Source organism: Capra hircus, chromosome 17 (genome assembly GCF_001704415.2).
Source record: "Capra hircus breed San Clemente chromosome 17, ASM170441v1, whole genome shotgun sequence".
NCBI lineage: Eukaryota > Metazoa > Chordata > Mammalia > Artiodactyla > Bovidae > Capra > Capra hircus.
Window position 1 is genome coordinate 66,847,724 of NC_030824.1, and position 143,703 is coordinate 66,991,426.

The 143,703-nt window shown below is 44.2% G+C and overlaps 3 protein-coding genes across 9 annotated transcripts; 1 reads left to right on the forward strand and 2 right to left on the reverse strand.

The window, feature by feature from the left end:
- TLR2 (toll like receptor 2) lies at window positions 9,440–20,955 on the forward strand. 3 transcript variants are annotated; one of them, XM_018060889.1, is made up of 2 exons: window positions 9,440–9,651; window positions 17,627–20,955. In XM_018060889.1, exon 2 carries the CDS (start codon window positions 17,643–17,645, stop codon window positions 19,995–19,997), a length of 2,355 nt encoding a protein of 784 aa, XP_017916378.1. In that variant the 5' UTR covers window positions 9,440–9,651; window positions 17,627–17,642; the 3' UTR covers window positions 19,998–20,955.
- RNF175 (ring finger protein 175) lies at window positions 22,435–88,788 on the reverse strand. 5 transcript variants are annotated; one of them, XM_018061621.1, is made up of 10 exons: window positions 88,068–88,422; window positions 79,000–79,037; window positions 75,704–75,845; window positions 52,790–52,944; window positions 39,221–39,328; window positions 35,657–35,777; window positions 30,895–31,028; window positions 27,095–27,196; window positions 24,828–24,900; window positions 22,435–24,709 (listed from the first exon to the last, which is right to left on the reverse strand). In XM_018061621.1, exons 1-10 carry the CDS (start codon window positions 88,236–88,238, stop codon window positions 24,647–24,649), a joined length of 1,107 nt encoding a protein of 368 aa, XP_017917110.1. In that variant the 5' UTR covers window positions 88,239–88,422; the 3' UTR covers window positions 22,435–24,646. The 5 variants fall into 5 exon arrangements, with proteins under 5 accessions (XP_017917110.1, XP_017917112.1, XP_013825946.2 ...); XM_018061623.1 differs by lacking the exon at window positions 30,895–31,028 and having other exon boundaries at window positions 27,095–27,276; window positions 88,068–88,788; XM_013970492.2 differs by lacking the exon at window positions 27,095–27,196 and having other exon boundaries at window positions 88,068–88,788.
- Window positions 129,716–138,260, reverse strand: SFRP2 (secreted frizzled related protein 2). Its single transcript, XM_013970497.2, has 3 exons — window positions 137,487–138,260; window positions 135,023–135,103; window positions 129,716–130,889 (listed from the first exon to the last, which is right to left on the reverse strand). Exons 1-3 carry the CDS (start codon window positions 137,983–137,985, stop codon window positions 130,585–130,587), a joined length of 885 nt encoding a protein of 294 aa, XP_013825951.1. The 5' UTR covers window positions 137,986–138,260; the 3' UTR covers window positions 129,716–130,584.

The window sequence follows — 143,703 nt, forward strand, 5'->3', positions numbered from 1 at the left end:
GTCTGTTGTGATCTCTCCATTTTCATTTCTAATTTTATTGATTTGATTTTTCTCTCTTTGCTTCTTGATGAGTCTGGCTAATGGTTTGTCAATTTTATTTATCCTTTCAAAGAACCAGCTTTTGGCTTTGTTGATTTTTGCTATGGTCTCTTTTGTTTCTTTTGCATTTATTTCTGCCCTAATTTTTAAGATTTCTTTCCTTCTACTAACTCTGGGGTTCTCCAACTCTTCCTTTTCTAGTTGCTTTAGTTGTAGAGTTAGGTTATTTATTTGACTTTTTTCTTGTTTCTTGAGGTATGCCTGTATTGCTATGAACTTTCCTCTTAGCACTGCTTTTATAGTGTCCCACAGGTTTTGGGTTGTTGTGTTTTCATTTTCATTAGTTTCTATGCATATTTTGATTTCTTTTTTGATTTCTTCTGTGATTTGTTGGTTATTCAGAAGTGTGTTGTTCAACCTCCATATGTTGGAATTTTTAGTAGTTTTTCTCCTGTAATTGAGATCTAATCTTAATGCATTATGGTCAGAAAATATGCTTGGAATGATTTCGATATTTTTGAATTTATCAAGTTTAGATTTATGGCCCAGGATGTGATCTATCCTGGAGAAGGTTCCATGAGCACTTGAAAAAAAGGTGAAATTCATTGTTTTGGGGTGAAATGTCCTATAGATATCAATTAGGTCTAACTGCTCTAATGTATCATTTAAAGTTTGCGTTTCTTTGTTAATTTTCTGTTTAGTTGATCTGTCCATAGGTGTGAGTGGGGTATTAAAGTCTCCCACTATTATTGTGTTATTGTTGATTTCCCCTTTCATACTTGTTATCATTTCTCTTACATATTGCGGTGCTCCTATATTGGGTTCATATATATTTATAATTGTTATATCTTCTTCTTGGATTGTTCCTTTGATCATTATGTAGTGGCCTTCTTTGTCTCTTTTCACAGCCTTTGTTTTAAAGTCTATTTTATCGGATATGAGTATTGCCACTCCTGCTTTCTTTTGGTCTCTGTTTGCGTGGTATATCTTTTTCCAGCCCTTCACTTTCAGTCTGTATGTGTCCCTTGTTTTGAGGTGGGTCTCTTGTAAGCAGCATATAGAGGGGTCTTGTTTTTGTATCCATTCGGCCAGTCTTTGTCTTTTGGTTGGGGCGTTCAACCCATTTACGTTTAGGGTGATTATTGATAAGTATGATCCCGTTACCATTTACTTTATTGTTTTGGGTTCGGGTTTATACACCCTTTTCATGTTTCCTGTCTAGAGGATATCCTTTAGAATTTGTTGGAGAGCTGGTTTGGTGGTGCTGAATTCTCTCAGCTTTTGCTTGTCTGGAAAGCTTTTGATTTCTCCTTCGTATTTGAATGAGATCCTTGCTGGATACAGTAATCTGGGCTGTAGGTTATTGTCTTTCATCACTTTAAGTATGTCTTGCCATTCCCTCCTGGCCTGAAGAGTTTCTATTGAAGGATCAGCTGTTATCCTTATGGGAATCCCCTTGGGTGTTATTTGTTGTTTTTCCCTTGCTGCTTTTAATATTTGTTCTTTGTGTTTGATCTTTGTTAATTTGATTAATATGTGTCTTGGGGTGTTTCGCCTTGGGTTTATCCTGTTTGGAACTCTCTGGGTTTCTTGGACTTGGGTGATTATTTCCTTCCCCATTTTAGGGAAGTTTTCAACTATTATCTCCTCAAGGATTTTCTCATGATCTTTCTTTCTGTCTTCTTCTTCTGGGACTCCTATAATTCGAATGTTGGAGCGTTTCATATTGTCCTGGAGGTCTCTGAGATTGTCCTCGTTTCTTTTAATTCGTTTTTCTTGTTTCCTCTCTGATTCATTTATTTCTACCATTCTATCTTCTATTTCACTAATCCTATCTTCTGCCTCCGTTATTCTACTATTTGTTGCCTCCAGAGTGTTTCTGATCTCATTTATTGCGTTATTCATTATATTTTGACTCTTTTTTATTTCTTCTAGGTCCTTGTTAAACCTTTCTTGCATCTTCTCAATCCTTGTCTCTAGGCTATTTATCTGTGTTTCCATTTTGATTTCAAGATTTTGGATCATTTTCACTATCAATATTCGGAATTCCTTCTCCGGTAGATTCCCTACTTCTTCCTCTTTTGTTTGGTTTGGTGGGCAACTCTCCTGTTCCTTTACCTGCTGAGTATTCCTCTGTCTCTTCATCTTGGTTATATTGCTGCGTTTGGGGTGGCCTTTTTATATTCTGGTAATTTGTGGAGTTCTCTTTATTATGGAGCTTCCTCACTTTGGGTGGGGTTCTATCAGTGGCTTGTCAAGGTTTTCTGGTTAGGGAGGCTTGTGTTGGAGTTTTGGTGGGTGGAGCTGGGTTTCTTCTCTCTGGAGTGCAGTGGAGTGACCCGTAATGGGTTATGAGACATCAAAAGTTTTGGGATAATTTTGAGCTGCCTGTATATTGAAGCTCAGGGGAGTGTTCCTGTGTTGCTGGAGAATTTGCATGGTATGTCTTGTTTTGGAACTTGTTGGCCCTTGGGTGGAACTTGGTTTCGGTGTAGGTATGAAGGCATTTGATGAGCTCCTATTGCTTAATGTTCCCTGAATTCAAGAGTTCTCTAATGTTTTCAGGCTTTGGATTTAAGCTTCCTGCTTCTGGTTTTCAGTTTTATTTTTACAGTAGCCTCTAGACTTCTCCATCTATACAGCACTGATGATAAAACATCTAGGTTAAAGATGAAAAGTTTCTCCACATTGAGGGACACTAAGAGAGGTTCACTGAGTTACAAGGAGAAGAGAAGATGGAGGGGGTAGTTAGAGGTAACTGGATTGAGATGCGGTGAGATCAAGAGAGGAGAGAGCAAGCTAGTCAGTAGTCACTTCCTTATGTGCGCTCTATAGTCTGGACCACTCAGAGGTATTTACAGAGTTATATGGGGAAGAGGAGAGGGAGGAAGTAGACAGAGGTGACCAGGAGGATAAGAGAGAGGAATGAGTAGGAGAGAGACAAATCCTGCCAGTAACCAGTTCCTTAGGTGTTCTCTACCGTCTGGAACACATAGAGATTCACAGAGTTGGATAGAGAAGAGATGGGGGAGAAAAGAGACAGAGGCCACCTGGTGGAGAAAAAGGAGAGTCCAGAGGAGGAGAGAGTGGTCAAGCCAGTAATCTCGCTCTCAGGTAAACTTGGGTAGTGAAGTTTGGGTTTTTAAATGTACAAAATTGACAACAAAAACCTAAGAGCAAAGATTAAAAATCTAGAGTAGAGGTTGGATTTTCAAAGATACAATATTAAAGAAAAGCAGAAGGAAAAAGGAAGAAAGAAAAAAAATTATTAAAAAACAAACAAACAAACAAAAAACACACCAACAACCATCCAAAGAGTATATATGGTGTTTGCCTTAAAAAAAAAATAGTAATAATAGGTTATAGAAATAAAAATTAGAGGAGAAATAGAAGACTTAACAATTAAAAAAAAGCTAGAAAAAAAAAGAAAAAAAACCAAAAAAGCAAAAAGCAAAAAAAAAAAAAAAGGAATGATTTTAAAAATATTAAAAATATATCTAGCCCTTCTCTGATGTTATGGGCCGTGTGGGCTCACTTCCAAGGTGGTTCCCTCTGTTTAACTTCTGTTTGCTGGTTTTTTAGGCTCACTAGTTCAGTCACGCTGTGGGGAGGGGGGATGCTGCAAACAAACAGCACTGTCGTGTGCACACCGCATCTCAGCCCCACTTGACCTGTCCTTTCTCGCGGCGCACAAACCGCTCCGGCTCTACGATGCTCAGCCGAGAACCGTCTGGGGCCGGCCCTAGGCTGCGTGCACTTCCCCGGTCCAAGCCGCTCAGGTTCGGCGCTCAGGCAGCCCTCAGAGGCACAGATTCGGCTGGAACTGCGCTTTGTGCCCTTCCCATGTCCGAGTAGCTCAGGAGTTTGGCGAGCGCGATCGCCGCGGCTTGTCACCTTTTCCGCCGCTGCCGCTCAGCTCTCTGGGTGGACCGCTGGCGCACCCCGTGAGGCAGATTGTGAGTGTCCAGCACCCCCAGAAGTCTTAGCAAAGGAGCCTGCTTGCAGTTAGGTAAGTAAAGTCTCTCCGGGTCTGCAATTGCCCCTTTCCAGTCCTTACGGCTCTGCCTGCCTTCCCCGGCGGGGGATGGTCTGCAGCCAGCTTTTTCCGTTCCGTCCTTTGTTCTATGCTCGGTCCTGGCGGTGTCTTATGTTCGAGCTTTTCGTGTGGTAGCTATCCCACAGCCTGGTTTGCTAGCCCAAGTTAGATCTTTCTGGTTGCGCCTGGGGCGTTCCTGCCCAATTCTTACAAAGCTCTGCAGCCCGCGCCTCCCGCGCGTCCCTGCCCTGCCCCCACTTCCCAGTGGCGGATGCAGGCGTCTGTGCTGCTTTTCCGCTGGGGGAGTTACTGGTGGGCTTGTAATCTCTTGGTTTTAATTATTTATCTATTTTTCCTTCCTGTTATGTTGCTCTCTGTGTTTCCAAGGCTCGCCACAGACTCGGCAGGGAGAGTGTTTCCTGGTGTTTGGAAACCTCTTTTCTTAAAATTCCCTTCCCGGGATGGGCTTCCCTTCCCGGGATGGGCTTCCCTTCCCAGGACGGAGCTCCCTCCCCACCTCCTTTGTCTCCTTTTTTGTCTTTTATATTTTTCCCTACCTGTTTTTGAAGACAATGGTCTGCTTTTCTGGTTGCCTGATGTCCTCTGCCAGCCTACAGAAGTTGTTTTGTGGAGTTTGCTCAGTGTTGAAATGTTCTTTTGAGGAATTTGTGAGGGAGAAAGTGATCTTCCCGTCCCATTCCTCCGCCATCTTTCCCTCTCTCCCAAGACATGCTTTTTTATACTAACTAAAGATATTCATGGTTGAAAGTGCCAAAGTCTGCTCAATGTTATATCTTCCTTCACAATATTTAAAATCCACAGGATACTTGGATCTCAGTGAAAATCTGATGATTGGAGAGTAACCGAAACAGTTCAAAGGATGCCTTGTGCCACCTACATACTTTGCATTTAAAACAAAATAATATATAAACTTTAGAGAATGTTACTTCCTTTAGAAAAACCTAACATTGAATTTGGTCAGGGTCCACTTGGTTCTTCACTTAAATCTTATCAGTGGCCAGAAAATTTATCCAATGCGAATATTAAGTAGCATCTAACACCCAGTGTTTCCCAGACACTAGGCATATTAGATGTTAGCAACGTTGTTGTTTTTCAGTCACCAAGTTATGTCCGACTCTTTGCGACCCCATGGACTGCAGCACGTCAGGCCTCCCTATCTCTCATCTCCTGGAGTTTACCCACGTTCATGTCCATTGAATCAGTGATGTCATCCAACCATATATACTCTGCTGCCCTCTTCTTTTGCCTTCAATCTTTCCCAGCTTCAGGATCTTTTCCAATGAGTTTGCTCTTCATATTAGGTGGCCAAAGTATTGAAGCTTCCACTTCAGCATCGGTCCTTCCAGTGAGTATTCAAAGTTGATTTCCTTTAGAATGGATTGGTTGGATCTCCTTGCAGTCCAAGGGACTCTCAAGAGTCTTCTCCAACACCACAGTTTGAAAGCATCAATTCTTCAGCGCTCTGCCTTCTTTATGGTCCAACTCTCACATCTGAACATGACTACTAGAAAGACCATAGCTTTGACTATGACCTTTGTCAGCAAACTGATGTCTTTGCTTTTTAATACACTGTCTAGGTTTGTCATCGCTTTCCTGCCAAGAAGCAATCATCTTCTGACTTCATGGCTTCACTCACCATCCGCAGTGATCTCAGAGCCCAAGAAGGGAAGTCTGTCACTGCTTCCACATTTTCCCCTCCTATTTGCCATGAAGTGATGGGACTGGATGCCATGATCTTAGTTTTTTGAATGTTGAGTTTTAAGTCAGCTTTTTCACTCTCCTCTTTCACCTTCATCAAGAGGCTCTTTAGTTCCTCTTCGCTTTCTGCCATAAGGGTGGTGTCATCTCCATATCTGCGGTTATTGATATTTCTCCCAGGAATCATTCCAGCTTGTGCCTCATCCAGTCCAGAGTTCCACATGATGTACTCTGCATATAAGTTCAATAAGCAAGGTGACAATATACAGCCTTAACGTACTCCTTCCCCGTTATGGAACCGGTCCGTTGTTCCACGTCTGGTTCTACCTGCTGCTTCTTGACCTGCATACAGGTTTCTCAAGAGGCAAGTGCGGTGGTCTGGTATTCCCATCTCTTTCAGAATTTCCACGGTTTGTTGTGATCCACACAGTCAAGACCTTAGTCAATGATGCAGTAGATGTTTTTTTTCTGGAATTCTCTTGCTTTTTCTATGATACAATGGATGTTGGCAATTGGATCACTGGTTCCTTTGCCTTTTCTAAATCCAGCCTGAACATAGAAGTTCTTGGTTCGTGTACTGTTGAAGCCTGGCTTGGAGAATTTTGAGCATTACTTTGCTAGTGTGTGAAATGAGTGCAATTGTGCAGTAGTTTGAACATTCTTTGGGATTACCTTTCTTTGACCTTTTCCAGTCCTGTGGCCACTGCTGAGTCTTCCAAATTTGCTGGCATATTGAGTATAGCACAATATGACATCATTAACTTTTAGGATTTGAAATAGCTCAACTGGAATTCCATTACCTCCCCTAGCTTTGTTCATACTGATGCTTCCTAAGGCCCACTTGACTTCACATTCCAGGACATCTGACTCTAGGTGAGTGATCACACCACATGGTTATCTGGGTCATTAATATCTTTGTGTATAGATCTTTTGTGTATTCTTGCCACTTCTTCTTAATATCTTCTGCTTCTATTAGGTCCATACTGTTTCTGTCCTTTTTGTGCCTATCTTTGCATGAAATGTTCCCTTGGTACCTCTAATTTTCTTAAAGAGATCTCTAGTCTTTCTCATTCTATTGTTTTCCTCTATTTCTTTGCATTGTTCACTTAGGAAGGCTTTCTTATCTCTCCTTGCTATTCTTTGGAACTCTGCATTCAGTTGGGTATAACTTTCCTTTTTCCCCCTTGCCTTTCCCTTCTCTTCTTTTCTCAGCTATCTGTAAGGCCTCATCAGAGAATCATTTTGCCTTTTTGCATTTCTTTTTCTTGGGGATGGTTTTAATCACCGCCTCCTGAACAATGTCAGGAACCTCAATCCATAGTTCTTCAGGCACTCTGTTTATTAGGTCTAATCCCTTGAATCTACTTGTCACTTCCACTGTATACTCAAAGGGATTTTTAAGTCGTTCCCTGGTAGCTCAGCGGGTAAAGAAGCTGCCTGTAGTCAGGAGAACCAGGTTCGATCCCTGGGTCTGGAAGATCCCATGGAGGAGGAATGGCTCCCCGCTCCAGCATTCTTGCCTGGAGAATCCCATGGACAGAGGAGCCTGTGGGCCGCAGTCTGTTGTGTTGCGTGAGCCAGCATGACTGATCCACTAGGACACATACCCAAATCGCCTAGTGGTTTTCCCTGCCTTCTTCAATTTGAGTCTGAATCCACAGTCAGCTCCCGGTCTTGTTTTTGCTGACTGTATAGAGCTTCTCCATCTTTAGCTGCAAAGAATATAACCAATCTGAATAGATTCATTTTACATAGGGACTATTAAATTCTATTCTTCAAAAATTACAGATGTTATTGACATTGTTCAAAGTAGAAACATTTTGAAGAATGATTGTGTACAAAGATCTGTATATTAATTAGTGCAAGGATTACAGCAGATTTTCATTAAGCAATTTTTGATGGATGTTATTTTCTATTATTTTCTTTAACTAGTACAAAATAGTTTATGTGAATAAGACACAGACTGTTTTTTGATAACTTCATTTTAGAATTTTAGTCAGATTCTCAAAAAATATGGATACCATGAAAGTTATATTTAAGTGAATACATTTTCATATTGTGTTCATTGTCTTTAAAAAAAAAAAAGTTTTGTGGTTAAATAAGTTTTGAGTTAGAGAAGGTCTGATATCCTACCAAAAAGAAGCTAAGGTATTTTGGACTCTAACCTGGGTTTTGCCACTTGGCTGTGAGCCATATGACTTGAGTCAAATTCTTTAATCACTTGAACTGAAAAGTGTTATAATATCAAAACTATTTATTTCACCTGCTATTGGGAGACTCGAGTGAAAAGATTCATATGAAAATGCTTTGAAAACGTGAAGAGCTGAACACGTATAAAGGTGTGCCAGAGTAGAAGGTGCGGAGTTTTGAGGAGACTGTAGGAGAAATCTTGCAAGGAGATGACACTGAAAATACGTTGTGGGTAAATACATGATTTTAACCTAATTTTGTCAGAATATTCTAATCGACTTTGGGATTACAAAGCAATAACATCAGTCAATCTAGGCAGCTCTACTAGAAAAGATTCACAGAGAAAAAACAGAGGTTTAATTTCAGGGCAAAAAAATTGGAAAGAAGTTTTCCCAAGGATCCACTTGAGAAATCATGAGGAAGGGGAGGTGGCCAGGGGCGCGGTGATTTTGAAGTAATAAGAAGGAAGCCTTTCCAACAACTGGAGAGCCAGGATGGTCAGGAATGCAGAGAAAAGTCCACAGGCAATCAGTAAACTGCACAGAAAACCAGATTCCACCCTCTCATGTTCACGTCCCTGCCTGTAGATTAAGTTAGCCTGAGATTGGAGCCTTTAAGGAGGATGAAGCATATAGAATAGGGTAACAGAAAGAAACCTCGGTTTCGGGTAAAATTCTGGTTTCAAATCTCATTTCTGCCACTTAGAATTTGCATGGCATTTCCTCCTGTGTCAAAGAGGAACAAGAATGCTTCTTCAGCCTCTGATCTCAATTTAGGAAGGGCAAATGTAATTATGAAAATAAAATATAGTTTATGGCTATTAAGGTAGTTCGTTTCCCTTACAGACACGCTTCACTAGTTTCTGTGGCAAAGAAGAAAGCCAAACTAGGCTGTTTGTTTTGGGAATTACCCACTGTGAGAAACAAGGATGGAAATGCTTAGGTTCAAAATCGTAAACGCAAGTGGGAGTCCACATCTTTTCACCATAAGAGCAGGGGTGGCAGGTGGCAGGCAGCTGCGGACGGACAGTCAGCGCACCACAAAGGGACCACCGCAGGATGGAAATGTTTAAACCCCCTGTCGTCCTTATCTGCTCTTCAGGCAACATCTTGTTGCGTTGGTTTGGATAGTGATTGATGAGTTATTCTAATGCAGGAGAGCGTAAACTTGCGAGTGGAGATGTAGATATGCTGACGGGGAAATAGTGTTGACAAGGGCCTAGGGGCAGGGGTGAGCCTGAATTTGGGCATCCAAGGGTGCAGAAGAATGAAGAGGTCGAGCTTAAAGACCGAGTGTTTCAGGGTAAGAAGAGGCTTTGAGTGCTCGAGGCTTCAGGAAAACACTGGTTGGGTAATAAGCCTTCTCGTTGGTTTCGAAATCTAAGTGTGTGGTGGGGGAATCCCACACGGAGGCTTGAAGCATCTCCCCGCAACCCGGGCCCCAGCGCCCTCCTCCGACCCGGGCAGCACCCGGCAGCTGTGCGGGCAGCACCTGGGTCACGGTCCCCGCCCGAGCCCGCGGGGAAGCGCGGCGGCGCGCTGGGCCGCAGGGGTCCCGCACCCGCGAGGAGGGGGCGCCGGCGGCGCGCACCGCCCCGCGCGCTCTTCCCGGGCCGCTCCCGGCGGCGGGAGGCTGTGGAAGGCGCTGCAAGGCCGCGCAAGTCCCAGGTACGTCGGGCGGGAATGAGGATCCGCGGGCACCTCCGCTCCGCAGCCGTCTCCGGACCGGGCGGGTGGCCAGGCAGGCAGGGCCCCAGGGTGGCCGAGCGCGGACGCGGGCGCTGGGCATCCCCGCTTCCCGGTCGGCGGCACCCGGGACCCCCGTCGGGCCGCGCGGGTCCCGGGGAGAGCGGGGCACTGGGCCCCGAGGCCGCGACGCTGCCGCCACCCCGCCCGCGCAGTCCCGGGGAGGAGCGGGGGCCGCCCGGAAAGGGACGGGGGCGCGGCCGGGGTTCGCCCAGCCCTCGGCGTCCGGGTGTCCGCGGGCCGCGGCGGAGCGCAGCGCCCTCCAGCCTGCCAGCGGGGCTCCGCGCTGCGGGCGGCCGCGTTCCCGGAGGCGAGGGGCGGGTGGCTACGGTTCCCCGAAGGGCCGCCCTCTCGCCGGCCGCTGTGCCTGCCCCGGCCGCTCCCGCCTCCTTCACTCGGAGCGGCTGTGACGGGGCTCAGGTGGAAGCTTTCCAGGCTGCACAGGTACGTCTGCGCTCACGGCTTACCGCAGGGACCCAGCTTCCAGGGCTGGGATTTCCCACCAGGGCTCAGGAGTGGGACAGGGTCAGGACTTGGATCTGCCCAGGACTCTCGCTCCCCGCACCCCGAGCCTGGCCTCTGTCCCCGGAGCGGGCTTCACGCCCTTTCAGCTTCTGTAAATGAGAGCTTGTGTTTAGAACTTCGATGCCAGGCAGGAAAATATTTTCCCTGTTTTGGGGGCGGGGGGCGGAAATCTGGGAGAAGAGAGAGAAATTGTTCCGGGTGTGAGCAGTTCAGGTGGGTGAGATGCGTGTAGTCTTGTAGAAGGTCTCGTCTGCACTGCCTGCAATGTTGCTAACTCAGATCTTTGGCAAAAAGCGAGTAGGATGACCTGACTTGAAAGTACACGCCAAAAAAAAAAAAAAAAGGCAAATTTCCTTATTCACCAGTATTTTGTTTCTTGCTGTTCTGAGCAGAAAACATTTGCATCTTTAAACTTTTTTTGTAGCGCACGCATTTTACAAACATTGCCTAAAGTTGACAACTTGTTTTGGAAGTTTCTAAGCTGACAGTTAATTTTTTTTTTCATTGTGTTACTTAAGAATTTGACTTGATTGGTTAAATATCTTGTTTTGATTTTGGTGATTGAGCATAATTAATTATACGTGGCATCTTGGTGTAACCTCTTCATAAATATCTTTAAGTAAATTGCTTGTCAAAAAAATTTTTTTTATCTCCACCATATCATTTAAAATTTACATCACGGTGTCCTCATACAGCAGAGACATGTCTGAGTTTCTGAGTGCCGTCTTCTTCCTTATCTATCGTTATGTTAAAAAAAATCCAGTTGTTGCTTCTTGTTGCCTATTACCAGGTTTATTTTCCATGTTGCTAAAGAACATATGTATTTGGGTACTTCTTTCAACAACGGTCTATGCATAAAATTCTCTTTTAGGTCTTTAATGTCTGGAAATGTCTTAGTTTTACTCGGATGATTATTTAAATGGATATAAATGTCTAGACTAACACGTATGTTTTCTCACCCTTTGGGGCTATTATTCCATTGTTTTGAGGTTAGATGAGAAATTTCTATTCTTTTTTTTGCTTGGGATTTAATATACATTTTTAATATGTGAACTTATGTTTTTCTTTAGTTCTGAAAAATTCTTAGTTATTTGAAAAGACCCTGATGCTGGGAAAGATTGAAGGCAGGAGGAAAAGGGGACGACAGAGGATGAGATAGTTGGATGGCATCACCAACGCAATGGACATAAGTTTGAGTAAACTCTGGGAGTTGGTGATGGACAGGGAGGCCTGGCCTGCTGCAGCCCATGGGGTCACAAAGCGTCAGACACGACTGAGCGACTGAACTGAACTGATATCTTTTAATATTTGGATCCATACCAGCATTTGTGGCAGACCTTATGGGAGATTTCTAGGAGGCTAGCTTCTAGCCAGGTGGAGACCGAGGGTCAGAGGGCAGAGGTTTGTGAGGGCCCTGTTCACAGAAGGTGTAGCCTCTTCTCTGCGCCTGGCTTTATGGAGAGCCCGCTTGCACTTCTCTGGCCACAAGCCTGTCCCTCTCCAGTCTGGCTTCACCTCGGCATCCCAGCCCTTGCCCTGGAGCAGAGGTCGGGTCCTGCTTTCACTCTGAGCCACAGGGCTTCAGCTTCCTCTCAGCTAGGTCGCCTCTAACGCCAGGCTTACTCCTCAGACTCCTATCCTACCCTAAGTCTGGGACCAGTCATTCCTCACCACTCCGGCAACTTTCTGAATTCTTTAAGCACATGATTTTATACTTTGTGCTGATCCACAGCCTTCATTAGATGTGACTCCACTCCATCTAACTTGAGCATCCCTTCCCTTTCCTGGTGTCTTACACTGAAGCGTTCTCTGCCCACTGCTATAATGTCCTAAGGAAATGTGAGGAGAGACAAGTAATTCTGACCTTAAGTATCGAGTTGTTAACCATACTTTTAGCATCATCAATAATTATTATTTGTTGAAAACTGGTCATGCAATTATGAAATAGCCCAAGATCTCTACTCATATACATTTCACCTTTTAAAGAGAAAGAGCGGCTAGGAAAAATTTTAAAATGGGCTTATTTGACTTTAAATCTTAGTATAATAATAAAAAAAATTGGTATAGATTCCTTAAGATTTGTGCACTGTCTTACAAAGCAGACAAAAATCAAGTAAATTTTGGTTGTTCAGTAAAATTATACTAAGAGGATTTTTCTTCCAGCAACTGATTAAGCAGGAAGACAATGGGATAGACATAGGCGCAAACAGTAATAGTCATCTCACCTTAACTCTGTTAGTTTTAGAGGTGGGCACAAGGCTGGATCCGTGGCCTCTGTGGGTTCGTGTCTGTTGTCTGCTGTTTCTGCTCTTCTTGTGCTTATTACCTTGCTTCCGTTAGTGCCTGGTTGTTTTCTGTTTCATACTGGACATTGTATCTGAAAAATTGTTTCAGATTTTCAGAACGACATCTGAGGCCTAGGATGAAGCTGTCTTCTTCTGAAGCAAATTTTCCTTTGCTACCTAGTGCTAGGTACCCATGAGCACTAGCATTCCAGAAATGATCTTGGTCCTTATTCAGAGATTGAGGCTGCCTGAGCCATCCAGATGAATCAGAGCTGTGATGGAACCTCTGTGAGGACTTTCCTTGCTCTAATTTGGCCTTTCCTATCCAATCTATGACTGCCCCAGACCTTAACACTTAATTCTCTGTCTTCTAAGGCTGTCAAAAGTGCTCTGCAGCTTGTCAGACTGTGATGCTGTGTTCAAAGTGGTAAAAATCAAGGCTGAAAATTTTGGGAGAGAATTTGAAACTATGACAGTGGCATAGCAGATGTGAAAAGGAACCGAATAGGACTTATGTAGCTTAAGGCTGTAATAAGAAATTAAAGTCAGTGGATAGATTTAACAGTAAATTAAACATAGTTGAAGAAAGAAAAAATAAACTAGAAAATGGATCAGAAGAAAACGTTTAGACTGAAACTTGAAGAGACCAAAGTATGGAAAGAACAGAGTGGAGAGAGACATGGATGATGCAGCTATGCTAGTGCCCAGAGGAAAATCTATGACCTGAAGTGGGTATGTCAGCAGTGGAGAACGGCTGAAAATGAATGAGGAAACATCTGTCCAAGGAACCTCAAATGAGGACATTAAAATAAATCCAGAGAAAGCAGAAAGAGGAAATAGTAATATAAGAATAGAAATTAATGAAGTAGAAAATTGAGACTCTGTCAACTGAAAAGTTGGTTTTTTGAAAATGCTAATGAAGATGATAAACCTCTGGCAAGACAATCGAGAGAGAAAGCAGGCATGAATAACTCATCTAAGGAATAGAATAGAGGTCCTGTAGACATTAAAATGGAGAAGGCAATGGCACCCCACTCCAGTACTCTTGCCTGGAAAATCCCATGGATGGAGGAGCCTGGTAGGCTGCGGTCCATGGGGTCACTAAGAGTCGGACACGACTAAGCGACTTCACTTTCTTTTTTCACTTTCATGCACTGGAGAAGGCAATGGCGACCCACTCCAGTACTCTTGCCTGGAGAATCCCAGGGATGGCAGAGCCTGGTGGGCTGCCGTCTATGAGTTCACACAGAGTCAGACACGACTGAAGTGACTTAGCAGCAGTAGCAGCAGACATTAAAATAATAAGAGGATGTAAGTAACTATGTCAGTAAGCTTGACAAATTAGGAGAAAATTTGATAAATTCCTTGAAAAACATAACTGACAAAAGAATAAAAAGAAAATCTGAATCATTTTGTAACTGGTAAATTAATGTATTTAATGTATTTAACAACACCAACAGCATTAGGAGGAAGGAAATTTAAAGGGCAATTTTATTTCTGAGTATAGACTCAGAAATTCTAAACAAAATATTATAAACAAAATCCAGCAATATATAAAAAGGATAATCAGTTCAGTTCGGTTGCTCAGTCATGTCCCGACTCTGTGACCCCATGAACTCCAGCACGCCAGGCCTCCCTGTCCATCACCAACTCCCAGAGTTCACTCAGACTCACATCCATCGAGTCGATGATGACATCCAGCCATCTCATCCTCTGTTGTCCCCTTCTCTTCCTGCCCCCAATCCCTCCCAGCATCAGAGTCTTTTCCAATGAGTCAACTCTTTGCATGAGGTGGCCAAAGTACTGGAGTTTCAGCTTTAGCTTCATTCCTTCCAAAGAACACCCAGGACTGATCTCCTTTAGAATGGACTGGTTGGATCTCCTTGCAGTCCAAGGGACTCTCAAGAGTCTTCTCCAACACCACAGTTCAAAAGCATCAATTCTTTGGTGCTCAGCTTTCTTCACAGTCCAACTCTCACATCCATACATGACTACTGGAAAAACCATAGCCTGGACTAGACGGACCTTAGTCGGCAAAGTAATGTCTCTGCTTTTGAATATGCTGTCTAGGTTGGTCATAACTTTCCTTCCAAGGAGTAAGCGTCTTTTAATTTCATGGCTGCAGTCACCATCTGCAGTGATTTTGGAGCCCCCAAAATTAAGTCTGATACTGTTTCCACTGTTTCCCCATCTCTTTCCCATGAAGTGATGGGACTGGATGCCATGATCTTCGTTTTCTAATGTTGAGCTTTAAGCCAACTTTTTCACTCTCCTCTTTCACTTTCATCAAGAGGCTTTTTAGTTCCTCTTCACTTTCTGCCATAAGGGTGGTGTCATCTGCATGTCTGAGGTTATTGATATTTCTCCCAGCAATCTTGATTCCAGCTTGTGCTTCATCTAGCCCAGCGTTTCTCATGATGTTCTCTGCATATAAGTTAAATAAGCAGGGTGACAATATACAGCCTTGACGTACTCCTTTTCCTATTTGGAACCAGTCTGTTGTTCCATGTCCAGTTCTAACTGTTGCTTCCTGATCTGCATATAGGTTTCTCAAGAGACAGGTCAGGTGGTCTGATATTCCCATCTCTTTCAGAATTTTCCACAGTTTATTGTGATCCACAGAGTCAAAGGCTTTGGCATAGTCAATAAAGCAGAAATAGATGTTTTTCTGGAACTCTCTTGCTTTTTCCATGATCCAGCGGATGTTGGCAATTTGATCTCCGGTTCCTCTGTCTTTTCTAAAACTAGCTTGAACATCTGGAAGTTCATGGTTCACGTCCTGCTGAAGCCTGGCTTGGAGAATTTTGGGCATTACTTTACTAGTGTGTGAAATGAGTGCAATTGTGCGGTAGTTTGAGCATTCTTAAGGATAATACATCCATAGAAATGTGGGTTTATTTAAAAAATGCGAGGTTGCCTTACCACTAAAGTTTATCCGTGTAGTCACCAATATTTATTAACAAAGTAAAGAAGGAAATGTTATTATCTCAATAGTTGTAGGAAGAAAAAAAGAATTTGATAAAATTCAGCGTTTACTAATAAACAGAATAAAGTATAAGGATTGAAAAAAGGAAATCAAATGATCATTATAACTGGATGATATGACTGTGTATGTAGCAAATAAACAGGAATTTATAAACTGTGTAGATTGCTGAATTAGTTTTGCAAGGTTGCTCAATGCATGGTAAATATGTAAAATTTAATTGAATTTCTCTATATATATCTATAGGCATATGCCACATGTAAGGAACACTATTTTCAAAACTTCAAAAGTATCAAATGCCTAGGAATGAATATCACAAAAATATGCTCACGACCTCCGTATGGAAAATCATAAGGTATTATTGCGATTAAGAAGACCAAAATAAATAGAAATATATCATGCTCATGAACTGAGAACTTCAATATTGTAACGATGTCAGTAATTCCCAAATTATCTATAGATTCATGGCATTGCCAATTAAAAATCAATGGATTTTGTTTTTGAAACTGCTAAGCTAATTCTGTAGTTTATAAGAATATACAGAGGGCCAAGACTAACCAAGGCTCACTTAAAGAAGAACAAGGAGGAAGGCCTTGCTTTTCTGGATGTGAAGATGCGTCATATATTTAATGTTACCAGAACAAAGACAGATGCGTAGACATCGGATCCCAAGAGAGAGCCCTGAGGAGGCACACTCACCCTTAGATGGACGTGTGAGTATTGGCAATGGTAGTATTGTTGTTTCCCCAAAATGATCTTTTGAAAAAGGTACTGAGTCAAACAGCTTCCTCAGTGATTCAGCAGGTAAAGAATCCTCCCGCAGTGCAGGAGACATAGGAGACATGGGTTTGATCCCTGGGTCAGAAAGATCCCCTGGAGGAGGAAATGCCAACTCACTCCAGTATTCTTGCCTGGAGAATTTCGTGGACAGAGGAGCCTGGTGAACTACAGTCCATGGAGTTGCAAAGAGTCAGACATGACTGAACCACTGAGCGTGCGCATGCACGCACACACCCACACACACACGTGCAAAACAGATTGACAAGCAAGGAACCTTTTTCTTTTGGTTAAAGAGCACACTCTTCCTGGAGCTGCTTCTAGTGAAAGGTGGTCAGAGAGAGCTGTGGTGTGTTCTAGTGGAAGATCTGAAGGGTACAAATAGGAGGTTGTAAATCCACTTGGTTAAGCTTAGCCCTTTTCTTAAACTGCTTGCTTTTTCATCCTCTATAATTCATTTACTCATTTTTCAATTCATGATTGGTCTTGCTCCATATTCCCAGGTGGTACTGTGCTTTTTATGTCATTGTTCATTGGTGGTCTATCTGTGTTAGTGTAGTTGGAGGTGTTAGGAAGTTCATTTTTTGTCCTATTCATACATTCCATTTCCCTCTTGGTTATTTGTTGGTATATGTGTGTGTGTGTGTGAAAAATTGATGCTTTTGAATGGTGGTGTTGGAGAAGACTCTTGAGAGTCCCTTGGACAGCAAGGAGATCCAACCAGTCCATCCTGAAGTAAATCAGTCCTGAATATTCCTTGGAGGACTGATGCTGAAGCTGAAACTCCAATACTTTGGCCACCTGATGCGAAGAACTGACTCGCTTGAAAAGACCCTGGTGCTGGGAAAGACTGACGGCAGGAGGAGAAGGGGACGACAGAGGATGAGATGGTTGGAATGCATCACTGACTCAGTGGACATGAGTTAGAGTAAACTCTGGGTGTTGGTGATGGACAGGGAGGCCTGGCGTGTTCCAGTCCATGGGGTCACAAAGAGTCGGACACGACTGAGCGACTGAACTGAGCTGATGTGTTTGCTACGTCGCATTCATTTATGGCTGGCTCGGTCTTTGTTGCTGCGTGCGGGCTTCTCATTGAGGTGGCTTCTCTTATTGTGGAGCAAGATTCTAGGTGCATGGGCTTCAGTACTTGCAGCCCACGGGCTCAGTAGCTGTGCTGCAGCTGAGTCCCCTGCGTTGGCAGGTGGCTTCTTAACCCCTGGACCTCAGGGAAGTCCCATGTTTTATATCTTACAGAATGTTTCTCAAGAACTGGAATTAAGCCATGATGTCAAACACAGTCATTCATTTGAACCTCTTTTCTTTGTAGGTCAAATCACTGGACAATGCCACGTGCTTTGTGGACAGCGTGGGTCTGGGCTGTAATCAGCGTGTTCACGGAAGGAGCCTCTGATCAGGCTTCTTCTCTGTCTTGTGACCCAACTGGTGTCTGCGATGGCCATTCCAGATCTTTAAACTCCATCCCCTCTGGTCTCACAGCAGGTGTGAAAAGCCTTGACCTGTCCGACAACGAGATCACCTATGTCGGCAACAGAGACCTGCAGAGGTGTGTGAACCTGAAGACTCTGAGGCTGGGGGCCAATGAAATTCACACGGTGGAGGAAGATTCTTTTTTTCACCTGAGGAATCTTGAATATTTGGACTTATCCTATAATCGCTTATCTAACTTATCATCTTCCTGGTTCAGGTCCCTTTACGTCTTGAAATTCTTAAACTTACTGGGAAATTTATACAAAACACTTGGGGAAACATCTCTTTTTTCTCATCTCCCAAATCTGCGGACCCTGAAAGTAGGAAATAGTAACAGCTTCACTCAGATTCATGAAAAGGATTTCACTGGACTGACTTTTCTTGAGGAGCTTGAGATCAGTGCTCAAAATCTGCAGTTATATGTGCCAAAGAGTTTAAAGTCGATCCAGAACATTAGCCATCTGATTCTTCATCTGAAGCAGCCTGTTTTACTCCTGGACATTCTTATAGATATTGTAAGTTCCTTAGATTATTTAGAACTGAGAGATACTAATTTGCACACTTTCTATTTTTCAGAAGCATCCATCAGTGAAATTAATACATCAGTTAAAAAGCTTATATTTAGAAATGTGCAATTCACCGATGAAAGTTTTGTTGAAGTTGTCAAACTGTTTAACTATGTTTCTGGGATCTTAGAAGTAGAGTTTGATGACTGTACCCATGATGGAATTGGCGATTTTACAGCACTGACTTTGAACAGAATTAGATACCTAGGTAACGTGGAGACGTTAACAATACGGAAGTTGCATATCCCACAGTTTTTCTTATTTTATGATCTGAGTAGTATATATCCACTCACAGGCAAAGTTAAAAGAGTCACAATAGAAAACAGTAAGGTTTTCCTGGTTCCTTGTTTACTTTCACAACATTTAAAATCGCTAGAATATTTGGATCTCAGTGAAAACTTAATGTCTGAAGAAACCTTGAGAAACTCAGCCTGTGAGCATGCCTGGCCCTTCCTTCAAACCCTGGTTTTAAGGCAGAATCGTTTGAAATCACTAGAAAAAACTGGAGAACTTTTGCTTACTCTGAAAAATCTGAATAACCTTGATATCAGTAAGAATAATTTTCTTTCAATGCCTGAAACTTGTCAGTGGCCAGGAAAAATGAAACAGTTGAACTTATCCAGCACGAGGATACACAGTTTAACCCAGTGCCTTCCCCAGACCCTGGAAATTTTAGATGTTAGCAATAACAATCTCGATTCATTTTCTTTGATTTTGCCGCAACTCAAAGAACTTTATATTTCCAGAAATAAGTTGAAGACTCTACCAGATGCCTCCTTCTTACCCGTGTTATCAGTTATGAGAATTAGCGGAAATATAATAAATACTTTCTCGAAGGAACAACTTGATTCTTTTCCACAACTGAAGGCTTTGGAGGCCGGTGGCAACAACTTCATTTGCTCCTGTGACTTCCTGTCCTTCACACAGGGACAGCAGGCACTGGCCCGTGTCCTGGTCGACTGGCCAGATGGCTACCGCTGTGACGCTCCCTCGCACGTGCGGGGCCAGCGGGTGCAGGACGCCCGGCTCTCCCTTTCTGAATGCCACCGGGCGGCCGTGGTGTCCGCCGTGTGCTGTGCCCTCTTCCTGTTGCTCCTGCTCACGGGGGTGCTGTGTCACCGTTTCCACGGGCTGTGGTACATGAAGATGATGTGGGCCTGGCTCCAGGCCAAGAGGAAGCCCAGGAAGGCTCCCCGCAGGGACCTCTGCTACGACGCCTTTGTGTCCTACAGCGAGCAGGATTCCTACTGGGTGGAGAACCTCATGGTCCAGGAGCTGGAGCACTTCAACCCTCCCTTTAAGCTGTGTCTTCATAAGCGAGACTTCGTCCCTGGCAAGTGGATTATCGACAACATCATTGACTCCATTGAAAAGAGCCGCAAAACCATCTTTGTGCTTTCGGAGAACTTTGTGCGGAGCGAGTGGTGCAAGTATGAGCTGGACTTCTCCCACTTCCGTCTCTTTGATGAGAACAATGATGCTGCCATTCTGATTCTGCTGGAGCCCATTGACAAGAAGGCCATCCCCCAGCGCTTCTGTAAGCTGCGGAAGATCATGAACACCAAGACCTACCTGGAGTGGCCCACGGATGAGACTCAGCAGGAAGCGTTCTGGTTGAATTTGAGAGCTGCAATAAGGTCCTAGGACCCTTCGTTAAGGGTCAGTCTTGGTCTGGTGGTGGTCCTTCTAGCACTGGTTATAACTGAGTCCAGTCTGACTCAGTTCCATCCAGTGAATATTCATTGGAAGAACTGATGCTGAAGCTGAAGCTCCAATACTTTGGCCACCTGGTATGAAGAACTGACTCACTGGAAAAGACCCTGATGCTGGGAAAGATTGAGGGCAGGAGGAGGAGAAGGGGATGACAGAGGATGAGATGGTTGGATGGCATCACTGACTCAGTGGACATGAATTTGAGCAAACTCCAGGAAACAGTGAAGGACAGGGAAGCCTAGTGTGCTGCAGTCCATGAGGTTGCAAAGAGTTAGACGGAATTTAGTGATAGAACAGCAACGACATATAAACTATATGAATGAGGACCTGCTTACTAAAATGACTAAAACTGTTCAAATTTTGTCTAGAGTGCTGTTTTATAAAAACTGCTACCAAATTGGAAAAGCACGGTTCTAGGCTTTTATTTATCCTCTGAGACAGTCATGATCATAAGATAGATAAATGTGAATTATCTGTAGCAATTGGCTTAGGAAGCAGCAGAAATGAATAGATTTTAAGTGACTTTCCATCAGCTTTCTGCCAGGGGACTCATCCATGTCTGCAGAGGGTGTTCTTGGTCCTCCAGCTGTCCCTTCTGTGTGTGACTGCCCTCAGGAGCAACAAGACAAATGTTAAAGTCCTTCAGCCAAATATATTGTTCTCAGGAAAAAAAAAAGTGCTGTTTTGTGTCCCCATTAAGCTTTATAGGATACTAAAATACCTAGAGGGTGTATTTTAAAATGAACTGTGTGTGTCTTTCTCAGTATTTGATAAGTTTCTCCAGCCATAGTTACTCGAGAGAGGGTATATAACCCAAGATGCAGTAAGTTATGTATTTCTATGGAAATGAAACTAATGAAATAAATACTCAGTTTTGAAGAATTTTAAAGCAGTCTCCTATATCCCTGATGCTGATCTTCAGCCTTTAGTTATGTGTGAAGTTCCCATTGCTGCTGCTGCTGCTAAGTCGCTTCAGTTGTGTCCGACTCTATGCGACCCCATAGATGGCAGCCCACCAGGCTCCCCCGTCCCTGGGATTTTCCAGGCAAGAACACTGGAGTGGGTTGCCATTTCTTTCTCCAATGCATGAAAGTGAAAAGTGAACGTGAAGTCGCTCAGTCGTGCCCGACTCTTAGTGACCCCATGGACTGCAGCCCACCAGGCTTCTCCACCCATGGGATTTTCCAGGCAAGAGTACTGGAGTGGGGTGCCATTGCCTTCTCCAAAGTTCTCGTTAGTTCTCATTAGTGTCTGGTTATGCTGCTCCCTGAATCATATTGCTTTTTCCTTCTTTTTAAAAGTCTTGTTTCTAATTGTAAAAAGGGCTCTCTTTTTCTCTTTCTGAAATGTTATAGAAGTATGTGTGAGCTAAATAAATTTTTAAGCAAGCATCAACCTAGAGGTTCCTCACAATGACTCAAAAATATCTGATACACAATGATTTAAAAGAAAGATACTACTTCCATATGTTAATTTTTAGAATCTAGATAATAAGGCATTAAATGAATGCATTAAATTTAAAAGCAAGGAGCTGTTTATGGATTCTGTGCAACTCTCTTGGTAAGCTGGGAACCATGTGTGAAGGAAGTGACCTTGCTTCATCTTCAGCCAGAACTGGGTCTGTGTGGTTTACTGGGGTCTGAAGTCACAAAGCCCTGGGTTAGGACAAGTGCATCTTTGGGTCAGTCAGTCTGACTGCAGCTATTTCCCTGTCACAAAGACAGGGTAGTAATGAATCCATCAGAGGGTCCTGTGTCGAGACGGATGTGCAGCAGAGTCAGCGAAGCAGTGGGTGTGTACCCCGGAGAGCTGTTCAGGCTGAGAAGGCAAGAGGACTACGCCCGCGAGAGTGGAGACCCGGATGCCCACACAGGCCGACAGGTGCCTGTGGCGGATGTTAGCGATGATTATTTTCCGAGGAGTGATTCATCTCATTATATACTATGGTTTGTAAATGAACATTTTTGTGTTATGGGTCCTAGCAGGGATCTCGGGTATATTTTCTATTGTTTGCAGAAAGTTATACCGAAGAAATAAGTTCATAAACTGCATAATAGGTTTTAGTCCTTGGGAAACCCACAGGGTGGGTTCTTCTCTCTTACAAACTCCTGGGAGCGTGCAACGGAGGAGACAGTAGCCAGCCTAATGAAAAACAGACAAGTTCAGGAAGAGGAAACTAGAGATGCCACAGAAACCAAACACAAAGTGGACTTTTTGCTTTACTTCTCTATTTCCTACCTAAGTATAACGTTGTCATGAGAACCAGACAAATTTAACATGGACGTGATCTGTAGATTTAATTTCAATAATTTAAACAGCAACAGAAATAGCTTCATAGTTAATTGATAGATTTAAAATAATTTTTTGAAAAGAATCTTTATTTTTCTCATTACAAATGTTAAACTGTAGAAATTTAGGAAAAGAAACTACAGCATAAAAAAGAAAGAGTCAGCTCTTATCCCTTCACCTTGAGCTAACCACTGGTAACTGGATAGGTTAGTGCTCTCCATAATTTTTTCAATGTGTATATACATATTACTTCATAAAACTGAGATTAGATTTTACATGCTTAAACTGTATAAAGAAAATAGCATCTTTGTTTTTTTTTTTTCTTGATATCGTTTGGTAATTATCTAACATTTCTAAGCTCTGAAGTTCAGTCACAATTCCATGCAGACATCTATTGGTTTGCTTGCTCAGAGTTCTAAAGGGTCATCATGCAGCTCTCCATAAAAAATAAGTGGCCAATACCCCAGAGGTCGAATACATCAGAGGTCAAATACAACAGAGGTCATTTAAGGACTCTTGTACAGAAGAGAAACTAAGTTTTCGTTGGTGTTTATCCAACTGCAAGGTGGTACCCAGTTCAAGAATCTTGTTTCATCTCTTTAACCTTGCACATGGCTGGTATGTAATATATATGGAATTGTTGAAATGTCTGCTGAGTAGGGAGATAAACTAGAGTTAAATCTTCTAATGATCTGGAAGATGAGCCGGTTGTGATACTGAAGCATTGAGTAGTTTCAAGAAGGAAAATTACCAACAGGTAGAAATCTTAATGTGAGGGACTTCCTTGGGGCTCCTGTGGTGTAGAATCCACCTTCCAATGCAAGGGATGTAGGTTTGATTCCTGGTGGGGGAATTAAGATCCCATATGCCTTGGAGCAACTAAGCTTCCGCCCTGCAACTAGAGAAAGCCTATGCATTGCACTGGAGACCTGGCACAGCCAAAAAACCATCTTAATGTGAGATCTCATCATTATAACTATGAAGGAATTTTGTATAAAGCACACTGCCAAAATTGTTTAAAATTTTATTAAGTATAATTGATTTATAGTGTTAATTTCTGCTGCACAGCAAAGTGATTCAGTTATACATATATGTATCTTTTTGATATTCTTTTCCATTATGACTTATCACAGAATAGTGAATATAGTTCCCTGTGCTATACAGTAGGACCTTGCTGTTTATCCTTTCTATATATAATAGTCTGCATCTGCTAATCTCAAACTCCCAATCCAGCAGTTACCTGGCCCCCCTCCCCACTGGCAACTCCAAGTCTGTTCTCCGTGTCTGCGAGTCTGTTTCATAGATCAGTTCATTTGTGTCATATTTTAGATTCCACATATAAGTGACATCATAGGATATTTGTCTTTCTGATTTCCTTCACTCAGTAGGATAATTCGGTCACCTATGTTGCAGCAATGTGTTGCCAGTGTTATGGCGATAGATGCGTTTCCTTTTTACTTCATTCAAGTGTAATATCTTCAAGTGTTGCAGATGTCTGGTGTGACATATAGTGGTGACTATTTAGTAAATGACCAGTAATTTAAAATGAATTAATTTGACGGAGTTCAACATGGTAGTGCCGTTCTTAGGTTAGTTTGTTCTGACTTGTCTTCTCAGTTCTGTTAATTTTTTCTTTCTTGTTGGATTGGTTCATTTGTTCAGCAGGTATTTATTGGTGCCTCTTATGTGTCCGGTGCTGCCCAAGCACTGCAAAGATAGTAGGGAGCAAAACATACAGTCCTCTGTCTTCATGGAGAGGAAGACAGACAGTAGACAAATGAGTCTAGGATGTGACTCCAGGTGTTGAAAAGGGCTGGGACGGAAATGGAAACAGTATGGCCGTGGAAAGAGTGTGTGTGGGTTTAAGTGTGAACGGAGCGGCCCAGAAGGAGAGAGGGATGCGCTCCCCAGTCACCCGTGGGTGGGCTGAGTGCGCGGCAGCCCCAGGGGCCCCCGCGCGGCCCTGGCCCATCGTGTGGACGGCAGCAGCCGGTGCTAGAGGTTTTGAGGGCTCGGGATAACGAGCACAGAGAACAGAAAAGACCGTGTCCTTAAACCAAAGATTTAATGAGTCTACTTCTTTGAAGATGTTGAACTGATAAGACGGCATTTGTTATAACTCAGTAAAATCGTATGTGAGAAGCACTCTGCAGACCTCTGAAACCCATCCCAGGTGAGACCACTGTAAGCCAAACTCGGGATGGGATGTCCACGGTGAGTGGTACCAAATGTGCCACAAGCGCGGATGAGAAAATGGTTGTGATCAGAAAGATGCATTGCTCAGCTTCTGGTTAAATTCTTTCCACACAGACCCAGGGCCAGTTTTTATTCAGTTCTCTAAATTCTTGGGATCTCTAAAAATTAAAAGAGTATTAGAAAATATTTCAACATGCAGTACATTGCTTCTGGGGTAGGCGTGCCATGCTATTCCAGCCCTAGTGAATAGTTAATGCCTTGGACGATTCCGATTACCACAGGTTGCCAGGCCACCAGATAACGAAGCCAGTCCAGGATCTGTCCGTATAAAAAGTGTGTGCGCTCCCAGCTGAATCTCAGTTAAGGAGGTTGCTTTATATCTAGCCACGTAGCAGAAACAGTCATTGTTATTTATGCCACATCTAATTTCTAAAAGTAAAATGGTCTGCAATAAAATCCCCCAATATAATCCCAAACAAGAATAAAAGGTAAGGGTCACATCCTGAAAGAAAGGAAGCGGAATGACGAACTTGGAAAACCAAGGACAATGAAAACTACTGCTAAGTTAAGCAAGCAAAAACAGCTCTGGGCTATTCTGCCAGGGTTCATCAGAGGGAACTCATTGCATGTTAAAAAGGAAGACATTAGTTCGCTGATAATACATATCCTATCCTGGTCCCTCAGCTAGACTGTGCTGCGGGAACTTCATACGTAGTACCTCTATCAGCCGTGTTATACACGGAGAGGCAGGCCTTCACACATATCGTTTATCTTACACTGAATCTCAGTGAGGAGTGCCTGTGTTTCTTTAGCTGCCTTAGAAGAATGATGCTTGCTGCTAAGATGTTCCATTCAGAAACACAGTGCTGTATTTCACAGAAAAAAAAAGTACATGTAATATTCGAAAGTTTATTCTCTCAAGACCATTTCATTCTCTCAAAGAAACCAGTTGTCTTTTATTATTTAAATGATCGTTAAGGTGACATTTACGATCACATTATCACCCATTTTATAACAAAGACGCATATAGTGAGGTTTCACAAGTGAGCTATTAACCAGAAGCTGTTCTGGCCTCAGCCTAGTGAGGAGAGAAGGTGCGTGACAGCCTTTTGCTGCGGCTATTCTTGGCTGGCTCCGGAAAGAAAGGCCAGCTGGGAGGGGAGCTGGCGGCCGGAGCGGGTTCTCTGCGCTGGGGTGTGGCTCTGAGACCCAGGGCCCACCTGCGCTGCCGCCCCTGCGGCTCTGCTGGCAAGTCTTCCCTTGACTTGCAGTTCTCAGCCACGGGGGCGTTTCTGCAGATAGCCATTGGTGAACCTGCACAGTTAGGGTTGGTGAAGAGTCAAGGGGACAGGGATGGGAGGATCTCCTTTAGCCCTGTGAAATTCAGGTGACTGGAACTCAGAAGGAATACAGTAAGTCCCCTACGTATGAGTGAGTTCTGTTCAGAGAGGGCTTTCAGAAGTCCAACAAAGTTATCTAGGTACCCAACTAACATCATTGTCTATATAATGTATTTTTTCACACAAATAACATAAAAATCAGGCAAACAAAACAATGACATGTTTTTAATCTTATAGTACAGTACCATGAAAAGTCCGTAGCACAGCACGGTAGCTGAACAGACACACGAGCTAACTTACATGACTGGACATGCGGATGCATGTTCCCATCTCTGGAAGGTCACGACCTGGAGGTTCACATGTAGGGGACTGACTGTAGGACGGCTGCTGCTGAGGAGCTAAGAGGGAGTTCCAGCAGGCTGTGGCCATCCCCTCAGGGTCCTTCCACTTAAGGGGGATGTGTTTTAGATCTCTTTACCCCCCTGGGTGGGTTGGGTAGAGGGCCAAGGCTTGCAGTCAGCGCTGGAGGGGGACCCTCCCTTCCTGTGACCTTAATGAGATGTGAGTTTATTTGGTCGGGGGTCCCTGCTGTCTATAAAAATCCTGTTGTTGCCATTCACTGACCAAATCTGTAATAGGTCTTCACTCCTTTCAATATTATTATTACTTCGGTTAGCCTAAGAAAAGATGAGATATAGCAAGGAATTAAAGAAGCCCAAATTCAGGGAGAAAAACCCTACTCATTTCTGGAAATAATACAATTTGGTACACCTTAAACATACTTTTCTATATTCTAGTTCACAGTTGGGGCTTTTAAGTTTTCTATTCTATTTTCCTCCCCATCCACTCATCTTATCCACCCGTTATTTATCATCTGTCTGTCTGCCTATCTATCATCCATCTATCTGCCTACCTGCTTATCTTATCCTTCCATATATTCATATTATCCATATTTGCAATGTCCCATCACATTTTCAGTAAAGCCCTTATAGTGGAATACAAAGAGTAGAATGTATCTTTTTTGGCATTTAACTGAGCTAGAATAGTAACCCAGACATGGGCAAGGAGAGGGACAAGTCACTTTGAAATAGGTAGTTAGGGAAAACAGTGTTTTCTTCTGTACCTGTAGTGAGGATAAAGAAAGTTTAGATTAAAGAATGTATCGTCAGAAAATAATATTTCACAACTTCATAAAAAGGATACGGGTTATTGATCATCCTCTTCAAATCGACCTTCTCTTTGCAGTAAGGGCACGTCTGCTTTTTACCAACAATACACCAACCTCGGATGCAGAATTCATGGAAGCTTCGGGATCTTGTTAGGGAAGCTTCTGGATATTGAAGGGCAAGGTCTACTTCATGACGATGTGATGGAAGTGACCCCACCTGTTGGGTGGAGTGGTGGAGGCAGAAATGGCTCTCGGTCATGACTTGGGTGTGCCCATTGCTTTCCTAGAGCCTCTGCAGGACAATGGAGCCTCCAAGGACCGTGAGCTTGAAGTCAAAGCTTATGACCCTGAGGAGTTTACTGATCTTCTTAGCCTTACATGTTCTGACCTCAGATTCTGTGATTAAATTAGACAAAGAATGTGGATGTGCTTATTTTACAGGGTGTCTTATGTAAAATATCCTCACTTTCTGTGCATTTCTCATAGCATCTCCCCATTTGGCTTTTTGGGCACCCACCCATTACCATCTATGTAATGAGATTCCTCCTCCTAAGTCACTTCAGTCGTGTCCGACTCTGTGCGACCCTATAGACAGCAGCCCGCCAGGCTCCCCCGTCCCTGGGATTCTCAAGGCAATCACACTGGAGTGGGTTGCCATTTCCTTCTCCAATGCATGAAAGTGAAAAGTAAAAGTGAAGTCGCTCAGTTGTGTCCAACCCTCAGCAACCCCATGGACTGCAGCCTACCAGGCTCCTCCGTCCATGGGATTCTCCAGGCAAGAGTGCTGGAGTGGGGTGCCATTGCCTTCTCCAATGTAATGAGATTAGACAAGTTCAAATTATTTGTGGTCAAATATTTGTACAGATATTTCTATTAGCTTCATAAGCTTTTTTCTCAAGTTTTTATTACTGATAAGGAGCCAGCTATTTTGAAACAGAATATATAGAATCTAGGCACTTACAGATTCATTTGTATACAATCCCTTGTACAGAAAGATCGATGCTTTGTCCCCAAAGTTGACAATGAACCATATGTTTTCTCTCAGCACCGGGGACTGAGTCCTACAGAGCCTGAGTCAAGTCAGTCTGTGTCACGACTTTCTGGGTACTTACCTATCTCTCCTGGGCACTGTGCTACCTGTGGGACAGTGACTCATTCGCCTCTGTGCTCAGCACCTTAAGCAGTGCCTAAGTGCCTGTCTGGGGGCTTCCCAGGGGGCACTAATGGCGAAGAATCCACCTGCCAATGCAGGAGACGCAAGACTCAAGCTGGATCCCTGGGACAGGAGGACCCCCTGGAGGAGGAAATGTCAGCCCCCTCCAGTATTCTTGCCTGGAGAACTCCATGGACAGAGGAGCCGCACTCCATGGGGCCTCAGACAGTTGGGCATGACTGAGCAACTAAGCACACACTCACACACACACACGCCTCTTTATTGAATGAATATTTGAATGAATCATTCAAAACCAATTACTATTGCAAACTTACTTTCCTCAGGTTCCACAGCTTATAGATTTGCATAGCGTCATTAACTGGGGCTTTCCTGGTGGCTCTGTGGTGAAGAATCTGCCTGCCAATGTAGGAGATGCAGGTACAAACCCTGGGCTGGGAAGGTCCCCTGGAGAAGGAAATGGCAACCCACTCCAGTATTCTTGACGGGGAAATCCCATGGATGGAGGAGCCTGGCGGGCTACATTCCATGGGGTCACAAAAAGAGCTGGATGTGACTTAATGACTAAACAACAGACACAGTGATTAACTGTGAGATTCATCGTGTTGATTCATTTCTACAGTCATCGGTCCCAGCGTGGCTTTCCCTGATCTGCTTCAGCACCTTGTAGACGTTCCCTCACTAACGGAGGGCGTGGAGGTGGAGACAGTCAAGGCCACGCAGATGATTCCTCGGTGTTAGATAGGTGTGCAACCAAGAGTTCCTGTTCTTTTATGTTCTTGGAACTGGGGTCACTTTTGCATGTTTGGGTTAACATAAAGTGTATTATAACAAAGATATTGAGTCAAAACCTGTACAGTCCTTCATTCAAAAGAGCTGGAGTATAGCCCCATATCCCCCAGGTATGGCACTCAGGGCTCATTGAGCAAGCATTGAGATGTTCATCTCCTCTTTAATATCCCCTTTTATCTTCAAAATCTTATATGAAAAGCCTTCACCCCAGCAGAATTTCTGCAGAGCAAGACTCAGATTCCCACCCCTTGTTAATATGATTCATGTTTGCCCACTCCTTGCTCATATGACTCATGCTAAAATGGGCCATTAATAATACTCCCTGCAAAGCAAATTTGCAGGTGACTACATTTTCGATTACGTATGCACACATGTACAACAATCCCTAAGGGCTTTTAAAGGTGGAGAGAGAAAAGATTTCCACTTGCAAATGGCAGAAGGGGCTCTGTTCCAACATTTGAAAACTAAATCATATTTAAAACTAGGACCAGACTTGGAAAATTTCTACTAAGAATGATAGGTTTTTGGGAAATGTATCACACTGAAAAACCACATAGAATCCCACATGGGATATCTTTGTGTTTCTTACCTTAAAATGTTAAGACTTAAATGTTGGAGTAAAGGCTCCTATTACATTTCAGATGCATTTGGTCCAGTTTTTTACTCTCAGGATTGAATAAATGGAATCTGTCCAGATTAAACGGAATCAAATCATGAGTGCTGCACGTCTGCGGTATTACTGACTGAGTTCGGTGGGCTTCAGAGGCAAGAGGCAGATGGTTTGATCACCTTATAATGCCAGAGCTTTGAACTGACTGAGTGTACAGCAATATTATAAAATTGATATTGTACTATAAAATAAAGATAATGATGCCTTCTTTTCCCTGTATTAAGAGAAGAATTAAAATACTGATTGTTGGTCAGTGCAAACACAACTGTGGTATCCAGAGTTACATGCTCAGGCAGTGCAGCCTGCTTGGCCCAGGGCTCTTGATGCACATGGAGCCCTTCCTCACTGTTGCTGGAGTCCCAGAGGGTGCTGGTTTCCAGGGCCAGGCTGGTCTGGCCCCTAAAAATCCCTCCACTGGTGGATAGTGATTTGGGGCACAACCCATAGGCCAGGGAATGAAATGGTCCAAGAACCATGTGCTCCTGCTTTGGTCCCTTCCTGTGTAATTTCAGGTGTCCTCTTTTCAAGGCCAAAGCTGATACTTGGCTTTCCCCGTCACCACTGTTGACACAAGCAGGTTCCTGAGAATTATTTCCAGGCAAAACACACCACCATTAATACCGCAGACGTGCAGCACTCATGATTGGATTCTGTTTAATCTGGACAGATTCCATTTACTCAATCCTAAGAGTGAAAAACTGGACATTGTCGTTCTTGTTCTTGTGAGATTCAGACAAGGGGTCAGCCAGGCAAGTCCTGAGCTCTGCCCGGCACTGAAACTACACTCTGTTCCTCACTCCCCACCCTCTCTTCCCCGGTCCTCACTGGCTACCTGTGTGCTTAAGGCTTCACCGGCTGGCTCTCCCAGCCAGCCTCTGCTCAGATGCTACAGCCCTCCTGTCTGTGTGGCCTGAAGATTCCTTTTAAAAAAGAAATTACTGGGGGGAGGAGGAGGGAAAGAGGTTTACTGCCTACTAACTAAGAGCAGTTCATTATTTATCAGGGATCGGAGAGAGTCTCAATAAGAAAATGGACAGCAGCATAAAGGCTTGGGTTTTGGGGAAGGGAGCTAAGCAAGGCAGAAGGAAGTGGGGAGAAGGAGGAGACAAAGGAGGAGGGGGGTGATGGGACAGTCTTCCCTGATTTTCCATCTCCCAGCACTGGCTTGAGGAAGGCCAAATGGCCTTCCATGAAAAGGATACACATGCTTGCATGAAAGCTGGTAGGTGTTTTCAATGAGCCCTTCTTCATCAAGGTCCACAATGATCTTCTGCCCACACACGGCGCAGATGTCGTCCGACAGACTCCTGGTGGGCATCCCACTGACGCTGTAGAACTATTGGGGGACAGGCCCAGAGCACACATCATTCTGTGAACACAGGGAAGCCACTGCCAGCTTGAAGACAGAGAGGCTTTACTGTTTCTCTGCTGGTTTAGAACTTGAAACGTTTTTTCCCATAAGGACAATGCTACCGTGGGGTAGAGGTTTCCCAGGCAAAACACCACTGAACCCCAAAGCACATCGCTAATTATAACCATCTAACTTCTCCACTAAGGAATCCTTTAAGAGGAACAATTTTATCAAGGGCTATAGTTCAGAATGACATGGGAAGCTTTTTAAATTCACCCAGAACCTGACCTTCCCCTTATTCTTCCGAGACTCTGATTCCCAGATCTCAAGTAATCCCAGACATCTATGTATCTTTTAATTAACTTTAATATAATTAAAATTTTAATCAATTAAAAAAAAATCCCATCTGACTATAGGGAGTACAGAGACTAATCCCATTAGAAAGCAGTGCATTTAGAATTCTAACTTGGGACATTGCATCTCCCCAGGAGATGGATGAGGAGCAGTTCTCAACATTGGCAGCACATTATAATGTCTAAGAAGCTTTTTAAAAGATAAAATATTTATTTTATTTTTAAATGTAAAATAAAAAACGGTAGCATTGTATTTTAGATATAAAAGATACAAATATAGAATAGAGTTCCCATACCAAGTTTCCCCTGTGATTAACATTTTACATTTAGGGTGGTACATTTGTTACAATTAATGAACCAACACTGATGCATTATTATGAAATAAAGTCTATGCTTTGTTCAGATTGCTTGGTTTTTCTCAAATGTCTTATTTTGTTCTAGAATCCCATCCAGGATACCATTAATTGTCTTATCTCTTTAGGCTTCTCTCTGTTTTTTTTTTTTTTTTTTTTTTTAATTTTTTAAGCTTCTCTTGGCTTTGGCAGTTTCTCAGACTTTATTATTCTTCCCTATAATTGACAGTTTGGGGGTGGGGGCGGTGCTTGTAGAATGTCCTTCACTTGGGTTTTAGCTAATGATTTTTTCTCTTGATGATGCTGGGCTTATGAGTTTTAGGGAAGAAGAGAACAGAGGTGAAATGCCACCCTTACCACATTGTGGCAAGGGTGCGTGCTGTCAACATGATTCATCACTGATGATGTTGACCTTGATTACTTAGTTTGAGATAGTGTTTGTCAAGTTTCTCCACTCTAAAACTACCTTTTACTTCTTTCTACACTGTACTCTTTGGAAGGAAATCACCATCACCACGAGCAGTTCACACTTAGGGAGTGGGGAGTTAGGAGTTATGGTCCACATCTGTATCAGTCAGGGTTCTCCAGGGAAATGGAACAGAGGATATGTATGCGTGTGGGTCGGGGGAGAGTGGGTGGAGAGGGAGAAAGGGGGAAGGGAGAGAGAGACTCATTTTCAAGACCTGAGGCTGGCAAGTCTAGAACCTGGAGGGCAGGCTAGCAGGCCAAACTCTGGAAAGAGTTTTCAGACTTGGGGCAGAACTTCTCTGAAAAACTTCAGTTTTTGCCCTTAACGTCTTTGACTGATTAGCTAAGACCCATCTATATTTTCAAGGATATTGGCTTTCCCTTAAAGTTAATGCTAAAGCTGAAACTCCAGTACTTTGGCCACCTCATGCAAAGAGTTGACTCACTGGAAAAGACTCTGATGCTGGGAGGGATTGGGGGCAGGAGGGGAAGGGGACGACCGAGGATGAGATGGCTGGATGGCATCACTGACTCGATGGACGTGAGTCTGAGTGAACTCTGGGAGTTGGTGATGAACAGGGAGGCCTGACGTGCTGCAATTCATGGGGTCGCAAAGAGTCGGACACGACTGAGTGACTGAACTGAGCTGAAAGTTAATTACAGCTACAAAGTACATTCCAAGCAACATGTAGACTCATCTTTGGTCAAACAACTGGATACGAGAGCCTAATCAAGTTGACACATAAAAGCCAACCACGCGACCTTCTTAAAGGTGGGATATCTCCATAAATTATGTGGAATTTGTCTGAATAGGAGATCTGTCTATTCTCATTTATTTATATATCTATCTATTCAATCATTCACTTATTTCACTGTGGACTCATGGATATTTATTCTATACTTCGAGCTATAACCCAGACTATTCACTACGAATACTACTGCTGCTGCTGTGTTGCTCAAATTGTTTCAGCCTTGGCTACTGTGTCTCTTTGACATGCCCTCATCATTGTGGGTTTTTTCTTGTGTGGGCTTTTTCTGAGAACTTCCTTACTTTCTGGCCCTACAAAATACTCTAGGGTCATATTATATGTTCCCTGCCAAGACCCAGAATCAGCCGTTTTCCCAAGGAACACTGTTTCCTTTTATTATAGACTGGTATTAGAAAACAAGATCAGAGCACTTTGTGTGCTCACTGCTACTAAGCTGTTATTGCTTCTAGGCCTTCTTAGTTGACAAAGCAAGGAGATATGTCTGTATACTCTAACCCATGTATATATACATATCTATAAAATATTTCTATATAGATCATCTACCTTAAGATACATATAATCTATGTTAAGCTAAACACGAGTTCGGACTGATGTCTTTGACTCTGATCCACTCACAGATCATTCTAGCCTTCTCTCCTTGCTTATATGTAGCCTTCTGAAAGTAAGAAACATAGCTTCCATGACCAGTCTTCCGTTCACTTGGAGTCCAGTTCCAGAATACATGCACAGTGGTATCAGGGTATCCCCATAGCCCTGAGGGAAACTTACTTAATGGAGTACAGTGCTTACGTACAGTTCCTTTTGCTTTTAATCTTGGATCTCCACTCATTTCAAAGAGACTTAGGTCAGCACTTCCCTCCCATCCCCCCACTTCAGAGAGGTTATTTCACACATTCGTAGTACAGTTGAGTTCTCTGGTCACAGTCCACGTTCTATCCTGGCATTCCCTGACATCCTACATGACTTGTTTTACATTTGCACACTTAAGGTTTAACCTTTCTGCTATAAAGTACTGTTGATTTTGACAGATATCTAATGTCATGCATTCACCATTAGAGTATCACACAGAATAATTTCGCCACTCTAACAAATTCCCTGTGCTTCACACATTCAGCCCTGCTCCCTCCCTAACCCTCTTGGCAACCACTGTTTCTCTAGCATCTCCATAGCTGTACCTTTTCCAAATTGTCATATAAGTGGAATCATATAGTACAGACTGGCTTCTTTCACTTAGCACTATATATTTACGATTCATCCAACTTTTTGCATGGCTTAATAGCTTATTCCTTTTCCTAGGGAGCTTTTAAAGCAAAGCAGATGCATTGGCTCCACTCCCAGAGTCTGACTTAATTAGTGTGGGGCGCAGGCACTGGTGTGGTGCTTCCTCTTTACCTCTGTCACAAGCACGTGAATAAGTGCATACACACACATACACACACACACACACACCATGAGCTGAAGTCACTGGTGGTTGTGCCAATGGCTTGAGACAGTACTTGGTGGCTGGAATGAGGATGGTAGGAGATGACAAGATGTCATAGACGTGGATGGAATCAGGTGAGTAATTTCCATAAAGCTGGGGCTTAAAGACTTGGTTCTTTTGCCAGGTTAAATCTTTTCTTCCTGGTCTCCTGGAGAACAGAGGACATTCAACTCTTCCTCTCCTGTCCACAAGCAGGCACAAGAGGCTTTGGGAATTTGTAGAAGGGGGATAGCTCTGGTTTCTGTTGGAGGAATTGGGAGTGAAAATGCTCCCTTCTGTGCTTGCCCTAGACCTCACTAGGCTGTCTTAGAGGTGACACAAGGCTGGCCATTCCAGCATTCCACCACCGAAGCTGGACTCCAGGCTCTAGAGAAAGAGTAAGATGGAGTCTACAGAGATGGGGAAGGGGAGGTGGGGGATGAAACAAAGGCCTTGTCAACTCAGTCCTGAGCCATAACCGGAGGGGAGAACAGCAGTCCAGAAGGCCAGTCTTTCCTCGCTGCTCACAGCGGTTTCTCCATTTCATATCTGGCTGTGTGCCAAGAGGCTGGTAGAGGACAGAGATGTGGAATTTCTGAAACCACTGGGTCACACCTGGGACCTTTGGGATTAAGTTTTTAAGAGATGCGCGTATGTTAGACACAGATGGTTACTCCTAATATCTGCATCTGGAATCCATCTAACCAGAAAGTGTGTCCATTCTGAGTTTTAATTTTAAGAGCATTAAAAAGCTATTAGCGATTTTTTTAATTCCAGGGAACAACATACAGTCAGAATACATTTAGCACACTTTTAATCTCTTCTATTTCTTCAAATGCTATATAATGATAGCTGATCTTTATGATGATTATTACCCTGAGGTGTTGATTGATTCTAAAGTGCTTTATGTGCATCAAATATGACTTTTATTTGCATCAACAGATAAAGGGTTTTCGTTATTGCTGAATTTTTACTAATCCTTTATTTTTATTTTTTAGATTAATTTTTACTAAACCTTTAAATGTTGGCAATTAGAGTATGCTAGATATGGTTACTTCCAGATAATTTGACACCCGGAGAATCCAAGGAGCAGCTGGGGCTGACAGAACCAAAAAACCCCTGTTTCTGAAAATGGGCACAAATGTGTAAGATGAGACCATTTTTCTACATACCAAAAATGATTTCAAAGAATGAAAGCAACGCTTACCCCTAGAGTAGAAGCCATGTAGTCCGAACAGATCTCTGCGAAGTCTCTCCCCATTACCCCATAGTAGAGGCCGTAAAACAAGGACACGATGCCCAAATCCATGGAATCTCTAGCTTTGATTCTATTGAAAACAACAGCCAAGGGAAGTAAGAGTGGGCATCTTGCGGGGGGGGGGGGGGGGGATGGTCTTGGGAAAGACTGCAGCTTGGAAAGTATTTCTTGCCATGGTTTCTAACAGAACCTTGAGTGTATTTTCCCTCATTTATTTGTTTAGTGTTTCTTTTTTTTTTTTTAAGTGAATTTAAAATTCTCTCCATTCCTTTAAATTTTACCACTCAAGGCTAAGTGGACAAAATAATTCTTGAAAGAGTGTTTAACATCTTCTTTGGACTGCAGTGCTGAGACAAGCCAAATCTAACCAGAGGTTCTCAAGCTTGGCTGTCGGTGGGAAAACCTGGGCAGCTTGTAAAAAACCTCCATCTGCAGGCTACACCCTGGGCCAATTACATCAGCTCTCTGGAGGTGGGGCCCATGCAGCAATATTTTTGGAGGCTCTCCAGACAAGGATGACTGCAGTGGGGAGCTAACATTAGGAACCTCTTTAATAGTTCAGTGGTTCTCAGCCCTAACTGTATGTTAGGATTACCTGGGGGAGATTTAAAGTATATACAAATACACAAGCCTATCTTCTAGGGCTCTAATTTAAGTGGCTTGGGGTGGGGTCTGGACAGTAGCTAGGGCTGAGAAGTCTGATCCCTGTGATCAAACTTAGATTTTATAGAATACTTTCAAATACTTAATCTTACCTAAAAATATTGGAGATAGGTATCATTAGCCCTACTTTGGTTTGAAAAATGGAGACTTAGGAAAAATGATTGCTTAACCTGACAGTTGGTACCAGGAATCAAGCTCACATTTTGAGGTCATTTGTTACTATGCCATAGTTGCTATGTGTTAATAAAAAATTTTTTATTTTGCAAGTTGGATATTTCAACTAGGATTCTCTACAACAACCCCTATTTCTTTATTTTTAAATTTATTTTTAATTGGAGGATAATTGCTTTACAATGTTGTGTTGGTTTCTGCCATATAACAAATGTGAATCAGCCCCTTCCCCACCCCCGCCCACCACCTTCTTTTCTTAAAGGTAAGTGACCAAGTGAAGTTGCTCAGTTGTGTCCGACTCTTTGTGACCCCATGGACTTTAGCCTTCCACACTCCTCCATCCATGGGATTTTCCAGGCAAGAGTACTGGAGTGGGTTGCCATTGCCTTCTCCAGAGGACCTTCCCAACCCAGGGATCGAACCCACGTCTCCTGCATTGTAGGCAGACGCTTTATCGTCTGAGCCACAAGGGAAATCCATAAGGTTTCTTTAAAAAGTGAATGATTAGCTCCTGATGTAGTAGCTGGATCTTAATGATCACACTTTTGATTTGCTCCCTCTGCAAGAGTCTCTAATACTAGCAATGGGAGTCGGTGGGTCTGCCGGAGGCAGGAAGGACGTGGAGAGAGGAGGGGAGGTGGGAGTCCCTCTCTCCGGAACCCTCTACTGGCTGTTTCTGTGCTCTGTTCACTTGAGGAGGAAATGGTACAAGCTGTGCAGACCTGGAGGGCAGAGGTCTTTCGGTCTTGTGAACTGGGCATTCCAGCACAGTGGGCAGCTTCATCCTTCCAAGATCTGAAAACTGGGGCAGTGACGAAGAATGAAGATGACCTTCCCTCTATGCCCAGGGGAGCATGGATTTATAATCTAATTGATAAAATGTGTAGCAACGAACTTGTAGTTCCACAGAAAAGAATCTCAATACAATTGTGCTCAACGACAATTAGTAGTGAAAAAAATAGTTCCTTCCCATCTGAGGGCTTCCCTGGTGGTTCAGCTGGTAAAGAATTTGCCTGCAATGTGGGAGACCTGGGTTCCCTAATCCGTGGGTTGGGAAGGTCCCCTGGAGAGGCTACCCACTCCAGTATTCTGGCCTGGAGAATTCCATGGATAGAGGAGTCTGGCAGGCTACATACAGTCCACGGGTTTGTAAAGTCAGACACGACTGAATGATTCTCACTTCATTTCCCATCTGAAGGGTTAGGTTCTTCATACACCTCATTATAAGAGAATTCCTGGAAAAGGATCTTAAAATCATACAGATAATAATTTTGGGGGTAACTACAGTCCCAAGTGACTTCATAAAAGTAAAAAAATATTTTATATACATTAAAGTAATATAGACAGTATGCTGAAAGAATAATTCAGTGTCTTTCTATAGCGTAAACAAATAATAATAGATCGGGACAGTTGTATTCTATCCCTTTCCTCCTAGGGAATGGTGGGAGTTCCCTCTCTGAAAATTGCATGAAATATTTATGAAATCAGATTGCTGTGTTGCCACAGGAAGAGCCCTTCCCCCCAGGGCTGGGTCTCCATCCAGTTTTCTTCCTTATTTTATGACTTATGGGTAGCTAACTTCTGCCTTTCAAATTTCTAAGGTTCCAGAGATTTAGATTTAAGTTTTTTTGGTCACGTGGCCTGTGGGATCTTGGGTCACTGACCAGAGATCGAACCTGCACCCCCAGTTGGAGTTCCAACCACAGGACCACCGAGGAGGTTCCAGAGTTAGAGGAATTTTGACGTGAGAGATGTTCCAGGGATTTTCATTTGAGTGGTTTTCCACAGCTAGTATGTCCACCATCCACAGTGGTATGTCTCACACTTCCTTTCCAACACACAGGTTGATTAAAGCTCTGCCCCTGAGAACCTCACTCACAGCACGTCTCAGCAGCCATCTTCCCAGTGGAAACAGGATTCCGAGTCATGGATATTATTATCCCAATTTCCTTTATTTCTCCCTAGACTTTGTTGCCCTGTTACCTCTTCACTTCTCTTTCAATGTCTAAGTACTCAGTTTCTTCTTTGACTAAATGCCTCCAGCAGAAGAGATTTAGAGCAGAAACAAAATTCTAGAGTAGTGCTGTCCAATGGAAATACAGATTGGACATAATTAAAAAATTTTCTTATAGCCACAAATAAAAGGTAAAAAGAAACAGATCAAATAATTTCACTAAAACATCCAGAGTACTGTCATCTCATGTAATCATAAAATGATTTTCTTATACGGTCTTTGAAACTCAATGTGTATTTTAGACTTATAGCACCTCTTACTTGATAATTTAAGTGCTCAGTAGTTACATGGGTTGGCAGCTACTGTATTGGATAGCATAGTTCTAGGGGCTTAAAGAAGAAAGGTCTATAGAGGGATATGACACTTAAGAATTTTGTAGAAGGGAACTTTTTAGCTCAATAAGAATTGCTCCAACAAATATAGGCCAGCTTTGAATGATGATGTCTTTAAAGCTTATAATTTTTTAAAACCTTTGAAATCTGAGTGTTCTCTTCCTTTTGTTAGTTTCCCCCAGTGGCATCTATGATACCAATGATAGTACTATAAACAGTGTGTCCCTGGAAAATTGCAGGGCCAAATGTGGCTTCCAGACACTGAGAACTTGACCAGGTTAATGCTACAAGTAAGTGCTTAGAGACATCAGTATCTTAATTGGAGATACTTACCTGAAAAATAAATGGAATCCACACATTGTAAATATGATAGCCAAATAACCCACAACACCAAATGCATAGCTGAGTTTGTAGATTAGAAGAAACCATTTGTAAACCAATCTGTGGAGTGAAAAATGGGGAGATGCACCAAACATGATATATTAGAAAATATTTTCTTTTTCAAACATTGTTATAAGTCAGTGTTTAGTTTCTAAAATTCTGTTCAATTTACAATACACAGAACATGAATATATCATATCAGCTAAACTCCATGATAATCTAGAGTTTTAATATACTATCAACAAGCAATATATAGACAGTACTATCATGCACGTGTGTTTCTATGTATATATGCCTGGAGAATCCCAGGGACGGGGGGGAGGGGGGGCCTGGGTGGGCTGCCATCTATGGCGTCGCACAGAGTCGGACACGACTGAAGTGACTTAGCATAGCATAGCATGCGTATATAAATTCATTGCGACTTATGTCCTCATGGAAAGGTGACCTTCGGGACCAGTTATTCTACACGAGGCCCTGTCGACCTCCCTCTCTGATTGGCTTACAGTGGCTTTGGCAGGAGTCCTTGGAGGCAAGCGAGCGATGGGAGCTGTCCTCCCCGGAGCCTCTGGCTTCCCGCCCGCGCTGCCTCGGCCCTCGCGCGGCCTCACTCACGCGACCCCCGGCGGCCCTGGAGCAGGAGCCCGGCGCACTTGTTTCCTGCGCTGCGTGGCCGGGCCCTGTGTCTGTCCCACGCTCACCACGTGGCTTTCAGGGCTTCCCCCTTCCCACAGGGTCCACATGGGGAAGGGAGAGGGTGGGGACGCAGGGCGAGGACGGAGCCCATGTGGAAGGAGCCGTGGGTCCTTTCTGCTTCCCCTGCTCCAGGCAGGAAAAGCTCTTAGGAAAACCGCCTGCTGCTTCCTGCCTGAGAGAGCCTGGGCTGGGGCTGCGGCGCGGCTCCATTCCTGGTTCCGAACACGCAGGGGCTGGAAGGAGGCGGGGCTGGGGGCCCGGAGGAGCGAAGGGGGTGCTGGCACACTGCACGCGAGGGGAGGGCTCCCCGTTTGCCCTCAGCCCCTTCCCGCCTCCTTCTCTGGAACCCCTCTCCTGCATTTCTCCCCAAACTTCATTCAGAATCTCCCTCTGGAGACAGGGCCCCACGCTTTCGCCTCTGACCCCTGGAGCCCTGTCCCCAAATCTCACCTTCCCTGGCTTCCTCCCTGTTGGAGCCATCGCACCAAATGCTTATGTTCTATATTATTACTGATGCAATGTTTCAGCGTTATTTTATTTACGTATTAAAATTTTTATTGAAGTATAGTTGACTTATGACATTATATTACTTTCAGGTGTACAACATAGTGATTTGATATTTCTATGTATTACAAAATCACCACCACTAGGAATCTAGTTACCATCTATTACCATAGTTATTATGATTTTACCAACTATACAGGCAGACCTAGCTTTATTACACTTTGCAAACACTGCGTTATTATCATTAAACAGAAGGTCTGTATTAACCCTTTGTTGAGGAGGTCTATAGGGACCACTTTTCCAACAGCATTTCCTCACTTTGTGTCTCTGTGCCCCATTTTGCTAATTCTTACAAGATTTCGAACTTTTACATTATTATCATATTTGTTTTGGTGATCTGTGATCAGTGAGCTTTGGTGTTACTGTTATAATTGTTTTGGGGCACCACAAACCACACGCATGTAACATGGCAACCTCAACTGATAAAAGTAGTGTGGTTTGACTTTACCACTGCTTGGCTTTTCCCCCACCTTTCTCCTTCTTCTCAGGCCTCCCTGTTCCCTGGGACACAACAATATCGAAATCAGGCCAATTAATAATCCCACAGTGGCCCCATTGTTCAAGTGAAAGGAAGAGTTGCATATCTCTCACTTAAAATCAAAAGCTAGAAATGAGTAAGCTTAGTGAGGAAGGTATGTCAAAAGTAGAAACTGGCTGAAAACTTAGGCCTCTTGCATCAGTGAGCCAAGTTATGTATGCAGAGGAAAATGCTTGAAGGAAATGAAAAGTGCTGCTCCAGTGAATATACAAACCAAAGTAAACAGCTTTACTGCTGATATGGAGAAAATTGCAGTGGTCTAGAAAGAAGGTCAAACCAGCCACAACATTGATTCTCTTAAGCCAAAGCCTAATCCAGAGCAAGGCCCTGACTCTCTTCAATTCCCTGAAGGCTGAGAGGTGAGGAAGCTGCAGAAGAAAAGTCTGAAGCTGGCAGAGGTTGGGTCATGAGATATGCCAGGAAAGACCCTGTCTCCATAACAGAAGCGCAAGGTGAGGCAGCCAGTGCTGATATAGCAGCAGCAGAGAGTTTCCCAGAAGATGTAGCTAAGATAATTAATGATGGTGGCAACAGTAAATAGGGGCTTCTCTAGTGGCTCCGTGGCAAAGAGTCCACCTGCCAAGCAGGAGACATGGGTTCCGTCCCTGGGTTGGGAACATCCCCTGGAGAAGGAAATGGGATCCACTCCAGTATTCTTGTCTGGGAAATCCCATGGACAGATGAGCCTGGTGGGCTATAGTCAATGGGGTCGCAAAAAGTCAGAAATGACTTAGTGACTTAACAACAGATTTTCATCACAGACAAAACAGCCTTCTATGGGAAGATGCCATCTAGGACTTTCGTACTTAGAGAGGAGAAGACAATGCCTGGCTTCAAAGCTTCGAATGACAGGCTGACTCTCTTGTTAGGGTCTTATGTAGCTGGTGACTCTCAGTAGAAGCCTAAGATTTGAAAATCTTAGGGTCCTGAAGAATTATGCTTGGTCTACTCTGCTTTGGGCTTCCCTTGTAGCTCAGTCGGTAAAGAATCTGCCTGCAGTGCAGGAGACCCGGGTTCGATCCCTGGGTTGGGAAGATGCCCTGGAGAAGGAAATGGCAACTCACTCCGGTATCCTTGCCTGGAAAATCTCATGGACAGAGGAGCCTGGTGGACTGCAGTCCATGGGGTCGCAAAGAGTCGGGCACGACTGAGCGACTCACACACTATGTAAATGGAACAGCAAAGTCTCGATGGCAGCACATCTGTTTGCAACATGGTTTGCTGACTACTTACTAACCCCCAGGGAAAAAGATTCATCATACTGCTGCTCATTGACAATGCACCCGGTCATTCAAGAGCTCTGATTGAGATGTACAATGAGATTCATGCTTTTATGCCTGTAACACATCCATTCTTTGGCCCATGAGTCAAGGACCGATTTTGAATTTCAATTCTTATTAGTTAAGAAGTACATTTCATAAGGCTACAGCTGTCATAAATAGTGATTCCTCTGATGGATCTGGGCAAAGTAAATAAAAAGCCTTCTGGGAAGGATTCACCATTCTAGATGCCATTAAGAACACTTGCGGTTCACGGGAAGAGGTCAGAATATCAACAGTGACAGGAGTTTGGAAGACGTTGATTCTATCCCTCACGAGTGACTTGGAGGAATTTAAGCCTTTAGTGGAGGAAGGAGCTACAGATGTGGTGGAAATAGCAAGGCAGCTGGAATGCAAAGTGGAGCCTGAAGAACTGCTGCAGTCTCATGATGAAACAAATGAGGAGTTGCTTCTTATGGAGAAGTGACGGAAGTCGTTTCTTGGGATGGAATCTACTCCTGGTGAAGGTGCTGTGAAGACTGCTGAAATAACAAAGGGTTTAGAATATGACATAAACTTAGTTGCTAAAGAAGCAGCAGGGTGTGAGAAGACTGACTCCAGTTTTGAAAGGAGTTCTATGTGGGTAAAATGCTATCAAACAGCACCACATGCTACAGAGAAATCGTTCAGGAAAGAGTCAATCAATGCAGCAGACGTCACTGTCTTACTAGAAGAAATTGCCACAGCCAGCCCGACCTTCAGCGACCACCAATCCGGTCAGCAGCCGCCAACTTGGAGGCGAGACCTTCCACCAGGAACAAGATTACAGCTCCTTGAAGGCTCAGGTGATGGTTAGCATTTTTTAACAGTAGAGATTTTAAAATAAAGAAATGTACATCATTTTTTGGGATATAATTCTGTCACACGCTTAATAGGCTACAGTGTAGTATAAACATACATAGTATAAACTTTTATATGTACTGGGAAACCAAAAAACTTGTGACTTGCTCGGGTGTGATAGCCACTTTATTGCAGTGCTCTGGAACCTGACCCAAAAGGTGTGCCTATATATTACGTCCCTGAAACTTCCTCTTTTGGTAACTTGATGTTTGTGCTTCTTAATCCATTTCACCCATTTCATTCCCCTACTCCCTTCCCCTGTGGCAACATCTATTTTGTTCTCTGTATCTATGACTGTTTCTGTTTTATGTTTGTTCATTTTTTTTTTAATATTCCACATGTAAGTGGTATATGATATTTGTCTTTGTCTGACTTCTAAACTTAGCATAGCTTTCTAGGTCCATCCATGTTCTCAAAATATGCAAACTTTGGTCTTTTTAATGGCTGAGTACTATTCCATTTTATGTGTATACTTCCTCTTCCTTATCTATTAATCTATTAAGGAACACCTAGGCTGCTTCCATATTTTGGCCATTGTAAATAATATTGCAATGAACAGGGGGGTGAGCACATGTTGGTGCTTTTACTCAAGCCATACTCCAGAGAAAAACTGCCAGATGGTAAGGTAATTGTTTTAAACATTGTTTTTGTTGTTGCGGTTTTTTAGGAATCTCCATACTGTTTTCCAACAAACAGTGGAAAGCCACAAATAGTGGCTCCAACAATTTACAGTCCCGTCCAAAGGGCACAAGGGGCTCCCTTTTCTTCACAATCTTGCCAACACTAATTATTTCTTGTCTTTTCGATAATCACGATTCTGACAGATGTGAGATAATATTTCATTGTGGTTTTGATTTCCACGTGATTTGATTTCCCCGGATGACTGGTGAGCATCTTTTCATGTGCCTGTTGGCCACTTGTATGCCTTCTTTGGGAAAATGTCTATTCAGGTCCTTGGCCCATTTTTAAAATGAATTGTTTGGTTTTTTAATATAGAGTTGTATGAGTTCTTCATATATTTGGAGATAAACCCCTTATTGAACATATCATTTCCAAATATCTTCTCCCATTTAGTCGGTTGCCTTTTCATTTTTGTTGATGGTTTCTACTGCCATGTAAAAACTTCTTAGCTTGATGTGGTCCCATTTGTTTACTTTTGCTTTCGTTGCCCTTGCCTGAGAAGACAGATCAAAAAACATTGCAAAGACTGATGCCGAAGTGTGTCCTGACTATGTTTTCTTCTAGGATTTTTATGGTTTCAGATCTTACACTTAAGCCTTCAATCCATTTTATTTTTGTATATAGTATAAGAAAATGGTGTCGTTTCTTTCTTTAACATGTAGCTGTCTGGTTTTCCCAGCACCATTTACTAAAGAGACTGTCTTTTCTTCATTGTATTTTCTTGCCTCCTTTATTGTAGATTAATTGATCACATTAGTGTGGGTTTATTTTTGCACTCTCTACTCTATTTCATTGATCTAAATGTCTGTTTCTGCTAGTACCATACTGTTTTGATCACTATAGCTTTGTAGTTTGGTTTGAAATCAGAGAGTGTGATACCTCCAGCCCTGTTCTTCTTTCTCAAGATTGTTTTAGCTATCTGGAGTCTTTTGTGGTTCCATACAAATTTTAGGACTATTTGTGAAAAATGCCATTGGTATTTTAATAAGGATTGCATTGAATCTGTGGATTGCCTTGGGTAGTATGGATTTTTAACAATATAAATTCTCCCAGTTCATAAGACGGGTATATCTTTCTATTTACTTGTGTCATCTTCAAGTTATTTTATCATTGTCTTAGAATTTTCCAAGTTCAGGTCTTTTACTTCCTTAGGTAGGTTACTCCTAGATATCTTATTCTTTTCGATGCTGTGATAAATGGGACTGTTTCCTTACTTTCTGTGTTTCATAGCTCATTGTTAGTATATAGAAATGCAACATGTTTCTTAGCATTTGTTTTATATCCTGCAACTTCACCAAATCCCTTAATGAGTTCTAGTAGTTTTCCAGCGGCATCTGTAGGATTTTCTGTGACTAGTACTATGTCATCTGCCAACAGTGGCAGTTTTACTTCTTCCTTTCCCATTTAGATTTCTTTTATTTCTTTTTCTTCTCTGATTGCTACGGCTAGGACTGCCAAAACTGAATTGAATAAAAGTGATGACAGTGTGTGCCCTGGCTTTGTTCCTGATCTTAGAAGATCAGGTTTTCACTCTTTGAATATGAGGTTAACTGTGGGTTTGTCATAGTATTTATTATGTTGAGGTATCTTCCCCCTATACTCACTTTGTTGAGAATTTTTATAAATGGATGTTAAATTTTGTCAAGTGCTTTTTCTGAACCCATTGAGGTGATCATGTGATTTTTTATCATTTGTTTAGTTAATGTTCTTTATCGAGTTGATTGATTTGTGGATGTTGAACTGTCCTTGCATCCCTGGAGTAAATCCCACTTGATCATGTTGTATGATTCTTTTCAATGTATTGTTGAATTTGAATTCCTAATATTTTTTGAGGATATTTGCATCTATGATCATCACGGATACTGACCTGTAATTTTCTTTTTTGGTAGTGTTTTTGTTTGGTTTTGGTATCAGGGTAATACTAGCCTTATAGATTGAGTTTGAGAGTGTTCCCGTCTGTCTCTCTCTTTTTTTTTTTTTGAATACTTTGAGAAGTTTAACTCTTCTTTAAATGTTTGGTAGAATTCCCTGTGAAACCATCTTGTCCTGGATTTTTGTTTGTTGGAAGCTTTTTGGTTACTGATTCAATTTTATTACTAGTAATTGGTCTAATCAGATTCTCTATTTTATGTTGATTCAGTCTTGGAAGACTATATGTTTCTAGCTATTTATCCATTTCTTCTAGGTTGTCTAATTTGTTGGCGTATAATTGTTTGTAGTAGTCTCTTATGATTGTATGTTTATGGTTGTAATTTCTCCTGTTTCATTTCCGATTTTATTTGGGCCCTCTCTTTTTCTTGATGAGACTGGCTAAAGATTCATCAATTTCGTCTCTTTTCAAAGAAACATCTCTTGGTTTTGTTGATCTCTTTTATCTTTAAAAGTCCCTATTGCATTCATTTTCACTTTGCTTTTTATTATTTTCACTCTTTTACTAACTGTGGGCTTTGCCTGTTCTTCTTTTTTCTGGTTCCTTTAGACCTCAAGTTGTTTATTTGAGATTCTTCTTGTTTCTTGAGGTACACCTGTATTCTTATAAACTTTCCTCTTAAACCTGATTGGCTGCATCCCATAAGTTTTGGACCTTTGTGATTCCATTTTCATTTGTCCTGAGGTCTTTTTTGGCTTCCTTTTTTTATTGCTTTATTTACCCATTGGTTGTTTAGTAGCACATTGTTGAGTATCTATATGTTTGCATTTTTTCCAGATTTCTTCCTGGAGTTGATTTCTATTTTTATATTATTATGATTAGAAAAGATACTTGATATGATGGTGATCTTCTTAATTTATTGACACTTGTTTGACATATGGCCTAGCATGTTATCTATCCTGGAGAATGTTCCATGTGCCCTTGAAAAGAATTTGTATTCTGCAGTTTTTGGATGCAATGTTGTATACACATCTATTAAGTTCATCTGATCTAATCATTTAAGGACCATATTTCCTGATTGATTTTCTATCTGGGTGATCGATCTATTGATATAAATGAAATATTAAAGTCCCCTGCTAATACAGTATTGCTGTCGATCTCTCCCTTTATGTCTGTTAATATGTGCTATATGTATTTAGGTGCTCCTGTCTTAGGTGCATGATGCTGAGTCACTTCAGTCGTGTCTGACTCTGTGCGACCCCATAGATGGCAGCCCACCAGGCTCCCCCGTCCCTGGAACTCTCCAGGCAAGAACACTGGAGTGGGTTGCCATTTCCTTCTCCAATGCACGAAAGTGAAAAGTAAAAGGGAAGTCACTCAGTCATGTCCGACTCTTCGTGACCCCATGGACCACAGCCCACCAGGCTCCTCTGTCCATGGGATTTTCCAGGCAAGAGTACTGGAGTGGGGTGCCATCACCTTCTCCAAACTTAGGTGCATAAATATTCCCAAATGTTATATTCTTTTCTTGGACTGACCCCTTTATCATTTTGTAGTCTTTGTCTTTTGTTTTGGTCTTTGTTTGAAAGTCTATCATTTCTGATGTAAACATTGGTATCCTAGCTTTCTTTCACTTTCCATTTAGAAGGAATGTATTTCCATCTTTTCACTTTCAGTCCCTGTGTGTGTTTAGATCTGATGTGTATCTCTTGAAGCTAGCATATAGATGGGTTTGAGTTTTTAATCCATTCAGTCACCCTATGTCCTCTGATTATTTAGTCTATTTACATTTAAAGTTCTCATATATATATTTACTGCCATTTTGTGAATTGTTTTTTGGTCATTTTTATAGTTCCTTCCTCCTCCTTTTATTCTCTTCCCTTACAGTTTAGTGATTTTCTTTAGTGTTTGCTTAGAGTTCTTTTCACTTTATTTTTTTGGTATATCTATTGTGGGTTTTTGGTTTGTGGTTCATGAACTTCATTTATATATATAAATGTATAAATATATATATTTATATATATAAATGTGTATAAATATATATATAGGGATTTGTTTTGAACTGATGGTCACTTATTTGAATGCATTCTAAAAGTATTACATTTCTACTCCTCTCCAGCCCATGTTTTATGGGTTTGACATCATATTTTATACCTTTTTGCTTTGGGTATCCCTTAACTACTCATTGTGGTTATAATTTATTTTACAGGTTTTGTCCTTTCATCTTCGTATTGGTGGCTGATCCACTGCCTTCACCAGTGGACTTACCTTTATCAGTGAGTTTTTCCTTCATATATTTTCTTATTTCTAGTTACGGCTAGTTGTTCTCCACTTAAAGAAAACCCTTCAACATTTCTTGTGAGGCTGGTTTAGTGGTGATGAACTCTTAGTTTTAGCTTATCTGGGAACCTCTTTATTTCTCCTTTGATTCTGAAGGAGAAATTACCTTGTTGGGAAGAGTATTCTTGTTTACGACTAAAAAAAAATCATTTTAGCCCTTTAAATATATCCTGACACTCTCTTTTGGCTTGTAAAGTTTCTGCTGAAAAATCAATTTATAGCTTTAGGAGGGTTCCAGGGATTGGGGGCAGGAGGAAAAGGGGACGACAGAGGATGAGATGGCTGGATGGCCATCTCACGACTCGATGGATGTTGAGTCTGAGTGAACTCCGGGAGTTGGTGATGGACAGGGAGGCCTGGCGTGCTGCGATTCATGGGGTCGCAAAGAGTCGGACCCGACTGAGCGAGTGAACTGCACTGCACTGGTATGGCACTCATTTTCCTTGTTGTCTTCCAAATTTTCTCATTATCTTTAACTTTTGCCATTTTAATTGTGGTTTGTTTGTGTTGATGTGGATCACTTTGGGTTCCTCACGCTTTGGATTCTCTGTGCTTCCTGGACCTGTATATGTTTCCTTTCCCTGGCTTAGGGAGTTTTTCTTCAAAGACGTTTTCTGTCATTTTCTTTCCTCTCCTTCTCAGACTCCCATAGTGTGAATGTTAGTATACTTGAGGTTGTCTCAGAGGCCCCTTAATGTATCCTCATTGTAAAAAATTCTTTTTCTTGTTGTTGTTGTTCTGATTCAAGGACTTCTACTGTCTTCCAGTCACGGACCCATTCTGCTGTATCACCTAGTCTGCTATTGACTTCCTCTAGGGTACTTTTTGTTTCAGTTATTATATCCTTCAGCTCCGATTGGTGCTTTTATATTTTCTATTTGTTGAAGTTCTCCCTGTGTTACTCCATTCTTCTGAGATTTGTGAGCATTTTTATGACCATCACTGAACGCTTTATCAGACAAATTGCTTATCTCTGTTTCATTATTTTTTTTTTCCTGGAGTTTTATCTTGTTTTGTTCTTTTGGAAAAAAAAAAAATTCCTTTGTCTGTGTTTGACTTTTTGTGTTTGTTTCTATGAATTAGGAGGCGTGGCTTTGGCACCAGCATTGCTGTGGACTATGTTTCCAGGCAGCTTGGTAAGCTGGTTTGGACTGGAGTGGGCGTGGGCTGGGGATTTCCCAGGGTGTGCCTGGAGCACACCTTTATTTTAGAAAATGCTGTGCTTCACTGTGAGTCCCAGTTAAAAGGGATCTTATGAAACATTATAATTTAAACCAGGATTTGTGACCTTGTGTTGAGAAATGACTTGTCATTTCCATTATTTCTATGGTGAAATGCTTTCTCTGCTTCAAGCAATTGACATACTACCATTATCTAGACAGCATTTGCCTATAGGTGTAGTCCTGTCCCATTGGGGCTCAGCAATGGGGAGTCACCTGGAGCAGGAAACTCCCAGGGGCTGCAGGAGGTGTCTCAAGCGACTGTGAGGTTGTGTCACCTATAAAAGGGGCCAGAGAGGACTTTGGGGGTCTTTCTGCCACAGTGGCTCCTTGGGCTACTGGCCCTTATTACTTGGTGCTGAGCACTGTGGAGCACTGCTCAGTGCATGAGATAAAGGCAGAAGTTAATGCTGCCAAAAATGGCGATGTGGGAAAAGTGGCTGCTCTAAGAGGATCTTCCCTCCACCCTCACAACACCTATTAGCGCCAGAGTGGGCTTCCTTCAACTCCACACATATTCTCTGCCATGAGGGTCCCTGCTCAAGGCTGTGCCAGCATTAGAGGTGTGTCTGCTTACTAATGGTTTGAACTGCAGGGTTTCTCTATGCAAAGCAGCTGGTTTCCATAACTAAGCCGCAACATGCTCCTGGGGCAGGGGCTTTGCACTCCAGTAGTCTGTGGCTTCGGAGAAGGCAATGGCACCCCCTCTCCAGCACTCTTGCCTGGAAAATCCCATGGATGGAGGAGCCTGGTGGGCTGCAGTCCATGGGGTCACTAAGAGTCGGGCACGACTGAGTGACTTCACTTTCGCTTTTCATGCATTGGAGAAGGAAATGCCAACCCACTCCAGTATTCTTGCCTGGAGAATCCCAGGGACAGGGGAGCCTGGTGGGCTGCTGTCTATGGGGTCGCACAGAGTCGGACACAACTGAAGCGACTTAGCAGCAGCAGCAGCAGTCTGTGGCTTGATTCTGGGCTCCCTGACTTACTGCCTGTGGGACTGTGGCCCCCTGCTTAGCTTTTCTTCCTACAATTTCTTCATTTATGAAGTGGGGGAGGGGGGCAGGTAACACCAGCTCCTATAGCTGTCCTAAAGATCATGTGAAAAAAATGTAGTCATATTTAAAATAACTGACGTGTTAAATGTTCAGTATGTCATACCATCGTAATAGATGTGTTATGTTTTCCAAACCTACGCTTCCCTTCACCCACTCAAACCTTCCTGTTTATTGGCAGTATGGGTTTGTAGAGCCCAGAACTCCCTTGCTATTCAAATTACACTGGAAACAGATATGCCAGATTAGAAACTGCGTTCGTGTCAGAGGAGCCTTCACAAAGGGAAGCTTGGCTGTGAGCTGGAATTGATGTGATCGGTCCCAGCTCTTTGTGGCTGGCCTGTGGCCTGTGTTTGAGCCTGAATATTGCTTGACCGAAATCTGACTGTAGTAGAGAAGAAACCCACTTCCCTTCTTCTGTCCTCTCTCCCACAGCAGGGCCTTGGTGTACTCTGGGAGAGGAATAACCAGTTTTTAAACTGCGGTGGTACTAGAGATGCCTCCTGGGTTTGCCCTCTGCACCATGCGAATCTGCTCTGACCAGCTTTCCTCACTTGTCATGAAGTCCTCCACTTCCAAATGGAACACAGTGAGACTCACCTATCATGTGATGAGTAAGCAAGCATCCATAAAGACCCTTAGGGCATACTATTTCTCATCACCCGGAGCTTCTTTATCCAGACTGCTTTTCTGGAAGGAATGGAGCCCTAATATGATACTCCCATTGTTAGTGGGAGCATCTTGGCTCTCAGACTGTGCCAAAGCTAGGAGCTGAGGGGCAGGAAGAAGCTGGAGGAGGAGCAGTGGAGGGCATGGGGCTCTGGCCATCTGAGATACAGGAGCAATGAAGCGTCAGGAGGTGTTTTAGGTATTGGAGTTCCTCTTCACGGGCAGAGAAATAGCTCAGTGTTTAGCCCAGGCAATTCATTAAACAGTAGAAAAATGAAGCATTCTCACTGAAACAGAATGTTAATTGCATTCAGGAGATGAAAACAAGTACATTTCAATTCATTCAAAATGTAGATCTCTTTCACAAGTCTTAAACAATTTATAAAGTGTATAGCATTTTGTAAGAAGGAGAAAGGGTACTGTATGCTCATTTGCTGATGGGTAAGCCAGGCCCGACAAAGGCTGTGTAAAGCCCTAAACTGGCCAGCTTAGAAGATTTTTTAATATCACCCTAAAGCTGTTCCCTAAGTGGGATTAAATTAAAACACTCATAAACCTGAAATTCATTTACTTGAACGTCAGCTTTCATCATTACATTTATTTATCTGGTTTCTCTCACTGAATATATTTTCCTTCTCTAAAGCAGAAGTAAAAGTTGATATCTGCCTCTCCCACTTCTCTAGAGGATTACAAATAAGCATGCAAATGGCTAAATAATCATAAAAATATTTCATGGATACTTCTGATTTATTCTCCAACACAGATCAAAACCTGACATTGTCTTATTACCACTGAACGCTACACATTTTCTCTTTATCTCATCAGTTTTATCTGAATTGGATTCAGATCTTGTCTATAGAACACAGAGAGCAAGAACAAATTTGCGGACACATTATGAGATTATAAACGCTTTGAAAGATTAGTGAATGATCCGATGGAATTATATACATTTCAAGAGGTTGGCTGCTGCTGCTGCTGCTGCTAAGTCATTTCAGTCGTGTTCAACTCTGTGCGACCCCATAGACGGCAGCCCACCAGGCTCCCCCATCCCTGGGATTCTCCAGGCAAGAACACTGGAGTGGGTTGCCATTTCCTTCTCCAAAGCATGAAAGTGAAAAGTGAAAGTGAAGTCACTCAGTCGTGTCCAACTCTTAGTGACCTCATGGACTGTAGCCCACCAGGCTCCTCCATCCATGGGATTTTCCAGGCAAGAGTACTGGAGTGGGCGCCACTGCCTTCTCCAAGAGGTTGGCAGTGGTAACTAAAGTGAGCGTTGGAATAGTAAAGCCTCATTTGTTATGTGAGTAATAGCTTGTCTGTTGCTTATGATTTATCGATGTGAAATATGTACATAGTTGTTAGAAGTACAAACTTCTAACTCTTACTTTATGATAAAATGTCTGTGACCTGACTTAGCATAGAACCCTATAAAATGCTGAGCTAAAAATCAACATGCAAATAGTGCTCTAGAAAATTTAAACAATGGTTTCACTTCTCTTCCTCCTGGCCTTTACTAGCTATTGTCTAAAACTATAAAATTTATAGGCATGTCTGAATCCTCATTAAATATGAATGTGAATGCACAGCAGTAGAGCAAGTCTCCAAACAGTTTTGCAACAAAGGGTCAAAGAGGTGTAATACCCTACCCCCCATCAGGAAAAAGGAAATCAAATATACTTTCTAATGGTTGAAATGAAGGGTGTGCTGAGGAAGGAATGAATGAAATACATACCGTGGTGTTCTCCCTGAAAGGGGTTTTCGGGTAGCTCTGAAGAGGATGTAGCTGGTAATAACTGAGAACATCCCCCACACAGAGAGAAATCGCCACCAGTAAAGTTTTATCGTGAAATACAAAGGGACAACCCACATCTGCAACAGGGTCACCAGCTGTCAGAAAGATGAACAGAAAGTCTCCTTCAATAACTGAGGACCAGACGGCATGTCTACTATTGATTTGGAAGCTACTCTGGGTTAGGGGGTCGGGGAGCCACCTTCACCACCCTGTCTGGGACATGGCGTCTGGTTCACCAGCCCACTGCAAGCTGTTCTGTGCATGCAAGGCTCTGAAGTGCAGGGAACCAGCACAGGAGATCCCACCCATGACAAAGGTCATGAGGAAGAGGCCTGACAGGCAAAGGTGAGTCAGGTCTCAAGGGGTCCTCTGCCCGAGCATCTACCCTGAAACCAAAATCTGTTTACTGTCTGCTATACTACACTCTTCTGACATTAGCAGGGGGCTATCCCCGACCACCTTTCTCTGGGAAAAGTTAACTTAGAGCTCCAGTTAGTCTCCTGCATATAAAAGGAGTGTCTCAGCTCAAACCCCTCTGATGGCTCTCTAACTTGCCTGACAGGTTTACCCAGACTTTTACAACTATGCATGTGATTGTTTACAGCCTCCCGACTGGGAGAGGCACAGGAAGCTTAAAACATCTTAAAGATAGAGTCTTTTAAAGAGCTAAGAATTATATTGGTGAAGAGTTTCATTGTTGAGTTAATGATTGCCACCAGACCTCCATATCCTTTATCTTTTAGGCACCTGGGAGGATATTAATCAATGTAATTGGGATGCAGAAATAGGAATATAGTAGTTTTGATGTTAGTAATACTAGACTTTTGAGTTAATGAATTTTCTCTTTGTTATAAATCACTGTACTCTTCTTTCTTTGTTATAAATTGTTGTGTCCTTGCTATGTAAGAATGTAACTTTATTTAGTGCTTTCTGAGAGTGGCACCAGACTTTGGAAAGAACAACACTTTTAGGGCAAATAAGTTTTCTGGTTGATGGACCCTTATCAGAAAAGGGTCATAAAATGCTAATAGGCCTCCTGGCCAGAAGATGATGTAAACCACCTAAGACCTGTGTATACAGATAGGTATGCAGAGAGAAAGCCTGGTCTTGATAAGGGTCAGGGCTGCTGACCCTGCATGACTTTGTATTTTCCATTATTCTCTATGTACAGCTTAAGGTATACAAGCTCCCTGGGAAAATAAAGTTTTGGGCCTCACCTCATCATTGCTTGGCTCCCCCGTGTCAATTCTCTCTTTCTTTCTCTCTCTTTTTCAGGCTGATCCTCTAGAGCACAGGGGCTCGCTGTGTTCACTTCTCTGCCTGGGCTTCTAAGACCCACATGAGAGGGAGCCCAAGGCGGGGCACCCTCCACTATTCAAGTGGGCACCTGTGGCCTACGTGAACGGTATAAGTCCCTTGTCTTGGGACTTTATTGGCTTTCTGTGTAAACCAAGGAATATCAGCCTCTTTCTCTCCTCTGTTTTCTTAACTGCAACATTCTTTCCTTATCTCTCTCTATATTTCTAAATAAATAAATAAATCTCAGTTGCCAACACTGTCTATGCTTTGGATACCCTGGATCCAACCGGGGCTAGACCCCGGTATTGAAGGGCACAGTTATTTGAACATTCAGATGGGAAATAATCCAAAATATCCATCTTCCATTACCTCCTGCAGATATTTCAGATGGAATGAACTTTAGGCCGCAACAGCTCTGTGCTGTTGGACAAAAGATTGCACTTTGGTTGTAAAGTTGGGGACCACAATGCCTGCTTCCCTGCTGATTCAAAGTGAAAGTGTTAGTCGCTTTGTCGTATCTGACTCTTCATGACTCCATGGACTGTAGTCCAGCAGGCTCCTCTGTCCATGGGGTTTTCCAAGCAAAAATACTGGAATGGGCTGCCGTTCCCTTCTCCAGGGGATCTCCCCGACCCAGGGATCGAAGCTGGGGCTCCTGCATTGCAGGAAGATTCTCTACTTTCTGAGCCACCAGGGTGGGAAACAGACATCACAGCTGTAAGGGATCTGGAAGCATCCTGGGCTGCAGGGAGCAGGCGCTATAGTTACTCTCACAGCACATATACACATGCACAGCGATGGCAAAGGAGGAGGTGGTGTCAGGACATGTCACATCAGGGGCCCTCCTGCCTTCAGTCCCAGCGCACTGTGTGGGGCTAACCCTTGCATCCTGACTGTGGGGTGACGTTGCCCCTGATGACTGGATCTGTAAATCACCATTTGCTTCTTGTCTTTTCTCTTCAGTTACTGGTGCCCTTTCCAGGTGGTTCCAGATGGGAATCAAACTCTTTCCTGTCCCTTCTGTGTGTCAGTGGCCTATGCCACTGACCTGAGTCCCAGCAGCCTTCAGAAGGTCCCTTAAGTTGGCTGGCCTCAGTTCTGCATGGCAGGAAACAGGACAGACTGAACTGATGGGCTGTGGGTCAATGGCATGATACAGTTACCACAGTGATACTTTTACTCTACAGATCAGGCCTAATGCCAGCTACTCACCTCCTGGTAAAAAGCAGATTGGTTGGAGAAGGGAAAGGCTACCCACTTCAGTATTCTGGCCTGGAGAATTCCATGGACGAAGTCCCTGGGGTTGCAAACAGTCAGACACGACTGAGCGACTTTCACTTTCACTTTTTTCACTGGAAGAGTAGCAAGAACCCTTGGTCTTTTATGTTGTAGAACATTCGACTAACTGCCTATATTTGCTCAGCATTAATATATGAGGTGCATGGCAAAGACGGTTGTCTCATGTGTGGAGTTAAATTGGTAATACTCTGTTCAGGAAGATTCTGAGCCTGGGTCCTGTCTGAGCAGTGAAGAGTATCATGATCAATTAATTATGTCTGCCACTGATGTGGAAAGAGTTGTCAGAGCATGCATGTCACACGTCTACCATCTGAGTATAAAAAAGACTAATGTTGTTTGCTTAGTTTCTTCATCTTTGGGATTAAAAATAGGCAGCTTAGAAAAAAAGTTTATGGGTATACTTTTGGGTCCTTTAATAAGAATTTTGTTACAGTAGTCTCAAGGTCAATAATCAGAATTATTTGATAGAACTTCAAGATATAAATGAAATACAGCCTTTGTCAAATAAGAAGACATTTTCCAGGCTTTTTATTCTTTTTAATTCTTCTTGAGTGGGCTGGATCTGAAGTCTCCTTAGAGTTGCTCTAAATTTTCTTTCAAATTACATACAAGATGGTGGAGTACAAGGAAGTGTGCCTGTCTTCTCCCGTGAGAACTCGAAAATTGCAACTTGCTGCTAAACAGCCATTGACAGGAAAATTTTGGATCCTTTTTTTGGATCCTACCAAGAAAAAAGATATACCACATCCAAGGATAAAGAAGAAACCCCAGCAAGATGGTAGGATTGGCAAAATCGTGTTTAGAATCAAAACCCCATACCTGCCAGAGATGCTCAGAGGGCCCAGACAAAACCTGCTGCACACCAGGACCCAGAGACCCCACAGAGACTGATCTGCTCAGCCTCTGGCTGAGGAGGCCTTACCAATAGCTGAGAAAAGAAGAGAAACAAAAGGCAAAGGAGAAAAGGAAAGATATATCCATCTGAATGCAGAGTTCCAAAGAATAGAAAGGAGAGATAAGAAACCTTTCCTAAGTAATCAATGCAAAGAAATAGAGGAAAACAATAGGATGGGAAAGACTAGAGATCTCTTCAAGAAAATTAGAGATACCAAGGGAACATTTCATGCAAAGATGGGCTCAATAAAGGACAGAAATGGTATGGACCTAACAGAAGCAGAAGATATTAATTAAGAAGAGGTGGCAAGAATACATAGAAGATCTTCATGACCAGATACCCATGATGGTGCGATCACCCACCTAGAGCCAGACATCCTGGAGTGCAAAGTCAAGTGGGCCTTGGGAAGTATCACTACAAACAAAGCTAGTGGAGGTGATGGAATTTCAGCAGAACTATTTCAAATCCTAAAAGATGATGCTGTTAAAGTGCTGCACTCAATATGCCAGCAAATTTGGAAAACTCAGTAGTGGCCACAGGACTGGAAAATGTCAGTTTTCATTCCAATCTCAAAGAAAAGCAATACCAAAGAATGTTCAAACTACTGCACAATCACACTCATTTCACATGCTAGTAAACTAATACTCAAAATTCTCCAAGCTAGGCTTCAACAGTACATGAACCAAGAACTTCCAGATGTTCAAGCTGGATTTAGAAAAAGCAGAGGAACCAGAGATCAAATTGCCAACAATTGGCAATAGAAAAACCAAGAGAATTTCAGAAAAACATCTACTTCTGCTTTATTGACTATGCCAAAGCCTTTGACTGTGTGGATCACAATAACTGTGGAAAATTCTTCATGAGATGGGAATACCAGACTGCCTTACCTGCCTCCTGAGAAATGTGTATGCAGGTCAAGAAGCAACAGTTAGAACCAGAGATGGAACAACAGACCGGTTCCAAATTGGGAAAGGAGTACAACAGGAATGTATATTATCACCCTGCTTATTTAACTTATACACAGAGTACATCATGCAAAACGCTGGGCTGGATGAAGCACAAGCTGGAGTCAAGATTCCTAGGAGAAATATCGATGACCTCAGATATGCAGATGACACCACCCCTATGGCAGAAAGTGAAAGGAACTAAAGAGCCTCTTGGTGACAGTGTAAGAGGAGAGTGAAAAAGCTGGCTTAAAATTCAACATTCAAATGACTAAGATCATGGCATCCAGTCCCATCACTTCATAGCAAATAGATGGGGAAACAATGGAAACAGCGACAAACTTTATTTTCTTGGGCTCCAAGGTCACTGCAGATGGTGACTGCAGCCGTGAAATTAAAAGATGCTTGCTCCTTGGAAGACAAGCACAGCATATTAAAAAGGAGAGACATTACTTTGCCAACAAAGGTCTGTCTAGTTAAAGCTATGTTTTTTCCAGTAGTCATGTATGGATGCGAGAGTTGGACCATAAAGAAAGCTTCAGTTCAGTTCAGTCGCTCAGTCATGTCTGACTCTTTGCGACCCTATGAACTGCAGCCCTGTCCATCACCAACTCCCGGAGTTCACCCAAACCCATGTCCATTGAGTCGGTGATGCCATTCAACCATCTCATCCTCTGTCGTCCCCTTCTCCTCCTGCCCTCAATCTCTCCCAGCATCAGGGTCTTTTCAAATGAGTCAGCTGTTTGCATCAGGTGGCCAAAGTATTGGAGTTTCAGCTTCAACATCAGTGTTTCCAATGAACACCCAGGATTGATCTCCTTTAGGATGGACAGGTTAGTGCTGAAGAATTGATGCTTTTGAACTGTGGTGTTGGAGAAAACCCTTGAGAGTCCCTTGGACTGCAAGGAGATCCATCCAGTCAATCCTAAAGGAAATCAGTCCTGAATATTCATTGGAAGGATTGATGCTGAAGCTGAAACTCCAATACTTTGGCCACCTGATGCGAAGAACTGATTCCTTAGAAAAGACCCTGATGCTGGGAAAGATTGAAGGTAGAAGGAGAAGGGGACAACAGAGGATGAGATGGTTGGATGACATCACAAACTGGATGAGTTTGAGCAAGCTCTGGGAGTTAGTGATGGACGGGGAAGCCTGGTGTGCTGCAGTCCGTGGAGTTGCAAAGAATCAGACATGACTGAGCGACTGAACTGAACTGAAATCTTCTTTCAGAGAATACTACAATTGTTATCATATATATGAATTTGAGGGGAAGGAATGGCAACCCACTCCAGTATTCTTGCATGGAGAATCCCCATGGACAGCGGGAGCTCAGTGGGCTACAATCCATGGGATTGCAGGGTCAGACACAACTTAGTGAGTAAGCACAGCACGACATAGCATATGCATTTGAACAAAAATATACATGGTGAAGGGCTTTCCTGGTGGCTCAGATGGTAAAGCGTCTGCCTGTAACACAGAAGGCCTGGGTTTTATCCCTGGGTTGGGAAGATCCCCTGGAGAAGGAAGTGGCCACCCACTCTAGTACTCTTGTCTGGAAAATCCTATGGATGGAGGAGCCTGGTAGGCTACAGTCCATGGGGTCGCACAAAGTTGGACACGACTGAGCGACTTCACTTTACGTTGCTTTTTTTCTATATGGAGAAAATCTGAAGTAACTGTTTGGAGAGTTCAGGAAAAGATAGCTTACAACATCCTTTTTTTGTTTATAAATTTCAGGCAGTACTTTCAGGGAAGAGTAAATATTCATTACTTCCGCCTGAATTAATCAGATCATTGCTTTCATTTTCCATCCTATTTTGTAGGTATGGCCAAAGCTAATGAATGAGTTTGCACCTTTATTTCTGAAACTGAAATAAATATGTATATGTGTATCCAAACAGGTAAACCAAGTTTTACTGAAGGAAGCAGAATAGTTTTCATGAGGGCCCCAAACCACATGCTAGGGAACCAGGACTTGAGAGAGTTTTCCTTTGGCACTCAGCAGCAACCACTTTTAAGATTTTTATGTGGACCATTTTAAAAGTCTTTCTTGTATTTGTTACAATATTGCTTCTGTTTTGGGGGTTTTTTTAGTGAGGCCTGTGGGATCTTAACTTCCAACCAAGGACTGAACCCACACCTCCTGCAAAGGGAACTCAGCCACTGGACTGCCAGGGAAGTCTGACTCTACTATTGATAATGACGGTGTGCAGTCCCTCAAAAAAGTCTCCTCAGTATTTAGGTCGTTCATTTCTTAGAAGTGATCACCAAGATTGGTATCTATGATGAATTATAGATTTTGGCTTTTTTAAGTTCATTATTCTGGCATTAAAGAAGGAAATGGACATGAACCCCATCTTTCAAAATCTGATCATCTGTCATTTGCATTTTTCATCTTTTTTGCTTTAAGTTATGATTCACCTTTACATTTACCCCGTGAAATGCTGAATTTTTAAAAAAATGAATAACTAAGATTCAGTTCATTTTAATTTAGAGAAACTATCATGTTCTATATTTTATACTTTAGATTATAAGTCAAAATTTATAAAACTAATCCATTTCCTCTAATCAGTGGTGCTATGCTCTAACTATAGTTTGAAGCAATGAGTGGATTATATTTTTATAAAGCTAATTCTTTCCCTGTAGAGCTGTAAGTCTGACCCATTTCTAGAAGATGCCAAACTTCTTTTACTTGATGCCTGGATTTAATTAACAATAAATAACAATGTTGAATTTATAGACATGCTACTTTTTAAAAATAGGCCTTGGAGATGAGAAATAAAAGGAAAGTGAAAAATCATTATGATGTATTATGTATGCAAATATTAATTTCTTGACTATCTTTAAAGTGGAATACTCAGAGCCCTGTTTTCTCAACATGCAAGGGGAAAGGTCAAAAGTTTGCATTATGAATTCAATAACTGCGTGTGAAGTCATTTTGAAACGATGGCCACATTTCAAAGCAATTTAAAAGATTCTTTATCAATTTCCAGAAGAATTAGAACTGCTCATTTTTAATAGTAACTGCCACATGTGAAATGTAGGAATGTCGTGCCTCATAAGTAAGCACATGACATATGTGAAACCGAGGCGCGTACATGCAGAGGAGGAAGCCTGGCAGCTGGGCTGCATTAGTGACGCCAGAGGGGTCAGCATCTGGGCATGTGTGGATGGAGCACATCTGCATTCCTGGCGAAGGGCAGCCCGTGCATCTGGCTCACATCACCCTGCCCTCCCCACCCACATGTCACGGCAGGAGGAACTTCCCGACTAAGACGCTGCTGAAAGGTACCATGTTTGTTACTGTAGCCAGGCACACAATGCAAATGAAAAGAGCTGCTAATTATGTCAAAACAAAGGAATCTCTTCATTTGTCTAGTTGTACGGAATGTTGAATGAGTCACACAGTATGAAAGGAGAGAAAAAAAGGAAAGAGAAAGTTATGTGATGCTCTTTGCACTGCAAATCCCAAACTATCTGCAACCATTCGTGAGTGTGTCTGTATGTGTTTGTATGGGTGGGGCTGGATGCGGAGCAGAGGTATGCTCAGAGGGAAGCTGAAAATTATCATGAGAATACCTGATGCCAGGAAATACTGCTGCTACCAGTTCAAACAAGTAAAAGTATGGAATCCTGGCATATGAAGGGCTCTCAAAAATTCACTCGGTCCATATTTCTATCTTCAAGTCAATTGACTTGATTTTGCTACTTAAATTCTTAAAGGGGATTCTGCAGATGCATATATATATGTATATATAGCGTGCATGTGTGCGTGCGCGCGCGTGCGCGCACACACACACACACGTACATATATAGCACTAGTGGTAAAGAACTCGCCTGCCAATGCAGGAAACAGAGGAGACACAGGTTCAGTCCCTGGGTGGGGAAGATCCCCTGGAGGAGGGCACAGCACCCCACTTCAGTATTCTTGCCTGGAGAATCCCATGGACAGAGGAGCCTGGCTGGCTACAGTCCACGGGGTCTCAGAGAGTCGGACACGACTGAAGTGAGTTAGCATACCTGCAAACGCAACTGTGGATATATTAGTGTCTTGTCTCATTTTCAAATGATTGGAACAGATAATCCTTTATTGGTACAATAATATGTTCTAGTGTTTCACAGCTGTTATTAACAGGAGTAAGTCTGATTTAAATAGAGCAAATTTTCAGACTGTGGCAAAGTATTTGCCTGTGTATTGAGGCAAGTTAACAGCGGGATGAGATGGCTGGATGGCATCACTGACTTGATGGACATGAGTTTGGGTAAACTTTGGGAGTTGGTGATGAACAGGGAGGCCTGGCGTGGTGCGATTCACGGGGTGGCAAAGAGTTGGACACGACTGAACGACTGAAGTGAACTGAACTGAACAGTATGTTTGAAGACAAAATTCTGTGTATTTCGTCATCAGGCTTTTTACTGATTTGAAGAGCAGTAGAAAAATTCTTTTTAGGTGCCCCACCCCCATTTCTTACAAATATGAAAAATAGGATACATAAAAGAAGGTAGAGAGGGTGCTATTGAATGGAACTTTATTTTTAATTAAATGCTGCTAAAAGCATTTGGAAGTAATTTAACTTTGAGGCTTTGCCTATGTTTTACCATATCAACACTAGCAGCTGCAAAGAGAAAAATTCAAATATCCAGATGCCCAGTCGACACTGTGCTAAAATATGTCTGAACCTTTCAGATATTAAGCAGTATCTCAAACAAAATATCAAACCTTTCCTACTTTCTACTCACATATTTTGGCATCACCTAGGAGCAGTTAATGGTATATTTTCTTTTTTAAAAAATTTATTTGTTTTAGTTGGAGGACAACTACTTTACAGTATTGTGGTGGTTTCTGCCACACCTCAGTATGGATTGGCCGTAGGCATACCTGTCCCCCTATCCTGAGCACCCCCGCCTCCCTCCCCGCCGCAACACTCCAGGTCGTCACAGAACACCAGCTCTGGGTGCCCTGAGTCACACACCAAACTCACACTGCTTCCTGTTTTATACATGGGAATGCATATGTTTCAATGCTATTCTTTCAAATCAGCCCACTCTCTCCCTCTCCCACTGAAAGAATGTTCTTTACATCTGTGATTCCTTTGGCTGCCTTGCAGGTAGGATTGTTGGTATCATCTTTCTAGATTCTGTATATATGCATTAATATATGGTATTTGTCCTTCTCTTTCTGTGGATAGACATAACTAGGTTATATTCATAACCTATTCGCTCTGTGTAACAGGCTCAAGGTTCATTCACCTTATTAGAACTGACCCAAACGTGTTCCCTTTTATGGCTGAGCAATATTCCATTGTGTATATGTACCACAACTTCCGCATCCATTCCATCTGTCAAGGTTGCTGCCATGTCCTGGCTGTTGTAAATAGTATTGCAATGAATATTGGGGTACACGTGTCTTTTTCAATTCTGGATTCCTCAGGGCATATGCCCAGTAGTGGGATTGCTGGGTCATATGGTAGTTTTATTTCTAATTTTTAAAGGACTCTCCACACTGTTCTCTATAGTGGCTGTATCAATTTGTGTTCCTACTAACAGTTTAAGAGGGTTCCCTTTTCTCCACACTCTCTCCAGCATTTATTGTTTGTAGACTTTTTGATGATGGTCAGCTAAAGAATGAAAGTAGAACACTTTCTAACACCATACACAAAAATAAACTCAAATGGATTAAAGACTTAGATCTCAGACCAGAAACTGTAAAACTCTTAGAGGAAAACATCAGTAGGACACTCTCTGACATAAATCACACCAAGATCCTCTGTGACCTACCTCCTAGAGTAATGGAAATAAAAACAAAAATAAACAAATGGGACCTAATTAAACTTAAAAGCTTTTGCACAATGAAGGAAACTATAAGCAAGGTGAAAATACAACCCCCAGAATGGGAGAAAATAATAGCAAACAAACAATTGATGAAGAATTAATCTCTAAAAGATACAAGCAGCTCATACAACTCAATACCAGAAAAATGAACAATCCAATCAAAAAGTGGGCAGAAGACCTAAACAGACATTTCTGCAAAGAAGACATACAGATGGGTAATCAACTTTATTTTCTTAATAACCTATTTCCTTTGCTTTAGGTATTTATGATAAGCTGCTCTGATGTACACAGCTCCTACAGAAATACAACTGAACCAGTCTAGAGAAATTAAATGGGCATTTCAGAAGACAGACAAATTTGTTAAAAACTGTATCTGAAAAAGTTCTGAGCTTTTGGATTTGTCTCTTGCTGCTGAAGAACATGGTTCAAATTATGCAGGAAATAATGTGAAAGTAATAATACTTTATGCATAACAAATAATACTGTCAGGGCATAAGTTTATGTAAAATAATAATACCTTCTGGGTACAAAGGTGTTCACACATATTGTGTGTACTTCCTACTTTTTCCTAACTTCCTCTGCTTTTAAAAAAAATCTGTAAACTCCCACCCCTGCCCTTTTTCATTTACAGAGTTGTCTATCCCAGTACACATAAATAGGACCATCAGAATTTTTTAACCCGTAGCCCGTGGGAAACAACCTTGTCAACAAGTGATCCTGTGCAGTTCCCATTGCCTTCATCTTATGGACTCCCCTAGTTTCCAAAGGTAGGGTGATCTCAGTTTGTTTCCAAGACAAACTATTCAACATCACAGTGGTCCAAGTCTATGCCCCAGCCACTGATGCCGAAGAAGCTGAAGTAGAATGATTCTGTGAAGACCTACAAGACCTTCTAGAACTAACACACACACACACACACACACACACACACACACACACGCACGCACACACAAAGATGCCCTTTCATCACAGGTTATTGGAATACAAAAGTGGGAAGTCAAGAGATACCTGGAGTAACAGGCAAGTTTGGCCTTGGAATACAGAATGAAGCAGGGCAAAGGCTAACAGAGTTTTGCCAAGAGAACATGCTGGTCATAACAAACACCCTCTTCCAACAACACAAGAGAAGCCTCTACACATGGACATCACCAGATGGTCAATACTGAATTCAGATTGATTATATTCTTTGCAGCCAAAGACAGAGAAGCTCCACAGTCAGCAAAACAAGACCTGGAGCTGACTGTGGCTCACATCATCAGCTCCTTATTGCAAAATTTAAGCATAAATTGAAAAAAGTAGGGAAAAACACTAGACAATTCAGGTATGACCAAAATAAAATCACTTACGATTACACATTGCAAGTAACAAGTCAATTCAAGGCATTAAATCTGGTAGACAGAATGCCTGAAGAACTATGGATGGAGGTTTGTCACACTGTACAGGAGGTGGTGACCAAACCCATTCCCAAGAAAACGAAATGCAAGAAGGCAAAGTGATTGTCCAAGGAGGCCTAACAAATAACTGAGAACAGAAGAGGAGCAAGAGGCAAAGGAGAATGGAGAGTTCAAGAGAAGAGCAAGAAGATATTAGAAAGCCTTCTTAAGTGAACAATGCGAAGAAATAGAGGAAAACAATAGAATGGGAAACACTAGAGATCTCTTCAAGAAAATTAGAGATACAAGGGAACATTTCGTACAAAGATTGGACAATAAAGGACAGAAATGGTATGGACCTAACAGAAGCAGAAGATATTAAGAAGAGGTAGTAAGAATACACGGAAGAACTATACAAAAAAGATCTCGATGACCCAGATAAGCATGATGGTATGGTCAACTCACCTAGGGACAGACATCCTGGAGTGTGAAGTCAAGTGGGCCTTAGGAGGCATTATTAAGAACAAAACAAGTGGAGGTGATGGAATTTCAGCTGAGCTCTTTCAAATCCTAAAAGATGATGCTGTTGAAGTGCAGCACTTAATATGCCAGCAAATTTGGAAAACTCAGCAGTGGCTACAGGACTGGAAAAGGTCAGTTTTCATTCCAATCTCAGAAAGGCAATACCAAAGAATGTTCAAATTACTGCACAATCGCACTCATTTCACATGCTAGCAAACTAATGCTCAAAATTCTCCAAGCCCGGCTTCAACAGTATGTGAACTGAGAACTTCCAGATGTGTACAAGATGGTATCTTGTAAGCTGACTTTAGAAAAGGCAGATAAACCAGAGATCAAATTGCCAGCATCCGATGGATCATAGAAAAGGCAAGGGGATTCCAGAAAAATATCTACTTCGGCTTCATTGACTATGCTGAAGCCTTTGATTGTGTGGATCACTACAAACTATGGAAAATTCTTCAAGAGATGGGAATACCAGACCACCTTACTTGCCTACTAAGAAACCTCTATGCAGGTCAAGAAGCAACAGTTAAGAACTGGAACAATGGACTGGTTCAAAAGTGGGAAATGAGTACATCAAGGCTGTCACCCTGCTCATTTAACTTATATGCAGAGAACATCATGTGAAATGCTGGGCTGGATAAATCATAAGCTGGAATCAAGATTGCCAGGAGAAATATCATCAAACTCTGATATGCAGATGATAGCACTTTAATGGCAGAAAGTGAAGAGGAACTAAAAAGCCTCTTGATGAAGGTGTAGGAGGACAGTGAAAAAGCTGGCTTAAAATTTAACATTCAAAAAACTAAGATCACGGCATCCAGCCCCATCACTTCATGGCTAATACTTGGGTAAAAAGTAGAAACAGTGGCAGATTTTATCTTTGGTGGCTCCAAAATCACTGTGGACAGTGATTGCAGGAATGAAATTAAGATGCTTGTTCCTTGGAAGGAAAGCTATAACAAAACTAGACAGTATATTAAAAAGCAGAGACATTACTAACAAAGTTCAGTATAGTCAAAGCTATGGTTTTTTCAGTAGTCATGTATGGATGTGAGAGCCGGACCAAATGTGAGAGCTGGACCATAAAAAAGGCTGAGCACTGAAGAATTGATGCTTTTGAAATTTGGTGCTGGAGAAGGCTCTTGAGAGTCCCTTGGACAACAAGGAGATCAAACCTGTCAATCCTAAAGGAAATCAACCCTGAATATTCATTGGAAGGACTGATGCTAAAGCTGAAGCTCTAATACTTTGGCCACCTGATGGGAAGAGCCGACTCACTGGAAAAGACTCTGATTCAGGAGAAGGGGGTGACAGAGGATGGGATGGTTGGATGGCATAACCAACTCAATGGACATGAGTTTGAGCTAATTCTGGGATATAGTGAAGGACAGGGAAGCCTGGCATGCTACAGTCCATGGGGTCACAAAGAATCTGACATGACTTAGCGACTGAACAAATAAGCAAAAGTTTCCAAAGGTACCTAGAGCAGCACATTTTCCCCTAATTTCCTTCAATGAGGTTGTTTCATAAGCTTGTGATGCACTTTCTCTTCACCATCTGCATTTCTCCCTGGGATTCCCCAACCTCCAAAATGATTTTTTTAAATTTGCATACTTTTAGGTCTGCTTTTTGTGTTACACAGTTGAATGCTGCTGCTGCTGCTGCTGCTGCTGCTGCTGCTGCTAAGTCACTTCAGTCGTGTCTGACTCTGTGTGACCCCATAGACGACAGCCCACCAGGCTCCCCCATCCCTGGGATTCTCCAGGCAAGAGTACTGGAGTGGGGTGCCATTGCCTTCTCTGGACACAGCTGGATAGGATTTGACAAATGCATAATGTCTTGAACCCAAAATTACAGTACCACACAGATCAACTCCATGGCCTTAAAATTCCCATTTCACTTGCTTAGACTTATTCTTTTCCTTCCCTGAGCAGCTTATTTTCTTTGCTTTTGCATTTGGATGTCAGGTAACTGGAATCAGTATGTAGCCTTTTCATATTGGCTTGTTCCTCAGAGTCTTTTTGGGACTTGATAGCTTACATCTTTTTCTGCTGACCAACATTCCCTTGTACGGAGGTGCCACAGTTGGCTCATCTAGCCATATTTTAAAGCAGCAGTACCCAGGATTTTTGGTACCAGGGACTGGTTTTGTGTAAGACAGTTTTTCCATGGACAGAAGGTGGGATGGGGTGGGGATGATCTCAGGATGATTCAAGCGCATTACATTTATTGTGCACTTTCAGTTCCACCTCAGATCTTCAGACACTGGATCGTGGGAGTTGAGGATCCCTGTTTTAAAGGACATCTGGATTGTTTCCAGTTTGGGGTGATTATGAATAAAGGTGCTGTAAATATTTTCATGCAGCTTTTTGTGTGAGGGTAGGTTTTCAGTTCAATCAGGTAAATACCTAGTAGTTCGATCACTGAATAATACTACATTTAGCTTTGTGGAAGACTGCCCAACTGCTTTCCACAGTGGTTTTATCATTTTGCATTCCCACTCAGCAGGAGTTCCTGCTGCTTCACGTCCTGGTCAGCATTTGGTATTGTTAGATTTGAGCCATTATAATACCCTTATATTGGTAACTAATTGCAAGTTATTATTTTAACTTGTAATTCCCTAATGACAAATGATGAGCTTCTTTTCATATGCTTCTTTGCCAACTGTATATCCTTCTTTGATGAGCTTTTTAGATATTTTGCCATTTAACTGAGTTGCTTTCTTATGATTGAGCTCTAAGTAGATTTTGGATAGCAGTCCTTTATTAAGCATGTATTTTATAATTACTTTCTCCCAGTTTGTAGCTTGTCTTTTCATTCTCTTAACAGTATCTTTCGCTGAGCACTTTTTACTTTAAATAAAATCCAACTTATCAATATTTTCTTTCCTGGATCTTGCTTTTGGTGTTATATCTAAACTCATCAATTTTTCCATTTTATCTTCTGAAAGTTTCACATTTAGGTCCATGATCCACTTTGGGTTTATTTTTGTGAAATATGTAAGTTCTATGTCTAGATTATTATTATTTTTTGCACATGAATGATCAATTTTTTCAGTACCATTTAAAGTAAAACTAAAATATCCTTGCTCCACTGAATTGCCTTCGCTCCTTTATCGTGGATCAGTTGACTATCTCTTTGGGGGTCTATTTATGGGCTCTCTACTTTTTCCCATTGATCTACATGTTCTTCCTTTCCCCAAAACCACACTGTATTCATTACCACAGTTTTATAGTAAGTCTTGAAGTAGGGTAGTGTCAGTCCTCCAACACTGTTCTTCACTGTTGCGCTATCTATCCTAGGTCATTTGCTTTTCCACATAGAGTGTAGAATCAGTTGGTCAATGTTCACGAAACAGTTTGCTGGGATTTTGAATGGGATTATAGAACCTATAGATCACGTTGGAAGGAATCAACATCTTGAAAGTATTAAAACTTTCTAATCCAGGAATACTGATTATATTTGCATTTACTTGAGACCTTCTCAGTTTTTGCATATAGCTCTTGTAAATATTTTGCTGGATTAATACATAGTATTTCCTTCTTTGGGTGCTATTGCAAATGATATTGTGTTTTAATTTCAAATTCCAATTATTCATTGCTAGCATATAAGAAAGTAATTGACTGTTGTATATTGACCTTGTATCCTGCAACCTTGCTATAATCACTGATTAGTTCCAGGAAATTTGTTGATTTTTTGGGAGTTTTCCATATAGACAGTCATGTCATCCACAAACAGAGATGATTTTATTTCTTCCTTTCCAATCTATATACCTTTTATTTCCTTTTTTTTTTTTGGTCTTATTGCACTAAAGCTAGGACTTCCAGTACAATGTCGAACTGGGGTGGTGAGAGGAGACATTCTCGCCTTCTTCCATATCTTAAGAGGAAATTACCCAGTTTCTCACCATTACGTATAATGTTAGGACAGGTTTTTGTAGATATTCTTATCAAGTTGAGAAAGTTCCCCTCTATTCCTAGTTTGCTGAGAGTCTTTATATGAACGAGTGTTGTACGTTGCCAGACGCTTCTTCTGCATCTATTGGTATAATCGTGTAAATTTTTTTCCTTACCCTCTTGATGTGGTTGCTTACATAAATCAATTTTTGATTGTTGAACCAGCCTTACCTACCTGGGACAAATTCTACTTGGTCGTGGTGTATAATTCTTTTCATGCATGGTTTAATTCAAGTTGCTAATATTTTGCTTAGGATTTTTCTATTTGTGTTCATGAGAGATGCTGGTCTAGAGTTTCTTTTTCTCATATTATCTTTATCTGGTTGAAGTATTAGGTTGAAGTGCTGGCCTCAAAGAATGAATTCTGATGTATTCCCTCTGCTTCTAATCTCTGGAGAGATTGTAGAGAATTGGTATCATTTCTTCCTTACATAGTTGGTGAAACCATCTGGACTTGGTGCTTTTTGTTTTAGAAGGTTATTAATTGCTGATTCACTTTTTAAAAACAGACATTATTCAGAAGATTTATTTCTCCTTGTGCGAGTTCTGGTATAGTTTGAGTCTTTCAAGGAATTAGTCTATATGTGGGCATAGGGTTTTTCATATTAATTTATTTTCATGTCCATGAGATCAGTAATAATGATCCTTTCTTCTGTTCTGATATTAGTAATATATATTCTCTTACTTTTCTTGGTTAACTGGATAGAGGTTTATTAAATTTATTGATCTCCTCAAAGAACTAGCTTTTGAACCAGTCTTGAACTCTTCTCCTCTCAGCATGACTTGTAAGTTTTCATTGAGAAGTTCTTATTCAGGCTCTTATTTGGGTATTAAGAACCTTTAGTGTGGGGTTCTGTGTTAATCTGGCTGGACTAGCCCATAGGAGTTGGACTATGTTTGATATTTGCTCTGTGTCAGAGTCTTCAGTTTCCATTAGTACACTTGTTTGTGTCTCTCTTTTTTGTCTTTGGTTTCTTAAAAACTCATTGTAATTCATGTAGCTTGCAGCCCTTTTAGCCATAATCCACTGTTATACTGGACACCAGATGGTGGGGTGGTCTGACAGGAGGCAGCGGAAGCATTCTATCATTCTGTGTTATCTTTCAGTGAGCTCTATCCCTGGAATATGACCTTCACAGGTGTTTCTGAACTTTTTGTTTTCCTATTAGGTGAGACAGGAAGGCAGGCAGGGCCTGGGGTTGGTCATTTCCCTTTTGCTCCATCAGCTAAGGCTCTGATAAATTCTTTTCCTTCGTTGTGTAGATCTTTGTGGTGGCGAACACTTATTCAAAATGATTAATTTTTCCCTGCAAGCCTGTTGGAAGCACAAAAATTTTCCTCAGCTTTTTACCATGAGAAGAGCTGTTGGGGTTCCAGGAGGTAAAATCTACAAAAATACGAGGGGTCCTTAACGCTGTGGCCCCTGGAGGTTCTTGCTTTCACACTGGCCAAAACTCTGCTCCCGGCAATTCTCCCAAGTTACCCATTGAGCATTTCCTCCAGTCTGTGGCTCTGGCAGCTTCTATTCCCAATAAGCAGATCTTGGTTATGATTCCCTACATGCATCTGTTTTTCCAGATTTAGGAGTGATGACTCTTCCTGGGAAACAATTCAAACAGGGACAGATTTTGTTTTGGGGGGCTCCAAAATCACTGCGGATGGTGACTGCATCCATGAAATTAAAAGATGCTTGCCCCTTGGAAGAAAAGTTATGACAGACCTAGACAGCATATTAAAAAGAAGAGACATTACTTTGCCAACAAAGGTCTATATAATCATAGCCAAAGCTATGATTTTTTCAGTAGTCATGTACAGATATGAGTTGCACATCAGACTGTGCACAGAAGAACTGATGCTTTTGAACTGTGGTGCTGGAGAAGATCTTGAGAGTTCCTTGGACTGCAAGGAGATCCAACCAGTCAATCCTAAAGGAAAATCAACCCTGAATATTCATTGGAAGGACTGATGCTGAAGCTGAAGCTTCAGTAATTTGGCCACCTGATGTGAAGAACTGACTCACTGGAAAAGACCCTGATGCTGGGAAAGACTGAGGGCAGGAGTAGAAGGGGACGACAGAAGAAGAAATAGTTGGATGGCATCACCGACTCCATGGACATGAGTTTGAGCAAGTTTCGAGAGATGGTAAAGGACAGGGAAGCCTGGCGTACTGCAGTCCATGGGGTCACAAAGAGTCAGACACGCACGAGCGACTGAACAACAACAATTTTTCCTATGACCTCAGTCCCCTGATAAGTCCAGGAAAAGTCACTGACACTCAGCTTGTTCAGCTTTTTCCCTTGGAGCAAGTGATGACTTTCAAGCTTTTTATGTATCAGAGCTGAAACCAGAAGGCCTTCCTATTTTTAAAAATGCCGTCTTTTTAAAGATCAGAAAACTGAGGCTCACTGTGGTAAGGTGAGCAACTAGAGTTGTCTGACTTCTAAGCCGGGGCTCTTCTCTTCACAGCCTGCCCCTCATTCCCGGAAACACACCTCATAGAACCAGCCCAGGGAACAGTCCCAGACAAAGCAGATGGCAGAGTAGGGGTGTGTGGCAACGCAGGGTAAACAGGTGTGACATCTGAAGAAAACAATACATTCAAGTCTCCTGATGGAGAATGTAGATTAACGGGGGAGGGGTGGTATTCACTTTAGCTTTACAAAAGCATTCAGAAAAGCATTCTTTTATTAGTAAACTGCTTTTACAGTGTATGGTTAAATTTACACAAATGTTATTTACAAGTCATATCCCTTGAATGCATTCAGAGTCAACTGATGGTGCTGAACATTCTCTGTGTGTCTAGAAATTCTCACAGGGAAGTGTTTTGAGTCTCAAGTCTGGAAGTTGGGCTCTTATCTGCATGCATGGGTGCTAAGTTGCTTCAGTCATGTCTGACTCTTTGAAACCCCAGGGACCGTAGCCTGTCAGGCTTCTCTGTCCAAGGGATTTTCGAAACAAGAATACTGGAGTGGGTTGCTGTGCCCTCCTCCAGGGAATCTTCCTGACCCAGGGATCCAATTTGCGTCTCTTATGTCTCCTGCATTGGCAGACGTATTCTTTACCCCTAGTGTCACCTAGGAAGCTCCTCTTATTTGCAGTGTTTACATTTTGCAGATAAGGAAAGCGTGATTCAGAGATGTTAAAGGAATATCAATAGCCTTGATGTAAGAGAAAACAACTAATGAGGTTGGATTTTTGTTTCCTCTCTGCAGCTAATGAGTTATGTGACCTTGACCAAGTTATTTAATTTCTCTGAACTATATTTCACAAAGGGAGTAAAAAAATTACTACCTCCCAGGGTAAGTTAGATAATGTACAAAAAGCACTTAATCACAACTGTAATAATATATAATAGTTACATATAAATTTATATATGGTATTTCATATATATTTTATAGTAATATAATAATTATTATGGAGTAACTATTATAGTATATTATTACACTATATCATAGTAATTATAGTTAATATGTTATATATAGTGATATATTATTAATGTATTGGTGAAGGTTACAGCATTAATTCATGAAGTTTCATCAAAAACTTCACTATATGGTCCCTTGTAAAAAGAGCCAGAAGCTTCCTGAACCTTATAAACATATTAAAAGCTCTAGTTCTGGTAGGTCCTGCATAATCTTAAATGCCAAAAGAAACAAGTTAAAAGTGCTGTGCTGCGCTTAGTCACTCAGCTATGTCTGACTCATCATGACCCCATGGACTGCAGACCGCCAGGCTCCTCTGTCCATGGGGATTCTCCAGGCAAGAATACTGGAGCGGATTGCCATGCCCTCCTCCAGGGAATCTTCCCAACTCAGGGATCGAACCCAGGTCTCCTGCATTGCAGGTAGATTCTTTACCATTTGCGCCACCAGGGAAGCCCAAGTTTAAAGTTAGGTTATATGTTAAAAACAAGTTGGGTTATTTTTGGATGACAAGGCTGTTTAGGTCAGCTTTTATGGAAACATGTCCATCAAATTTCATACCAAAGATGTTAACCTGAATGGTTTTTGGATACAGTTCATGCAAACCACAGTGAAAAAGCTGGCAACCAGTGCTGGAGTCAGCTACAGGTGCTCTGGGAACTATTTCCAGCCCCAATGTTTGCGGATGTCACCAAGGGCTCCTGAGATGGCCGAGTTCTGATGACGGCTCTGGCAGTGAGCCTCCAAGAAGGTACACAGAGCAAGGGGTAAAGCCAAAGCATCGGCATGGGAATGGTCAGCCTCACACGCCGGATCTTACCTGAGCCAAAGACTGTCATCAGAGACACACAGGGTCTCTCCACCTGTTCCTTTGGGGCCATGCAATAACCGTAGATGGACTATGATGGGCAAAGGAGTAGAGAAGATTCTGGAGGCCAGGTGCATCTTTGTGCTAACCCAGAAGAGTTCCTTTGGGAACCCAAATCTGTGCTTGACCACTGAAGGCATCCTTAGGCTCCCGGCTTTGTCACAATGGGCCACCCTAAGGGATGCAACGCTCACAGTCACCTGGTTACCTCCAAAGTATCCTCAGGACCACAGAGCGCATCTGAGTAGACATTGAGCAGTGCAGCTGTGTGGCAGGACACAGTACCAGCGCCTCGGGGAGAAGGGAGTGACTGCGGGAGCCCAGTTCTGGGGGGGAGAGCACAGTCAAAAGCAAGGTCCCTGGAGAGGCGTCCTGGGCAGTACAGCTTGTGCAGTGAGCATCGGGGAACACCTGGGAAGGCCACTCCCGCCGGCCAACAGCTGTAGCCAGCCGTCAGGCTCAGAACTGCCAGCAGCAGCAAGTCCTCCAAGGGGGCCCTGAGTGCTCATGGCCGGTGCAGCCAGTGCGTGAATCTCCACAGTGATGGAGGCAGCGGCAGCTTCAGCTTCCATATGAGCAACTCCGTCAGACACGAGGACAGGTCCTTTCTAGCATGAGGGACCTCAAAAATCACCAAATAAAAATGGCAGAGGAGTGGTGGGATACCGTTCAAGTCAGTTGGCTGATGTGGTGTTTCCTTTCAAAGGGGATTTCTTTCTAAGTAAATCCACATCTGTGTCTTTGTGAAAACAGAACTCATACAACCTCAGAGGTAATTATCAGTTATAAAGGAAGGATGGAACAGGGCTACAAACCCTTTCCTTAAGAATCCAGATTTCTCATGCGCAATATCATATATGAAATGAGCCGCCAGTCCAGGTTTGATGCATGATACTGGATGCTTGGGGCTGGTGCATCCCAGAAGGATGGTACGGGGAGGGAAGAGGGAGGGGGGTTCAGGATGGGGAACACGTGTATACCTGTGGTGGATACATGTTGATGTATGGCAAAACCAATACAATATTGTAAAGTAATTAACCTCCTATTAAAAATAAATGGATTTATATTAAAAAAAGATCCAGGTTTCTTTTTAAGGACTCTAGAAATTCTATGCTAGCTGTTTCCATTTTGAAGATAAGGACACCATATATTTAAGGGGCTTTTTCTTTGATATGAGAGAGAATAACTGATGAGGTTCAATCCTACTCTCCTTCATTGAAGAAAATTCGTCCAAGTGGAATACAGAGGGTGTTCATTCTAATTGACAAGACAGAGGTGACATGACAGCCCATGGGTGCATCTGCTTAAGAAACAAACGAAAATCTCCCAAGATTCCCCTTTCTAAATAAAATGGCCAAAATTAACTTAGATTTACATATTAGAGGAAACTTAGAGGAGTTCATTTCAGTCCCGTGCTATGTAGGAAAGAATTTTTACGATGGGTGGAAAGAAAATAAAATACTTGTCTAAGCCAGCACTTCATTTGTCACAGGCAAGTTTTCTGATACAATGACCAGTCTGAGACCCCGGGCCGTGGAGAGCGTGAACTGCGGGCCCTTCTCCTCTCCAGCACCTCCCCACCCAGCCCATTCTCAGGCCTGCATCGCTGGTTCTCAGAGTGCCATCCCTGGACCAGTAACGTCTGTACCACTTGGGAACTCGTTCCACGTGCAAGTTATTTGGCCTACATGGAGTGAAAAAACTCTGGGGGTGGGACCTGGGCATCTCATTTAACTCTGGGGGTGGGACCTGGGCGTCTCATTTAACGACTCCCCCAGCTGATTCTGCTGCACCCAGACTGTGAGCAGCTCTGCTCTCAGCATGGCAGCGCCTGTCTCAGGTCCAACAAGCCCAGGCCATGACTGAGGCCATGAGATGGGGAGGTTCCAGTGGGCGTGCTAGGTGGGAGGGGTCTGTGACAACAGGATCCTGCTCCATGTGGAAAAGGTCAGCTCAGGGTCTGCTTTACCACGCTCCCCCGTCCCCCCTGGGGACAGAAACCATCCATGCCAAGAGAGTTTAATGCTGATGAAGCCAAGTCAGACAGCCTCAGCCTTTCGTTTCTGCCGTTCCTAATCCTCCTGTCCTGGGCCATTGGCAGAAAATAGTTCATGCCCCAAAGGAAAGTAGGCTCACTTAAGCCTGGGTTTCTCAGCCTTGGCACCATTGGTGTTTCTGTCATGAGGAGCTATTCTTGCGTGTGGAGTGGCATCCCTGGCCTCTACCGCTACATGCCAGTAGCCGCTCCCCTCACCGCTTCCCTCCTGCTAAGGCGTGACAATCACAAATGTTTCCAGATGTTGCTCAGAGTCTCCCGGGGGCAAAACTGCACGGGGCTGAGAGCCACTGACTTAAACCAAACCATCTCCGTCAAAGCGGTAACAGAAGAGGGATGCGTGGGCAAGAGGAGCGGCTTCCAGCGGCCCCCGGGGGCGACTCACGTTGTAGGAGCGGCCGTGCCTCTGTCTCCACTGCGCCAGCGCTACCTGGGCAACGACCAGGGCGCAGAGGAAGACCCAGATCATCTCCACGTGCATGGCCTCGTGTCCCCGGTGCATCTCGTACGTCCTCTCCTGCTGCAGGCTGCAACCGGCAAAGAAGTCAGCTGCATAAGCCCTCAGCTCTTGGACAGTTAGCAAGACAAGAAAAGTAGGCAGGACTCATGAGAAGCGATTGGGAATTTCAAACTGGGGGTTTTCTAAGCTTTGATTACAAAGCTTTCCTAAGTTCTCAGTTCCCCCCTTTCCCCCGGGCTTGGGGGAAGGGACAGCAGGGAAGAGGAGCCTGAGTCTGTCAGTGAAACCAGTTCCTCTCTGCCCTTAGCTTGCCCACGTGCTTTTGGCCTCAGCCTTGTCCTTTCAAGGTGATCAATGGGGACGAAAGCTCACTGGTGGGCTCTAAAGACCTGGTTCCAACCTCCCATCTGCCACATCATCCCCTTGGGAACGTCAGTTACTCTCTCTGCACCTCAGTTTCCTCATTTTCAAATCTAAAATAGTGATCTCTCTGTACCTCACAAGATAGGTGCTCTGTAACTGTAGAGCACACACATATGATAATTTATTTGTATCTGTATGAACAATAGTCTTCCCTGGTGGCTCAGATGGTAAAGAATCTACCTGCAATGTGGGAGACCCAGGTTTGATACCTGGGTCGGGAAAATCCTCTGGAGAAAGAAATGGTAACCCACTCCAGTATTCTTGTCTGGAAAACCCCATGGACAGAGGAGTCTGGCGGGCTACAGTCCATGGGGTCACAAAGAGTCAGACACAACTGAGCAACTAACACTTTCACTTTCATATGAAGAATAATACTCACTATTAGGTTGTATCATATGAAATTGCCATTTTTGAAAGTAAAAAACCCCTCCAATCAAATATTGGCAATTTCAAGTAATTTCTAACATTCTTAAGTAAAAGGATATCCGGCAGACGGTACCTGGAGAATACTATTTGTGGGGCTATGGAACACCTCGGAGTTGTAGAAATTATTTTCATCATAAGGAGAAAGAAGAGGCCTAAGTATTATCTTAGGCACAAACATTCAGAGGGTGACTAAACGCTTCCATGTTTAGTTGGACTTTTAATTTTATACCGTGGTAGACAAAACCACTGAAGTAGTATGTCACCTGGTTTAACCTCCTGTAGAAGAAGTGGCCTCCAAGAGAATCTAGAGCAGAGCTGCTTGACCTGGACTGTGACCTGGAAATCACTGAGAAGCTTTTGAAAATCACAGTGTCCAGGCTGGACCCCAGATCAGTGAAGTGACCATTGCTTGGTGTTCTAGGCTGAACTGGGTTCCCTCAAAATTCATAATTCATAAGCTGAAGTGCTAACCCCCAGGACCTCAGAATGTGACTGTGTTTGCAGAAAGGGTCTTTAAAGAGGTAATTAAGGTAAATGGGGTCATTAGGACGGGTCCTAACCAACATGACTGGTGTCCTTATGAGAAGAGGAGGTGAGAACACGGAAAGACCGTCTGGATACACAGGCAGAAGCCAAGGAGAGAGGCTTCAGGAAAAACCGAAGCCTGCGGTCCCTGGGTCTTGGACTTGCAGCCTCTAGATCTGTGAGAAAATAGATTTTTGTTGTTTTAGCGCCCCGTCTGGGTGATCTGCTATGGCAGCCTCAGCAAATGCATAGAGACTTCCAGGATGTGATCGAGGCATCAGTAATTTTTACAGTCCCTCTTATGATTCTAAAGTGCAGCCTAAATTGGGATCTGCTGGCCCAGAGGAAGAGAGAATGGTTCAGGAATTAGGTAAAAGTGGAATAGTATTTAATATGAACCTTGACAATTACTTTATAAATATTGGTTAGCATTAGCTTCTACCCCAAGTGAGGCACTATCAGTCACAAAATCTCTTAGTTTGCATTTAGTTAGGGCACTGATCGGAAAGCACTCCAAGGGCACCATCCTGTGACCTTTTAAAGCCACTTAAGGGTACCTGGTTTGGGTCTCCCTCTACCAACATTTCTACAGAGCTACCTCGGCAAGGGCTCCATCCAAATCCCAGGGGTGCCCCCTGCTGGAAGATGCACACAAATGAGCCCACAGAGCCTCCTAAATATTTCTGCTGCTGCTACTGCTGCTGCTGCTGCTAAGTCGCTGCACTCGTGTCTGACTCTGTGTGACCCCATAGACGGCAGCCCACCAGGCTCCTCTGTCCCTGGGATTTCCCAGGCAAGAACACTGGAGTGGGTTGCCATTTCCCTTCTCCGTTAACTTACTAACATACGTTGTTAAAGCGCTGCACTGGTTGAATCTCCTGTGCTCCTAGCATTTCCATGAATAATTAATAATTTCTCAACTATTCTCGAACTTCTCAGAAATCTATCTTCTCAGATCGAATCTGAGACTGTTAGTGCTGGGAGGTACCATAGATGTGCTGAGACCCCTTCATTGATCAAATGGAGAAGCTGAAGTCCATATCAGGTAAACAACTGAATAAAATTATGTGGCTATTGGTCTCTGTATTGGAAGCTGAGCTTAGGAGCCGAGAATGATTTCTAGAAGCTCTTTAAAAAATATATTCATTCTTCTGAAGAAATGGGAAGGGAAAAAAATAAAAGGATACAAGCACTTAGTTATAGTTTTTACATTCCAGGTCCACAATAACTATTTAACACCCTGTGTAATACATAGATAGAAGAGTGGGTTTGTCATCAGTCTAAAATAGGACTTGCATAGATATCAAAAAAATATACTTTATAACATTAACGATTTTGTGAATATATGGTGAAAATGCATCTCAGATGGTTAACCTACGTGGAAGTACTTTGGAAAGTATAAACTATTGTAGAATGTAACAGATATCGTCTATTTTGATTAGGAATACATTCATAATTGGTGACCATAATGCAAAAAAAAGGAGGAACAGTTTTATTTCATTCGGTGCCCATAGGAGTCCAATGGCCCCAGAGTAGGGGCCATAACACAGAAGAAATAGCCTGAAAGGAAAACCAGATGTATCTTGTGCCTAAAAGAACAAGGGCGTATAAGGACACATACTGAGGGACATATACATTCGTGGAGCAGCACGGAGCCCATTGCAGAAGGCAGATGAACCCCTGCAGTGTGGGCCTATACAATCATTGTGCATACATGGCTTTGCTAACCCACCTTCTCTCCTGGGGAATTTATAAGTAAAATGATGGCTGCATTTAATTTCTCAAACTATTACAATGGAAATCTAATTTTTAGTATATCAGCTATTAAAAAAATACAAATCACTTACTTCCACTCATCATCCTCAGAAAGCTTTGTGTGGGAGATCTGAAAAACATAAAAAGATCCATTCTCAAAATTTTCTTGTTTCCTTAGCTTCCATTTTACAGTATTACATGAGAAACTCAAACCATGAAAAATATTGATGTTTCCTAGGACTGTAATAGTTTAGAATGAAAACTCTAACAAAACACTTAATTATGGAACTAAATACACACACACACATACACCCAAACAAAACAGTAATCAGGTCACTATTAATAAATACTTGATTCTGCTCTCTAAGGTCAGGAAACCACATGAGGCTCCTTTCCTGTGGTTTTGTTTGGCAATTCAGTCAAAGTTGTAGAAGTGGCCTCCCAACAGGCAGTGCCCCCCTGGCTTCTGATGTAATCTATGAATTGGAGAAGTTGTGAAAAACATTTGTCTTGCTGGTGTCTTAAGTGATGCCAGTGAGAACCTGGAGATGACATTCTCCAGGTTCAAGGATTTAGAGTCAGAGCTGACCAGCTTCTTGTTTGGAGCATTGTTGTGTCCTCCTGTTCGTTTACCTTAAACCCTGATCACAGAGAAGGGGGTAATCTGGCCCAGCCCGTGGGCTGGATGGGAGAGCATTCCCAGCAAAGTGCTTGAGGCTGACCTACGGGGTGTACCCACGTGCTGCTGATCCACTACATTGGGTCATTCGAAACTTCTAAGGCTAATTTTTGGAAAGACATCATTGTATAACTTTCATGGAGAATACAGACAGCTTAACCTCTAGTCCAGTAGCATCAAAAGCTGAAATCCCCAATGATGGCAAAGAAGAAAAGGCCAATAAAGCTTTTATTACACAAATCAGACATTAAACAACTTTTTTTTTTCCCCTTTGTTTTCTTGAAATCAGTTCAGTTCAGTTCAGTTGCTCAGTCGTGTCCAACTCTTCGCAACCCCATGAACCGCAGCACGCCAGGCCTCCCTGTCCATCACCAACTCCCGGAGTCCACCCAAAGTCATGTCCATTGAGTTGGTGATGCCATCCAACTGTCTCATCCTCTGTTGTCCCCTTCTCCTCCTGCCCTCAATCTTTCCCAGCATCAGGGTCTTTTCTAATGAGTCAGCTCTTCACATCAGGTGGCCAAAGTACCAGAGTTTCATCTTCAACATCAGTCCTTCCAATGAACACCCAGGACTGATCTCCTTTAGGATGGACTGGTTGGATCTCCTTGTAGTCCAAGGGACTCTCAAGAGTCTTCTCCAACACCACAGTTCAAAAGCATCAACTTTTCTGTGCTCAGCTTTCTTTATAGTCCAACTCTCACATCCATACATGACCACTGGAAAAACCATAGTCGCTCCATTGTGTCCAACTCTATGCGACCCCATGGACTGCAGCACATCAGGCTTCCCTGTCCATCACCAACTCCCGGAGCTTACTCAAACTCATGTCCATAGTGTCTTGAGATGGCAGAATCAATTCCTGTGTGTGTGTGTGTGTGTGTGTGTGTGTGTGTGTGTGTGAGAAGCAATTCTGACAAATGGAAAGAAGCAACACTATCCATAGTTCAGGCTAGGAGTCCTCTGACTCAGTTTCCATAAGACATGTGTGCCTTGGTCAGAGACTGGAGCGGTTCCTTACAAGGGGGATGAAAGCTCCGGGAGACACAGCTTAGCTGAGGTTTAGGCAGGTTCAGGACTTGCTGGGTGATGGTGGAGAGGAGGTGGATGGGGCAGCAACTGCTGCCTGCAGCTTCCCTGGGGCTCTCTGCCGCTGGCTGATCCTACCAGGCGGTCCCTGATATCTAAATGAAGGTTGTGGCACTTGGGCTCAAGGCTGCCTTCTAGTGGCAGCCTTCAAGGAAAAGCAGGGCCAAGTCCCCTCCTTAGTGGGATATGGCCGACTTGACTGGCTTCTGCTTTGGGAATGAGCCTTGTAGCCACACAGACGCATCCAGTACCAAACACTGAGCTGACTGGAGCTCCGGGTAACCCAGGCACATCACCAACCTGCACTTGTCACCATTTCTTTCTCAGAGGCTGGACACTGACATAAAAACTGCTCTTATCTACTTCACTGCAATACTGTGAATATAAATAAGACACTAGAGGAGAGTTTTCCAAGAAGGTGCTTCATCCAAGGGCCAGTCATCTCAGTAAAAGTTGCAACCAAGACTTCATGGGTCCCCTTTTTGCTGTTCAAGATCTTTGGCTTCACAGTGCTTTTTGTTCAAATTAGCTTAAAACAGGGCACTGGGGTTTTAGTTGAGAAGATACCCTTCCTTTGACTTTTACAGGTAATGTAGCTTTGGGTATAAATGTGTAACTACCCACCAGATTCCAAGTCTTGTTTTTTTTTTATTGAAGTATAGTTGATTTACCATATTATATTAGTTTCAGGTATACAGCATAGTGATTCAGTATTTTACAGATGATCCTCCATAAAAGTTATTACAAGATAATAGCTATAATTCCCTGTGCTATACAACATGTCCTTGTTGCTTATCTATTTTATACATAGCAGTTTCTCTCTCTTAATCCACATCCCACATCCCTACAGCCACCAGTATGTTTCCTGTATCTGTGAGTCTGGTTCTGAAGTCATTTTAAATGGAGTATGATAAACTGTTCTACTGAAGACGAGGAAAGCTTAGGGAGTGGAGATTGCAGCTGAAACGATTTCTGCTAAATACAATAAAGAACTTCCTTAGCTCAAGTGATATTGAAACAATATTCATATTCTTAGGGAAAAAGCAAACTACGATGGTGGTACAATTAGAGACATCTCTTTCCTAGTAATGGTTTCCTATAGTACAATTTTTTTTTTCCCTAGCATGGAATCTATTTTTTGAAAGATTTTTTTTGTGATATGTTATTATGTAAGCCCATCCAGGGGCTTAAGAGGACTTATTTTGGAAACTGAAATGACACTAAAATTCAGCTGAAGGATAAGCATAAGGATATCCAGGAAAATTCAGAAGCTGAGTGAAGACTAGGGGTGTGGTCTGTCAGCCACTGAAACCCACAGAACAGCCACAGAAATTACCTGATGGCCTGCGGGCCCAGGAACAGGAAGACAGTGAGTGGGCAGAAGAGCCCAGGAACAGACCTAGCCGCAGATGATGAGCGAGCTACTTCAGAGCAGTGAGAAAGAAACGGATTGTTCAGTAAATGGTGCTGAGACATGGAACTCTACTCAGGGTTATGTGCCAGCCTGGATGGGAGGGGGCTGGGGGGAGAGTGACATACATATGTATAGCTGAACTCCTTCGCTGTTCACCTGAAATTACCACACCATTGTTAATTGGCTATACCCCAAAACAAAATAATGGAAAAAAAAATGGTGCTAAGACCATTAGCTAGTCCTTTGAGAGAAATGTAAAGCTGGATCCATACCCAGCTTCAAAATAGATTCCAAAAGGATCAAATATTTAAATGTGAAAGGAAAACCTGAAAAGTGCTAGAAGAAATACAGGTAAGCACTTTAATAAAACCTCAGGGAAAAAGGCATTTCTAAGTATGACATGGAACTCAGAAACTGTAAAAAATGGATGAATTTTGAGGACAAAAAAACATTAAAATCACCTGTATTTGAAAGATAAACGAGAAAATATAACATATGTGAAGGCAAGAAGTGGCTAAACTGAATAGAAAAAGAGCTTTTACAATTTAATCCAAAAGAGATAAAGCATTTGTAAAGGGCAAAGCACATGAACAAGACATTCATAAAAGAGGAAATACAAATGGCTCATTTATGCAAAGATGGTTCAACCCACTAGTGATAACTCTGGAAAAGCCTTCCCGAAAGCAAACGTTCTATGCTGAAGATCCTCGGGAGGCCTCCCTCCTCGGGAGGGAGCCTAACCCTTCTAGAAGTGTGGCTGCAGCTGCCTTGAAAATAGAAGGTTCAGTCACTGTGAGACTTAGTGTCATTCTCCACCCCACCCCAGCCTGGGGGGATTCGATGGGGCTCAGAGACCCAGGCTCTGGCAGGGAGGGCGGAAGCATTTAAAGTCCTCGTCTGGAGGGGAGATTCCAGCCTGGTCTTCCATCAGGCCCCATGGGCACTGCCCTGCTCTAGAAGCCTCCCCTCCACCCCCATGCATCTCAAATTTGGAAACACAGAGGATTTTTTCCCTCTTTTCTAACTCAATATATTTTGAGGGAATTCCCTGGTGGCCCAGTGGTTAGGACTCTGTGCTTTCAGTTTGGAGGGTGCCGGTTCAATCCCTGGTTGGGGAACTAAGATCCCGAAAAAAAAAAGAGGGCCAAAAAAAGAGGAAATATTTTGAAAGCTTGAGTAAAAATTGACTGAAGATGGCTGGTATAGGCTGATGTTCTCAGGTGGGCTGGAGAAGAAGGGGAGAAATAAAGAACAGTCCGAGCCCCGGAAAATCCAAGATAGAGGTTTTTTTTTTTTTCTTTTTAAATTTAAATTTATTCACTTTAATTGGAGGCTAATTACTTTACAATATTGTATTGGTTTTGCCGAGATAGAGTTTTTAATTTGCACCCTCCTCTCCACCCCAGGCCATCCAAAGCTGGTGTCTCAGTGGACTAGGCCCCCATCATAACCACACTGCCTCTCTCCCTCCATCCAGTGGGTAGTTTGGAAGCAGATATGAACTGCCTGGAAATCCTGAGTCTGAGAAGTGAGGAGGTGAGCTGTGCAGTGGGTTGCTTCCTATCAAGAGTCCTTGAGGCATCTGATGGGACCAGTCCTAGTGTTGGTTTCTGTTCTGCAGGGGGGATGAACCTGTCCCTCCCTACCCAACCCCCAAAGATATAGCCTATTTCTGACCTCTGGTCCCTACGACTGTGATCTCATCTGGAAAAAGAAAGAATCTTTACAGGTGTGATTAAGTTAAGGATTTGGGGATGGGATCCTCCAGGATTTAGGGTGGGCCCTGAACCCTGGAGTCGATATAAGAGAAAGTCAAAGGGCCATCTGACACCTGGAGACACACAGGCGTGGAGAAGGAAGCCACGCTGAGACGGAGGCAGTGACTGGAGAGAAGCGGCTATAAGCCCAAGACACCTGGAGTCCCCTGAAGTTGCAAGAGGCAAGGAAGGTTCACCCTAGAGTCTCTGAAGGAACCGTAGCCCTGCCTACACACAGGTTTTAGACTTCCGGCCCCCAGAACTGTGAAAGAGTAAGGTTCTATTTTTCTTTTTTCTGGTGAAGATTGATTGCTTTAATTTTGGCCGTGCTTAGTGCTCACTGCTGAGCGTGAGCCTCCCCTGCTCGTGGTGAGCAGGGGCTGCTCTTCCTGCTGCGCACAGGCGTCTCATCACACTGGCTTCTCGGAGCACGGGCTCTAGGCATCCTGGTTTCAGCAGTTGTGGCGAGAAGGCTGAGTTGCTCCTTGGCATGCAGAATCTTCCCAGACCAGGGATGGAACCCATGTCCCCTGCATTGGCAGGTGGATTCTCAGCCACTAGACTGCGAGGGAAGCCCTATTTTTTTTCTATTTCTATTTTTTCCCTTTCTATCAATATTTTTAAAGTTTTTTTCTATTTAAAAATATTACTTTTTATTGGACTACAGTTGATTTACAATGTGTTAGTTTCAGGTGTAAGCAAAGCGAATCAGTTATTCATATACATCTTCTTTTGTAGATTATTTTTTTAAGATTCATTCTTTTTTAGATTCTTTTATCATATAGGTTATCCCAGAATGTGGGGCTTTCCTGGTGGCCCAGATGGTAAAGAATCTGCCTGCAATGCAGGAGACTTGGGTTCTATCTCTGGGCTGGGAAGATCTCTTGGAGAAGAAAACAGCAACCCACTCCAGTATTCTTGCCTGGAGAATCCCATGGAAAGAGGAGCCTAGAGGGCTACAATCCATGGGGTTGCAGAGTCAGACACGACTGAGTGACTAACATTTCATTTTCATTTTTTTTTTCAGAATGTGGACTTCCCTATGCTATACAGTAGGTCCTTATTAGTTATTGATTTTGCATATAGCGCTGTGTATATGTCAATCCCAATCTGCCAATTTATCCCTTCAGTAAACTCCTCTTGTTTCGGCAGCTCCAGTAAATGGATACCTGCACATCCAGCCCCAGCAGGTAGCCACTACACTCGGGTGAGCAGACCGCCTGCGGGCGGGGAGGCTGTGCCTCCTATACGCCAGGGAGGCAGCAGAGGCCCTGGTGGAGGCAGGCAGGCCTGTGAGAGCAGCTTGGCTTATAATCTTTAGACACAAGGCATGTGGGCCTTTACCTGTACTCTTGCTCTAGGCCTGCCACCTAGCTGGGGATGCTGGCTGCCAGGCAGCATGTGGAAGAGGATGTCTCTGCGATACTGTCCAGGCCAAGAGCAAAGACTTGCAGGTACGGACCGGCATCGTCCTTCCTATGAAAAGGCCCGGCTAGGTCCTCCTCCAGTGCAGCCTACCCTTCCACAAGCTCTCCCTGCTTAGACAGCTTCCAAACAGCGTTTTACTGTCTCCCCTTTAACACAGGCAGACAGCCAAAGATGACCAAGTGCTGGAGACAGGAGCGGGCTCTGCACCCATGAGGACAAGGACCCCAGGCTTTAGAAATGGAAACAGACAAAAATCTTAGAAAAGAAAAATTTGAGAGCTGAAAATAAAAAATCTAATGGAAATGCTGAAGATAAATAATGAAACTCCCTCAGAAAGAATAAAAAAAAACCACCAAAAAAAAACCCCCAAAAACAAACAAACAAAAAAAAGAGGTGGAAAAGAAGAAAGAAAATACAAGAAAATTAGAGAATCTGTCCAGGAAATCTCATATCCAAAAAGAGGATTTCCAGAATAAGAGAGCAGAGATGGCTGAAGTCAAGAAATTAACAGAAATTATACAGGAAAATTCCCACGGCTTGAAAGGCACCTGTTTCGAAGGAAAGGACTCACCAGGTGCCCAGCAGAGCTGATGAAAAAAGAGCCACATCAAATTACATCAGTAGGAAGTCTGAACATTGTGGTTCAAAAGGAAGAGCCTATACACAGAGAAGACACGGGTCAAACGCAAAGGCTCCAAACCCAGGAGTTATAAGAGAGATCTGCTGACATGCTCCAGCACTTTGAGAAGAGCCTGGGCATGAGTCCAAGTCTGGCAGTGAGCTTGGTGAGGAATGGGTGAATGGTGCACAGAAAATGAAGGAACCAGAACTGAAGGGAGTGCAAAGTAGTTCACGGTGTACATGGAGTGACCGGCTGGGAGTGATGAGCATTTGCTTGGAGTCCCTGACATAGGCAGTGAGTGAAGACTTAGCCAACATGTGATGCAACTAACGTGAGAGGCTGGAAGAAAGCAAGTCATCGGCATGGGGTGGGGTGAGAGTGGACAGGTTGGTGGGAGAGAGTGTAGTTCTTATCCTCCATAGCAGGGACTCGATCCAACAGCACTAGTGACTAAAAATCAAGAAGTGCTGTATGACCGCGTTGTTGAAAATATGGAGCATAGACCAGAAAAAATGACTGAAAAAGTTGAAAATCATTGCCTCTGGGGAGTGGAAATCAGAAGTGGGGAAGGGTGAGTGGAGTGGAGCTGCTGGTTTTGTGTTTTAAGTCTACAGAATTCTACAGAATTATTTGACTCTTTAAATTCTGGATGCACAAAACATTGATGATAATAATAAAGCCTACTGGCCATTTAGAAATGGTCACCCCCTGGCCACCACTGTTAATGTCCCTCCTGAGGTCCCATGTCCCTTTTCAGCCTCACCTCCCTCCATTGCCTCAGCACACTCTCTGCACCATCCAAGCAGAACTTTCTGTCCCCCAGTGCTTTCCCTGCACCCCCAGCCTCCCTTCTGGGCTGCCCAGGGCCCACCTCCTACAGGGCGCCCTGTAGGAGAGGCCCCTCCATTGGAGGAAGTTGAGACACTGGACATCTTGAGGGACATCCAGTTTCCTTAGAGCCTCTTCATTTTGGAAACTCCCAAAATGCATACCTAGCTCTTTCCCTTAACTTTCCCCCTTCTTTAAGACAAGCCTTCTGAATTTCTACCAGGGTCACAGAAAAGGGCTCCCTCTGCCCTTTTCCCATGCTCACCACTCCCCAACAATTTTCTTCACCTCCAAAAAGGTGGTACTGCTGCTCCCTCCATCCAGAATTCCTAGCCTCCCTAGTCATCACAAGGTCAGCTCGCACCCACTCTCCAAGGCCAAGCTCAATGCCATGCCCCTCACTAGCCTTGCCCATCCCCACTGCCAATTGCAATCCCTTGCTTCTTAGAAATCTTACAAAGCTTCACTTGAACCTGTTTTGGGGACAGTAATTTCTTCCTACTTTCAGTGAGTTCTTTTTGTCCTCCTTTTACTACTCTTCCAGAAGGCGAACTCCCAGAGGAAAGGCCCACCTCTAATTGCACGGTTACTCCCTCCCCTATCCCAGTCCCCAGTACCTGGTCACGGCCTAAGAACTGTCAGATGAATGAAAAATAAATAAATGGACAGGGTTTGAAACCACCACCAGGAGGAGGAAGAACGTGACAGCCCAGTGATTCTCAGAGCTCAAGCAGCAGCACCCCCTGGGAACTGGTTAGATTGCAAATGATCAGGGTCTACCCCAGAAGTGAGGCTTGGAGACCCTGGAGGTCTACATCTGTGGGCACAGCCCTCCAGGTGGCTCTGCCCCAGCCTCCTGGGTGAGAACCACAGAGTCAGCCTGATGGACCCCCAGCATCCCTCAGCCGTCTGCCTCAAGGCCTTCACCCGGGCCCTGGGGGCTTCTGCCAGGGAGCGGGGAGCAGGTGGGCAGCCAGTGCGCAGGGCGGGGGGCGGACAGGGCCGAGCAGGGTAAGGTTCGCCCCTGAAAAGACGGAGTGGGTGGGGGGAGGGAAAGGAAGGAGCGGGGGAGGACGAGAGAGGGGGAGAGGAGGGGAAAGAGAAGGGGAGAGGAAGGGGAGAGGAAGAGGAGAGACAGAGGGAGACGGAGAGGAGCTCTGCCTCCCGGAGTGGGGACGAGTGAGGACAAGCCACAGCATCTTCCAGAAGGTCCTTCGCCCCTCCATCCCGGCGGCCCGGTGCGCGCGCGGGAGGGGGCCTAGGAACCGACCTGTGCCCCGGGCAGTGCCTGCGCGGGCCTCGGGACCGCGACCCGGCGACCCCGCCCGCGCCCGCGCCCGTACCTGCTCGTGCTGCGGGGGCCGCTCCAGGCCCGGGGCCGCCCTCGCGGCCATGCCGCCGGCGCTCAGGGCCCGCTGCCCGGGGCTCCGCGTCCGCGGGTCCCCGCCGCCCCGCCCCGGGCCGTGCGGGCCAGATCGCCGCGCGGGACCCTCCTGCGGAGCAGGGACGCTCATGCGGGTCAGCGTCGCCGCCGAGGGGGCCCTCCGGGGCTCGGGGCCCTCTGCAGGGAAGCCATTCCGCCGGCCACTGTGGCCGGGAAACCCGTGCGCTTCCCCGCACCCCGCGCCCCATCAGCCATGCGCGGGGCTGGACCCAGCGGCTGTTACCGGGAGACCAGGCGGGAGGAGATGGGAGTCTGAGAGTGAGAAACGGAGGTGAGAGAGGGGCGAGGAGGAGAGGGGCCCTTGTTTTCTCTTCAGTTCTCTCCCTCAGCGGAAGACAAGAGGTCAGGCGCCGGTCCCCATGTGGGGAGGCCGACCCTGCGCGGCCGCCCAGTGCTGAGCCTTTCCCCGGCCTGGCCGCTTCTTGCTCGGTTCTCTGCAGCCTCAGTCATGGGGACAGCTCCTGGGCGGAGCCCCATCGGCCCCTCCACAGTCTCTCCGAAGGAGAAGACTTCCCTGTGGGAGAAGTACACCCGCTTAGCCCCGTGCTGCTGCAGGCCCCAGGCCTTCCCCTGAGGGAGCACCCTCCTTGTCTTTGTCCCCTTCACCTTCTAAGAGACCCTCCTTTCCCCTCAGCGTGAGACCTCGCAGCCTGGACTTACACAGAGACAGCTGGAGTACTTCCACAAGCCTTTAGGGACACGTGGGTGTCAATTCAGGGCACTCGACAAAGAGAGGACGCCCGAGGGGATAGTGTGGCTTACAAAATGTGACTTAATTCCAGCTGGCGCTGGCTCCCGTTTTTTGTGATGGCATGTACAAGGAGCTACCAGGGACCCTGACCACAAGATATGGACCCGTCCTGGCCACTGGGGACCTACAGCCGGCAGGGGGGAGAGACAAAGATGCAGTACAATTTACCACGAGAAGTGCGTCAGCGTTCCAGCCTTGGTGCCTCAGAACTCTGGAGGGGTTGTTAAAACCGTTTCTGGTGGGTCTGGGCTGGGGCCTAAGAATCTTCCTTCTTCGCAAGTTTCTTGTGGTGCCTGCCCAACCCCTGCAGGCTGCTTTGTAGTGTGATCAGGGTGATGCAAAGGCCTGGAGGCTGGAGAAAACTTTGTGAACTGGAGAATCCGAAACAAAAGTAACAGCTGACAGGGATGTAAGGCTCACTAGGTACCAGGCCCTCTTCTCAGGACTTTACTGTGTTCAGTCCTCACAACAACCACCTGAGGAAGGCAATACTATCTGCAAATGGATAAAACAACCTCTAAAACGACAGGTGAGAACACTAATACACAGAGAGGGGCAGGTGTTTGCTCAGCTTTCAAAGCTGGCAGGCAGTGCGGTGGGGATTTGAACCCAGGGAAGCCATGACTCCATGGCTTGGGCCCATAACCACTCAGGGAAGGTCCTGGGGGAGCAGACCAAAGTCTCTGTAATTCATATTAAACGGTTTGAACTGCAGCCTAAGGAGCATGGGAAACCATTTCAGAGTAGTAAGAACGTGACATTTCTAGATTAGCCTTTTGGCTTCAAGCCTGCGGAAGGGAGCTTAGCTAGGACCCATTGCAGGACAAGCCAGGAGCCTGTTGCTGAAGTTCTAGCTAGAGGTGGCATATGGGAGTCTGTGCAGGGCCTGGGTGAGGGGAGATAGAGGCCTGTGGATAGAGCTGAATGACTTAGGCGATCAGTTCTCTAGGGCTTAAGTGATCTTCAAGGACGGTGCCCAGGCGAGCGGTTTGAGCAGCAGGGCACTTGAGGAGACAGGGCTGCCATCTCTGACAGTGGAAACGTGGAGAGTGCAGCAGGTTTGGCGGAACAAAGATAATGAGCTCATTTGCACATGTTCTCTCCCTACCTGGCTCCTGGCCTCTCTTCAAGTGACAAAGGCCACTTTTTCTGTCTAGCCCAGCAGGTCCTCAGATTCTAGATTCTTCTAAGTCTGTTGCCCTCTCACCTCCAAAAAAAGACCAGAATTTCCTGTTCCTATAGAATTCTGGCCCATTATCATAAGTCCTGTCTCTCTGCTGTGAGACTCTCTTCCCTGGTTGATTGACACCAGAAATACCCACCTATTTCACTGGTGACACAGGTAAACACAAAGGCAGTCGTCTTCTTTCTGGCTTCAGCTCCACCATCACAAAGTCTTGTTGCTCGCGCTCTGGTAGGTAGTGGTCGATTGGCCACTATTCTCCTGTCACTGGGGCCTCCTGGTGGCTCAGAGAGTAAAGAATCTGCCTGCAATGCAGGAGGCCTGGGTTTGATCCCTGGGTGGGGAAGATGCCTTGGAGAAGGAACGGCTACCCACTCCAGTACTCTTGCCTGGAAAATCCCATGGACGGAGGAGCCTGGCAGGCTACAGTCCACGGGGTCACAAAGAGTTGGACACGACTGAGCGACTAACACCTTGGCTCTTCTTCATTCTCCCGTCGTACTGGGTTCCCTCTGTGGCCAAATTCCTGGTGGCCAGAACCAATCTCTTATTTCTCAATCAGTTAACCACTCTGGAGGAGTTCACCTGATCAAATTATGTAATTTGCAACTTTGTTTCCCAGATCAAATGGTTGGCAGCTGACTCTGTCATCACTGAGGAAAAGAGGATGATCTGTTGTTCAGCTGTAATCTCTCCAGCATGTTAGCCCTAGTCTGCCATTTCCTGTCATCTTCTGGTCTAGAATGTGGCTGCTGCGGCTGCTAAGTTGCTTCAGTCGTGTCCGACTCTGTGCGACCCCATAGACGGCAGCCCACCGGGCTCCCCCATCCCTGGGATTCTCCAGGCAAGCATACTGGAGTGGGTTGCCATTTCCTTCTCCAATGCATGAAAGTGAAAAGTCAAAGTGAAGTTGCTCAGTCATGTCTGACTCATAGCGACCCCATGGACTGCAGCCCACCAGGCTCCTCCGTCCATGGGATTTTCCAGGCAAGAGTACTGGAGTGGGGTGCCATGGTGTAATGATGTAGAAGAAGTGAGCTAATATCATAAAGGTGATTGAAAAACAAAGTGGAGTCAAGACTAGCTAAACAAATATGGTATATGGTATAGAAAGAGACAAACAGACCCATGGAACAGAGTAGAAAAACTCCAAGGGGACGCACGCACTGGAATGATGAATCAGCAGGGAAAGGATAGACTAGTTAGTAATTAGCTTATCCATCTGAGAAGAAGTGACCACATGTCAAGACAAAGCAGATAGTTTAAAAAGCAAAACTTTAAGATGATTTCAAAAATTATCTTTGTCATCTCAGTGTAGTAAAGATATATTAAAACTAGACTCAAAGGAACAAACCATAAAGGAAAAAATTCACAAATTAGCCTATGCTAAAATGTAAGATTTCCATATGTGTGTTTATCTAGCTGCTAAAGATTAGTGCACAGAATAAACAACACTGTTAGAAATAAATTTTAAAAATATCTTAATCAATAGAAAATGGTCAAAGGATGTAAACCAATTGGAAGAGATAAAGTTATGAGATGTTTCTGTAATTTAAAGAAAATTATCGCATTTATGTATATGAGCTAAACTAGAGGATGGTTCGCAGGAATGCCTTGTATAGGTTAAATTACCAAATGCAATGTGTGTCCCTCCAGCTTTTTACCAGCTCTGTGTGTGTGTGGTCAGTCCTATCTGACTCTTTGTGAACCCATAGACTGTATTTCCCCAGGCCGTTCTTCCGTGGAATTTTCCAGGCACGATTACTGGAGTGGGTTGTCATTTCCTCCTCAGGGGGGTCTTCCCCACCCAGGGGTGGAAACTGCATCTCTTGGGTCTCCTGCATTGGCAGGCGGATTCTTTACCACTGAGCCAGGGAAGTCCTCCACCCACTCTGTGTGCGGGCAGTCGTGTCTAACTCTTTTCGACCCCATAGACTGTAGCCCACCAGGCTCCTCCCTCCATAGTATTTTTCACTGACCAACTGTTCATTTTCCCCCTTTCTCAACTGAGACCAACCAAACTGCCTTAGGCTGATGGTGCCACCTAGTGGTATGATCTTAAAAAAAGACCTCTAGTTGCTTTATAAATGACCTTTTTCAAGTAAGTTTCTTTTCCCCCTGTGCTCCTTTCCTCTTTCTCACATTGTTGTAGCCACACATTCTGGGAAACAAACTCACTCAGAAGGACAGTGCAGATAGCAGAGTGCAGTTTATTACACCGGCGGGCCCAAGGCAGAGTCTCCTCTTAGCCAAGGACCCTGACCAGTTTTTCTGAAAACCTTAAATACCCTAAGTGTATGTGCCAAACCCACCTTCCCAAATTCCCTGAAACTAGTCTGAACAAAGGAAAAGAAAGATACAATCAAAGTTAACCTGTGACTCATATGCCTTAAGCCTAGGTAGTTAACCCCAGATAAGTGTCAATAGGCCTGTGGTCATACTCCAATAAGCATAATAGAATGTATGATTCTATTGGGTTACACAGATAATAAGGGTATTCTTTTAGGCAACAGAAAGTCTCAGTACGAGCCCTGGGGCTCTTCCATCCAGGGGGCCTGGTTTTCCAGTTGGTGTGTCGTTTCCATAGATACTGGGTGTCTAGCTCAAAGTCCACAGTCTGGCCCGAGATGGAGTCCTGCTTTCAACATGGAGCCTGTTCTGTCTGTTTCCTCCTTCATTCCCCCCTCTTGATGCTCTTCACTCATAGTATGAGCATCATTCATAGGGATATATTACACCCTGCTCTCCGACCTCTCATTTGGGAGAATGACATCAACCTTTGGGTTACAAAGTTCATAATACATTGTAAAATAAAGGGTCCACAAAGCAGAACTATCAAGGCAACTATAACAATGGTAAATATAGTTTGCCACCAATCACCCTTCACCCAAGATAGGACCGAAGTCCGAAAAGGAAGATTATCATCAGACGTAACTTTTACCTGACCTTTCATGTCATCCTGGGTGGCTGATATACAGCGAGATAAATCAGGAATATATACACAACTTTCAACTTTGATTATAGCACAGGTCCCTCTTTGTACTGAAACTATGGTTAGTCTCAAGACGATAGCAGCAAGTCCTTGTAGCAGCAGTTGATCGTGGAGCTTCACCTCTCTTTCTTCTTTAAGCTTATCTTGGTTTCACAGGGATCAGTGGGGTCTTTTTGTGTAGTCCACCCGGCGTCCTCCGGGTCTGAGGGGTATGCCCTCTTCACCCTCACGTGCTGGATCCAGGGAGTGATACCCGCAACTTTAACTGCAGTAGGGTTGGTTAGAACAACAGTGTATGGACCCTTCCAATGTGGGGCCAAGGAGTCGTGTTTCCAGTCCTTGACCATACCTGATCCCTGGGCGCAAATTCGTGGATCTGTTCCCCAAGGGGGGATGGCACCCTTTCTTGTACAAACTTAGTTACCTGATTTATTACCTTACCCAGTTGTTCCACCTGCTGTGAAATCTCATCTCCCCTTACCTGAGGCAAATTTGTCGACACCTGTTTTATTATGGGAGGGGGCCTCCCATGCACAGTTTTGTATGGAGAGGAGCCGTGGGACTGTGGGGTCGTCCTGAGTCTGAGCAGAGCCGTCAGAAACAAGTCCACCCAGGAACAGTCAGTCTCTAAGATCCATTTGGAGAGTGTCTCCTTAAGTGTCCGGTTAGTTCCTTCCACCATCTCAGAACTCTGGGGCCTGTATGTTGTATGTAATTTCCACTTGATGTTTAAAGTTTTGCTCACTTGTTATACTAAATCAGCTATGAAAGCCGGGTCTGATCCAGTGCTGGTAGGAAATCCAAATCTTGGAACTGTCTCCCTAAGCAGGCACAGGCTATTTCTGATGCTCTTTCAGTCTGGGTAGGAAAAGCTTCCACCCATCCTGAGAATGTACATATGATGACCAGCAGGTAATGGTAGCATCGTTGAGGTTTCATTTCAGTGAAGTCCACTTCCAGGTGTTCAAAGGGCAGCGTGCCTTTTACCTGAATCCCTGGAGGTTTCTGTCTGTGCCGAGAGGCAGCATTGACCCGTGAGCAGGCAGTGCAGTTCTGAGATTTTGTCTTGCATAGGGAAGAGAGGCAGGGAACCAAGAAATATTTTCAAATTAGCTCTTCCAGTTTATCATGGCCTAGATGGGTCGCTTGGAGTGTTTGGCTTGCCAGAGTGGGTGCCAGCTCCTCTGGTACCAATAGTTTGCCACTTGGCAATTCCCACACTCCCTTTTCAGTCTTGATGGCCCCTTCTGCTTTGGCTAGTTGATTTTGGGCTTCAGTGTATTTTGGAGAGTCTAGCGTTAGCTCAGGTAGCTCCGCCAATATGAGAGCTTTAATAGGGGCTTCACTTGTCACCCCCAAGCCCTCGGCTGCTTGTTTGCCAGTCTTATCTGTCAGTCTGTTCCCTGAGCCTGGGGGGGTATCCTCTTTTTGACGTCCTTAGCAGTGTATGACTGCAACCCTTTCTGGTTCCTAGGCAGCATCTAATAGGGTCTTAATTTCTTTCTTATTTTTAATATCCTTTTACTAGCTGTCAAAGGCCTCCTCCTTATACAGAGCCTTGTAGTGTGGCAAAAGCATACCTGGAGTCTGTGGAAATGTTTGTCTTCTTAGCCTTTGAAAGCTGGAGGGCCTGGATTAGCGCATATAGTTCGGCCCATTGAGCAGACCAGGGTGATGGCAGAGAGCCAGCTTCGACGATGGCTTCTTCCATGATTACTGCATAGTCCAACAGTCATTGTCCTTGTTTCACCAGGCTGGTGCCATTGGTGTACAGGACCAAATCTGGGTCCGGGATTGGCTGGTCTCTCGAGTCAGGTCTGCTGGAGTATTTCCTTGCAGTCATGTGAGGGCCCACCTTCTCCCACAGGAAAGAGAGTGGCCTGATTCAGGGCCTGACAAGGCTCAGTAGTAACATGGGGTTCTCACATAACAGTCCCTGGTATTGAGTAATCTGGGATGGGGGATTCTATGGGGGTCCACTCGCAGGAGAGTGTTGACTTTATGCGGGACTTGTACGAACAAATCTTGGCCCAAAGTCAGCTTGGTTGCCTCCCGGACCAGTAAGGCAACTGCAGCAACTGCTTGCAAGCGCCCCAGCCACCCAGTGGCAACACTGTCCAGCTGATTAGAGATAAGTCACTGGTCTGTCCCATGTCCCCATAGTCTGGGACAACACTCCCGTAGCCACCTTGTCCTTTTCAGCCATGTGAAGAGTAAACAGCTTAGCAAGGTCTGCCAGGCCCAAGGTGGGTGCTGACATCATTGTACCGGGTTGGAGTTCTATTACCAGTGGGACTTGTTTTGCAAGCCTGGGGTGGGTTCTCTTCCACCCAGACCTCAAGGAATTATTGAGTTAACTTTCTCTCTCAACTGTTTAGCCCATCCGGTTTCCCTTCTGGGAGATCTTGCAACCTCCATTCATCTTGAGGGGTTACTGAGAGGAAGAGTAAATAGGTGATTGAGCCCATTCGAACAGTGGGTCTTTCGTGGGGGGAAAGGTCACTTGTGTCCCTAGTTTAGATAGCAAGTCTCTTCCTAACAAAGGTACTGGGCATTCAGGGATGTATAAAAATTCATGAGTCAGTTGGTGTCCCCTCATCTGACATTTTCAGGGTAGGCTAGAGGCACAAAAGCTGCATTTATCACCATCTGAGACCCAGCAGCCTCTGGCTGGGTCTATTGGCGTATAAAGTCTATAGGCCTCACACAGTCTTTCGCAGAACTCAGAGGGTGATTTGCTTTCCCTGTGAATCACTTTGGAGGGTTTTGCGATACTCATAGCTTTTCAGGCCCCCCTCTTGAGACCTTGTAAAATAGTCACCTGATATCTCTCCAGGTGGCCCCTCCCTTCCTCTGTGTTACAGTCCCAGTTGGGCCTCTCATCGGGGGTGGCTGGTTCTGCCCACCGCTGCGGGTTTGCAGTACCCCCAGGTGCCATTTCTCTTAACCATTTTTTGGCCTCAGTTAGGATCCTGTGTCTTTCCTCAGTGCTGAAAAGGGAGACTAGTAGTTGGATTATGTCATCCTATGCAGGGCGGTGGGTTCGAAAAATAGTCTCCATTAGCCTAATCACGGCTTGTGGCTCCCCGGAGTATGGTGGAGCGTGTCTCTACCAGTTTAATATATCTGTAGAGGAAAATGGCTGGTAATAATAGGCTACAGGGGGCTGATGGTAGTGCCCCATGCGTCCTGAACTGGAGGCTGTCATAGCTTTCTGAGGGGCATCTATAGTGGGATTCTTTCCCCCTGTTCCTTGGCGGAGCGCAGCCTCTGTCTAATTACTGCGTTTTCTTCCCCCTTCCCATCAGTACTCACCAGGGGAGGTGGATACAGTCTAGGAGGTCCAGCTGAGGCGGAATTCTGGGGGCATTGACCAGAGGTCTCCATTGCTGGGATTGGAGCCTGCTGAGACAGCGGCTCTATGAACTCTGGGAGAGCTGGTGGAAGAGCAGAGGCTGCTGCAGGAACTTTACCTGGCCCTGAGTTAGGCAGTAAGGCGGCCTCCAGTCCTGGTGGAGCACTGGGAGGCAGGCGTGTCATTATCCAGGATGGGGGAGGGGTCAGGTCATCCCCGTCCAAATCCTGTAGAGTTTCCTTTTTTATCATCAGTCAATTTTTGTGCCATTAATCATTTTCCCTTTCCCTTCTGGATACAGAACCTTGTCCAAGAAGGAGGGTCTTGAGCTAACCCTAGCCGTGAGTCAATATATGGATACTGATCCAGCTGTCCTGGCTCTCTCTGACTATTGTGTAGACTGCTTCCACTATTTTTAAGTTCATGGTGTTCTCTGGTGGCCATCCTACTCCCATAGGGGGCCATTCGACCTCACAGAGTATGTGGAGGCGGTTAGGCTTCATCTCCCCATGTGTGTGTTAGTCGCTCAGTCATGCCCGACTCTTTGCGACCCCATGGACTGCAATCCGCCAGGTTCCTCTGTCCATGGGATTTTCCAGGCAAGAATACTGGAGTGGGTTGCCATTTCCTTTTCCAGGGGATCTTCCCAACCCAGGGATCGAACCCAGGTCTCCTGCACTGCAGGCAGATTCTTTACCGACTGAGCTACATAGTCTCCTCCAAATCCCTTCTTTAAGTTTGTAATCATGTACTCTAATACAGCTGCCTTAGATTCACTTCCCCCCATCTTGTTTACCTTCTCAGACCTTCTTCTACTTTTCCGTTTTGTTCTGTCTACGAAGTTCTCAGTACCCTATGGACTTCTGATATTTCTACTCAACGACACTTAAACTGCCATTCTACCTCCTTCTTAATTGGGGTGAGAAGAGACTTACCTGCCAGATCCCAGAGGGAGAAGGGGGATCAGCATGTCTTCACCTGCCGGTCAGCACAGCCGAACCAGAACACCACGTGATCCAAGACTGTTTCTCCCTTAACTTTTGAAGTCCATTCTGTCTTGATGGGCTTGATCAGGAGCGGATGAAAATACAGATGGGTTAAATATCCCGTGTCCCAGGCTGTCTCTGGAAAAGCCATTTCATACTCACTTATGTATCCCCCTCCTTCTAGCCTGACAATTCCGAGGGGGTCAAGAATTTCACAGCAGATGGGACACCTCCTTTGGGAGGGCAGAATACGAGCACACAGAAACCAAGTTTCTTCTCCTGAAAATCCCCTGGCAATTGCTTGGTCATAATTTTCCCCAAGACGGCGTGGACACCACCTCCTTAATGACCTTCACAAACTTCCTTCCTAAGCCCTAACATGCTCGTCAACCTGTGTACAAAGCAATCGTTGCCACTTGCCTATTCCAGGCTCCTGTGGGTCTGTGCCCCTTCTAATTCCTCCCAGGGGGGTGATCAGGCCCCCTTTTCCACCCTGTCGGGTGGGTTCCTCCTCACCTGAGCGCTCAGTTCCCCTGCTGCCATCCACTACCTGCTAACATGAAAGGTCCGGGCATTGAGAAGCAGAATCCTTCCAGAAGGGTAGGCGCCATCCCCCCCTAGAAGATTCGAGCCGCAAGGCCTCGGAGTAGTCCCAAATGGGACTTGTCTCCTCAACGTGAGGAGTTTCCCGGCCAATGCACCAAATGTTGTAGCCACGCGTTCTGGGAAACAAACTCACCCAGAAGGACGATGCAGATAGCAGAGTGCAGTTTATTACACTGGCGGGCCCAAGGCAGAGTCTCCTCTTAGCCAAGGACCCTGACCAGTTTTTCTGAAAACCTTATATACCCTAAGTGTACGTGCCAAACCCACCTCCCCAAATTCCCTGAAACTAGTCTGAACAAAGGAAAAGAAAGATACAATCAAAGTTAACCCGTTATTCATATGCCTTAAGCCTAGGTAGTTAACAGTGGACAAGTATCAATAGGCCTGTGGTCATACCCCAATAAGCATAATAGAATTATGATTCTATTTGGTTACACAGATAATTCGGGTATTCATTTAGGCAACAGAAAGTCTAGGTACGAGCCCTGGGGCTCTTCCATCTGGGGGGCCTAGTTTTCCAGTTGGTATGTCATTTCCATAGATACTGGGTGTCTAGCTCAAAGTCCACAGTCTGGCCAAGATGGAGTCCTGCTTTCAAGATGGAGCCTGTTCTGTCTGTTTCCTCCTTCAATATCCTTTTCATATTGATAGATAAAATCCATATTACATTACATATTGCATATTACATTACATATTACATAATCCATTATTACAGTTAAAATGGATCATTCAGGATGTCTTTAACTAGATGCAGTGTGGCCATGTGGAGGAGGGAAATGGAGGGACGGAGCCTAGGCATTTGGTTTGGGCTGTCCTCTGTGCCAGGTTGGTAATAGCAGATTACGTCTAAATGGGGGCAATGGGGGCAGGTTCAAAACTATCTGGGCATTGTGAGTAATCAGCAGCTTACCTGGTCTCAAAAATCAGTATTAAAAGGGGCACCAAAAGTTCTGCCTTTCAGCGATTCTTGGGGTCAGAGGTGGCCTGAGGCATTGATGGGGGCGATCATTCCTTAAAGGGCAGGGACCCCAACGCGAGGTTCTACCTTGGAAGACAGAGTGGCTCAGTTCAGTTCAGTTTAGTTCAGTCGCTCAGTCGTGTCTGACTCTTTGCGACCCCATGAATTGCAGCACGCCAGGCCTCCCTGTCCGTCACCAACTCCCAGAGTTCACCCAAACTCATGTCCATTGAGTCGGTGATGCCATCCAGCCATCTCATCCTCTGTCGTCCCCTTCTCCTCCTGCCACCAATCCCTCCCAGCATCAGGGTCTTTTCCAATGAGTCAACTTTTCGCATGAGGTGGCCAAAGGATTGGAGTTTCAGCTTTAGCATCAGTCCTTCCAAGGAACACCCAGGACTGATCTCCTTTAGAATGGACTGGTTGGATCTCCTTGCAGTCCAAGGGACTCTCAAGAGTCTTCTCCAACACACAGTTCAAACGCATCAATTCTTCAGCGCTCACCTTTCTTCACAGTCCAACTCTCACATCCATGCATGACCCCTGGAAAAACCATAGCCTTGGCTAGACGGACTTTGTTGTTGGAGTGGCTACCTAGAGATAATTAAGCTGACTCTCCAACCCAGTGCTTCAGCCTGCTTCCCCCCAGCTCCCTCTGGATGATAGGTTAGTCTTCAGGTGTCGACACTGGCCCCTTAGCATTGGCAGAAATCATGCAATTTCATCCGATTGCCGGCTGCCTGTATTCCTAACTCTAGTCAGTGTTTCCTAGTCCCTCACAGGGTAACCTTTACGTTCTCCTGGAATTAAATCTGCTTTTCTTTAATCATTGTCCTCAAGACAAATAAAAGATACTCAACTTTGTTCTTTAACTCATTCTTTAATTATTAGTATTGTAACATTACTGACTTCTACTTTTTTTTTTTTTGGCTAAAATGTGGAGTATTTAGCTATATTATGGTTAAATGGAGTTTTGTGAGCTGGCCTATGGCCCCAATCACCATTTATAACATCTTTTCTTTGGGAAAGTGTATTCTGCCTTTCAAACCACAGCCTTCCAAATGCACATTTGGAACACAATCCATTTGTGAGTTGGGAACTTTGTATTGATGTCTCTTGGCCCAGGGCAGCCCCACCACCAAACGACATGTGGTTTAAAGTTCATGTAACAGCTGGTTCATTTAAATAATGTTAGCTGGAGCTCAGTTTTCAGGTTCTCAGGTTTCTGGTTAATTTAAAATCGAGGAGGCAGCAGAGTGGCAACGCTCAGAGACAGCATGTATGGGCCTCCTGCTCCCCGTAGAGAGATGGCACATCCCCCCTTTTCATGGTTTTCCCTGCAGGCTTTAGGACTCAGCCTCTTCCGAGGGTAAGCTTTTCAGTTCTGCTGAACAATTGATCCTGAAATAGAAGAACTCCTTTTAAAAACCAGCTATACTTCCAAGCCTGGGAGTTCAGCTAGGGTCATTCTGGCTTATTGAGTGTAGGGGCCCTCTCAGCAGGAGGAAAAACCACATTTAAATCCTTGATGGGGATCCTCCCCCACCCCTCCTTGTTTTCATTTCCCGGTGCCTCTGCTAAGAAGTCTCATCTTTACTAATTTAGAAGCCAGATAGCCTGTCCCAGGCAAGCCAGCCACTTCACTGTCCTACGAAAAGAGTTAATATTTATCACGCACGTCCAGGCACAGGGCTAAGCAGGCCACTTGCCAAATGTCATTTAATCCCCAAAGTGACCTCCAAAGGAGGGCATCACGTCTCTATTTTGCCAATGAACCTGTTTATAGTAGAAAAGGGTAATTGTTTTATCTAAGAATGCAGAGCTGTTGACATTGCCCCACCAGTGCTCTCATCCTTGGGTGGGGTGGGAGGCCCCCACTTCATGGGGGTTCCTCCAGGAAACCCCATCCTGGGGTAGAAATTGTCATTTTTAGTTAAAATCCACGTATTGCCATCATAATTCCTCTGTGTATGTGTGTTAGTCGCTCAGTCATGTCCAACTCATTGCAACCCCGTGGACTGTAGCCAGGCTCCTCTGTCCATGGAACTCTCCAGGTAAGAATACTGGAGTGGGTAGCCATTCCCTTCTCCAGGGGATCTTTCCGACTCAGGGATCGAACCTGGGTCCTTTGGATTGCAGGCAGATTCTTTACCATCTGAGCCACCAGGGAAGCCTCATAATTCCTCTACTTCAGGTTAATTGCCAAGATCGTGTTGCACCTTTGTTCCACAGAAGTCACATTCCCGTGAGAGAAAAGCAGTAACATTCCTACTTCCTCTTGACTTCAGATATTTGTCCCGTTTGGAAGTTTGGAGCAAGACCAGTTATGGAAGCAATGCCGAGTGAGCACAGTCATTATTTTCTGGAAAGCAAACTTCCAGTGTGCCTTTCTGGCCTTATGCCCTTTGCTCCCTACCTGCCATAGTAGCTAAGGCTTATGCTAGTGCCTACTAGTGCAAGGAACTTTACATATATTTAATCCTCCAAACCACCCTGTGAGATAGGTGTCCTATTCTTTACTGTCACTTGCAATGAAGGACAAATAAGGGCTTTGGGGAAGATCCCCTGGAGAAGGAAAGTCTCACTCCAGTACTCTGGCCTGGAGAATTCCATGGACTACAGTCCATGGGGTTGCAAAGAGTTGGACACACCTGAGCGACTTTCACTTTTCAAGGGCTTCTGGGTCATCCCTTCTGTTTGCAATGCCTGTACCTTTCTTCATTTGGGTCTGCCCAAGTCCCACCCCTCATCCAAGGGCCTGGACAACATTATTCTCTCATCAGGCTTGCCCAGACCCTGAGGCGGGGGGTGGGGGGAGCACAGCTTCCTCAACCCAGTGCTCTCAGGGCGATTTTGCATCTGCCTCTATTCCAGACAGCTTTGTTTTCAAGGTGCTGTCTTGAATGTCTCAGTCAGCTACCGACTGCAAGCGCGGGGAGAGTAGAGACCCATTCTCATCATCTTTATTCCACCTTTGCATCTAGCACCATGCCTGCCCTGGAGCCTCGTGGAATTAGTGGTTTGGTCAAGTTCCCAGGACAGATGTTTTCCCTTAGCCTGCTGCCTACAGAGGTTCCTTCAGGAAGGGGAGGGAGATGTTGATATTGTGGCCACAGACTTTGGCTATCTCCCCATTATAGGACATTGACATGGATATAAAATAAAAGGCCTAAATGGTGCCCTTTTCATAGCTCCGTGCAGTTCAGAATGTGTCTGCTATCTCTTGTTTAATAATGAGGCATTTCTCACCAGATGGGGACACACTTCTGCCATCACTTAGATATGCTACATGAGATTAGGAGAAAGAAAGTTGTGTCAAGGTTAGGGCTTGAGTCTTTTCCATCCTGCCTATTATTGTATTTTATGCTTGTCTTGAAGGAATGTAAGTTTTGGTGTTTAGCCATATAACTGCTGAAAATATGTGGTATGCGAGTGTTGGTGATATAGTTGCTTTTCTAATTTATTCCATAAATGTAGTAATCCTAGCACATCATATAATAGCTGGAATAGTGCATAGATGAAAATAAAACACATATTTACAATATTTTAGAGTATCAGAGAAATGGAATATCAGTAGTTTTGGTTGGTTGTTGTTGATTTCACCTTTCTTTTGGTTGGAGGAGGAAGGATTTCAATTACACCAATTAACTAGATGGTTATAAACAAACATTAGGGGCTGGGCATGTTGTCCAATTATGGCTATTTTAAAATTTTAATATCTTGGCATGAAATTACTTATGTATGTTTAATTTTTATGGCAAACACATTTTGCTGGGTTCTCAAAAAAAAAAAAAAAAAAAGAAAATTTTAGAAGCTGCCCTAGGTACAATATTTAGTGGGTTACTTTGAGTATAGTTAAACTTTCCCAGTTTAGGATTTTCCTGAAGATATTGACCAGAATGGCTGTTGTTGTGGGTCATAGTCTTCAAAGGCAGTTTCGCGTGGAGAAGGCATGTGTGAACTCACTGCACACCAAGGCTTGAGTCCAGGTCCGGCTGCCACTACTACTCGAGAAATGTTTGGAGACAGGGTCTTTCTCATTGCCCCTTAGCTGCTGTTGTGTCCTTATTCTAAGTAAATATTCAAGGCATTATTAGTGTGAAATGGATATGAAAAATCTCTTGGGAAGATGTTATCTGAGGGAAGAGTCAGCAAAGAGAATGGTCAGAACTGGTAACCCGAGCCTGAGAAACTTAATCATTTACTGGGTTTGGGGGAGTTTAATGATCTCTGTTTTCCAAATAGCCTGAGGAATGGAAAGGACAGCAGCCAACGGGGAACAACTCCCAGGGAGAGCTGTTCATAAAAGGAAGATAAAGTTGTGGAAGGTGAAGTTCAATTGGTTTAACACATGTTGATTCTGAGGCCTTGCTAAACCGTGCAGGCAGGATTGTCCACAGTGAGAGACAGGCTGACTCAGGAGGAGAGTTAGTGTTAGAGACAGAGAGCTGGTGTTTGGCCAAGGTCACTCTGTAGAGTAAATGGCATTGTCTAGAAAGTCTGTAATGTGAACAAAGAAGGTGGCCTGGGAGTTTAGTTGATAGTTTAGACAATGAGATTTAGAATAAAAAGTGCTTCAAGTGTTGTTTATAACATACTTGCTGTATCACCTTAAGCCTTGAGATATCTGACTTTTTAAAAAATAATAGATTTGAGGTATAATTCACATACTATACAATTTACCCTTTTGTTGTCTTTGTTTGGTTTTGGTATCAGGGTGATGGTGGCCTTGTAGAATGAATTTGGGAGTGTTCCTTCCTCTGCAAGTTTTTGAAAGAGTTTTAGAAGGATAGGCATTAGCTCTTCTCTAAATGTTTGATAGAATTCTCCTGTGAAGCCATCTGGTCCTGGGCTTTTGTTTTTTGGGAGATTTTTGACCACAACTTCAATTTCAGTGCTTGTAATTGGGTTGTTCATAATTTCTATTTCTTCCTTGTTCAGTCATGGAAGATTGAACTATTCTAAGAATCGGTCGATTTATTCCAGGTTATCCACTTTATTGCCATATACTTGTTCATAAGAGTCTCTTATCATCCTTAGTATTTCAGCATTGTCTATTGTAACCTCTCCTTTTTCATTTCTAATTTTGTTGATTTGATTCATCTCTCTTTTTTTCTTGATGAGCCTGGCTAAAGGTTTGTCAATTTTGTTTATATTCTCAAAGAACCAGCCTTTAGTTTTATTAATCTTTCCTATTCTTTCTTTTATTTATTTCTGCTCTGATCTTTATGATTTTTTTCCCTTATACTAATTTTTTTTTTTTTTTGTTATTGTTGTTGTTCTTCTTTTTCCACTTGTTTCGGGTGTAAAGTTAGGTTGTCTATTTGATGTTTTTCTTGTTTCTTGAGGTAGGGTTGTATTGCTATAAACTTCCCTCTTAGAACTGCTTTTGCTGCATCCCAAAGGTTTTGAGCTGTTGTGTTTTCATTGTCATTTGTTTCTAGAAATTTTTTTATTTCCCTTTTGACTTCTTCAGTAACCTATTGGTTATTTAGAAATGCATTGTTCAATCTCCATGTGTTTGTGTTTTTTACAGTTTTTTTCTTGTAATTGATATCTGTCTCACAGTGTTGTAGTTGGAGAAGATGCTTGATATGATTTCAATTTTCTTAAATTTACTGATGTTTGATTTGTGACCCAAGATGTGGTCTATCCCGGAGAATGTACCATGTGCACTTGAGAAGAAGGTGTATTCTTCTGCATTTGGATACAATGTCTTGAAGATATCAATGAGATCCATCTCATCTAATGTATCATTTAAGACTTGTGTTTCCTTATTGATTTTCTGTTTTAATGATCTGTCCATTGGTGTGAGTGGGGCTTTAAAGTCTCCTACTATTATTGTGTTACTGTCAATTTCTCCTTTTATATATGTTAATGTTTGTCTTTTTATTGAGGTGCTTCTGTGTTGGGTGCATAGATATTTATGTATGTCTTCCTCTTGGATTGATCCCTTGATCAATTATGTAGTATCCTTCCTTATCTCTTGTAATGTTCTTTATTTAAGGTCTATTTTGTCTATATGAGGATTGCTACTCCAGCTTTCTTTTCTTCTCATTTGCATGGAATATATTTTTCCATCCTCTCACTTTCACTCTTTATTTATCTTGAGCTCTGAAGTGGGTTTCTTGTAGACAGCCTATATATGGGTCTTGCTTTTGTATCCATTTAGCCAGTCTGTGTCTTTTGGTTGGAACATTTAATCCATTTACATTTAAAATAATTGTTGGTATATATGTTCCTATTGCCATTTTCTTAATTGTTTGGGGTTGATTTTGTAGACGTTCTTCTTCTCTTGTATTTCTTGACTATATAAATCCCTCCAACACTTATTGTAAAACTTATAGTACCTGATTGGTACTACTGAATTCTCTTGATTTTTGCTTGTCTGAAAAGCTCTTTATTTCTCCATCAATTTTGAATGAGATTCTTGTTGGGTACAGTAATCTTGGTTGTAGATTTTCCCCTTTCAGTGCTTTAAACATATCCTGCCATTCCCTCTGGCCTGCAGAGTTTCTGCTGAAAGATCAGCCGTTAAAAGTATGGGGTTTCCCTTGTATGTTATGTGTTGCTTTTCCCTTGCTTCTTTTAATAGTCTTTCTTTGTGTTTAATCTTTGTTAGTTTGATTAGTATGTGTCTTGGCATGTTTCTCCTTAGGTTTATCCTGTATGGGACTCTATGAGCCTCTTGGACTTGATCGACTATTTCCTTTTCCATGTTGGGGAAATTTTCAGCTATAATCTCTTCAAAAATTTTCTCATACCCTTTCTTTTTCTCTTCTTCTTCTGGGACCCCTATAGTTCGACTGTTGGTGTGTTTGATATGTTCCGAGAGGTCTCTGAGGCTATCCTCAGTTCTTCTCATTCTTTTTATTTTAGCCTGCTCTTCAGAAGTTATTTCCACCATTTAATCTTCCAGCTAACTGATTCATTCTTCTGCTTCAGATATTCTGTTATTGATTCCTTCTAGAGTATTTTTATTTTCAGTAATTGTGTTGTTTGTCTCTGTATGCTTATTCTTTAATTCTTCTAGGTCTTTGTTAATTGATTCTTGCATTTTCTCCATTCTGTTTTCAAGGTTTATGATCATCTTTACTATTCTTTTTCAGGTAGTTTGCCTATTTCTTCTTCCTTCATTTGGACTTCTGTGTTTCTAGTTTGTTCCTTCATTTGTGCAGTATTTCTCTGCTTTTTCTTTTTTTCTTTTTTCTTTTTTTAAAGTTATTGTGTTTGAGGTGTCCATTTCTCAGGCTTCAAGGAAAGTTGGGTTCTTTCCTTGAAGAAGGTTGAATTCTTTCTTCCTTCTGCCCTCCTAAGGTTGGTCCAGTGGTTTGTGTGAGCTTCGTATAGGGTGAGATTTGTGCTGAGGTTTTGTTTGTATGTTTTTCCTCTGATGGGCAAGGCTGAGTGAGGTGGTAAGCATGTCTGCTGATGATTGGGTTTGTATTTTTGCTTTGTTTGTTGTTTAGATGAGGTGTCCTGCACAGGGTGCTGCTGGTGGTTGGGTGATGCTGGGTCTTGTATTCCAGCGGTTCCCTTTGTGTGAGTCCTCACTATCTGACACTCCCTGGGGTCAGTTCTCTGGTAGCCTAGGCTCTTGGAGTCAGTGCTCCCACTCGAAAGGCTCAGGGCTTGATCTCTGGTCAGGAACGAAGATTCCACAAGTGGTTTGTGATGGCATTTAGTGAGATTAAAACAAATACCCAAAAACAAGAAACCAAAGATGAACCCCAGACAGATGGCAGTCACAAAATCAGGCACATAATAATTAAAATAATGGAATATACACATATACATACACACACGTAAGCAGAATCAAACCAGTCCAACAAAAATAAAGTACAATAGATTGACCTGGCAAACAAAGGAAACCAAAAATTATACCTACCAGTTAAGAACAAAACTAAAGCACAAACTCGAAAACAAAACTAAAGCCAGGTGCCAAGTGGGGAATAAAGCAATGAAAATAAGACCAACAAATATGTTGAGAGGAAAGGAAAGAAAGAATAGATATGCAGAGTTAAATGGAGGTAGATGAAGAAGATTTATATACATTAAAGATTAGCTGCAAGGGGAAAAGAGCAGTAGGAAAAGCAAACAAAGGAATAAGTGTAGAAAAAAAATAATGTGTTTTAAAAAATTAAAAATTAAAAGAAAAAAGAGAAAAAAAAAGCAAGAAGAAAGAAAGAAAGAAAAAAGGAAAACTCCACAGAACTGCAAAAGCCCTACATAGAGGCAGAGGTTTATAACAACAATAAAAAATGTGACTGAGGGAAAAAAAAAACAACCAAGCTCAAAAGTTTAATTTCATAGTGCCAATAAAATTGACTACTACAACGGGGCGGTGGGGGGGGGGTGATAAGGGGGGAAAAAAGAAAAAAATCCAAAAGAATCTACAGAACAAGTCAAAACATAAGAATAATACATGTATTTTTTGAGTCTCTGCTGTCAGTGTCCTTTCCCTCGCTGGGAGTCACAGTCCACCTTACCTCCCTAGGATACCCTCCAACACTGTACTGTTCTCTGGACGTGCTGTGGGGGCAGCTTAGATTCTAATCTGGTCCTACTCCTGTGTGTTCTTGCCTCCAATGTCCACAGCTATCAGAACAAGTGCATTTTCTTTTGTGGGAACTCTCAATGTCCTTTTATATATTCCATAGACACAGGCTGCCTAGTTGTGTGGATTTAAGTTGCAGCTTGTACAGCTGGTGGGAAGGTTTTGGGTCTTCTTCCTTAGCCACACTCCCCCTGGGTTTCAATGGTGGTTTTATTTCCACCTATACATGTGGGTCCTCCACTGGGGTTTGCTCCTGAGGCTGCCCTGGAGGACTTGGGTCTGCCCCAGTGAGAGCCAGGTTTGGAGGTGGTGCACCTACTTGGGTCGCAGAGGTTCTGGTAGCACCAGGTACTCAGGGGGGTTGGCGGCTAGGGCAGCAAGAAATACAGTGCTCTAGAAGGGTATGGCAACCAGTATTGGCCAATACGCTCCAGTGTTCTTGCCTGGAGAACACCCCTGACAGAGAAGCCTGGCAGGCCACAGTCCACAGCATCGCAAAAAGTTGGACATGGCCGAAGTGATCCTGTGTGCGTAGATGCAAACTTTTTTTTGCCTGTGGCAGCTCTGCTCCAGTGAGGGTTGAGCGTGAAGGAGGCACAGCTGCTTGGCTCCAAGTGTGCAGGGACACGGAGTGACACCACTGTAGGAGTTATGGTCCTATCAGAGTCTTTTTCTTGAGCCTCTTGTAGCTGGTGATCAGACGACGTAGTTGCCCAGTCTTTCTCCATAGCTCCACATGTTTAGGCGTTTAGAGGGCTCCCTTGCTTGGTGTCTTTCTCTGTTGTTCTGTGTGTCAGGCACATAGAGGGACCCCCCTTGACTGGGGTTCTACTCTGTAGACTGGCATGTCAGGCACTTAAAGGGGCACCCTGGGTGGGGTCCTACTCTGTAGTTCACTGCATCAGGTGTTTGATGGGCCAGGCTCTCTATTGTTCAGCTGCCCATGCTGGGGTGTGGGGAGGGAAAGGCTATGGTGATGGCTCCACCCCCTATGCATGACTCAGCAGTATTGCCTTGCTTCCATGGCTGCCTGGCTTTCCTCCACAGGCATTTCCCACCGCAATCTCCTCCCTCACGTCCCCTCCATCTGTCTCTCCACCATCAACAGGAGCCCTCACCCTGGAATTGCTCCACAGTCCCTAAACTCCAGCTGTGCTGCTGAGCGTTCTAGGGGACCTGCATCCCTGTCCAGGGTATGTATGGCTGCGGCAAGGACTGTCTGACTCTCATTCCATTTAGGCTGTCACAGATCAGCTGTTTCACTTTCAGCCTTAAATGTTTCTCCTCTGACTCAGACAATTCCCCTGATGTGGGGATCGGACCCCTGCTTCAGTTCCCCCAACTGCCAAGAGCAGGCCCAGTCCTGCTAACACTCCTGTTTCCCCCCCTAGTTCCTTCATCCTACCGAGTTTTGCATGGGTCTATATATTCTTTTCCACTGGTCAGGTACTCCTGTCTGCTTTCAGCTGGTGTTCTGCATGCACTTCTGTGTCTGAAGGTGTGTTCCTGATGTATCCGTGGAGAGAGATATACTCCATGTCCACCTACTCCTCTGCCGTCTTGTTCCTCTCTCTGTATTAAGTTTTGAGATTGAGTCCTCCAAATTTGTACTTCTTTTCCAAGATTCTGTCAGCTATTCTTGGTCCCTTGCATTTTCATAAGAATTTTAGAATCAGCTTGTCATTTTCCACAAAATAGTGGCTGGAATAATGATAGAGGTTTTACTGAATAGCAAGAAGAGATAAGAAAGCCTTCTTCAGTGATCAATGCAGAGAAATAGAGGAAAACAACAGAATGGGAAAGACTAGAGATCTCTTCAAGAAAATTAGAGATACCAAGGGAACATTTCATGCAAAGATGGGCTTGATAAAGGACAGAAATGGTATGGACCTAACAGAAGCAGAAGATATTATGAAGAGGCGGCAAGAATACATAGAAGAACTGTACAAAAAAGATCTTCATGATCCAGATAATCACGATGGTGTGATCACTCATCTAGAGCCAGACATCCTGGAATGTGAAGTCAAGTGGGCCTTAGAAAGCATCACGATGAACAAAGCTAGTGGAGGTGATGGAATTCAGGGTTGACCTCTTTCAAATCCTGAAAGATGATGCTGTGAAAGTGCTGCATTGAATATGCCAGCAAATTTGGACAACTCAGCAGTGGCCACAGGACTGGAAAAGGTCAGTTTTCATTCCAATCCCAAAGAAAGGCAATGCCAAAGAATGCTCAAACTACCGCACAATTGCACTCATCTTACACGCTAGTAAAGTAATGCTCAAAATTCTCCAAGCCAGGCTTCAGCAATACGTGAACCGTGAAATTCCTGACGTTCAAGCTGGTTTTAGAAAAGGCAGAGGAACCAGAGATCAAATTACCAACTACCGCTGGATCATGGAAAAAGCAAGAGAGTTCCAGAAAAACATCTATTTCTGCTTTATTGACTATGCCAAAGCCTTTGACTGTGTGGATCACAATACACTGTGGAAAATTCTGAAAGAGATGGGAATACCAGACCACTTGACCTGCCTCTTGAGAAATCTGCATGCAGGTCAGGAAGCAACAGTTAGAACTGGACATGGAACAACAGACTGGTTCCAAATAGGAAAAGGAGTACGTCAAGGCTGTATATTGTCACCCTGCTTATTTAACTTCTATGCAGAGTACATCATGAGAAACGCTGGACTGGAAGAAACACAAGCTGGAATCAAGATTGCCAGGAGAAATATCAATAACCTCAGATATGCAGATGACACCACCCTTATGGCAGAAAGTGAAGAGGAACTAAAAAACCTCTTAACGAAAGTGAAAGTGGAGAGTGAAAAAGTTGGCTTAAAGCTCAACATTCAGAAAACGAAGATCATGGCATCTGGTCCCATCACTTCATGGGAAATAGATGGGGAAACAGTGGAAGCAGTGTCAGATTTTATTTTTGGGGGCTCCAAAATCACTGCAGATGGTGATTGTAGCCATGAAATTAAAAGACGCTTACTCCTTGGAAGGAAAGTTATGACCAACCTAGATAGCATATTCAAAAGCAGAGACAGTACTTTGCTGACTAAGGTCCGTCTAGTCAAGGCTATGGTTTTTCCAGTAGTCATGTATGGATGTGAGAGTTGGACTGTGAAGAAAGCTGAGTGCCAAAGAATTGATGCTTTTGAACTGTGGTGTTGGAGAAGACTCTTGAGACTCCCTTGGACTACAAGAAGTTCCAACCAATCCATTCTAAAGGAGATCAGCCCTGGAATTTCTTTGGAAGGAATGATGCTGAAGCTGAAACTCCAGTACTTTGGCCACCTCATGCGAAGAGTTGACTCATTGGAAAAGACTCTGATGCTGGGAGGGAATGGGGGCAGGAGGAGATGGGGTTGACAGGGGATGAGATGGCTGGATGGCATCACTGACTCGATGGACGTGAGTCTGAGTGAACTCTGGGAGTTGGTGATGGACAGGGAGGCCTGGCGTGCTGCGATTCATGGGGTCGCAAAGAGTTGGACATGACTGAGCGACTGAACTGGACTGAGTAGACCAGTTTGGGGAAGTATTGCCATCCAAGCAATATTATGTCTCCCTATTCATGAACATGGATGTCTTTTCATGTATTTAGTCCTTTCATTTCTTTCAATGATTTTGGAAATCATTTTCCATGTAGAAATCTTGCCCTTCATTTATTAAATTTATCCTAAATATTTTATTTTAAAAATTCTTTGGTAAATGGAATTGTTTTCTTAATGTCATTTTTGGATTGTTTAATGCTAGAGTATAGAATTACAGCAATGAAATTAAAAGATGCTTGCTCCTTGGGAGAAAAGCTATGACCAACCTAGAAAGCATATTAAGAAGCACAGACATTACTTTGCCAACAAAGGTCTGTCTAGTCAAGGCTATGCTTTTTCCAGTAGTCATGTATAGATGTGAGAGTTGGACTATAAAGAAAGCTAAGTGTCAAAGAATTGATGCTTTTGAACTGTGGTGTTGAAGAAGACTGTTGGGAGTCCCTTGGACTGCAAGGAGATCCAACCAGTCCATCTTAAAGAAGATCAGTCCTGAGGGTTTATTGGAAGGACTGATGTTGAAGCTGAAACTCCAATACTCTGGCTACCTGATGCGAAGAGCTGTCTCATTGGAAAAGACCCTGATGCTAGAAAAGATTGAGGGCAGGAGGAGAAGGGGGCGACAGAGGATGAGATGGCTGGATGGCATCACCGACTCAGTGGAGATGAGTTTGGGTGAGCTCCAGGAGTTGGCTATGAACCGGGAGGCCTGGCATGCTGTAGTTCATGGGGTAGCAAAGAGTCGGACACGACTGAGCAACTGAACTGAACTATAGAATTACAATAGATTTTTGAATATTGATCTTGTATTTTGCAGTCTTATTGCACTCACTTGCTAGTTCCAATAGTTTTTAGTGGATTTCTTAGGATTTTCTGTATACAGGGTCATGTAATCTGCTAATAGAGGTAGTTGTTTTACTTCTTCCCTTCTGACCTGGATTGTTATGCTCTTGCAGTCTCTTCTTTTCCCCTCCCTCCACTCCACCTTTTTTCCTTCCTGTCCCACTTCTCCCCCCTCCCCTGCCCCTTTTTACCTTGTTACGCTACCTAGAATTTTCAGTAATATGTTGAATAAGAGTGCTTAGGGTGTATATTATTTTTTTTCCTGATCCTAAAGAGAAAGCATTCATTTTCCCCCCTATTAAGTATGAGGTTAACTGTGGTGTATGTAGCTGATTTTACAAGGTTGAGGAAGCTCCCTTCTGCACCTAGTTTATTGAGTGCTTTTATCCAAAAAGGTGTTGAATTTTGTCAAGTGCCTGCCTGCATTTATTGATAATATCATGTGGGTTTTTTTCCTTCAGCCTGTTAATAGAGTGTATTACATTAATTGATCTTTGTTAAACTAAGCTAGCATTCCTGGGATGAGTCCCGCTTGATCACAGCATATAATCTGTTCAGTATACTGCTAGATTGTTGAGACTTTTTGCATCTATATTCATACAGAACATTGTTTGGTAACATTTTTTACTGAGATTTCTTTGGTTGTGGTATCAGGGTAATACTGGCATCGCAGTATGAGTTGAGAAGTATCCCCTTACTCTTCTACTCTTTTGGATGAATTTGTAAATGATGGACATTAGTTTTTCTTTAACAGTGTTAGCATTATCTAATTTATTGGCATAAAATTGTTCATAATATTCCCACATAATCACTTTTACTTTTGAAAGGTTGGTGATAATGGCTATTTCATTCCTGGTTTTAGTAATGTGGGTCTCTCTCTTTTTGTTGGCTTTCCTGGTGGCTCAGATGGTAAAGAATCTGTCTGCAATGCAGGAGGTCTGGGTTCGATCCCTGAGCTGGGAATATACCCTGGAGAAGGGAATGGTTACCTACTCCAGTATTCTTGTCTGAGAATTCCATGGACAGAGGAGCCTGGCAGGCTACAGTCCATGGGTTTACAAAGAGTTGGATGTGACTGAGCGACTAACACACAGACACACACACACACACACACACACACACACACACACAGAGCTAAAGTTTTGTCAATTTTGCTGATTCCTTGAAACAATCAACTTTATTTTCATTCTTTTTCTGTTCTCTGTATTATTGACTTCTCCTCTTATCTATTTCCTGCTGAATATTTCTTTAACTGCATCTTATTGGCTCAGACGGTAAAGCGTCTGCCTGCAATGCGGGAGACCCGGGTTCGATTCCTGGAGAAGGAAATGGCAATCCGCTACAGCACACTTGCCTGGAAAATCCCATGGACAGAGAAGCCTAATAGGCTACAGTCCATGGGGTCGCAAAGAGTCAGACACGACTGAGCGGCTTCACTTTCACTTTCACTATACGTTTTGGTATGCTGAGCGTTCACTTTCATTCACCTAAATTTCAAACACACTTAGAAATGTGGTGTTTAGTTTTCAACATATTTGTGAATTTCCCAAATTTCTTTCTGCTATTTATTTCTAATTTCATTCCTTTGTCGTAGGAGAACATACTTGGCATGATTTTTGCCCTTTCAAATGTACTGAGGCTTATTATATGGCCTAACATATGGTCTGTCCTGGAGAACGTCCCATGTGCATTTGTATTTTGAGTTTGAGGATTTGGGGGCTGATCAAGGAAGGATGAATCATGGTGGTGAGATGGCCATGGTGTAGAGTGAGCATTTTGGGCAGTATTTGGACATGGTTCCATGAGAGGGGAAGAGCCTCGGAGCAGAAGGCCTTCCAGAGACAAGGGCCGCCATCCAAAAGGGGAAGAGAGGAAGTGAATTCCCAGGGAAGAGGGAAATGGAGAGAGGGCTTGTGTGTCAAGATGATGTCCCTCAGCAGCAATGGCGGGTGCCAGATTCAGAGAGCTCTGAGGGGCAGCAGTAGTTTGAAATCTTTTATACTCAGTGTCTGTCTTCTCTATGGCTTGCAGATATTGGGCGCAATTTTGTAGGGTATGCAAAGCAGACAGGCCCTAAATAGCTAAATATACCCTTATTTTAGATATATTTAAAGTAATTGGATATGTAAGAATTTGAGTTTGCCATTGAGTTGATGGTGCCAACCTCTTGTGAAAAAGTAAATAATGTAAGGGCCAATATACAGCAGCCATCTTTGGGCCACTCACAGAATAATTTGAGAAAAATGTGTGTTCTGCTATTGTTTGATGGAAAGTCCTATAGATGTTTGTTTGTCCAGCTGGCTTATAGTGTATTGGAATCTTCTATTTGCTTTCAATCTTCTAGCTCTTTGTTCACCCCCTTGCTGAAAGTGGGTTTTGCAGCTTTTAATATTTTTGAGTTGTCCATCCACTTATCCCCTCCCCCTTTCCCCATTGCCTAGATAACTCCTTCCTATACCATAAACAGTTGTTCAGAATTCATATCGATGGTCTGATCTGCTAAGCAGGGGTGACTTTACTGGTTTCAGTTGGTAATTTTAGTTCAAATTTTACTTTCTAGTCTCTCATCATAGACCAGTGCACATATTCTAATCCTCTGAAGGACAATAATTTAAAGGAATGAGGCCAGGAAATATGAAGGGAGCATGCTCTGCTCAGAACCTGTCTACTTTCTATATCAGCAATGGGTGTTCAGATTGTTAGAAGTCCAAGACACTAAAAATATTGTTAATGGTTTCCCCACATCACCCCCCAGTTCTTATTCTGAAAACAAGCAATTACTAACTATTTATTTTATTGGAGTATAGTTGCTTTACAATGTTATGTTAGTTTATGCTGTATAACAAAGCGAATCAGCTATATGTATAGGTATATGCCTTCTTTTTTGGATTTCCTTCCCATTTAGGTCACCACAGAGCACTGATTAGAGTTCCCTGTACTGTATGGTAGGTTCTCATTTGTTATCTGTTTTATACACACTAAGACACTAACATATTTTAAAAGGTGTAAGTAAGCACACTGTGGTTTGGTTTTCTTCTCCGGTGACTATTTTAATGCTTTATTAAAAAATAAAGAGCAAAATCAAAAGCTTTCCCTCACATTGTCCCACTTTTGCAACCCTTGCTTGTTTAGTACCCTAAACACAATGTGTTGCCTATCATAGAATTAAGCACTAACAGTGCCCTTTGCCCCTAGGACCTGAGTGGCAACAAGCATCTTAGGCATGGCTACTGCTCTGTCCTCCCACACCCAGAGCAGATACTGTCAAGACCACGTGTATATTCTCTTCTGCCAAATGGCTGTTAATGTCTTTCACCCATTTTCTAAATTTCTTGTTTGATTCTTTTTTTTTACTGTTGAGTTTTGAAAGTTCTTTCTTTTGGGGGTGGGGGCAGGCCACGAGGCATGCAAAATCTTCCCCAACCACCTCATGCATTGGGAGTGGGGTCTTAATCACTGGACAGATATGTGGTTTGCAATTATTTAATCTGGAATTTATCTTTTCATTCTCTTAACAGGGTCTCCCATCACCCCTGTGTTGAGGTATGATTGACAACATAATTGTATAATATTGAAACTGTACAATGTGATGATTTGATATATATTTAACAGGGTTTTTTCTTCAGGAAGATAATTTTATTCATTTATTTTTTAATATAAATTTATTTATTTTAATTGGAGGCTAATTACTTTACAATATTGTATTGGTTTTGCCACACATCAACATGAATCCGCCACGGGTATACATGTGTTCCCTATCCTGAACCCCCCCTCCCACCTCCCTCCCCATACCATCCCTCTGGGTCATCCCAGTGCACCAGCCCCGAGCATCCGGGATCATGCATTGAAACTGGACTGGCGATTTGTTTCACATATGATATTATACATGTTTCAATGTCATTCTCCTAAATCATCCCACCTTTGCCCTCTCCCATGAAGTCCAAAAGACTGTTCTTTACATCTGTGTTTCTTTTGCTGTCTCACGTGCAGGGTTATCGTTACCATCCTTCTAAATGCCATATATATGCGTTAGTATGCTGTATTGGTGTTTTCCTTTCTGGCTTACTTCACTCTGTATAATAGGCTCCAGTTTCATCCACCTCATTAGAACTGATTCAAATGTATTCTTTTAATGGCTGAGTAATACTCCATTGTGTATATGTACCACAGCTTTCTTATCCATTCATCTGCTGATGGACATCTAGGTTGCTTCCATGTCCTGGCTGTTATAAACAGTGCTGCGATGAACATTGGGGTACACGTGTCTCTTTCTATTCTGGTTTCCTCGGTGTGTATGCTCAGCAGTGGGATTGCTGGGTTGTATGGCAGTTCTATTTTCAGTATTTTAAGGAATGTCCACACTGTTCTCCATAGTGGCTGTACTAGTTCGCATTCCCACCAACAGTGTAAGAGGGTTCCCTTTTTTCCACACCCTCTCCAGCATTTATTGCTTGTAGACTTTTGGATAGCAGCCATTCTGACTGGCGTGAAATGGTACCTCATTGTGGTTTTGATTTGCATTTCTCTGATAATGAGTGATGTTGAGATCTTTTCATGTGTTTGTTAGCCATCTGTATGTCTTCTTTGGAGAAATGTCTGTTAAGTTATTTGGCCCATTTTTTGATTGGGTCATTTATTTTTCTAGAGTTGAGCTACAGGAGTTGCTTGTATATTTTTGAGAATAGTTGTTTGTCAGTTGCTTCATTTGCTATTATTTTCTCCCATTCTGAAGGCTGTCTTTTCACCTTCTTATAGTTTCCTTTGTTGTGCAGAAGCTTTTAATTTTAACTAAGTCCAATTTGTTTATTTTTGCTTTTATTTCCAATATTCTGGGAGGTGGGTCAAAGAGGATCCTGCTGTGATTTATGTCGGAGAGTATTTTGCCTAGGTTCTCCTCTAGGAGTTTTATAGTTTCTGGTCTTACGTTTAGATCTTTAATCCATTTTGAGTTTATTTTTGTGTATGGTGTTAGAAAGTGATCTAGTTTCATTCTTTTACAAGTGGTTGACCAGTTTTCCCAGCACCACTTGTTAAAGAGATTGTCTTTACTCCATTGTATATTCTTGCCTCCTTTGTCAAAGATAAGGTGTCCATAGGCGTGTGGATTTATCTCTGGGCTTTCTATTTTGTTCCACTGGTCTATATTTCTGTCTTTGTGCCAGTACCATACTGTCTTGATGATTGTGGCTTTGCAGTAGAGCCTGAAGTCAGGCAGGTTGATTCCTCCAGTTCCATTCTTCTTTCTCAAGATTGCTTTGGCTATTTGAGGGTCTTTTTTGTATTTCCATACAAATTGTGAAATTATTTGTTCTAGCTCTGTGAAAAATACCTTTGGTAGCTTGATAGGGATTGCATTGAATCTATAGATTGCTTTGGGTAGTATACTCATTTTCACTATATTGATTCTTCCGATCCATGAACATGGTATATTTCTCCATCTATTAGTGTCCTCTTTGATTTCTTTCACCAGTGTTTTATAGTTTTCTATATATAGGTCTCTTGTCTCTCTAGGTAGATATATTCCTAAGTATTTTATTCTTTTCGTTGCAATGGTGAATGGAATTGTTTCCTTAATTTCTCTGTTTTCTCATTATTAGTGTATAGGAATGCAAGGGATTTCTGTGTGTTGATTTTATGTCCTGCAACTTTACTATATTCGTTGATTAGCTCTAGTAATTTTCTGGTGGAGTCTTTAGGGTTTTCTATGTAGAGGATCATATCATCTGCAAACAGTGAGAGTTTTACTTCTTCTTTTCCAATTTGGATTCCTTTTATTTCCTTTTCTGCTCTGATTGCTGTGGCCAAAACTTCCAAAACTATGTTGAATAGTAGTGATGAAAGTGGGCACCTTTGTCTTGTTCCTGACTTTAGGGGAAATGCTTTCAATTTTTCACCATTGAGGATAATGTTTGCTGTGGGTTTGTCATATATAGCTTTTATTATGTTGAGGTATTTTCCTTCTATTCCTGCTTTCTGGAGAGTTTTTATCATAAATGGATGTTGAATTTTGTCAAAGGCTTTCTCTGCATCTATTGAGATAATCATATGGCTTTTATTTTCCAATTTGTTAATGTGGTGAATTACATTGATTGATTTGCAGATATTGAAGAATCCTTGCATCCCTGGGATAAAGCCCACTTGGTCATGGTGTATGATCTTTTTAACGTGTTGTTGGATTCTGATTGCTAGAATTTTGTTAAGGATTTTTGCATCTATGTTCATCAGTGATATTGGCCTGTAGTTTTCTTTTTTTGTGGCATCTTTGTCAGATTTTGGTATTAGGGTGATGGTGGCCTCATAGAATGAGTTTGGAAGTTTACCTTCCTCTGCAACTTTCTGGAAGAGTTTAAGTAGGATAGGTGGTAGCTTTTCTCTAAATTTTTGGTAGAATTCAGCTGTGAAGCCCTCTGGGCTTTTGTTTGCTGGAAGATTTCTGATTATAGTTTCAATTTCCATGCTGGTGACGGGTCTGTTAAGATTTTCTATTTTATCCTGGTTCAGTTTTGAAAAGTTGTAGTTTTCTAAGAATTTGTCCATTTCTTCCAAGTTGTCCATTTTATTGGCATATAATTGCTTCCTGGTAAGCTGCAGTCCATGGGGTCGCTGAGAGTCGGACACGACTGAGCGGCTTCACTTTCACTCTTCACTTTCATGCATTGGAGAAGGAAATGGCAACCCACTCCAGTGTTCTTGCCTGGAGAATCCCAGGGACGGGGGAGCCTGGTGGGCTGCCGTCTATGGGGTCGCACAGAGTCGGACACGACTGAAGCGACTTAGCAGCAGCAGCAGCAGCAGCAGCAGCAGCAGCAGTCTCTTATGATCCGTTGTATTTCTATGTTGTCTGTTGTGATCTCTCCATTTTCATTTCTAATTTTATTGATTTGATTTTTCTCCATTTGTTTCCTGATGAGTCTGGCTAATGTTTTGTCAATTTTATTTATTCTTTCAAAGAACCAGCTTTGGGCTTTGTTGATTTTTGCTATGGTCTCTTTTGTTTCTTTTGCATTTATTTCTGCCCTAATTTTCAAGATTTCTTTCCTTCTACTGACCCTGGGGTTCTTCATTTCTTCCTTTTCTAGTTGCTTTAGGTGTAGAGTTGGGTTATTTATTTGACTTTTTTCTTGTTTCTTGAGGTATGCCTGTATTGCTATGAACTTTCCCCTTAGCACTGCTTTTACAGTGTCCCACAGGTTTTGGGTTGTTGTGTTTTCATTTTCATTCATTTCTATGCATATTTTGATTTCTTTTTTGATTTCTTCTGCGATTGGTTGGTTATTCAGCAGTGTGTTGTTCAGCCTCCATATGTTGGAATTTTAAATAGTTTTTCTCCTGTAATTGAGGTCTAATCTTACTACATTGTGGTCAGAAAATATGCTTGGATGATTTCAATATTTTTGAATTTACCAAAGCTAGATTTATGGCCCAGGATGTGATCTATCCTGGAGAAGAGTCCATGTGCACTTGAGAAAAAGGTGAAATTCATTGTTTTGGGGTGAAATGTCCTATAGATATCAATTAGGTTTAACTAGTCTATTGTATCATTTAAAGTTTGTGTTTCCTTGTTAATTTTCTGTTTAGTTGATCTATCCATAGGTGTGAGTGGGGTATTAAAGTCTCCCACTATTATTGTGTTATTGTTAATTTCCCCTTTCATACTTGTTAGCATTTGTCTTACATATTGCAGTGCTCCTATGTTGGGTGCATATATATTGATAATTGTTATATCTTCTTGGATTGATCCTTTGATCATTATGTAGTGTCCTTCTTTGTCTCTTTTCACAGCCTTTGTTTTAACGTCTATTTTATCTGATGTGAGTATTGCTACCCCTGCTTTCTTTTGGTCTCTATTTGCATGGAATATCTTTTTCCAGCCCTTCACTTTCAGTCTGTATGTGTCCCTTGTTTTGAGGTGGGTCTCTTGTAGACAACATATATAGGGATCTTGTTTTTGTATCCATTCAGCCAGTCTTTGTCTTTTGGTTGGGTCATTCAACCCATTTACGTTTAAGGTAATTATTGATAAGTATGATCCTGTTGCCATTTGCTTTATTGTTTTGGAATCAAGTTTATATACCTTTTTTTGTGTTTCCTGTCTAGAGAAGATCCTTTAGCATTTGGAGAGCTGGTTTGGTGGTGCTGAATTCTCTCAGCTTTCGCTTGTCTGGAAAGCTTTTGATTTCTCCTTCATATTTGAAGGAGATCCTTGCTGGGTACAGTAATCTGGGCTGTAGGTTATTTTCTTTCATCACTTTAAGTATGTCTTGCCATTCCCTCCTGGCCTGAAGGGTTTCTATTGAAAGATCTGCAGTTATCCTTATGGGAATCCCCTTGTGTGTTATTTGTTGTTTTTCCTTGCTGCTTTTAATATTTGTTCCTTGTGTTTGATCTTTGTTAATTTGATTAATATGTGTCTTGGGGTGTTTCGCCTTGGGTTTATCCTGTTTGGGACTCTCTGGATTTCTTGGACTTGGGTGATTATATCCTTCCCCATTTTTATTTCTTCTACGTCCTTGTTAAACCTTTCTTGCATCTTCTGAGTCCTTGTCTCTAGGCTATTTATCTGTGATTCCATTTTGTTTTCAAGATTTTGGATCATTTTCATTATCATTATTCAGAATTCTTTATCAGGTACATTCCCTATCTCTTTCTCTTTTTTTTGGTTTGATGGGCATTTATCCTGTTCCTTTACCTCCTGGATATTCCTCTGTCTCTTCATCTTGTTAACATTGCTGCGTTTGGGCTGGCCCTTCTGTATTCTGGCAGTTTGTGGAGTTCTCTTTATTGTGGAGTTTCCTCACTGTGGGTGGGGTTGTATGGGTGACTTGTCAAGGTTTCCTGGTTAGGAAAGCTCGTGTCGGTGTTCTGGTGGGTGGAGCTGGATTTCTTCTCTCTGGAGTGCAATGAAGTCTCCAGTAGTGAGTTATGAGATGTCAGTGGGTTTGGAGTGACTTTGGGCAGCTTATATGTTGAGGCTCAGGGCTGTGTTCCTGTGTTGCTGGAGAATTTGTGTGGTATGTCTTGCTCTGGAACTTGTTGGCCCTTGGGTGGTGCTTGGTTTCAGTGTAGGTATGGAGGCATTTGATGAGTTTCTGTCGATTAATGTTCCCTGGAGTCAGGAGTTCTCTGGTGTTCTCAGGATTTGGACTTAAGCCTCCTGCTTCTGGTTTTCAGTCTTATTTTTACAGTAGCCTCAAGACTTCTCCATCTATACAGCACCATTGATAAAACACCTAGGTTAAAGATAAAAAGTTTCTCCACAGTGAGGGACACCCAGAGAGGTTCACAGAATTACATGGGGAAGAGAAGAGGGAGGAGGGAGATAGAGGTGACCCGAATGAGATGAGGTGGAATCAGAAGAGGAAAGAGCAAACTAGCCAGTAATCACTTCCTTATGTGTGCTCTACAGTCTGGACCGCTCAGAGATGTTCACGGAGTTATAGAGAGAAGAGAAGAGGGAGGAAGGAGACAGAGGTGGCCAGGAGGATAAAAGGAGGAATCAAAAGGAGAGAGACAGATCCAGCCTGTAATCAGTTCCCTAAGTGTTCTCCACTGTCTGGAACATACAAAGAGATTCACAGAGTTGGGTAGAGAAGAGAAGGGGGAGGGAGGAGATAGAGGTGACCTGGTGGAGAAAAAGGAGTGTCCAAAGGGGGAGAGAGCAGTCAAGCCAGTAATCTCGCTCCCAAGTAAAAATGGGTACTGAAGATTTTGTTCTTAGAGGTACAAAATTGCTAACAAATACCAAAAAGCAAAGATTAAAAATCTAGAGTAAAGGTTGGATTTTCAAACACAAAATATTAAAGAAAAAAAACACACAAAGTCACAAAAAATTATAATATATATATATGAAGTTTGCTTTAAAAAATAGGGTCTCTCTTTTTTTTGCAAAGTAACAGTAGGTTATAAAAATGAAAATTAAAGGAGTAATAAAGCACTTAAAAATAAAAAATAAATAAAAAAATAAAGACTGGTAGTAAAATAGTAAAATATATCTGGTGTTTCTCTGGTGTTGTTGTGGGCAGTGTGGGGTCAGTTTGTTTTCGGATAGTTCCTTGATCTGGCTTATATTTCTCAAGATCTATAGGCCCCTTCCTATGTAGTTAGTTCTAACTACAGTGTTTTAATCTATTGCACCTGTCACTTCCAAGAAGGTTCCCTCTGTTTTAGCTTCTTCTGTTTGCTTGTCTCTTCAGTGTCTGATTTCTGCCCTGACACAAGGGGGTGGTGGTGGACACTTTTTTAGGCTCACTTGTTCAGTCGTGCTTTGGGGGTTGGGGGGGGGGAGGCGCGGGACGCTGCAAACAAATAACACTGGTGCGTGTTTGCAGTGTCTCGGCCACACGGGTTTACCCCCGCTCACGGTGCGTGTGCCCTCCCTGCCCACACTGCTCAGGCTCTAGGTTGCTCTGCCGGGAACCGTCTGAGGCTGGCCCTGGGCTGCATACACCTCCCAGGTCTAAGCTGCTCAGGTTCAGGCACTCGGGTAGTCCTCAGAGGTGCAGACTCGGTTGGGCCTGCGTGTTGTGCCCTTCCTAGGTCCGAGCAGCTCAGGTGACCAGGTGTTTGGTGAGTGCGGTCGCTGTGACATATCACCTCCCCCGTCCCTGCCGCTCGGTTTTCTGGGTGTACAACTGGTGCACCTTCTAAGGCGGATGTTGACCCTCCAGAACCCCAAGAAGTCTTAGTTAGCAACAAAGCCTACTTGCAGTTTGATAGATAATGCCTGTCTGGGGCCGTGATTGCCCCCTTCAGGCTCTGGCTGCCTGTCACCAGAGGGGGATGGTCTGCAGCCGGCTAGCTCTGCTCAGTCCTTTGTCCTGTGAGCGGGCCTGGTGGTGTCCTAGGTTAGGGCTTTTCGCCTGGTAGCTATTCCACAGTCCGGTTTGCTAGCCTTGCCCTTGGGGCATTCAGGCCCAGTCCTTACTCTAAGCAATGCAGTGCACGCCTCCCTGCCCAGCCCCTGCTTGCTAGTGGCAGGTGCAGGTGTCTGCGCTGCTTCTCTGCTGGGGGAGTTACCGCTGGGCACGTAATCTATGGGTTTAAATTATTTATTTAATTTTCCTTCCGGTTATGTTGCCATCTGTGGTTCCAAGGCTCGCCACAGACTCGGCAGTGAAAGTGTTTCCTAGTGTTTGGAAACCTTTCTGTTTTAAGACTCCCTTCCCCTACTCCAGTACTCTTGCCTTGAAAATCCCATGGGCGGAGGAGCCTGGTAGGCTACAGACCACGGTGTCACAAAGAGTCAGACACGGCTGAGTGACTTCATGTTCACTTTCATGTTCCTGGGACGAAGCTCCGTCCCTATTGCTTTTGTCTCTCTTTTTGTCTTTTATATTTTTTCCTACCTCCTTTTGAAGACAATGGGCTGCTTTTCTGGGTGCCTGATGTCCTCTGCCGGCATTCAGGAGTTGTTTTGCGGAATTTACTCAGCGTTACAATGTTCTTTGGATGAATTTGTGGAGGAGAAAGTGATCTCCCCGTCCTATTCCTCCGCCATCTTAGGACTGCCTCTCTAACAGGGTCTTTTGAATAGCAAAAGTTTTACATTTTGAAGAGGTTTCATTTATGTTTTTCCTTTTATGGACTGTGCCTTGGGTATCAAATTTAAGAACTCTTTGCCAAATCCTAGGTCTTTACATAATAAATTTTCTATTTATTCAAAAACTTCAGTGGTTTTACATTTACGTTCACGATTCACTTTGAGTTAGTTTTTGTATTCCATGGGAGGTTTAGATTCTTTCTGTTTTGCCCATGGAATATGCAGTTTCTCCAGCACCATTTACTGAAAAGGCCATTCCTACTCCATTGAGCTGCTTTTACATCTTTGTAAAAAAAGAAAGTCCCCCCCCCTTGCCCCCGACCAGTACCATACTGTGTTGATTACTGAAGCTCTATAGTAAGTCTTGGGGCTTCCCTGGTAGCTCAGCTGGTAAAGAATCTGCCTGCAATGCAGGAGACTCTGGTTCAATTCCTGGGTTGGGAAGAGCCCCTGTAGAAGGGATAGGCTACCCACTCCAGTATTCTTGGGATTCTCTGGTGGCTCAGATGATAAAGAATCTGCCTGCAATCCAGGAGACCTGGGTTCCATCCCTGGGTTGGGAAGATCCCCTAGAGGAGGGCATGGCAACCTATTCCAGTATTTTTGCCTGGAGAATCCCCATGGACACAGGAGCCTGGCAGGCTACAGTCCATGGAACTGCAAATTGTCAGACACAACTGAGCAACTAAGCACAGCACAGCATAGTAAGGCTTAATGATTTTTCTTGCTTTATTCTTTTTCATAATCATTCTGGATACTCTACAGTCTTTGCCTTTCATTACCAATTTTAGAATAATGTCCATATTTACAAAAAAACTTGTTGAGATCTTGATAGAAATTGTATTAAATTAAACTTATAGATCAGTTTGAAGAGAGCTGACATCTTCACCATGAAGAATCATTCAATTAATGAACATGGTATGTCTCTCCAATTATTTAGGTCTTTTTTGATGTCATTCATCAGCATTTTGTAATTTTCAGCATACAGAATATTTATACCTAAATATTTTATTTTCTTTGGAGCAGTTGTAAATGGTATTGTGATTTTGTTTTGATTTCTGCTTGTTTTTTCTTAGTATATACAGTATAGTTGATTTTGTATGTCAGTCTTATATTCCAGGGCTTCCCACGTGGTGCAGTGGTAAAGAATCTGCCTGCTAATGCAGGAGACGCAAGAGACACAGGTTCAGTCCCCAGGTGGGAATGATCTCCTGGAGAAGGAAATGGCAACCCACTCCAGTATTCTTGCCTGGAAAATTCCATGGACAGAGAAGCCTGGTGGGCTACATTCCAGGGGGTAGCAAAGAGTTGGACATGACTGATCACAGGTGCATGCATGCACACACATACATGTGTGCACACACATACATGTATCCTAGCTCCTATCCATTCTTAGTTTGCCAGTAGATTTTACCATGAATAAGTATTGAGTTTTGTCAAATGCTTTTTTTTTGGCATCAGCTGACATGACTATATGATTTTTTCTTTCACCTGTTAATATGGTAGATTACATTGATTGATTTTTGAATATTGAAACAGTCTTGTGTAACTTAGATAAAGCCAGTGTGGTTGTAACATGTTATCCTTTTCACACACTGCTGGATTTAATTTGCTAATATTTTGTAGAGGAATTTTGTGTCTAAATTCATGGGAGATATTGGTCTATAGTTTTCTTTGTCCTTTATTTGGTTTTGGTATTTAGGGCAATGTTAACCTCATAAAATGAGTTGAGAAACACCCCCTCCTCTTCTATTTTCTGGAAGAGATTGTGCAAAACGGGTGTCAGTTATTCTTTAAATGTTTGGTGAAATTCTCTAGTGACACTTCCTGGCTCTAGAGATTTTGATTCTTAGTGTTATTTCAACGTGAATTTATCTGTGCCCATAAGAACAAGTGAGAGGTCTGGAGAGTTTGGGGTCTCAGTTCACATTACATTCGCCTGTGCATGTTTCACACTAGACCGTGATCACATGAGAGAAGCCACTGTGTGCTGGTCACTTAGAAGGCTTTGAGCAAATACTGAAAATGCATTTGCTCCGCTCAGGAGGAAGGTTGGAAGCTGGAACGAGCATAACAAAGGGTTATGAGCGTTCACCGAGTGCCTGAGGCTGGGAACGGATAACAAAGGGTTATACGCCCGGCCTTGAGGCATTCGAAGGCTTCCTTCTGACCACCTGTTTCTGGGAGCAAGGACTGTTGTTTCATGATAAGACTCCCTTTAGAGTTTCGCCAAAGCTATGTTATGTCTTGGGCGGTGGGAACTGTATTTTATGCTTGAATGCTTTGATGTTTATTGAGAAAGGCTACGTGCAAGTCTGCTTTATGCTCTGTTCCCTGAGACCATAAAACTGCGCAGCTGGATAATAAACTTTGTCAGTCCACTAGAGGGTGTCCCTGAGGGTTCCTTTCAGAGTGCGGTTCTCTGAGCCTTACAGTCATTGTTGGGACCTCAGCACTGACGACAGCACCTGGCACACAGTGGGTGTTCAAGGTGAGCTTGCGGAATAATTGAGTCGACTCAGTATTCTGCTTCAGACTGGAAGCCCGATGCTATTAGAGGGTGGCATGGAGGCACCTGAATCCTTTGTGCGAGGTGGAAAAATCTTTTGGGAAGAGTGGAAGAGTACCTAGTACTTATAGTTCCACTTATCGCTCTTTGCTTAAACTACTTCAGATGGGGCAGTGGTTGGCTCTACCACCTGGAGCAACCCATTGTGCTCCAGAATTTGAGGAGCATGGGGAGCTGGTGAGACAGAGGGGTGTGTTGGGGTAAGACTGGTTGCTGCAGGCTGCGGCAGACTGATGCTCCTTCCTAATCTGGGTGCCTCTCACACAGAAACAAGCTCTGAGCATCACACTTTAAAACAGAGGATACACAGGAAATGAGAATGGATTGAGCTTAAGCGTAATTTATAGAGTAATAATTCTTAATTACCCGTAAGTAGTGTCAGGCTTGCAGAAACTGTTGACTTCTTAGGTGTCTCTGAATTTCAAAAGCTGCACCAAGATACTTGCCACTAGGACTGGAGTTTCTAGTCGGCTAAGTGGTTTGTTTTAGACTAGAAGATTTTCTGTCAGGGCTACATTTGTGTGTGGTACACAGGAAAGCATGTGCATGCGTGAGAGGGTGCACCAGTTTTTAGGTGAATTTCTCCTGGGAAGCCAGTTAGTGATGCTAAGTTCTCATGCCTTGCTCATTTCATAGAGTAACAGGCTATCTGGGTTGTTAAATTAGTGACTATTATAACTGTATTCTGGGACATCTTGTGACAGCTGAACTCTTCGATTTGTTCTTCTAACACTATTTTAATTGCTATCTGTATCAATAAGAGCTTTTTTTAAAAGCAGCTTTTTATCTGCATTATTCTCTAGACAATTGTGAACAGCTTCAAAAATATTTTATTATGTTGAAAGCTATTTATTTCTGAGCCAAATGTGAATTCATTTGTTTGTAATTTGAGACTATGGGACATTTATTGATTATAAAGGCAATAGGCCTTATGCTAAGCTTATTTGTAGTGTCTGGCAATCACCATCAGCATGGTAGTTGTGCACTGCTGATTGGCCAACATGTCAAACTGATGATAAACACTCTCTCCTTTATGCCATCCCTGGGCTTGTCTATACTCTCTTTTAACACAGCATGTTGGGATGATTTGTCTGCATGTCTCTCTCGCTCCCTGGATTCAGAGTTCCTTTGGGGAATAAACCATCTCTCTTTCTAGAGTGCCAAGCACAATTCCTGACTCTAGACTAGAAGCTGAAGGAGGGCAGATTGCTGTGCATCCACCACCTGGAACAATACCTGGGCATGCACGTGAGCACTCAACACCTATTGAATGCATCAACGGTGATAGCTGGTGTGCAGAAAAATCCTTGCTGAGTTAGTAAATTAATTTGTATCTGTGCAATGAGTTTCAGGGGCAGAAATCACATTGTTTCATAACCCACAGGCAGTGATTGCACCCTGAAATACATATGCCTTGATTGCTTTCCAAGGTGACCCCTCCCCCCTCAAGAACATTGAAAACCTAGTAAGCAAGATTTGAAAGGCAAAAAATCAAATTATCATTTGATAATAGAATAGAGAATGAAGACTGGAGGGTACTGTTAGATGAAATGGACCCCTTTATCCTTTTTAACCCTATGAATTTCACTGCACATAGACAGGACCTTCAAGCACGTAGGAAATGTTGCCCCACAACTCATATAAATGTGTTCCTGTAGAACAACTCATTTCTCAAATTATGTAGGAAAGGGAGGAGGAATTACATGTGTGGTAGATACATAGCTTTTATGTCTTTAAACTTTTCTGATCTTCTATGTGGGATATCTTGGCAGCTTATTAACAGGTCATGAATCATCTTAGAAAACTCAAAAATCCAGTGTCTTCTGATTCCTTGCTTTTTTTCCCAATAATGGATGAACACTCATGTTTTTACCTGTCTACAAAAGAAATCTGATAGTTGAAAACTAAGAAAGAATACAAGTCATGATTATTTCAAAAAGAAGTGAGCCATATCTATATTCGAATCATCGTGCAAAAGAAAACAGTGAAACAAAATGAAAGATGAACCAAAAATCTACGTGATCTTCCAAACATGTCTGGTTGGCTCATAGCCTTGACAAAGATGGGAACAAGCGGTGTGGGGGGGATTGGAAAAGCCACAGAGGGGTGTGTAAGGCAGCAGGCAGGCACCAGAGTGCCTACGACCTCCTCACATCATGACCGAAGGGGGCAATGTCTGGCAACAACTAGCTCTCCGGAGCCCCAGGGTCCGCATCCTTTAACATGGGCAGGTAACATCTGTTTTGATTGGAAAGGGAACATTCAGATAGGTCAGCATCTTCCAATTGTTTCTTTCCACTGTTTTGGATGTGTTATACTTATTTCCACTTTCTAATTCCTAAAGCGTCTGTCTACTGTTGTTTTGTCTGTTATCTTCCTTCTCTCTCTCTCTTGCCTTTTCCCGGGTCCCAAGTTTCCGGTTTTAGATGTTTACAACGAGTCCTGGCCTTAATCATGAGTGTCCCTCATTTAGTCCATGGGTGCCTTGTAGGAAGAGGATTGTGTTAGGAGTCTGTAGACTCAGATGAGAAGCTGAGTCAGTTGGACCCAGAAGAAGAGGAAAGAGATGGCCCCAACTGTGCAGCTCAGGTAGGCAGTGGGGCTCTGTTGCCTTTTGGTGCCACCAGAACTTGAAGTGCTATAGAGAGATCATGGCTGGTTGTGCAGCAAACTTTTCAACTAAATCAACAAAACGCTGTCCCATAAAGGCTTCGCAGGACCTCTCAAGATTTCGGATTTGTTGAGGACACTGTTGATCTTATGTATTACCTCTCCTTACATTTCATATAACTTATGTTATAAATATGTCATTGTAACTGCTATTATATCTCTTCTTTTACTCTGTCATGTCAGCTCCGTAAGGACAAGGAGCTGATATATGGTTCCCCAGCACTTAGAATGGGGCCAGACATGAAGCAGATGTGCAGTGCACACTTGTTAAATAGACATGTGCCACCCTGCTCCTATAATCCACCCTGGACTGAACAGAAGACAGAATTTGTCATCTGAAAGGCCTGAATTTCAGCTCTGAATCAGCCTCATGTTAGCCATGGTGCCTAACCCCTTTGAGCCTTAGTTTCTTCATGTGTGTACTAGAATTTCTCTGGAGGCTCCTAAAATAAAACAATGAAGCATTTGGACCGATGTTTTATGGATGGAAGCCCTTCTCATCTTCCTGTTCTCTTTTCACCACCCTCTCCCTACCCACTGCCTTTCAGTGGTTGCTCTGCAAACCATGGCTCTGTTTATCTGACGGTTAGAATTTAAGTGGGGAAAGAATGAACACTGTTGCAATAGTGATTCTTTTTCATTATAAAAATCTGCAGAAATGAAAAGCACAGCGGCTAAGCTCGTGAACCTTAGGTGCAGGCTTGTGTTGCCACCAGGCTGCCACTGGACGGATGAAACCAGACCAAAGCAGGCAAACCTCTGCCTCCCTGCAGGGTCTGCAGTGGTAGAATCTGCGTGGGGTGTGAGGCACAAGCAGGGGCCAGGGGACGGGTGGTGGAGAGGTGAGGTGCTTTCTGAGCCATATAGGAAATAGACACTTCAAACCGCAGGAGGGCTGGGCCTCGGGAGGAAGGAGGTGATCACTTTCCTTCAGCTCCCTTCCCAGTTCCTCCCACTGAGAAGACAAGACAGAAGACAGGGAGTTGGTAAAACAGGATGTAAAGTTTATATACAAGAATATAATGTTTATCCGAAATATTTACAGTGTTGGTTAAAGCAATATTTTTACAACTTTTTGGGGTCAACTACTGTGTATATTACAGGTAAGCTACAATGGTTTAATCTGCAAAGTTAAGTAAAAAAGTGTTTTAAACAAAGTTTAAAGTACTCAGGTCAATCATAAAATTGGTCTGTTTTGCCTTTTATTTGAAGAACTCATGCTACGGAGGTTAATGTGGCTTTTATAAATGGAAGTGCTCTACCTGGAAATGCAAAACGCAATACATGCTACAGTTGTTAAGTTCCCAACAGGGATGTTAAATGACAAATGACTTGTTACACGATTCAGGTGCTGATTCAGGCTGCAGCTGAGAGAGGTGCTGAGATAACAGCCAGCTTTATCTCAACTGGGTTTTGGACCCACAACAGAAAAGGGAAAGTTCAGGCCACACAGAAAAGTGAAGCTGTTTGCACGTTACGGCAACGTCAGTGGAAACAGACCCAAACCAAACCAGAAAAATCAAGCCAGAGTCACAGTTGCACCTACGTGAAATAGCTCTTAAGTGACCTTTTTAAAAACTTCATAAAAATCCTTTCGATTTTATTAGTTGGAGTATTTCTACAAGATTTGGGTGGGTTTTTCCTTTATGTGAAGACACCTATCTGATCCTGAGGCCTCCTGGGGCCTTATAAGTCAGGAAATGCTTGGGGTGCAAACGTGCAAAAGGCAGGGGAAGCCGCTCCAGGCCGGAGGAGCCGAGGGAGCGTGCTGGGGAAACCGCGCTGACGTCCCAGAGCAGCGGGGCGGGTCGGCGGGGCCCTGGGAGCGGTCCGCAGCGAGGCTAGCCTGGGACTAGCACTGCAGCTTGCGGATGCTGCGGGAGATGCGCTTGAACTCGCGCTGCCCTTTCTGCCACCGCTTCACGGAGGTGATGACCAGCTCCCCACCCAGCTTCTGCCCCATGACCAGGTAGGGCGCGTTGATGTCGTTCATCTCCTCACACGTGCACTGCAGGCTGTCTTTGAGCCACAGCACCGACTTCTTCAGGTCCTTCTCGGACACTCCGTTCAGCTTGTAAATGGTCTTGCTCTTGGTCTCCAGGATGATTTTGGTGTCTCTATTGATGTAGGTGATCTCCTTCACTTTTATCTTCAGTGCTGTGAACACAGAAGAGGGGCAGGATCACACCAGTGATAAGGAGGGCATAAATCCCCCCGCGTGTCCTAGACTCGCCTGGGAGAGGGAAGAGGAGCTCCCTGGGGTTGATGGGGGCCGCAGGCAGGGGACTGGGAGCTGAGGGCAGCAGGTGGCTCCATTTCTAAAGCCTCAAAGGGTTGATCGGGCACTTTGTTTCAAACCAGCCATCCTTTAAAAACTCCCCTTGTGGACTCAATTGATTTTCCCTCCTTGCCCTGCATTCTGTGTTTGTACGGAGGCTGCATGTGGAGTGTGCTCTCCTCGACAAATGACTTCCCCTATTGGAAAATTCACCATGAAAAGAAATGCCTGACTCTTAGGTGAAACACGATCCTTCTGTGGCTGTAAACTTTAAACTCAATTTATGACGTCGGAGAAGTTCTTGGACAAACCTGTAAGGAAATTATATCACACAATCATTGTTTTCTAAAGAACAGACTACAGGGAAGGAGAATTGATCTTACAGCTGCATTTGATTTGGTAAAGTAACTTGGAGAAAAAATATCCAAGACTCTTTTTAAGAGCACAACATGTTTAGCTGTAAAAGTGTTTTTCTGAAGACCTCATCCTCATATGCTATCATTTGCCTGTCCAAGGCCAAGGCATTTACAGATCATATATGCACTGCTTCCAAGATGGATATGTAGACTCATTAGAATGCTAAGACCCAAAGTAAGTGGTTTACTATAAAGGACACATTTTATAGTCATGGACAGTACGCTTTGGGAAAGAAAACCCTACAAACATACATGCTGGAATTAAATTTCAAAACTCCATGAAGTCAGGGAAGGGATAGAATTTTAAGGTTGAAGGGATAATCTAGGTAAACTCTCTTGTTGGTACACCAAGAATCTGAAATCCAGAGAAATGCAGTGATTTACAAGAGGTCACCCAGTTATGCTGTGCCCCAGCTGAGCCTAATTCTCAGAACTCGAGTCCCCCAGACCACGGGATCTCAGCCACGGTATCGAATCTCTCGTCCTGGCTGGTGCCTTCACGTGCCCAACTATCACGTGTTCACGATTGTTCCATAGAGATTATATGCAGGTGTGACTTCCTGACTCTGATGGAGTTTAGTGCATTGTTTAAGTTAGTAATAGAGGAAGAGGTTTTTTTGGTGAGAAATCACTGCTCTGGAGAGTTCTTTCTTTCTCTGTCAGAGGAATTCAACGAAGTTGGCTTTTCCAGCCGAGCAGGAAACGACTGAAGCTCGGCCAGGTAAATCAAGCGTGCTGGGACTTGGCCAACCACTGTTTGTCTGAGGTGCATCTGGGTCATAATATTGGGTGCTCAGGGTTTTTCGTGAGATGAATCACATGGCAATGTCACATGTTCTGTGGCCTCGGCCTAAGGGCTGGGAGTGGGGAAGGTATATGGTGGGAGAAGTGATTATCATGCTACCTGGGACCCTCATCAACAGCACAGACAGAGCATGTGTGAGATTTTGCCTGGTCAGACTAAACATTCTTGAGCCCAAAACATCAGAAAAATCATCACTTTTAATCAGAGGGAAGACTTATGACTCATCTTTCTCTAGCTATGAAATAACAAACTTTTTAAGAGCTTACCATGGGAAAACTTCAGATGTTTCCTTCCTGGGTTTTCTGCTGGGACCAAATATAGGAATCAAAGCTCTTAAATAACTTTTCCTGCTCTGGATGGAAGGTATGAGGGGGGATGCAGGGTGTGTTGGAGGCAGAGGTGATGATATTGGGTTGGCTAAAAAGTTTGTTCAGGTTTTTTCCCATAATATGTTGTAGACAAATCTGAATGAAGTTTTTAGCCAACCCAATACTGTCTGGTCCAACAAAAGGTTGCATACAGAGGCAGGCAGTTCTAATCTATTCTTTCCTCACCAGTACTTTTCCTACTGAAATCAGGAGGTCTTCTTCATCTTTCTTGTCCTTCAGAAGTGCAGTGGGGAGATTGTCATGCTTTCATGGATGATTCAAGTTAAATACATCAGATTTCTACCTTGTTCCTTCTACCCTTTCATGACTCCCCAAAACTACATAGGCAGTGTGGAAAACCACTTATAAACCAGTATAGGACTCACCCCATACAATTTAAGTTTACTATCCCCCTTGGGACAAAATGAACATGAAGAAACAGAAAACAAACTTGTGAGGTATCTGCATGTGTGATACCTTAAGTGTAATGACTTCCAAGTTGTTCCAAGGTAAGAGAAAGAGAACCCTGGGACAGACAGCCAGCCACACACACACACACACACTTTTTTTACACAGGTCTTAATGCAGCATCTTTAGGAAAGCGATCTTATGTAAGGTAAGCCACTAAACAAGCAGGTAACATATGTGTATGTGTGTGTGTGTGTGTGTGCGTGCCTGAGCCCTAATTTCAATTTTTTTGGAGCTTCACTATATCATGGAAGTCAGGAGAGAGATCTGCACTAAAGCTAGTGCAAAGGCTATAAGCTGCCAGAATAAAATGTCATACATTTTTATATAAACTTTATTTAAATTATATTTTAAAAATTTGCCCTTAAATCCTGAGCATGGAAGCTGAGAACTGTGTTTTGGGTAAGGCTCTGGAACTTTGCGACTGCTGCTGCCAACACGCCTGGCCATCTCCTACTCTGAGAGTTTTTTGTCTTTGAGTATAGACATATGAAACCCCATCATCCCCTTGTGGCTCTTGCTGAGGGGGAGGAGTAGCTCAGAATGAGTTGCCTCCTTCCTTCCCCTTCCTCAGTTGTGTGAAGCTTCTCCTATAGCTATGGATGTCCTAGGAGCACCTAAGGTTAAGCACAGGACACTTCCTGGAAGTGACCTGGGGTTGCCAGGGGCAGTGATTGGTGGTGTCCAGAGTTCCAGGGACCTGGCCAGGTCTGAGGCTTCTGGCTGGTAAGCTGTAAGGAGAGGGTGGGATGTCATTCCTCCACACTATACACTGGAGTGGCTTCTGTCTCCAGGGTGTAGCTGAGTATGTAGAAGTGTTCCTAGAGGTCTGTTAGAGTCTGTTATTATTTGCTAGGACAGAGACCACATCTGTTTACCAGTAACTTCAACCTTCTGCTTGAATAAACACTTTTAAAGGGCATCAACCCCTCAAACACACCAAGAAGTGCCTGCTCTTGGAAGGGGAGGAAAGCATGAATGTCTCAGGAATCTGGGTGAAGTTCTCTGCCACCCCAGCTCTGAATTTAGTGGTGGTCTTATGTCTAGCTGGCTCTTTCGATCCCCACAGAGGCTGGAGGACTCAGAGGAGGTGCTGCTGAAGCTCTGGGTGGACAGCCTCCTCTTAGAGTTCTCCCTTAAGGGAAGGGATCTACACGCCTGGAGCTTGGGAGTTCCTGAGCACTGTGTCATCACAGCACCTTGCATGTATCTTGCCAAAGTAAATTCCTAGCTTTTTTTTTTTTCCAATTCAAGGAAACTCTTTCCACCAGATTATTAACTAGTACCTTGGATATACTCACTGACAGTGGAATACGAGAAGCAGAGCATCATGTTTGGCACTGGACTAAATTTCTATTTGGGGCCCACTTAATGTCTTGAATCTGTTTTACTGAGGCTAATATTTACATGTTTCCATCCCTGGGACACATGTTTAAGTGACTAAAAAGAGAACATGGGCCAGGATCATGCTTGCTGGCAAGAAAAAGCCAAAGGGAAGTGAAAAACATGCCATTTGAAATTCATGATATGAACAATTCTCATTATTTGATTATTGCTTAACAGCAATGACTCTCATCTAAGAAAAGATACAATTCAATACAAGATAGTTAATGTAGAGAGGAAACTAAGATAACCTGTTAGATGATTAGCTCAAGGAAAGATGAGCTGTGATGCTATTTTACCCAAACTTTATCTAGGAAAAGGCTTCCCTTGTGGCTCAGCTGGTAAAAAAATCTTCCTGCAATGCAGGAGACTGGGGTTTGATCCCTGGGTTGGGAAGATCCCCTGGAGAAGTGAAAGGCTACCCACTCCAGTATTCTGGCCTGGAGAGTTACATGGACTGTATAGTCCATTGGGTTGCAAAGACTTTCACTTTACCCAGTAATCGTAACATCTTAATGAATTGTATCTTTAAGTTGTACGGGAAAATAAAACTTTTGTTAGTGTTTACTTACCAAAATCATTTTTACAAAGTGTTTCCATTATGTCGTTGTCATCTTCGTTTTTAGTTTTGCAGGCTTCACATACCTTTGGGGCTAGAAACATGAAACATTAGTAACTTTGCTTGAAAGGAAACAGCAGGTGGCATTTGTAAACAACTCACTCTAGGGGCTTCTTCAGGCAAGAGGGACAATTGTCCTGGAAGACCCCCAACTCTGCTCCATTTAAAACAGAAGGACCACTCACGCCTAAGAGTGTGCCATGCCTCCCAGTTTTTTTTTTTTTTTTGACAGGCAAAAATGCCCACATACTGTGAACAGGTATTCCCAGTGGTGGGGTGTGGGGGTGCGGCTGCAGGTAGCTGAGACAGGTTGTAGCTTTTCGCTCTTCCTCTCACTCCTGGGACAAACACAGTCTCTGAAAAAGTTAGCCCCAAGGCCTCTCTGAGGAGAAAGCAGTAAAAGATCCTTGAAGGATTCTGGAAAACAAGCAACGACCAACGATGGCCAAAAGATCATCTTTCTCAGCTGCAGGCCACCAGTGCAGCCTGGCCTCTGCTGGCTTTTCAGCCAAGCTGCTTCGGGGGGCGCCAGGGGGATGGAGTCATCTCAAGGGAGTTTCAAGTCTGGACTGGGTGAGGGGGCTAGTGCGGTAAGGCTAGCGTCTGAGCTATTCTTTCGAAGCACACCTCCCTGGCAGTTCCAGCCTGCTCTAACTGGGCCTGGGTCACCTCGTGCTTTCTGCCAAGCTTGTGCTTGAGTTAGGCAGCATTTATTTACTCCTCCCTGGTGCAGGTTCTTCTTTCCTCTCTTTGCCTGTTTCAGACGCTCGAAAACAAGCAGACAAAACAACAACAACAAAACCCAAACAAACAAAAACCCGAAGCTTTTCCAGAAGCCAAAGGAAGTTGAAGCAAACTGTCTCTGGGGTCTGACCAAACCCAGGAATGTGCACTAGCTCAATTATGAGAGAGCCGGCTAAGGGCTCTTCTGAGTGCGATTCCTTGGGAAAAAGGGCAAGAAGAAAACATTCATTTTCTCTCACATATAAATGTACTAATACTGTCTTTAAAATTTAGGTGAAAGTTAATTAATATGAAATTGCGTTTTCACGGGAAAGAAAACCTGTATGACTCATTTTGGAAGTTATTTATCAGTCTGGAGAAAGTGCAGAGCAGATTTTGAAAAATGCAAACTTTTATTGTGAAGGGGGAAATTTTTTTTTTTTTGAGAAATGTAGTATATAAAGTTGGTGCAGATTGTGAAAAATAAAAACAAAAGCAATATACATAAAACTGCCCTTAACTTCCCTCTCTCAAACAAAATGAAACTTTTCCAATTAGGGGCTCTAAGAATGTATATAAAATGTTACTAACCTGTATTGGTTGGTCTGTGGTATATGTTGGACAAATGTTTGAAATATGCCAAACATTTGCAATAAATTATAAATCTAACCAATAAGATGATTGCAGACTCATGGTGCCTGCCAGGAAAGATTGCTAAGCAACTTTGCATTTTCTTTAACTAATGATGGCTGTAGGAAAACAATTAGAGATTGAAAGGGAGATGCTGCTGGAGCCCTGAAAGGGATTAGGAAGCCCCCTTTCTGTCCCGGGGGACCTAAATCAGCTCAGACACATTGTATATGTTTTCCTTTCAGGAAGAATATCAAGCGCCCATGAGGTTTTCATTGCTTTGATGGTTTTTGTGCAGGAACTCCCCCTCTGTTTTCAAAAAAAACTTGGGAAACTCTCTTTTGCACGATTTTCTCCAGTTAATTAAAACCACTCCTAAGATAAAAGCTGATTAGTGATAGAAAAATGAGTTCTGGAGATTCCCTTTGTGCTTCTTTCTTGGACACCTGGGCACTTTACAACCAAAGCTGAACTTTCAACACACATGAGCCAGCCCTACTTTTTATTTTCAAAGCCTGAATGGCAAACAGAGAGTGCCTTAAAAGACTATCTGTTTGCACATTTTGGCGATTGTGGCTGTAGGGAATGTCCCTGCGTCTAGAATCCTGCCCAGTGGTAAAAACGTGCTGCGTGAGATTCAGGCCCGGGTGCTCTGGCCAGGGTGCTCACCCGCCAACTCCTCCACGGAGGGCCACTTCCAACTCTCTCAATCGCGGCCCCCGTGCTAGCATCTTTTAAAAGAATTGTGCATGTATCTACAAAGGAAAGACCTCTTTCAGTTTTACATTTTCTTCGCTCCCCTCCAACCCCGCCTGGCGCCTCCCTTTTCAACTGTTCCTGTGAAAGAGCAATTGGTATAACAGGGGAGGGGAATGAGAGACTTGGGTGTGTACTTTTTTTGTGTGTGTGTGTGTGGGTTGATTATCTCAGTTTTGTCACGCTGACACATCAGGGCAAGGAGAGCGTCTGCCCCGCCTGGGACTGGCACCCCGGCGGGGACGCAACGGGATCCCGTAGGGTCTTCGTGGAGCTGGTGGTGGGGTGTAATAAGGAGGAGGGCTTACCTTCCTCTGTAGCCGGCAGGAGGTGGTCGCTGCTAGCGAGGGGGATGCAAAGGTCGTTGTCCTGGGGGAAGCGGTCGCAGTCGAGCATGTCGGGCCAGGGGAAGCCGAAGGCGGACATGACCGGAGCGCAGCGGTCCTTCACCTGCACGCAGAGCGAGTGGCACGGCTGGATGGTCTCGTCCAGGTCGTCGAGGCAGACGGGAGCGAAGAGCGAGCACAGGAACTTCTTGGTGTCCGGGTGGCACTGCTTCATGACCAGCGGGATCCAGGCGCCCGCCTGCTCCAGCACCTCCTTCATGGTCTCGTGGCCCAGCAGGTTGGGCAGCCGCATGTTCTGGTACTCTATGCCGTGGCACAGCTGCAGGTTGGCCGGGATGGGCTTGCAGTTGCTGCGCTTGTAGGGGAAGTCGGACTGGCCGAAGAAGAGCCCGCGCGCCGAGCCCAAGCAGCAGTGCGAGGCGAGGACGATCAGCAGCAGGGAGCCGGGGCCCTGCGGCATCGTGGGTGCGCGACCCCCGGGGGGGCGGAGGGAGCCAAGCCGGTGAAGCGGCGGGTGTGGGGGCCGCAGCTCTTCCCGGGTCCGCTCGCAGCGCTTGGCGCGGCTCCGGGGCCTGGAAATCAGCGCCGAGACGCCGGGCGCGCGGGGGACTGCGCGGGCGAGGTTCTGCGCTGGGCTCCGCGCTGAAAGCCCGCGCGCAGCTCCAGGTGGGCTCCGACCCGGGGGAGCAGAGTGAGCCGCAGCTGGGGCCCGGCCAGAGTTTTCTTGGCCTTTTTTATGCAAATCTGGAGGTGGGCGGGGGGGAGCAAGGGAGGAGCCAGTGGAGAGTAATCCGAGGAGGGTCGGTCACTACTCTCTGCGTCTGGTGTTCCGTTGAGAATGCCCCTCACGCGCTCCCTGGAAGGAAATTCTGGCTGCGCCCACCGGCCCATGTTCCCCCCGCCCCGCAGGACGCTGCCAAGCGCGCGCTCTAGGACCGCAGTAAACAACAAACAAACAATAAATAGAAGAGCCTGGCGGTTGCGCCCCAACAGTGAGCGTGCAGGGAGCGGGCTGCGGGAGATGGAGGGACGCGAACGGCGGTCTCGTAGCCAAGTCCCGAGGGAACGCGCACTGCCCCCCGCGTGGCCCGGGCCGGGGGTTGTCTGACCCCAGCCCGAAGTTTCTGCTGGGCCCGGGGCTGCGGGGCGGAACTGCATTCCCGGCGGCCGCGAGCCAGCTGCCGGCCCTCTCTTTGTGCCCGCAGTCCACGCCAGGGTCCGGCCTGCCCGAGGCCGCTCGGCGAGGCTGCTTTCCTCTCGGATCCCCAGCCGCGGTTCTCAGTCTGGCCCACCCGTGCAGAGTGCTCCCGCCTGCCCTTTCAAAAGGCAGAGAATTTTTACGAGTAGAGTCGTCAGAGCAAAACTTTTGCATGAAAAAGGGAATGTCAATAAAACGCTGGGGGTGTTGTGTTGGGGGTAAGTCTGGAAAAGTTTGTCACTGTGGAAGCGCCTCTACAGAGTCTCGTCAGAATCACACATGACTGCCCATTTCCCGGTTTGGGAGAAGAGACCTGCCTCCCCTTCCGAAATGAACCGGAAGACTCGAGACCCGAAAGCACCGCGCCCTCTAACCCGCTCCGTACCTGGCGGCGGGCACTCAGGGGTATGTGCCTTCAGGGCACAGATTGGGAAGGCTGGTGCTGGGCACAGGGGGCTGGCAGAAAGTGCGCCAGGTGGGCAGGCAGGGAAGGGGTAGGGGGCAGGGGAAGAAGCTCTGCCTTGACGCCCACGAAGCCTTGGCAGAGGTCGCTCCTTCGTCCTACACAATGCCAGCGGGCACCGTGCAGGGCGCCAGGTGTACGGAGGCGAAGCAAGAGGTCGGTCTGTGCGCCCGCGGAGCTGGGGACTCCAGCTCGTGGAGGACTCCAAAAAGTAAGTTCACAGCTGTAACCCGAGGCTAGGGGGCCTCAGGAGGAAGGCGTGTGTGTGTGTGTGTCTGTGTGTGTGTGTGTGTGTGTCTGTGTGTGTGTGTGTATGGCGAGGGGGGGTGCTCCTTTCTCCTAATCCCCCAAGTTTCCCCTAGGGGCTGGTTGATCGTCTCCACTCCCTAACCCCCCCCTGGCAATTTGGCGGTGCAGGTCCAAAGAGAGAATCCCCGGAGAGCGGGCCGCCACGGGTCTTTCATATGGAAGGTGGGCGCATTGTTATTCCTTCCCAGCCACCCAGAGCCATCTGTAGGCTCCTTCTCAGCCTCTCTATTTCCCTCCTTCCGGAAGATGCTTTGGCTTTGGCGGCCTTCCAGGCCCAAGTCGCCCGCCACTGCTTAGAGGAGGGGGTTAATGTGTGGGTGGCGAAAGCCCACTTAGTGTTTTCTCCTGGCCGTGAATACAGCAGAAACATCGCCACCTGTAAGGAGAATATCTTTTGATTCTGACCCAAACATCTGGGTCCCTAAAGAGCAGCTTGCATCTTTTCTCCTTCGCGCCGATGCTCTGCCGGGGAAGGGCCAGCCGCGGCAGCGAAAGGCCGCGCTCCTCCACGGAAAGGGTCCTGGGTCTTTTCGGGTCTAACTAATAAGCCCCGCTCCGCAGTACAAAGTACTTTGAAAAATAAACCTCAATAAAACAGAAGCACACTGAACCTAGCAGCTGATCGAAGCTTCAGTTCTAAGAGATGTTAAAACTTGGGCCCGGGGCTGGGATGATGGCCCTCCCACCTCCACCGCCCCAAGCCCCAACGCCCTCCCCAGGGTCGCCTCCGCTTCTCAGAGGCCCTCGGCGGTCAAGAGCCTGGGGAACAAGGAGCTGGAAGCCAGTGGGGGTGGTTCGAGGCGGTGAGCGGCCGAGTGCCGGGGAGAGGCTGGGGACCCAGGCGCCCTTCGGCCGGTGCGGCCGGAGGCATTGTTTCGAGAGCCCGCGCGGCCCCACTGGCCGCCAGGGGGCGCCGGGAGCCGCAGGAGGGTCGGCATCGCCGCGGCGTGTGCCGTGGATCCCGGCATCGCGGCCCGGTCCCCTGCCGGATCCGGGGTCGCGGCCCCTCCGCGCGTCCCGCCACCCTGCCCAGACCTCACCCTCGCGCGCTGCGTCTTCCTCTCCCGCTTCGGGTGGCGCCCTGCTCCCTTTCCCTTCGGCAACCAGTTCCCGCCTGGCCTAGAGCGTGTGCGCGTTGACAGTGGAGCTCGCCCGGCAAGCAGATTGCCGGCGAACAGGGGAATAACCTCTTACAAGGCCGGGACGCGGGCGCTGCCCTTCGTGTGTGTGCAAGACGCACGAACACGGCGCTTGGTGACCGGGGCGGCGCGCTCCCCAGCCCGGGCCTCTGTGCCGCCGCAGAGATGGGCGCACGCGGGGCAGCCCGGCGGCGCCTTCGGTGACCCGGACTCCTCTGCGCTCCGTGCTGTCCCTTGGGCCTATGGGCCTCCTCCTACCCATGCAGTTTATCGGAACACGTCAGACTTTTCTTTGTTTTCCACACGGAGAGTCAATGTTACCTTCCTCACCAATCCACAACCTACTCCTCTGGGGTCAAATTAGTGGTTGTCGGTTTTAGGAACGGAAACTATTCACCCAAACTCAGGGTAAGTAGTGGTGGGTGTCCACTCCTTAGAGAAGCCTCCCCACCCTCGCCACACACACACACACACGCAAACTCAGGGTAAGTAGTGGTGGGTGTCCACTCCTCAGAGAGCCTCCCCACCCTCGCCACACACACACACACACACACACACACACTCAGGGTAAGTAGTGGTGGGTGTCCACTCCTCAGCCTCCCCACCCTCGCCACACACACACACACACACACACACACACACACTCAGGGTAAGTAGTGGTGGGTGTCCGCTCCTCAGAGAGCCTCCCCACCCTCGCCACACACACACACACACACACACACTCAGGGTAAGTAGTGGTGGGTGTCCACTCCTCAGAGAGCCTCCCCACCCTCGCCACACACACACACACACACACACACACACACTCAGGGTAAGTAGTGGTGGATGTCCACTCCTCGAAGGGGGCCTCCCCACCCTCTCCCCACCCCAAACACAGAACCACATCCCACCCTAATCCTGTAGGCCTGAGAACCTGGACAACCCCGTGTTCTGGACTTGGCCCTCTTTTTCTGCTAGTTTTCTGTTGTCAAGGCACTGAAGAATGTTGAGGCACAAAAAAAGTTCCTGTCAGTCTTCCGAGAACAATTCGGCTGCTTGGTTCAACCTGTGATGGCTGGAAGAGTTTCTGGGCAGGCAGGACCCTCACTCTGACGCTCAGAGCTTCTGCCCTGGGGCGGGGGCGGCGGAGGCGTTCTCCCAGCCGGGAGCAGCCGGACCCCTGCGTCGGCTCTGCTTCGGCGGGGAACCCGGGAAAACGCGTCCCCTCCACCCCAGCCCCTCGAGAATAGGAGAGTAAAGAGAGTTCGGACGAGAGCGGGTGCAGGCAAGAAGCGGGAGCACGAATACTTGTAATAAGCCGACGTCTTAGTTTCTCCGGATCTAGCACCGGTGGAGGGGAACCTCGAACTGAAAACAAGCTTCTTAGCCCCCCGTGTCCATACCACTGACCCCCTCTTCCTCTACACTGCGGAGCTTGGCTTTCAACTCTCCTTGTTAAAATGCACAGCCTCTTGGGACTTAAGCCTTTACACCAACTCGAGTGTGGGGAAGAACGCAGTTACAGAGGGCAAGGCCGGAGCGCCCTGGGGAAGCACTCCCCGCGCCGAAGCCCTAACAGGCCGGCCGAGTGCCTCCCCTGTACCCGGAAATCTCACTGCCACTCGGCAGGGGGGTGTGATTAGCATCATTTTGAAAAGGAGTAGTCACTGAGGCACGGAGGGGTGAAGTAACCGGAAGCGGGTCACACAGCTCGTGGCCCGTCTGTCGGAGCCGCAGGGGCCTCGGCGGCTGTGGGGATGCCCGCGGACCGATCGGGCGTCCGGGGCTGCGCGGAGGTTTGGCTTTGGCCGCGCGCCCGCGGGCTGTGTGGGTGACGTCACCTTCTCCTGGGACTAGGTCCCCGGGTGGGGTTCGCGGCGGCCACTTGGGGGCGCCATTTCCAAAACAGATGGTTTCCCCATGAGGGCTGCGAATCGACTTCCTTTACTCAGCTGGCTCAGTTGAGAGCTATTTTATCTTTTTACACGTTGGGCGTGAGGTTTTCTTTTTTAAAAAAATGTGCAGCAGGAACCGGAGTTATTTGGTTCTTTCGCCTTTGGGGCTCCCTTGCACCCACCGTTGGGACGCCGACGGCCGCTGGACTAGAAAGCGCAGGGCGCAAACGCGCGCGGGGCGAGTCGACTCCCGCCCTCGGAGCCCAGCGGGTCACTTGCGGATTTCCGATACCGAGGTCCCGGTCTGCAACAGCAAAGCCTTTGCCTCTCGCCTTTTAGGAAAAGTCAAGGCTGAGAGCGAACAGTTTACCAACTACTAACCCGAGCTCTCTCGCCTATCTCTTTAAGATCTAAGGGGCCGGCGGGCCCGAGATCGGTGCTGCGAGAGCGAGCGAAAGGCCCAGGGAGTCTCTGACTCGGCGAGCTGGCAGAGGAAGGCAGCTGGAGGGGCGGCGGGGACGGGTCGGCGCTCTGGCGGAGCGCAGGCGCAGGGCTCGGGGTGACGGTTCTTTGGGGGCGAAACAGGAGTTGTCCCCCGGCCCTACTGGGCCGCGAAGCGAGACGTGTAATTGCTGAGATCTGTGTGAACTCTCTTTTTGGGGGTGGGAGTCTTTTAGTATCAAGTACAGCGAACTCGTTCTTTGAGAAAGATCTGAAGGCAATGTGGATGGATGGATGCTTTTGGAGCTCCATAGAAAACGATTGAAAAACATTCGCTCCAAAATGGTAAAACACACACACACACACGCACACGCACACACACACACACACAATTACACCTACGGCGATCATCTACTAATGCAACAGATCCTTTTCTTGCTCTTCCCCAGTCCTGGAGGGGAAAGCCGGCTTGGGATGAACTGAGAAAGCTGTCTGACGATATGCTTTCCCCAGGAACAGCTAGAGGCTCATTACTGAGACTGCCTGCTCTGGGAGACACCAGTTTTCATTTTCCTTCTCTTCTTCCCTCAGTGGGAAAATGACCTAGACATTTGGGGTATTCTAAGATTGGAACTAGCACATGGTCTGTCCTACTTGCAACCCTGGTCTGCCTCAAAACACAACACAACAAAATCAAAACAAAGAAATCTAACCGATGAAGCCAAAGGCACCCGGCGTGGTTCAGTGGCTGGAA

Coding starts and splice junctions, on each gene's coding strand:
- TLR2 (XM_018060889.1), top strand. CDS start 17,643: ATGCCACGTGCTTTGTGGACAGCGTGGGTCTGGGCTGTAATCAGCGTG.
- RNF175 (XM_018061621.1), bottom strand. CDS start 88,238: ATGAGCGTCCCTGCTCCGCAGGAGGGTCCCGCGCGGCGATCTGGCCCG. Junction 75,846..78,999: donor TCTGAGGATGATGAGTGGAA/GTAAGTGATTTG, acceptor TGCCGGTTGCAG/CCTGCAGCAGGAGAGGACGT. Junction 52,945..75,703: donor GGCACGGCCGCTCCTACAAC/GTGAGTCGCCCC, acceptor TCTTTCTGACAG/CTGGTGACCCTGTTGCAGAT.
- SFRP2 (XM_013970497.2), bottom strand. CDS start 137,985: ATGCCGCAGGGCCCCGGCTCCCTGCTGCTGATCGTCCTCGCCTCGCAC. Junction 135,104..137,486: donor CCTGCCGGCTACAGAGGAAG/GTAAGCCCTCCT, acceptor TCATGTTTCTAG/CCCCAAAGGTATGTGAAGCC. Junction 130,890..135,022: donor ACTTTGTAAAAATGATTTTG/GTAAGTAAACAC, acceptor CTGTGTTCACAG/CACTGAAGATAAAAGTGAAG.